The sequence below is a fragment of the Pleurodeles waltl genome, chromosome 1_1 (genome assembly GCF_031143425.1).
Source record: "Pleurodeles waltl isolate 20211129_DDA chromosome 1_1, aPleWal1.hap1.20221129, whole genome shotgun sequence".
NCBI lineage: Eukaryota > Metazoa > Chordata > Amphibia > Caudata > Salamandridae > Pleurodeles > Pleurodeles waltl.
Window position 1 is genome coordinate 742,025,733 of NC_090436.1, and position 144,179 is coordinate 742,169,911.

The window sequence follows — 144,179 nt, forward strand, 5'->3', positions numbered from 1 at the left end:
TGACCATTTCCCAACAGCAAATAATAAACTATTAGGTGAGGGATCTGAGCCAATTTTATTATTCCTTTTTTTGTACATTTTCTCCTCTCTCGGACCCATATTTTGGCTCCGTGTCATCATCGAGTATATTAAAAAAGATCTCCGGCAAAGAGCCCCCCCTAGGGGGGTGCCCGTCAGACATTGCAGCGCCGGTCTGACGAGGAGCTGTCCGATGATGAAGCATGACACCAGATATGGTGTGTGAGGACCATTGCTCCTGATTAACAGGACTCTTTCTCTTTTTCCTCTCCTTTCGATTTCGGAACAGTGTACCATATCATATTAGTACTGGATTGGGAGGACGTACACTGGACCGACCAATCCTCCTCTTACCCCCCTTTTTTTTTTTCAAAGACCCTCATCAGTCACCAGTTGGTAGAGTTTAAGCAGTTTGGGGGCGAGTTGTGATTCATACGCTTTATAAAACTCGACAGGGAGCCCATCTAGTCCCGGTGTTTTATTGGTTGCAGCTCCCCTAATCAAGCCCCTGATTTCCTGTAGTGTGAGAGGGGTGTTGCAGTCCTCCCTTTCTAATGGAGTTATGATGGAGAGTTTGACATCCTGCAAGAAACTGCATATGCTGTCTCGTCTGTCAACCTGTGGATGATCATATAGCATTTGATAGTGCACTGTGAATGCCTCATGTATTTGTAACTGTTGGAGGGCTGGTTCTGTTCGGGCGATTCAGATCCGTGTGATGGGTGGGGCAGTTTGGCACTGCAAAGCAACCAGGCCCACAGACGCCCGGCCTTATCACCATCAGCATGCATTTTGGCGTGATATGACTTGAAGTCCACACCATGTAACTGCTCCAGCAATTGTGTGTGCTTGACTAGTGCTGTATCTAGGTTGACCTGTGCTGCAGGGTCTATTCTGGCAGCAGGCTCGAGAGCTTTCAGTAAAGTTTCAGTCTGTGTTAGGTCCCTGTGTAACACCACCCTCACCCCACCACAGTGCGAATAAAATGACCATGCAGTACTACCTTCAGTGCTTCCCAATTCATAAGTTTAGAACTGGAGGTGCCCCAATTATCAGAAAAGTAGTGTGTTAACGTGTCATTTGTCGCTTCTCTGAGAGCTTGGTCTTCCAATAAGGCAGGCTGGCTGCAGTCTCCAGGTGCGGACCAGTGGCCGCTCCGTCCTCCACTCCAACAGTAGATGCAATGGATTGTGGTCAGAGAAGGGCTTACCTAAGTATTCCACCTCTGTTGTTAGGAGTTGAGTATAAGGGTCATCTGACATGCAGGTCATGCACATGAGTAGTATGAGAAGTCAATCTTGTTCCGGTGTAAGGATTTCCAGCAGTCTAGAAGTGACCAATGTTGAAGCCACTCGGAGAATAGCATAGCAGTTAACATGACCGGGGAACTTGGGAGTTGGGGGTTTGAGCGGTTTAACTGTGGATAAAGTATGCAATTAAAGTCACCCCCTAATATCCAAGGGATGTGGGCCCAGTGAGTCAATACTGTAGACAGTTTGGTGAAGAATGCAGCTTGTGCCACATTAGGGATGTATATTCTGCCTAGTAGTACTGCCTTACAATCTAGGAGGCCTTCAGTTAATACATATCTGCCCTCAGGGTCAATGGTTGTTGCAGAAGGGGACCCCTGCACGTATCCAGATTAGGGCTCCACGTGCGAAGCCCGAATACGTGGTGCAATAGCATTGTCCCCTCCACCGCTTCTGCAAGCGAACTTCCTCTCCTTTTGGCATGTGTGTCTCCTGGAGGAAGGCTATTTGCACCTCCCTTCTTTTCAGGTACTGCTGCACTGAGTGCCTCTTTCTAACAGTACCTTTACCACGGATGTTGCATGTAATTATGTTGAACCTAGCCATCTGCCCAGGAAAAACCAAGGAACTCCCCCCCCCCCAAAATCCACCTCGAATTTTGCTGACCCCACCCACTCTGTAAACCCCATGTAGGACCTGAAAAGAAAAAGGGGATTGTTAGCACATCACACATCTGAACTGTTTGTATAACTTTAACTTCCAACTCCCAACCCAGGGCAACTCTAGAACTTAGGGTCACCCAAACTTGTAGTAGTGTATCCCATAGATGAGGTCCTCCTGAGCTAGCCTCCATAGGCATAGCAGTGACTAGGAGTCAAACTATGAGGGGGGTGTCCAGGCTTGTTATGAACGTATATCACTGTAGATATTGCAAGTTGAAGCAGGCTTGTAAATCGCTAGTCAAAAAACCCATGTTATCCAGTTGCCCATACAGTCTAGGCCTATGTGTATGGTCCTTCACCTCTCCTATACTTCAAACTGAGCACATTTGCAAGTATTACTGTCTTCACATGCTACATGTCATAACAACATATCTGCCATTTGAGGCGTCACTTTGGGGAGTAGTTGTGAAACCACAGTGTCATCTGAGTGAGTGGAGAGAGATTCGGCCACGTCATTGTCCACAGTAACATCTGAGGGTGAGTGCCTCTCTGCCCATATGGTTACTGCTGTAGGTAGAGCTTAGGCCTGATCCTCCTTGGCTTGCTCCGGTGTGGGCGCTCCTAAAACCGGGGCTTTCAGGCATTTGTGTAACTCTCGTCTTCGTTTATTCGAGCCCCTGGGGCTGTAGCTGTGAAACTCAGGCATGGAAGATGACAAGGCCACATATCAGTGCTGCTCCACACAATTCCAGGCATCAGTTGCCTCTGTAAAGAAGAAGGTCTTATTGACACTTATTACTTTTAACTTTGCTGGGAAGAATAGTGAGTAGCACAAGCCTGCTTGTTGTAAATTATGCTTCACTCCGAGGAAGGAGGCCCTATGGTGCTGTACCGCCAGGGTGTAATCCGGAAAGATGAACACTCCGACTGCTCGTAAGAGGGTTTCTTTATTTCTATAATTCAGAATGTGTGCAACCACGGGTCACGGAGAGGACCCCGGCGGGGACGTCATGCTGGTACTCTGTGGGCACATTCCACTAAAAAATATGTAGATAGTTGGACCGGGGCCACCTTTTGTGATAACTATTACTCAAAAGTACAATGTAGGGTCAGTGCCCTCTGCTCCCTCTAGAAATCTCACAATGCGGATATTGTTCCGGCGGGACCTCCCTTCGACGTCTTCACTACGGTACTCCAGCTCCTGCAGTTTGGTCATTAGAGAACTCTCTTGTCCTTCCAGTTCCTTAACAGTTGGGCCAGTTTCTGCTATGTCCAGTTCCACCTGGGTAACTCTGGTCACCAGTTTCTGTTGATCAGCTCACAAGAGTCCAAGTTATACTGCCACTGCATCTACCTTCGTACTCAGTTCTTGCTTGGTGATCGCAATAGCATTTAGAATTTGGTCTTGCTTGTCTCCCGAAGTGGATATCATCCCCTGGGTAGGGAGGGAAGGACCAATTGCCCCAGGACTCGAGATGTTCACATTGTCTGACCGATGCGATGGGGGTCCTAGTCCACACCTGCAACATTATCAATGTTGTAGTCAATATTGCACTGCAGCCCAGTATCCTATGTCATAGTGATATTGGTGCACTGGTAACCAGGGGCAGTTGACTCTACTACTGTTGGGGCACTTAATGCCCGGATGGGTCTAGGGCTGTTATTGCGCTCAGGCACCTTCGATGCACCTCATGTCCAGCACTACGCCGTTAGGTGGAACAATCCAGACTCTGTGTAGGACTCACAACTCCACTATTCTTAGGTATTTAGGGGGGACGAGTAATGTCAAGTGTCTCAGAGAGCTGGTGAGGAAGGCTCTTCCCTCGCCCACCCCGGCTTGAAGCGCAGGACAGGTGTGGCAGTGGTGGCAGCTCGGTGCAGTTGGTGGTCATGTGGTGTTGCCAATTCAATATTTCTTCATCAGAGGTGTTGTTGTGTCGTTGATTGCCTTGATCACTGTGCACAGGGGGAAGGGAGGAGAAGGGCAGACTAGATGCTGTGCTTTGCCCTGCGGCTTCACCTCTCAAAAACAGCACTGGAGGAGGCATAACATGGGGAGAGGAGGTGCCCCCGACCCGTCTCTCAACCTCCAGTGCAGTGTCCAGGATGGGGGACCAGAGTCAATGATACCAGTGTAGGGTTTTAGGTACTCTCCTCATTTGTATACAGTGCCTTTGCCCAGGGGAGGCTTCTACACGTTTTTTTCTTTTTTTATGTATTTATTCTTTTTTCTTTCTCTCCTCTTTTTTATCTTTTTCCCTCCTCTTCTGATGATAATAATGCTGCGATCGGCAGCTGCGTCTTCAGCCTCCGGGCCCCCCTTTAACATCCTCATTTGCTGCGCACCGAGAAGTTCTGACTTCCGCAAACACCCGGTCTGTTCTGGTTGTGCTGCAGCAGCCTTGCTTGCCACGGCAACGTTTATTGCTGCCGTAGCCACCGTTTTTTCAGGCCTAAGCCAGTCAGCCCATTCAGGCGGTGTTATCCGGCTGGTGAAGCTACAACTTGGCAAGTATGGGCCCCCTGCCAAGTCCGCCAGTCAAGAACTGCAAATCTAGGCAGTCGCTGAATGGCAGCAGGACATGCAGGATCTAGGGCGATCGGCCGGAGTGTCTCTAAAGCCCGTCCGCCATCTTGCGCGACTGGCCACGCCCTCCTTCAGTTGACACCTCATAATGGCAATTCTATAAAGGATATGTGCAATACAGTCTGTTTGAGAAAATCTTTGATACCCCTTACTCTTTATCAACACTTGCTTCCTCTTACAGACCAATATGATCACAGAGTGGACAACCTTTTACCACAGCCAGCTCCATACAAGATGGGTGTTCACCTGAATGACTGGACAGAGGATGAATCAAAACAGGGGCGCAATAAAAGAACCTTGAAAATAACTTTGTGTCCAATAGAATGTTAAAACTTTGCTTCCTGACCATTTAACCTATGAAAAGAATTACAGCAGTGTTAGATTCATCTTAAAACAGTTTCTTTATGAATAGGCAGTATCAAAAAATCAGATGAGAACATCTCAAAATGTATTATACTTACTTTGACTGTTTTCTGCCTTATAAACGACAGATGGTGAGAAGAAACCGGGATGTTTCATAGTGTTTTAGAGTTAAATGTACTTTGTGTTTAGAATGTGTTTAGTTAAAACTTGCAAGATCAATGGAAGCTGTCCTGTTCACATGAAGACATTGTCCTATGATTAGTTGGAACCAGAAGCTATCTGTGCAAGAGTTGCAACTTCATATATTATCAACACTGTATAAAATATGTTCCAGAACAAGATAGGCACAGACAGATGGACAGGCTGGCTCAGAGGCTTTTGAGGGCACTCTGACTCTGACACATTCTGTCTTATTCTCTCTGCGGAAGTGCCTTGTATTAATTCTGAGACCACCTTTATTCTTCCTAAACTTATTACTTGGAGATTCTACCAAAATTCACAGTCTCTTTTCCTATGAGATGTTCTATTAGAGAACATCATGCTTTTACATCTAAGATTAGAGCACTTTATGAGTTATACTGATGTTCTGATCTACTCTGAAATTAGATTAGAATAGGGATTACATTCTTATGGGGCATGCTATATGCTTTGTTCTGTAATTTAATTAAGAATAAATGATTTGCTAATAAAGAAATTAATGAACTAATGATTTAATGAGATATTGAAATAGAATTCAAACTCTCATTATTAACTCCAGTTGAACCAAACTGAATGTTCTTAACTTATGAAGCTGAGCTTTTTATTCCCTCTACCTCTGCCTCCAATATCTCACCTCATAAGCTCAGTAAAGGTGCAGGAATTTCATGTTCCCGTAGGCTTTCAATAGTTCTCGGGCAGTGGTAAAACTGCTTTTCGGCAAGAGAGTGCCACTAGAATGATGGGTGGTTTTCAGAATATTTGGGGTTTGAAAACACTTGCAGTTGTGCATCTGTCTGCAGAGAAGCTATAAAAGATCCATGAGATCAAATTCAAGAAAAAATGTTGATGGGAAGATTATTGTATGATGGTTGGGATGATGAAAGCAATGCTAGCTTCTTGTGAAACAACTCAGATGAAGATTATTTTAACAAGTAAGAGTATTTTCTGGGAGCCAAGACTATAGGGTAAATTGGGCAGATAAGAGTCATTTAATGTACTTGTAAGCATATTGGGAGGGCTTGGCAGGTGTTTCCCTGGGGATAATAAGGTGGAGGTGGTGGTCAACTCGACTGTTATTAAGTGAAAACTACAATATGTTATAAAGAAAACTTCCTATAAAAGCAGGGCAACAGATTATTTAGGAATTTTGGTAGTAACGACCAGGGAATACGGAGAAAGGCCACAGTATGTTTACTTCACAAATACTCTGGTAAATTGCAGAATCAGGATTCATAATATAAACAATCTGGTTGATTGAAAACTGTTATTTACTTTATTAATTTATGTGGAATTTACTTAGTTTATCATCATCATTCAAACATTCCTATTAGTTATGCGTACTATCATAAATACACTGCAGCAATATTTATTTTAAAACAAGAAATAACATCTTGATGCATTTCAGACAGATCCTTGCTCTTTATCAGACCAGCAACTGTTTCATATAAACTTGTGGTTCGTCAATTGTGAAATTAACCACATACTCCAAACCATGTGGCTCCTGGAAGGTTTTCACACAGGTACTGAGTCTATATGAGTACTGTGTGCAAATGACAATGCAGCTGGGATCTGGAATTCAAAGCGCACTGGCACTTGTGACGTCCTGTCTCCATGCAAGATCACAAGTTTTGGGTTATGTCACCTGATTGATTGATTTTTTTGATTAATTGTGTTTCATAACACCCATACAAACCCCCTGTAGGCATTGTTCAACAAATATTAGATGGGGCCATAGAACAATAGTAACTACTGATCAATATAGTGATCTAAATTAGGAGTGTTATTTCTGCAACCTTTGTTGGCTAGGTTGTGTGCCCCAAACTTTGAGTACCAAATTAGCAGCACTGAAATGTAGACCTATGTTCTGGCAGGAACCACCAGGCTTGTGATTCACAATCTCTTCACCTCTACTATGTGCGAAGTTCAAAGGTCCAACCAATAACGAACAGCTAGGGAACTGACTATAACATTGTACTGACATCAATGCACAGTGAAAGAGGAGGAAAGGGAGGGAAAATATGAAAATTGTAGACAGAGGAAGGAACAGACTGAGAATGAAAGAACTGAAAGAATAAAGAGAGAAAGAAAGGACAGAAAAAGTCAAACTTTGTAGGAAAAATGACCTGCAAGAAAACAAAGGGCTAGAAAGAGTATTGGCAAACCCAATACCAATTGCCAATGTATTTTAGCCATATTGTACACCAGTGTGGCTTCCGTTCAGCATGACTAAAAGTTAGTGGTGTAGATGAGAGTGGCATGGAGTGGAGTGTTGTGGAGTGGAATGTAGTGGAATGGAGTAGAGTGTCATAGAGTGGGGTGGCATAGAGTGGAGTAGAGTGCAGGGCCGGAATGGGAATCCAAAGCAGCCCAGGTAAATTTTGTCAGACCAGCCCCCATAGGGTCAATAGCGAGCAAGCCTGACCACTACAATGGGGCTTTGCCCCCCCCCCCATCCCCAAGTACATTTGGGAAAAATTGCAAAAATGGTGCATTCTACAACACAGTTTACATTATATATTCAATTGTATTAGTTTTTAAAGTATACTAAATTATGAGCATATAGTGCACCAGGATACAGCACTCTTTATTCAGACTCTTCTATGATTCCCTCACCATCACCCTCTAACTGTGCTTTCATCTTGCCATAGCCGCTCTCTCACATATATTTATTTTGTTTTATAGTGCCTCTTTTACCAGCGTGGGCTGTTGGAGCACTTTACATCACACACACATACAAAGGCAACAAATCATATGTGTGTAAATCGGAGTATAGAAAATGTTGCATAAGACAAAGGGGACAACAAGGTGTTGGATTCACATGTTATCCATACTGGTAGGCATCTTTTCAGAGTGCTTCGTCTGGGGAAACATAAATTCAAGATTCAGAACATAACACAGTGTTTACGGTTAACTTTACTTATAACACTGTATTTCTACCTAAACAACCCCTTTTTAGCAACATTAGGATAACAACAGGGAATAAAGGTAACCTTCTAACCTGTACCATGCAGTTTGCATGCAGCTCTGATTACAGTGCATAGCTTACTGTACCAGATTATGACTGGAACTTATGAACTGCACAGGAACAAAATGACCTCTGTGACAAAGGCAGTAAACCACTGAGCATTGCACATAAACTACTGTTCTGTGTGTTGTGGCTTAAAGTGGTGTGTCATAGAATGTCATAGAGTGTCATAGAGTGGAGTAAAATGTCATAGAGAGCAGTAGCGTAGAGTGAAGTAGAGTGCAGTGGCACAGACTGGAATGCCATTTAGTGGCGTACAGTGTCATAGAGTGGAAAGGCATTGAGTGGAGTGTTGTGGCTTAGAGTGGTGTGTCATGCAGTGTCATAGAGTAGAGTGGAGTAGAATGTCATAGAGAGGAGTGGCATAAAGTGAAGTAGAGAGGAGTGGCATAGAGTAAAATGCCATAGAGTGGAGTAGAGTGAATGGGAGTAGAGTGAAGTAAAGTGTTGTAGAGTATCATAGAGTGGAGTGTCATTGAGTGTTGCAGAGTGGAGCGGCATAGAGTGGAGTGTCGGAGAGAGGAGTGGCAAAGACTTACGTAGAGTGGAGTGGCAAAGTGTGGCATAGAGTAGGGTCACATAAAGTGGAGTAGAGTGTCATGGACTGGAATTGCATAGAGTGGCGTAGAGTGGCGTGGAGTAGAGTGGAGATGAATAGAATGACGTAGAGTGTCATAGAGTGGAGTGGCATAAAGTGGAGTACAATGGAGTGGAGTGGCGAAGAGTGGTGTAGTGTGTCTTAGAGTGGAGTGGCACAGAATTAAGTGGCCTAGTGCATTACAGAGTGGAGGGTTGTAGAGTGGAATGGTCTAGAGTGAAATGGCATACTTACTTTACTTAAATGCATCCTCCCGGGGTACAGGACATGAACGAGGACTCACTAGCCATCTCTATCTTGGTCTTTTCAATCTGACTCCAGGTGTAGCCCATTTCCTTGCAGTCAACCTTGGAGGTAGGTGTTTCTTGGCCTTCCTCTTTTCCTTTTCTGTTGAAGGTTCCAGTTCAGGGCTTGCCTGGTGATGGTGTTGCAGAGTGGAGTGTTGTAGAATGGAGTGGCATAGAGTAGAGTGACATAGTGTGGAGTAATGACTTGGAGTGGCACAGAATGGAGTGGCATAGAGTGCTGCAGATTGGTGTGGTGTAGAGTACAGTAGATCGTCATGGAGTGGAGTGGTGTAGAGTGGAGTAGATTGTCGGAGAATGGAGTGGCATAGAGTGGAATGGTGCAGAATGGAGTGGAATGTTCTGGGGTAGAGTGGCATAGACTGGAGTGTCATAGAGTGGAGTGTCACAGAATGGAGTGGTACAGAGTGAAATAAAGTGGAGTGGAGTGGAGTGGCGTAGAGTAAAGTGTTGGAAAAAGGAGTGTTGTAGACTGGAATGGAGTGAAGTGGAGTAGAGAACGGTGGAGTGACATAGAGAGGAGCAGAGTGTTGTAGAATGGAGTGGCATAGATTGGAGAGGTGTAGAGTAGAGTGGCGTACGGTGGAGAGGAGTAGAATGGAGTACTCTCATGGAGTGGAGAGGCATAAAGTGCAGTGGTGTAGAGAGAAGGGCACAGAGTGAAGTAAAGCAGTTTTGAGTGGGGTAGAGTGGAGTGGCATGGAACATAGTGTCTTGGAGTCAAGTGTTATAGGTAGAAGTGGCATGGAGTGCAGTGTTATAGAGCAGAGTGAAACAAAGTGGTGTAGAGTAGAGTGGCATACAGTGAAGTAGAGTGTCATTGAGTAGTGTAAAGTAGATTAGAGTGTTGTAGATTGGAGTAGTGTGTTGTAGAGTGGAGTGGCATACAGTGACAGAGTGTCAGAGTTTCAGAGTGGAGTGGTGTGGAGTGGTGTAAAGTGGCTAGAGTGGAGTGACGTAGAGTGGAGCATAATGTCATAGAGTCGAGTGATTTAGTGTGGAGTGGGGTAGAGTGTCACATAGTGAAGTAGTTTGTCATAGAGTAGAGTGTCATAAAGTGGAGTGCTTTACATTGGAGTAGAGTGGAGTGGCGTAGAGTGAAGTAGAGTATCGTAGAATGGAGTGGCATAGATTGGAGAGAAGTAGAGTAGAGTGGCGTAGATTAGAGTGGAGTAGAATGGAGTATTGTCATTGAGTGGAGAGGCGTAGAGTGCAGTGGTGTAGAGAGGCAGCCACAGAGTGCAGTAAAGTAGTTTTGAATGGGGTAGAGTGGAGTGGTATAGAATAGAATGTCTTGGAGTGGAGAGTAGTAGATAGGAGTGGCATGGATTGGAGTGTTGTAGAGCAGAGTGATGTAGAGTGGCGTAGAGTGGCATACAGTTAAGTAGGGTGTCATAGAGTTGAGTGGTATAAAGTGGATTACAGTGTTGTAGAGTGGAATAATGTGTTGTAGAGTGGAGTGGCGTAGAGTGAAATAGAGTGTCATAGAGTGGAATGGTGTAGAGTGGCTAGAGTGGAGTGACTTAGAGTGGAGCATAGTGTCGTAGAGTTGGGTGAAATAGTATGGAGTGGGGTAGAGTGTCACAGAGTGGAGTAGTTTGTCATAGAGTAGAGTGTCATAGAGTGGAGTGCCCTACATTGGAGCAGAATGGAGTGGCATAAAGTGGAGTTGCATAGAGTAGAGTAAAGTGTCATGGAGTGAAGTGGCATAGAGAGGAATGGCATGTCTTAGAGTGAGTATCGTAGAGTGGAACTAAGTAGAGCAGGGGGAAGTGGTGTAGAGTGTCATAGAATGAAGAAGCATGGAGTGGAATAGAGTGGCATAGTGTGGAGTGGAGTAGAGTGCAGTGGTGTAGAGTGGACTGGCATAACGTGGAGTACAGTATCCTAGAGGGAAGGGCAAATAGTGGCATAGAGTGGTCTAAAGTGTTGTAGAGTGGTGTGACATAAAGTGGTGTAGAGTGGAGTAGAGTGGCATAGAGTGGAGTAGAGTGGCATAGAGTGGAGTGGCGTAGAGTGGAGTATGCATGATGTGGTATCATTGCATTTGCACAAACAGTTTTACTGATAAGACTATACAGCACACAAACAATAATGTGTGGAAATCTACATCATCTAGTGTATTGATTTGTTTTGATCATATTAAAATATTTGGTTTCACCACAGTTCAGAATTCCAAAAAATGTGCTTCATTTGTGGTTTCTTAATTCTGATATACTCTGAAATATTCATACAGTTCATTTACTGGCATTTAAATGTTGTTGTCCTACAGCATTTCCTTTCACTTCCCCACTACCCAGAAAGACTTTCACATAAATACGCTCACTTTCCAGTCAGAGAAAGAAAAGTAAACATCACCCTCTCTTGAAAGACAGAGCCTAACATTTGAATGCACAGCAAATGTGACAAAATAAAAACAAATTGTAAAGGTCTCTTTATTGCTTGTTCACTCACTTCTGACCCCCACCATTGTTATTTTGGGGTTCCTTAGCACCCCCCAAACCCCTACTTCTAGTGCCTATGGTGTGGGCCTGAAATTGAGCAAGAGGATTTTTAAAGTTATGCTATTAGTAAAGAGCACTAACCAAAATAAAAAATAAACAAGCTTTTAGACAGAATATTGTTCCTCACAGGCATGCAAGGTTGATGAACTGGGGCTGGGATAAGTAGAATCCGTCAAGCAGAAAGATAAAAGGAAGGAATCCTTTTAAAAGAAATATAGCATGTTTACTGCAGGGAACTAGCATAGAAAGGTGTCAACTAAAAACACATGTACTCTTGAGGAGTGCATCCTGAAAAAGAAAAAAGGAGTTCACTGAAAGCGAAAACTCATAGAAGAATACACAAAGCCAGTCAGAGAGGTAGTAAACAGGCTGTGCTACACAGGAGGCATAAAGACGTGCTGGACAACCTAAAGCAAATAAAGCCAGCAAATAGCAGGAAAATGTGAGTTCCAAAACACAAAGGCAATGGTAAGCAATCAGCAGAACACATTCCAGCCAAATAGCTTCACTGGCTCTGTTGTCTGATATACTTCGACCCAAAAGAGGGAACACAAGAGGAAGGTGTATAACATGAGTAGATAGAGAATGGGGAAAAAGTACATCCTAATGCAGGGGCAAGTGGAGGCTCCCATCCCATTCCCAGAACATAATGGGGTAATGTGCTATACAATGCTACAGAATGAAAAATCATGTGTGTAGGAAGCTGGCTCTGTATATACCATATCAAAATGAGATATAGTGTGCACAGAGTCCAGGGGTTCCCCGGAGACAAAAGTAAATAATACTAATGCTCTCTTTTGTGGTAGTGAGGTCGAGCAGTTAGGCTTATCAGAGGGTCGTGCAAAGCATTTGTTGTGCACACACAGGCAATAGAGGAAGCACACACGCAATGACTAACTCCAGACCAATTGTTTTTATTTACCAAAAATATATTTTGTTACTTTATGTCTAGAACCACAGGATTCAAGTTGCAGGTAAGTACATTTGCAAGTAAGTATTCAACACATGTATCAATACAACTTTGTTTCAAATTGACAAGGTATTTGGTTTTTGAATAAATAGCAATAATCTGTTTTAAAAGTTGACACAGTGCAATTTTCAGAAACAGTGCTAGGGGTTTTTGAGTTAAGTACAAGATTACAAGTTCCAGTCTCTGGGGGTTAGGATGTCAACAGGTTGGGATTCAAGTTAACCCCAAACACCCACCACCAGCATCATGGGGCCGGCTGGGTGCAGAGGTCAAAGTTGACATTGATTTAACATGGGCTCCTATGGAGACTGGGGGCACTCAGAATCAGGCATGCTTCCAGGTAAGTACCTGTGTCGTTGGAGGGCAGACCTGGGGGGTTTAGAGGGGCACCGGGGGGCCACAGGTCAGCACCAAACACATACTCTCAGAGGCACTTCGGCGGCCGGGTGCAGGGTGCAAACACAACATCAGGTTTTCAATGCTTTCCTATTGGGGGACACTGGGGGCCACAAACATGCTGCAGGGGAAGTCCAGGGGGCCAGTTCCGGGAAACCAAAGGCTGGACAAGGAGGAAGGCTGCCTGTGGACATTGCTACACTGAAGGTCGGATTCCCCAAGGCCAGGGGCCTGCGGGGGCAGGCATACCTTTGGCACTGGGAATCTTCGTCCCGTTCTGTTGTGGTCAGGGGGGGTCCTCCGGATTCAGGCTGCAGGCGTCATTGTGTTGGACAGAAGGAGTCAATCCAGGGTGGGCACTTACTCAGAATCACCTGGGGACCAGCTCTAGTCAGTTGGGCCACCTGGACACGGGCTGTGGGCGTCGGGTGCAGAGTGGGCAGGACTCACGTATACGGGGCGGTTCCGGAGTCCTTTTCTGGTGTTCCTTCTGGACAGGTCCACTGTCCACAGGAGATCTTGGTCTTCTGGGGTACAGAAACTCCTCTTGACGCTTTTAAGAGGTCTCTAGTCCTGCAGGATGTGTCGCCTTTTGGTTACAGGGCTTCAAAAGCTGGAGACAGGCCTGTAGGGCTGGGGTCAAGTCAGTTGGTGTCTTCAATCTTCTCTGCTGGGGGTCTGCTTAGCAGTCCTTCTTTTCTTCATTCTTCTTTTTGAAGTCGCCACAAATCCGACCAGCTGGGTTCAGGGGAACCCTTAAATCCTGGATTCAGGGGCATTACAGGGGTCAGAGGGCAGTAGCCAATGGCTACTGTCCCTGAGGGCGACTACACCCTTCCTGTGTCCACTCCCTTTGGAGAGGGGGTCACATTCCTTACCCTATTGGTCCCTGTCCTCCAAACCAAGATGGAGGATTCTGCAGGGAGTGGTCACTTCAGCTCTGGAAACCTTAGGGGTGGCCCTGCCTGGAGTGGTCACTCTTCCCTGTTTTACCTAATTTTCCCACTGGACTTGCTGCCAAAAGTGAGACTGTCCAGAGTGGCGGGCATCTCCACTAGCTGGAGTGCCCTGGGGCACTGTAACATGAAGTCTGAGCCTTTGAGGCTCACCACCAAGTGTGACAGTTCCAGCCGGGGGGAGGTATGAAGCACCTCCACCCAGAGCAGGCTTTGTTTCTGGCCTCAGAGAGCACAAAGGCCCTCACCCCATGGGAGTCATAACATTGTCTGCTAGTGACAGGCTGGCACAGACCAGTCAGCCCTACACTAGAGGGTTGGGTAAAATACAGGGGGCATCTCTAAGATGCCCTCTGTGTGCATTTTGCAATACATCCAACACTGGCATCAGTGTGGGTTTATTGTGCTAAGAAGTTTGATACCAAACTTCCCAGACTTCAGTGTAGCCATAATGCAGCTGTGAAGTTTGAGATGAAAAACTCTCAGCCCATGTTTTTGGTATGGCAATCCTGCACTTACCATTTCTAAGAATGGACTTAGACACTGTAGGGGCATATTGCTCATGTGGCTATGCCCTCATCTGTGGGATAGTGCACCCTGCCTTGGGCTGTAAGGCCTGCTATAGGGGGTGACTTACCTATGCCATAAGTAGTGATTTGTGGGCATGGCACCCAGAGGGGGATGCTATGTCGACTTTACCTTTTTCTCCTCACCAGCACCCACAAGCTGCATTGGCAGTGTGCATTTTGTTGGTGAGGGGTCCTGTAGGGTGGCACAATATATGTTACAGCCATCAGGAACCCTCCCTGGTCACTGGGCCCTTGGTACCACTGGTACCTTTTACAAGGGACTTAGCTGTGTGCCAGGGGTGTGCCAATTGTGGAACAATAGTACAATTTTAGGGAAACGACACAGGTGCTGGGGCCTGGTTAGCAGGATCCCAGCACACACACAGTCAAGTCAGCATCAGATATAAGCAAAAAGTGGGGGGGTACTGCAAACAAGGGTCCAGTTTCCTACAATGTGTTTCCTTTAGTGGCAGTCTGTCAGCACCCTAAGCCCTTGCATTTGCCTAGCCGAATCCTCCAGATCCTGTTGCAGGTCAGCAGATTGCTATAGTTATAAATGAAAAGAGGCAAGAAAACAAAGTGAAACCTTTATCCTTATTCGGAAACAATGTTGGTTGCACCAATACACCAGCAGGCTCTAATCACCCTACTCTCCAACTATAGTTCATACTCCTTCCAGCCCCAGTGACCTTTTTCCTTCTTGCTTGAGGGTCCTTTGCCCTAAATCAGTAGTATGCAAAGTTTTAGTTTAGCTGGTATCATTGTAATACTCATCGCTTTTCAATTTCACGATGCTAGAATATGTTACATTCTCATCATTTTACAGGAAAATTCTCCTGAAAAAAAGTATTTGCAGAGGTCTCTAGCAAAGTATTTAACTAAAAATGAGGTCAAAGTGTACCTGCAGGTTTTGCTAATTATTGCAGATTTTTATTCCTGCAATTAAAAAAACTGTCTGAAAACTGATTGAAATTTGCAGTTTTCCCCATATAATTTCATGAAATTTGATAACGCAACATGCCGCAAACTCACACACTCTGTCTTAAACCTGAGCCATTTTTGGTGAGAGACATATCTAGCGGTTGTGGGAGTGAAACCTAGAGGCTGACACAATGACTTTGTAGGGGCGCTACACCTGGAATGGAGAGATGGGTTATCCCATCTGTGAACCATGGGGGGATGTAATTCCAATGTAATGTTGCCTCTCTGGAATGCATTGATGATCGGCCACGGTAGGGGAGTGTAGCAAGACCACAAAAACTGCCACTGTGAGAGTACCGGGTCGCCACTAAACATACTGTTCCAGTTTTTTTTTAAGAAGTCTGAATTTGGTGGAATTAAATAGCAGTTAAACATTGACAGGATATAAGAGCTGAGGTCTGTGCCATTAAGAGCTGAGGTCTGTGGCAATAATTGAACTAGCAGAAAGGCTGCACCAGAGATAACAAAGATCAGCAAGACTTGCCGACGCAGAAGGGCGCGTGTGCCTGATAGCCATGCTCTTAGGCATTTGTCTTTAAGTATATATTTATGCGCAGAGCTTAACCTAGAGGTGAATGACATAGTTATGCATTAACTTATTTTGCTAAATGCTTTGTCACAGCTAAAGGATTACAATTTGTTCTATATGCTCAATTGATGTAAGATTTGCTCTGTTTCCAATGTTCACATAGTTCCCATTTGGACATTCTAACACCTTAGACATAATATGCCCCCCAATCAGAAAAAAATAAAAATGCTATATCAGATGCACCCAGAAAAGCATATATATATGCCATGCAGGCAACTGTTATATAGTTCCCAACAAAACCTAGCACTAAGAAAGACGAGAACACACCAGAGAGAACTTTTACCATTATCCTGTACTATTTATCACACTCATCAGTTACACCGCCCACAGTTTTCCCTGAACAGATTTCACCAGTAAAACCTGGCAAATATAATACGAAAATAAGGCCAGGCAAAGGGTAAAGCTTTGTAGAATTAAGTGCAGTAAGAACGAATTCTGGATTTTATGCCTCATTTTTCCCTGTGAAACTTGGAAATAGGCACTATTTGTTGCACGCAGTAAGTGTCCCACCAAGCGTAATGGCGATTACATAGTGTGTTAAATATCACCCCATTTCTGACCACGGTCTTACTGTGTGCTATATGAATGCCCAACAGGGTCAGATAAGTTCCCTTTGGGTTTGTGGTGCATGAGCATAAAGCTTGCTCTGGGTGCACAAACATAGCACTTGGAGCCACAAACCGTAAACAAAAAAATACATTGAGCCCTCAGACAACCTCTGATGCACAGGAGGCTATGGCTGCTTGTTGCTACGTATGCACATGCCCTGTGGCCAACCCCAACTGCGCAGGTTTGCCCGTCTGCAGCAACCTGAGTGCAACCCCAGGCTGTTGGCCCACAGTGAGTTGAGTGTAGGCCAAAGACTTTACACCAGAGGGGTTGCCTGCCCATGGCAGGCAATGGGCAAGGCCGGGGTGCAAACCAAGGTCTGCGGTCAACCCAGACTGTGTGCAGTGGGGGTTCACACCTTGTGGCAGTAGAGTGCAGGAGTTAAAAATTATTCGCTATATTAAAAAAAAAAAAAACATGCAATTCGCTGAACAAAGTTAGAAACTGAACTATGCTTTTGGCTCAAAAGCACAAAATCACCAAAATTCGCCAGTTATGGTATTCAATGCACAATTCGCGCTATAACTGAAGCTCTGAAATTGTCCACTTGTTACTGCGCTCCAGGCTTGCAGCACTTATCATCATACCATCTTATCATAAGGAATCCATAGGAGGCACTGCTTCATCAGTACAAGCTGCCATGCTCTTGAACTTACTACGCCACAACTAATACCATGACACTCAGCAGCCAGTCAATTGTAGTTAATACCAGTGGCATAACAAATCCGCCACAGCCCCTGTGGTGTGTGGGGGCCCCAGCTCCATGTCACCCCCCAACACAGTATCCTGGCCAGAGAGCCCCTGAGTGAGTCCGGAGAGGAGGCCCCTTCATGTGCAAGGGGCCTCCTCAAGGTTCCTTGTGCTACTGGTTAATACAGGCTGCTCTCTGACACTCACATAACACAAAACTGCTAATGGGCATATCCATAATCCAGTAATCTACCAGTCCACAGCAATAAATAATCCGTCACCAACTGAACTGGCATAGAATAACTGAAGAAACGTGCCATATTCATATACACTGGGTAATGGAGGACATTAATTTAGTCCAACACTGCAGGTCCCGACTATTATCATACTTTGGACACTTCCTGGCATCTCACAATGACAATCAGATTTGGAATGATATTAATAAATTCCATCCTAGCAGATCTCTCCAACACGTCTTCCTTTAACCTATGCCTGCTCAGGACCGTAAATTTTAAAAAAGTCTCAAAATTGACAGCTCAGTACAGTAACCAGCTAAGTGGACTATGAGAATAGGAAATGACAGACAGGAATCTGCAGAGCAAGCTTACTTAAAACCATAAACTGCATGTCTATCCCTCACACTTCTTCATCCATCACCCTGCTAAGCGCTACATCCCATAACACGATAACTGCATCTTGGTGGTCATCACACACAATATAGAAACACTTCTCACATAGGATCAAAACAAAGACATTGTTTCTTAACCACACACCCTACACTATGTAGCGTGCCACCCATGTAAGCAAGCCCCACATAGGAGTAGTAAGCATACAAATATTGCAACACAAACAATATAATTCCAGCCAGCATTAGAAGCACCCGGGAGCACATACACTTCCGTACTGCACCAGCTACACCTCAGCCATAGAGCCGAGAAAACACTTGTCTCCTCAAGTGGAAGCTTCCATACAACCCACAAATTGGAAACAACTCAACCAGCAAACTGCTTTGATTATGCAGGTAAGCAAGAAAGGGCTGCCCTATGGCTCGCCGTGGCATTATATAGTTATGTACTTGCATACAGTTATGGCCCACAATAACACTGAAAACATAATACACAGTGATCAGCAACAAATTGTCATCAATTAAATTCACCTATAACATATCTGCTATGTGGATTGTCCATCATCATCACTAACAGACAACCATCAACACATGAATAGGCATGGGATAAGTGAAGCAATCTGACACACATTACTGCAACATTTTGGACAATTTTAACATAGCCCATTCACTACAGTCCCAAACATCTACACAATCTGACACTCAGGTATGAGATAGTAATAAAAACGTCCATCCCAACAGATCTGACAGCTACTCTTTTCCTCCAACCATGCCAGCTCAGAACCACAGCTACACACAAAATCTCAGTTTGGACAACCTAGTGCAGTAACCAGCCGAACACACTATATCATATGAAATACCTTAAAGGGACCTGCAAAGCTCTTCAAAGCTACCAGCATGCTGAAAACCATAAAACTGTATATCTGTCTCTTACACATCAACATCCCACACACTGCTACATGCTGCATCCCAAAACACGATAATCCCACCTCGGGGTTCATCATGCACCACCTGCAAACACTTCCCACATAGAATCAAGTAGTGGGCGCACCAGAATAAAGACATAAACAACATCCTTCCAACCACACATTCTACATGATTCAACGTGCTACTCATGTAGGAAAGCACTATAGCGCCCCACAGAGGGGTCATAAGGGCTATATAAATTATGCATTACAATACAATACAATAGTAGTGGTAGACTGTATACTGTACAAATGGCAACAACATAATATAGATGGGTTCAACCATTACTGATTGACAAATCAATTATTGTTGCAGGGCCACACTAGTGGCAGAATACACATTGTATAATTATGGGAAACAATACAGGATAAGGGATTCAAAATGTGTCCAAACACCTTTTTTAGGTTGCTGCTTACCAGACAGCACAGTTGGCTGGTCTGCTAAAGACATCATGAGGACATTCAGAAAGTAAACATAGGAATGCATTCTGCCCCTTGCTTGCCATTGGCTTTGTGGTTTGTAACTCACATTTTCTTGCTTTCCATTTGCTTGTATTGTTTGTTTTAGGCTATACAGCTTGGGTTATACCTTCTCTTGCGCAAATCTTATTTACAGTATCCTTCTGAGTGCTCCCTTTCTGTAAACAGGCATGTAAATCTTGTTCTTATCTCATCATATTTGCTGTGCATGCAAAGACTGAGGTCAAATGTCAGGAGCTGTCTTTAAAGGAGCTTATTTACTTTTCTTTCTCCAACTTCAAAGTAAGAGGATTTATGTGACAATTTTGCTGGATTCTGGGGGTAGGAAAGAGTTTTCTTCTAGATCATGACACCATTTAAATGAACTGTGTCAGTATTTCAGAATATATCAGAAATAGGAATGCAAATGAAGCAATTCTTTTGTTATTTCTGAAGTGTATTGTGAACATATACTTTATTATGATCAAAACAGATCATTACACTAGGTGATGCTACTGTGCACCACTCCACACCACTGCACTCTACTCTGCACCACTCCACACAACTTAACTCTACTTTGGACCACTCCACTTTATACCACTCCACATCACTCAACTCTGAACCACTCCACTCTAATCCACTGCACTCTATGCCACTCATGCTATGCCTCTCTACCCTAACCTGTACCACTCCAATCTATGCCAATGCAATTTACATAACTGCACTCTATGCCACTGCACTCTACTCTGCAACACTGCACTCTCCACCACTGAGCTCCACACTACTCTATGGTACTTCACTCTACGGCACTGTACTCTACAGCATTATACTCTACTGTCGACCTCTCTTTGCCACTCCACACTGCACCACTCTATCCCATTGCAATCTATGCTACTCAGCTCTACTCAGCACTCTAAGACACTCAACTCCACTCTACGCCACTGCCCTCTGCATCACTCAACTCTATGCCAATCCACTCTGCACCACTCTACGCCACTGCACTTTCTGCCACTGCACTCTATGCAACTGCACTCTAAGCCACTCTACTCTGATTCACTCTACTCTAAGCCACTCTAATCTATGCCACTCCACTGTGCGCCACTGCACTTTGCACCACTGCACTCCACCATGCACCACTCTAAATAATGCCACTGCACTCTATGATGCTGCATTGTATGCTGTTGAATTCATTGCCACTACACAGTGCCACTGCAATCTGCATGACTATGTTCTGCAACACTCTATGTCAATGCACTCTACACCAGTCCACTCTACTCTGTCACTCCAGTTTATGCCACTCTAAGCAACTCCACACTATGCTGCTCACATATAAGACACTCTCTGCCACTCCACTCTACAACACTCTGCTCCACTCTTCGTCATTCCACTCTATGAAACTCCATGCCACTCTACTCCTCTAACTTTTAGCCATGCTGAACAGCAGCCACCCTGGTGTACAAGCTATACACACATTGGCAAAGCCAATAGCTCTTGCATAGGCGAGACCTTTTGGCTTTGCAGATGCTTGTTTATTTTTTGGTGGGATATTTAGATCTAATTATTTGACTCTAACATTTCAGGCAGTACACCCTTGACTAGAGTGATATTAATGTGGGATGATGACACAAACCATGCTGCAAGGTGTTGACTTGATTAGCAATCGATGGTGAAGCTGCAGGGATCACGTGGTTCAATAAACCATGATTTTCCCGCCAACCTGTGCATTTTATCACTGATGGTAAAGGGACAGTCAGGAGTGAGTATCAGACGTCTACCAGGCTCAGACAGCTTTGAGCTTGCATTGTCCTAGACTAGACCGCCACACTTTTTAATTCAGGCAATCTCTAGTTAGTGCTTTGGTCCTGAAATTCCAACAGGTTACTTAACCATGCACTTAACTCCACAATTATCCAAATTCCATTAGCATTCCTTTCCCACACATTGCTGTGGGTAGCAGGCCAACATCCAGTCCGCTGGAACGTCACATTCCTAGTAAGCGATCTGAATTCTTCTGCGAGAGAGGAATGCAATGTTTGCGTTCTGCTCACTCGGAAGTAGCCATCTACATCAGGACAGTGACTTCATTCTCCGACGGATGCCTCTGGCTGTGGATGAAAAATAAAAACATGTTACTTATATAGCGCTTTGCATGCCCCAGTTTAAATAACAGATGGTTCTATTATTTTATTTTAGGGTTGTCAACACACTGAACAGTGGAAGGGGGCGTAACCTTCCGGCCCCTGTAGATGCCAGAGTCAAGTGTTAAGTCGAAGTACCACTTTACCAGCTTATTGTTACAGCCACCGGGTGGGAATATCAGACTTTAAGGAGGGTGCACATGGACACAGGGAGCTAATGACCTTCAAGAAAGATCTTCTTTTTCACAGAAGAGTTTACAGAACCAGTTTATGTGTAAGAGTAGAGCGCTTAAGAAATTATTTGATTGATTGATTGATTGTAATAGTCCTACAGCTGGGAGCAGCAGCGTCCACGATCTTGCCTGAAAGGAAAAGACCTGGGTGAAAAGAAACCCTTTTTTTGCTCTAATAGCACTCTGCTCAGAGAACTCACCTAGTGGAGGTTGCTAGGTTGGGAGAGTAAAGGGACAATCGTGGGGTTAGAGTTTCTGGAACAAAGGCAGATTGCCCTACCAGTGGAATGCATTTCTCGCATCCGTCCTCTCATGTTTACTTTGTTTAACGAAATATTCTTGCACCTTGGAATCCCCTTAAATAATGCAGATGAATGGTTCGGCCATGTTTCTAACTCTGTGTGACTGTGGGAGCCAGAGTGGTGGAAAGAGTGGCATTTGAGGCGGATTGTTACACTTATCCTGCCCGCAGAGTTATATAAATGCTTTGCATGCTGGAAACAGTGACATACTCTGGATGTTCCGAGATACACCATACTGTAGCCTGGCACGAAAGGTGACCGCTCTAGTGTTGTGCATCTGCGAAGATCCTGAGGAGGAATAAAGCTAGGTTCCTGTATAGGATCTCACATGTGCCTTTTGAGGGTTAATAGGTTTCTCCGAAAGCGATTTAGCTGTGGTGTGGTGTAGTAACTCCATGCTAAGAAGGCTTTTTGTGTGCATACACTATTGCAAGATACAGCCCAGATTTGTTTTGATTTGTATTTTTATATCTCTTATTGGTTTAATTTCTTCACTGTATCTGGAATACTTACCTGCTGAGTTGAGGCAATATCAACTCATGAAAATGCTTCACTGTATTTATATGTTGCTTTGCATTGTGTATACTTGTGACAGATTGGCACTAGGTAGAGATAGTCCTAGTGTAGGCGACAGTTCTTGGATATTATTTGACCTCTTAATTGGCTGAGTTTGCTTCCATGTTGCAGAGTTGTTTCAAACTTGTCTTCAGCAAGAGTAAAACTGCAAGTAAAGGAATCCGGCCCATTCTTGAATTAGGGTTAATTCCAGGATTGTACTGAATGGTTGGGAAGGCTTCTTTAAATAGACCTGTTTCAAAGATTTTTTAGAGCTGCTCAGTTAGGAAACTTCTTCAGTTTTGGACCCTCCGGAGCTTGGGCGTATATGAACAAAACAATTTTGCATTTCTTAACGGACCAAGGGCCAGATGTATCAAGCTCCCGGCTTGCATTTCTTAAATAGCGAATTTTAAGAAATCGCTATTTAAGAAATGCAAAATGGGATGTATGAAATTTGCGATTCGGTAATAGCCCTTTCTTAAAATTTGCAATTGCTATTACTGAATCGCAATTAGAGAATGTGATTCCATTCATCCCTATGGATGGGCCTGTAGGCCCTTAGGGGTGAATGGTTTTGCATTTCCCAATTTGCGAATTCCAGTTAGGAATTCGCAAATTAGGTAATGCAAACCCCAGGGTGCTGGGGGCCTAAGGCCCCCTCTGATGCACCACAAAACAATATTTGCAGTCATGTGAAGCACACACATGCCCTAGGGGCATGTGTACACTACATGTTATATTTAAAAATACATTTATAATGCATTTTTAAAAATTGCACATGCTTACCACCAAATCCAATTTGGTGCATTTCCTAAATGCACAATTCGCATTTAGGAAATGCTTGATACATGTGCTTTGGAAATCGCAAATAGGAATTCCCTATTTGCGATTTCCTATTTAGAGAATCGCAATTTGTGATTCTCTAAATGGGTCCCAATTTCAAGGAATCGCTAACTTTGCAATTCCTTAAAAAATTGCACAACGAATGCCTTTCATACATCTGGCAAGGCATTTTTGCATTTGCAAACGGCCGAATTTTGCGATTCACGCCATTTGTGAATGCAAAATTGCTTGATACATCTGGCCTCAAATTGCTATTTTGGGCCATTAAGAAATGCAAAATTGACTTTCGGTATGTACAAAAGGCATATGTGGTGTCTCAAAATGCAAATTTTTACCCAGTAGAAAACACTTTGGGAATCGCAAAATAGGAAATCGCTAATAGGGCCTCAGGGACCAAGAAGGAGGCCTTCCCAAACACCTGGTCCATTTTGGCAAGACATTCCTTCGTGAGGACAACCAGCTCCCTCTCCGTGAACTTTACCTTGCGCTTTCTGCTGCTCCCAGCGTCCGTCCCCTCTTCAGCAGACATGGTGTTGTTCATTGATAGTTAGTAGTACTGGCAACAGTGATGCAGGGGCACTCCTTGCTTCCAGAAGGTGAATTAGGCCTCTCACTGGTGGCCACGTCCTGTAATTATCCTTAACCTGGACTCTGACATCATCATCCTGCTTCCAGAAGCATTTGAGTCTCAGTTTCCAAAATTGTGACTTCCCATTAGGAAATGGCAATTTTGTGATTTCTTAAATTGTGATTTCCTATAGTGAATGTAAATCCGTAGAACTTGCTATTAGGAAATTACTGGGTAGGTACATTCCAATTCGCGATTCCCAAAGAGCAATTTCTGTAGATTTGCTATTTAGGAATCACACATTAAGAATTTCTTACAGTTGGGCCTCGGTTCCCACCACATGGATTGACTTGCAGCTGTGGGTAATTTGCTTAAATCTGGCCTGAACGAGCAGAGTTCCAGTGCTGAAACTCAGAATGGGCTTCAGAATATACTTCACAGTGACTGAAGATATTTTTGCTATGGCTCACCTAAGGGTATGAAGAAAAGGTTCGCTACTTATCCATAAAATGAGAAATTATTCTCATTCTTTTGTTGTTTTCTCTATTGATATACTAATTGTTGGTTGGACGACTTTGCTTTGGACTCGGCCATTTTGATAGCAGAAAAATCGGTATGTTTGTGCGATAAAAGAGGATCTTTGATTGGCTTACTTATTGTATGGACCTCTTGAGACTGATCAGAGCTGATTGCTTTGAATGTATGAGCCAGAAGAACGGCCTCTGTTTCTACTGGTCCTTGCATATAATCTTGCCCAAAAGTCTCTTCATAAAGATTTTATTTTTTTCTCGTTAGATGTAGAGGCTTGCAAACATTTGGACATTACTGTTTTGAAGTGAATAGTGAAGAGTAAGCGGGGCGTGTGGGGCCTGCCAACCCTGTCTCTGAAGAGGCTATCCCTTCCAATTTCTTATCACTCTTTATTAGAAGTCATTCTGTTCTTTCTTCGGAGACTGGTGATTAGCATTTGTCCTCATGCACAATTCATAAATTCATGTAATAGCAATATGCTTGTGCAAAATTTGAATTATGCTGGCATAATCTTACGTAATTTCTAGAATTTTCCATTACCCTTGTTTATTAAAATACCCATGATTAAACCATTATGCTATGTTGCATAATTGAGATTGCTTTTGGGTAAAAATCCTATCGTGGAAGCACAGGAACAACCACTCATAACAATATATGTGCATAAAAAACACCAGAAGTTGCAACAAAATTACCTTTGGACATAAGAATATGGAATGAACAGAGAACCACTTAGCTGGTAGAAAAGCAAAGGCCTAACTCATCTCTGCCAGGTGCTCTATAGCCCTAGTTGCTATATCGTCATCTACCTTTCAAAATGTTCTAGTAGAACCTTTATCCATTTTTACTGTGTACTGTAGTCTGTTTCAGTTTAACAAACTGACTGGTTTAAGAAAAAAATCCTCTGTTCTTGCCATAATATATCTTTTCCGCTAACATTCCCAAATCTCATCTCCAAAGAATCCAAAATGCAACTTCGAAGCTAATCATTAATAGGAAAAGATTATGAATCAATTTTCCTGAGACCCACATCTTTTCACTAAACAACAGAGACAAGAATCAAACTAGTAATTGACTTCTCACTTCACAAATGAATTTATCTGAATGGCCAGTTCTATGTTGGGCTCTGGTTCTTGCCTTATTTGCTCCAAAGATAGCTGCACTTGCCGAAAGCAAGTCTGTGATAAAAGAAAAACAGCTTTTCCCTGCTGAAAGCATGCCTCAATGTTCTTATGTTTAGAAAAAGTTCAAAACAACAATTGTCTAACTTTTGGTTATTGGTCATGTTTCGCATGAAACTACACTACATGCCTATCCAAACCTGGTCTATCTAAATTATATGAAATTTACCACAAGAGCTAACTTGTACTTTGTCGGCTCTGTAAGTGCAGTGAATTGCATATTGCACCTTAAAAACCCCTAGTGATGAAATAAATAAAATAAGCAAATGAGTTTATCCTGACTTCACAAAAAAGTTTAAATTTAAGCATGTTCTTTACAACTCCTATTGGTATACTTTTTTTGGATTCAAATAATTCCCAGGAGTAAGCCCTAAAATGTATCAACATTGTAGATTTCCTGGCATACTACTTGCTAATACTTATCAAAGCAGATTGTCCACAATTTACACCAGTACATTTTGTGTAAATAGCAATTTGCACGTTACAGTATTTGTAATTACTAAAACGCATAAATATTTTGAAAGCCTTCCTTTACAGCACCTGACAATATGTTGGTGCTTGGAAGGCTTCTAGACCACAAATACACACTTTCTCAAGTATTTTTCAGCACTGAAGTGCCTCATTTCCGTGTAAAAAAGATGTGCTGTCATTTGTGAAAACCCATAAAGCAAGAGGTTTGTGGATCTTCCCAACATGCCCAGTGGTCACTTACCTGAATTAACCATTATAGAAAGTGGAAACTGCAGATGGCAAAACGTGAAAAACCCAATTTAGTGAATGAGGATTTGAACATTCAGAATACAAATTAAACTATTGGCGGCGGTAAGTTAAATCTAGAACCATAAAAGGTTTTGTAAATGTTTACCATTACGGCAGCACCGCTATCGTGCTCGCTGTGCTAGCAATTTTGCTATGCTCTCTTACCTCAGTTGATGCAACAATAGCATCGTGTGGTAGTTTCCAGAGGTTTGTTATCGGAGCAGACTCTGATTTCCATGTGAGGGCCTTCTTGCTAGTTCTCCAGTATATTGCAATCCCGCAAAAACTCCTGTTTGTGTAGGGTTTGCTATTATGAATGCTGCAGTGACTATTGTACCCAGTATCTCTCAGGTGCAATAAAGTCTGCACCTCAGTGCTTAATTTGTAAATAAAAACGTGCCGGTGCCCCAAGCCCTCCTCTTAAACACGTGGCTGCTGCAATTAAATGTGCGAACACGCAATATTGAGGCAGCGTAATCCTGAAGCCATCTCGGGCCTCTTCAATCCATTCACAGCCACTCCCTGCCCCTTCAGCTCACTCTTGCAGCTTTTTGTTTTCTCACTTTGTGATGCTTTTTCATTTTTCTCTTCCTCCGTCTTGCTCATATGTGTCTCTTGCAGTAAATACTTGAGGCAGAAAAATAATCATATACCACCTGCAAACACTTCCCACATAGAATCAAGCAGTGGGCGCACAAGAATCAAGACATAAACAGCATCCTTCCAACCACAGATCCTACATAATGTAGGAACCACAGCTATAGACAAAATCTCAGATTGGACAACCCAGTGCTATAACTAGCCGAACACACTATGGGGGTCATTCTGACCCTGGCGGTCATGGACCGCCAGGGCCAACGACCGCGGGAGCACCGCCAACAGGCTGGCGGTGCTCCCATGGGCATTCTGACCGCGGCGGTAAAGCCGCGGTCAGAAACGGGAAACCGCCGGTGTCCCGCCGGTTTCCCACTGCCCCTGGGAATCCTCCACGGCGGCGCTGCAAGCAGCGCCGCCATGGGGATTCCGACCCCCTTCCCGCCAGCTTGGCTCTGGCGGGAACGGGTGTCGTGGGGCCCCTGGGGGCCCCTGCAGTGCCCATGCCATTGGCATGGGCACTGCAGGGGTCCCCTAACAGGGCCCCATTCAGATTTTCAGTGTCTGCGTGGCAGACACTGAAAATCGCGACGGGTGCAACTGCACCCGTCGCACCCCATCCACTCCACCGGCTCCATTTGGAGCCGGCATCCTCGTGGAAGGGGGTTTCCCGCTGGGCTGGCGGGCGGCCTTCTGGCAGTCGCCCGCCAGCCCAGCGGGAAACTCAGAATGACCGCCGCGGTCTTTCGACCGCGGTACGGTCTTCTGGCGGCTTCCGCCGCCTGCGGAGGTCAGAATGACCCCCTATATCATATGAAATACCTGAAAGGGACCTGCAAAGCTCTTCAAAGCTACCAGCATGCTGAAAACCATAAAACTGTATATCTGTCTCTTACACATCATCATCCAACACACTGCTACATGCTGCATCCCATAACACGATAACCCCACCTCAGGGATCATCATGCACCACCTGCAAACACTTCACACATAGAAAATAAGTGCAGGTTCTCCACACCGGAAACAACAACCACAAATTAAGCACTGCTGCACCTCATTCAATTTCAGATGGGTATGCTTGCCAGAATTTAAAAGGTGAAAACTGGTAAATGCCAAGACGTGGATTTTGGTGTGATAAGCTTCTAAATCAACGTATTATGCCTCATTGTGTAGGCTAAAATTGAAATACGCCTTAAGGCTCACACCCAATAAATTCTGAACACTTTGGTGTCGGATTTTATCTGGTGCAGCAATGATTGCATCTAACAGCGGGTCAGGTGTAAATAGGCCGTAAGATGGAAGGCAGACCCATGATTATCTGGGCCTGGGTAGTATTACTTAAAATGGAGTTACTTGCACTTTAGCTGAAGGTGTCATCTGTCCATGTTGGGCTTTAGCAAATACAATATTAGCACATGTAAACTTTCACTTTTTGTTCATGGTTTGTTTTAGTACGTTACGAACAGTTAGAACATTAGTACAGGTTGCACAGCAGTAAGCACTGATTTCTAACGAAGTGGCGACTGTTTTTTTCTTGTCACCAGAAAATAGGTTTAGAAGTAGTGAGGACAGGGTGTCCCCTTGCTTGGTGGATTTTTGCGTTTTTATGTGCAACCTCGACTGCATAAATTCCTTGTGAGTAAAGATCTGTGACCGGTGTGTGCCGTGGTCCATTGGGGCAGGAGGGTGTGAAACAGCCTGCCCATTCTTTGGATGCCTGGATGGCTGGCTCTCTTGTGATACGATCTTGTGCGACTTTATTTCTGCTTAGATTAGATGCGCCTCCATTGTGTGATTTGCTGTTCTGCACTGACTGCCCGCCCAGGTGCCCGCACGTCACCTCCCCATACAAACAGTGCTGGACTTCACAGGTATTTGTGAATTGGCGAGTGGGATCCTGGGTGAGATGTGAAAAATGTGCTTTGTTGAAGCCCAACGGGTCCTTTTTCTGTTTAATTCCTGGGCTAACTGTCCCATTAGACAAATATCAGTTATGGCCTACAAACGGTTTCATAATTAACCAAGGCTGGCTTGCGCTGAATGGCCTCTCCACGAGACCTCGTGCCTGAAGTGCAAGCAGCGACTTGTGGCGCAGCCAGAATTGGGCAGTTTGGAAGCTATTAATGATTTAAGTGTTTCGAGGAAAGCAAAAAAAGAGGTCTGTTCACAAATGACTGCGAACATTTTCTCAAGTTCACAGGGATATCAACGCAGTCACTGAACACAGTCTGTAGACGGGTGCGTGCTGGCAGACATTGAGAGCAATGAAACAGATTTTTCAATGTATAAAAAAAATTTCCCCGTTCTAAAAAACAAATCTAAAATCCAACCTTAGAGAGGGCGTTGTTTCCAGGCAGACGTGAGATCCGAAGCTAATCTTTTTAAATTCAGAAAGCTTCTCAAAACCTGGCTCTGTACCATCTAACCTCTGACGCTTCTAGTCACGTGGAATCTTCTGTGCCCCACCTGTCATCGCTGATAATTCTTAGCAACAACCCTACTAAACTCGCCCTCATTTATCTCACCCTGCTACTATGATCTCCCTAACCCCTTCCACAGACTCTTCCCTCCTCCATCCTCCTTTACTCATCCCAAGCCTAAATCCTATTACCATATACTCTGAATTAACACTTCTGGATTCTTTCCTCCTCCACCCCTCCATTACTCCAGTCAATCTAACTAGCAAACTCTCATATCCGTGGCTCAAATTAACTCATAATAATATTAAAACTGTACTCATATTTCCCGATATTAATCCATCACTAATTCTTGTTAGGTTCCGGAGTAGCGTGCTACTCGCCGAAAAGCGCTTTGACGCCTCATCAGGGGTAGTAAGCGCTATATAAATACTATTACAATTACAATTATTCATTTTAGTCACATATTTCATCCTCGAGTACTTTCCAAACTGTACCACTCTACCGAGGTTTTGCTTGACACTTGGTAGTGAAGAGTTTACATTCATCTCACAAAAAAGCTACTCTTGCACTTAACCTCCCTAATAGTGGCGCAGTTGGTATTGCTTGTGGTGCTGCAGCCTCTATCAGACTAGAAAACCTTTAGATACTAGCTGTGAGATTCAGTCTGCATGCCCGATCTGATCTCCTATACCTCTTGCTCGGGAGACCTCTGATTTCTTGAGCAGATCATCTTTTCAAACTTCACCACCTCCACCCTGCTGTGTTTACTTGTACAATACATCAATTCTAAAATCTCTTGACTATGGACACTATCTTCTGGTAGGGATCTCCTTAAACTCTTTAGCACTTTAAAATCAGTCCTCCATTCAGCAACGAAGTGGTAAACAGGCCCCTAGAAAATGGTACCATAGAACATCAGTTCTTTAGGTTCTGCACTGGTTCCCCTTCTCAGTGAAGATAACATTTTAAGGATCCAGGCTCACATTAAAAATTATGAAGCCTTGAATATCTTCAGCCTGAGACTAAAGCAATTCAGAACAAGGAAAGCTGCGACTCAAGCCTTCTCAAGGGGGGCTCCAACACTTTATAACTCCCTCCCTCTCCACTTGCGACATTGGGAAAACCCAATGAGCTTCTGAAATAAACTCAGATCCTGCTTATTCAAATGCTATGTCAATTAATCTGATCCTCTGATCCAGTAAAGATCGCTGCTTTCTGTGTGTTCCTGGTCTTAATCTTAGTTATACTGACATTTTCCAAGTTTTACTTCCTATTGTCCTTTCTGTGCTCCATTGTTAACCCGTCCTAGCTTTTCTTTGTTCTTCCACTAGCGCCATTTTGTCAACCACAGTGGCTTGGCTTCCCTACCCCATCTCCCACGCTCATTACGAATCCTCTCAGAAATACTTCTGGCCCCCGTTTGGTTGTTTTCTCTGTTCTTTCTTCAGCTGTGCTGTTCTTCTTTGCTGTTGCCTTTTGTTGGACAATCTTTAAAGGTGGTGTTCTACGTAGTATTTCTCTGCATCAGTGTTGTTGCTTGTACAGGGCGCTGATACCCTCAGGTCTGTACGCTACATCAACATTTAATAAATAAGTAATTTCCCACTTACTGCTTAAGGAAGACTCGTTACAGTGGCATAACAAAGGTCCCTGCAGCCACTGTGGTGCGTGGGGCTCAGAGCTCCAGGGGGCCCCCTCAGTGCAGTACCCTGGCCTGAGAGCTCCTGAGTGACTCGAGAGGGGGGCCCTCCTTGTACTTTGCATGGGGCCCCTTCAAGTTTTGTTACACCATTGACTCATTACTTTCTGTCTAGAAATTTGGAGAACTCAACTGTGCAATAAGGCCACAATGCAATAAAGCCATCTCTCTTGAGCGACTTATTGGGCATCTAATGTAGTCCATTTGCATAACGGGTCAAGTACCCTCTTTCTATTATCACCTTCAGTGGAAGGCAACATTACACATGGCTATTGGTGTTCTCATAAATCATCTCAACCCTGCTTTGCCATTGGCTCTCTGGAAGAGACCCAAATGACAGGTGGTAAAATCAAACATTTTTCTTAATGTATAAGATACAATTCGTTATCCTATTTTTAAATCACCACCTTTCGTAGGGTGCTATGTTTAACAAATAAATCTGTTCTGGTTGATGAATTCCAGGTCCTCGACATATCCTCACTAGAAGCTTGCTTTCGAAACAACAGAAAAGTAGTGGACCAGTGTAAATAAATGCCCAGACCAGTACGGTGGCATTAGTCAGATAAGGGTCTACTGACCCCAGCATAGTGTAACATTAATATTCTACCAAGCCAGTCTCTGCTGGCTTCTCCTATGTGGCACCTTCAGAGAAGCAGGATGTACAATAGATGTTTTACAGAAGAAACACCAAGAGCATAGTGGGAATGCAATCAAATGTGGAATGGAACATTTAGCCTGTGCTCGTCAGCGACTACCACTGAGTAAGTATTACTTTTTGTGAAACGGTCCAGCCAGTTGAAAGGACGACATCACACAAAAAAAGAAAAAATCCCCACTCAAAAAGAAAATGACCTATGCCGAAATGATTTTGAGAAAAATAGGAGTGAATACATTTAGCTGTTTCACAAATATTTCAAGGGATAGACTGACAATAAAACAAAGAGCACTGTCCATAGAACAGTCAATGTGACAACTATATAACCTTGAGACAAATCCAAGTGAACAGCTAGAGCTGGTAAAAAAAAAAAGATTACAACTAAGGGTATCTGAAATCAAAATTTCACTTGTGTAACTGTGCAAAGGTGATAAATCAACCAATCCACGTAGTTACAGTCCTTGTTAGTTTTGCACAAGTTCTGCTACTGGATATGTTGCCTGTAAAATAAGGAGCAGATTTATGAAAAGTGGCGCTGCACCTACTGGAGCGCCACTTCTCTTGCACCGCTTAGCGCCCCACTAATGCCACCATGTGTGTGCCGTATTTAGTATATGGCGCACCAAGGCGGTAGTTAGGGTGACTAGCGTAATAATTTTTTACTCTAGTCTGGTGCTTTGCAGGATTAGCATAAAAAATTATGACGCTAATCCTGCAAAGCACCCAGGAGGCTAGTAATCAAAAACAGCTCAGTCTAATGAAGCTACCATATCAGCAAAATAGAATGTTGTTTTCGATTACTTTAAAAATGAGTTCAGTTTTTCAATTCATCCTCAGCGTTGCATATTTTCAATTGTACTCCTTCTGAAATGTTATCAGAACTGAACTGCAAAGGTAGCAGCAAGGATCCTTCTTGTATACCATAATTACTGTGCTCTCCCAAGTTTTAGTGCAAATTATGAACACAGTTGACTTGTTTTGCTTGGACCATTCAAATCCTTTCCGCCAATCAAGGACCAACATTGTCACTTTAGCTAGGCTATGACATTATGTATACCTGTCCTGGAACCTTCCAAAGCACTTCAAGGGTAGAACTTTACTGAATCTGTCACTCTTCCTTGGTCGATACAAATCCATGATTTCTAAAGAGGCCTTCCCTAAGTAAACCCTACTACTGTGGATCACACAAATCGGTGACTTTAGAGTATTCCACCCTATTGCCCTCTGCATTGTATCCTCACCTTCTGGTGTATGGAGCTCTGTTACGTCTTTTCTGGGTTTGCACTGCATACACCCAAATACATACATACATGAATCTATCTCAAGTCATTTTTATTAGTTTATCTGAGTTAATAGCCACACACTTTCCTATAATATGTTTACAAAAGCTAAGGGGTCGACTGGCTATCAGCACTTTTTGGTGTGTGGGAGAGAGGGACACTTGCTATCATTTTCTATTACACCCAATAGACATTTGGCATTCCCTTGAGCTCCAGCACCACTGGTTCTGACTGATCATGGTTGCTCCTTTGGAGACATTACTCTGCAATACTAATTCCACTCTCACTCTCCACAGAACGCATCTTCTGCTGGCTGAATTTAGTAAGCACCTCAAGATACTTGATGATTCTCCGACTACCACCTACCACTTTTTTATACTTTACATCTGTCCATAGGCCCACTCACCACCCCAACAATTATGTTCTTTATGACTTAAATCGATCAACACATATTTTTTCATCTGCATCACAACCACATAACCTACACCTAATTTGACTAGAACACACCCACAAATCAACTCTAATTACTACTGCTGCTAATGTGACCAATATCATATCCCACAAATCTTCATAAGCCAGTGAGGATGTACTTTCTACCCAATTTAAATATCACACAGGACTATATTATACTTGACACTTGTACCCGTTATCAAAATCAGAAAAAACTGACACTCCCAAAGGTTTACAAGCAACCTTAAGATATTGAAAAGGAAAAGTATGGCAGTGGTGAGAGGATCCATATTACGTAAAGATTTGCACTGGTGAAAAATGGAGCAATGTATTTTGCATTATTTTCTGCTTTTGCACCAGGGTAAAAAAATAAAGTAACCTTTGTCAGACATTTTTGTACCACACAAACAGCGGCCACAGAAACCAGGTGGACTTTGATCTACATTTCAAATACCATAAGTCCAACATCTTAGCCACAAGGGTCTCCAGGTCCCCATCTACTATGGCTCTGACCAAGGAGGAAACTCCGAGAAAATGTTCCTGAGTATTGACCCAGCTGAAGCTCTCCTTGCCCAATCCATATGCCCATGTGCTCTGCTGCACCTGAAATAAAACATCTATTTGTTGTATTTGTTGCATTTCCATGCTTGTGAACATTATTGACATGAGAATGCCTGCTGTAGCAACGCCCTGCTGAACCACTGCATGTAATCACCTCACAACATAGCTGAAAGCATAGTTAATGCTAACAAATGAAAGAACAAGACCTCCGATCATTCTGAGTTGAGAATCAACAGTGTAGTAGCCTACTTCTGATCCCCAGAGGAACTCATAATTCCTTTCATCCAACACTATTGCGTCTACCCTTTCACTTTAAGCAATGCACCTCTCAGATCAGCAGTAAAGCACAGTACCACTCACCATGACACTCTCAAAGGCAATATCCGGACCACCCTGCAACCTCTGAAATCTGATTAACTGAATCATCATCACCTTACCCCGTGAGTTCCTCCTCAAAAACTGTTCTAAATTGCATGTAAAGGAGTAAAAGCTATCTTACCTATTGTTAGCACGTCCGTCCTAACTAAGTGAACTCACAAGGTGATGCGTACAGGTCAATTAACCTTTTGATTCGCATGGAGTATCCTAGCTATGATGTGACCAATGTTCTCAGGAATCAATGTACAAAATTCAATAACCATTAGACAAATCATTAATCAATAATCAATAAAAGCAACACACATCACACCCTGACTTTTCAGCCATGAATGACCACACCTCAGTATACGTTTTAGTAGTTTATTCCCCTTTTAGTTACAATACTAAGTCATGAGATTAACTCAAACTCAATTAAATGCAAACAAGAACAGCATTAATTAGTTAGAAGACGCCAAAAATATAATCAAATCAAAACTTGCATCAGAGTATATTCTAAAGCATTAGCATAAGTCAATAAGAGAATCAAAGGCAATAGATCATTTCTAGCCATGGAGGTCAACAAAACAGTCCGTCAACCATTTGTCTCTGTAATCTGTCAATCGTCATGTAAGAAACCCTCATCTAACCCAGATTAGTGCCAGCATGTGAGACTTCATGCAAAACAATTTAGGAATAAGAATTTAGAAAAACATCTAGCTAAGAATACTATTTAGACAGCGCAGTTGGTACCTAAAAAGAAAAGGCACAAAAATACAATTCAGTCACACTGTCATATCTACCTATCCTCGGTATGGGTCAGCAACAGAGTCAGTCTTCATCCTCAGGTAATCAGTCGATCAGTATCACATCAGGCTCTCAGTCAGAGAGTATGAGCCCAATGACAGAATCTCGAATCTCTTCTCCCCAATATCGCATCACAATTTCGTTGTATGGTCTGCACTCTTTTCCCTCTGTCATGTTGTTATATCAAAGTCACCCAGACTCTCCCCCAATTTCCAATATGTCAATTAATCGTACGTTATTACCCTAACCAATAGAGTCTATGTACTAAATCTATGAATTCTAATATTTCACAGTTTACGTCGTTGATTGGTCCGCTTTATGATGTTCTCATCATCCGGCTCGTCAGGTATCGAAAATGTTGCATCTTCTTCTCCAGGCAGTGTCTTCATTGTTCGAATCCTGGGAAAGTACATCTAGCACACACTATACACTACTAGATACATTCGAGAGACATCATCTCCTGTCCTTCAGTTCTCATGGAAAGCTCCAGTTAAGCATTTTTATTAAACAATGAGTAGTTCACGGTTAGTTCATTTTGTCAGCATTTTCCATCGAACGTTAAGAAATACAGCTTCTGCATGAGGCCTGGTAATCCTAGGCCAAGACACTCGCTAAGTTAAGGCCTACAATTATTGCATAATTATTGCAATTATAACTCTCAATATGACATATTACTACATTAATACATTTTAAATAATTCATATATGTTAATCACTCATTTAATACAATTCATAAATACTGGTAGCCATTCTCCGAGATCACAATTTAAAACGTGCACATTATTTTTTCTACGTTAATCCTTTTTCTACTAATGTCATTATTCAAAATGCATAAACATTCATAATTAATTTCTAATTATGACATTTTGCGTTAATACTATCTCCATCCTATATGAAGAGAGGTAAATCCTTCAAGCCCTTGATCTCAAAATGGTGTGCAAGGCTGAATTACACCTTCACCTGCTCAATAAAATCCACCATCCTCCAAATAAGGTGCCTGTCAACGTACACATAGACTCCAAAGTCCTTAACACCTCTGCATAACTTTAAGTGCTTTTTTCTCTTGGGTAACCTGAATACGTGGGCCTACAACACAAATAACTATTACACCCTAAGATGTGTTGTGGACATCCTTGTCTCTCACAAGTGATCATGATCTCATAAACAAAGGTGACCAAATCTCAGGCCTCATCTTCTCTCAGGGGTTAAACCTTAAAATGTCACAGTACCCTCCTTTCTCATGTTGATCATGCCATTTTCAACTTCTCTGTCCCAGATAATCTCAAAACCAAAGTTGCTTTCAGAGTCCTATTGTCAACCATGTCCCGAACCAGGAACATTAGAAGCATCTGCTGCAACCTATGTCTTTGATCCATTGAGAAACAGATATTTGGCCTTCATTGAGAAAATGTGTTTAACTATTTCATGATTCTTTCCAAGGCCCTGAGCTATTATTTAGATGAAGGTGACCCTGCTGCGTCAATCTGGTAGTATACATCTGCAGCTTAGTTGCTACATATCAGCGAAAAAGTGAACCTTTAACGAGTCAGCAGTTGATATTTCTCAAAGAGCATCGGGCAGGTCGGATCTTGACCTGGTGACTACAGTCAAATAAGAACAAATACTGACACCAGCCAATTTTTTTTGGCAGTCCAATAGGATTTCATGGTTGACTTTCTGATTTGCTGGCATGAAATTAAACAGCATTATGGAGAAAGAGAAGACCCTTCCTAACGTGAGCAAAATTTGCTCCCATATACTCATTTGAGTGGTTTGAACCTTGATTCACATCTGCATAAGTTCCACAGTTGTCTGATGATGCAAATTCCCCTTCTGTGTTTTTGCTCAGGAATGGTAGGCTTGAAATAGGGCGGTAGTATGCTGGATCTTTGATGCCTGCTGTGGATTTCTTTAACTAAAGAATTATTATGGCACATATTAATGAACTAGAGACAGTTCTGTGTTGAAGGGATGTGATCTGCGCCTCTATGTTTTCTGATTCAAGGATATCAATGCAGTGTTTCAGGAGCCCTGTCCGCCCAAGTTCAGCCAACAAGGACTATGACGTCTGAACCATCAGAGATTTATCTGGGATAAATGAATATTCAACGTAGTGTACTGAACAGCCGATCATTTCTTTAGTCTTTGACATTACAATGTTTAGACAGTCATTTTTGTAAGGCTGTCATTCAAGGTTTGCTCCTTCAGACACTCTTATTCTGTAGTTTCATACTTGAGTACACTTGTCTTTGGTGCTGAATCACCAATACGTGCAGCATATTGAGTTTTTCAGGCTCTTCTCACCGCTATAATAAATTCTTCTATGTATTTTTCATTTGAGTTTGTAATATAAGCTATTTGTTGGTCACTTTATTTACTGATTACGATTTCTAAGAATAGTCGTGCCTGGAAAAATTGGACTGCTGGGGCTTCAGTGACCCCTTTCTGTCTGTGATCAGTATAAGTGGGGCTGGCATGTGAAGAATGGCTCATGGAATACGGGTTAAGTAGCTTTCTTCAAATGTCTGTTGAGGGCCAGAATCAAAAGATAGCCCATGGTAATGGTTATTATAAGACTCGGTCAGAGATTAGAGGTTCCATAATGTGATGCCCACTTGAGTAATTTGGTTGCGGTTGCAATTGTGTTTGTGTAGAGTACTTCACTAGCATGCCGTGTGGCTGTGTGTTTTCTTTGTTGTTGAAAAATGATCATGGATTTCAAGAGCTGCTTGGAGTGAGTTTGAAGAGAAACACTATAAACCATTTGGCATGTTTATTGTGTGAATGGAAGATATTTTTTTTAAGGTATCATTATGTTGAAGTCCGTGGAGGGTGAAGTCAAGTGATTTTGATAGTGATTTGGGTTAGAGGGAACTTTTGTGGAGTCGTGGTGGAGGCCAGCAATTATACTTGGATTTGGGCACTCTCATCATCAACTGTTGACTGTTTCTGGTTTACCTGGTACAATTGCTATCTTGTTAGGCCTTAAGAGTGAGAGTATTTTTGAGTGCCTACATCATGGAATTGGCGAGGAGAGGGGGCACAGGGCCAGATGTACAAACGACTTTGCATGGCGATTTTCGCAGTTTGCACCATGCAAAACGGGCATCACGATGCACATTCCCATTTTGCGAGTCGGTACCGACTCGGAAAATGGGAAGGCGACTCGCAAATAGGAAGAGGTGTTCCCTTCCTATTTGCGACGCGCACCGCGATGCAGAATTGGTTTGTGACCGCGAAAGCGGTCGCAAACCAATTCCCCGTTAGCACCCACGTGAAGTGGGTGCTAACTCATTCGCAAAAGGGAAGGGGTCCCTATGGGACCCCTTCCCCTTTGTGAATGTTGCCCAAAATATTTTTTCAGAGCAGGCAGTGGTCCTATGGACCACTGCCTACTCTGAAAAAACGAAACCAAATGGTTTCATTTTTTCTTTTGTAATGCAACTCGTTTTCCTCTAAGGAAAACGGGCTGCATTACAAAAACAAAAAAAAATGCTTTATTGAAAAAGCAGTCACAGACATGGAGGTCTGCTGTCTCCAGCAGGCAACCATCCCTGTGAGTGCAGGGAATCGCAAGGGGGTCGCAAATAGCGACCCACCTCATTAATATTAATGATGGGGGTCTTTGCGACCCCCTTGCGATTCGCAGAAGGTGTCTGAGACACCATTCTGCATACGATTTTGCAAATCGGAAATTGTGAGTCGCACCGACTCGCAATTTCCGATTCGCAAAAACGTATATTGCTACATCTGGCCCCTAGTGAGGTGATTTGCACTAGAACTTGCATAAAATGTTTCAAGCTGAATGGATCTTGCCTTTGACCAGTTGTCATAGGTCAGGTACTTCTAAATAAGTGGCCTGTGTGGATTTTGTTATATGGTTGCAGGAGTGAGGAAATGCATTGGGGATATACAAAATCAGACTGCAGATCTGAAGGAAAGAGTGATCTTCCGTGTGGTGGAGGAGTGTATGAGTGTTGGCCCATGTGAGCCATCCCAATCTCTAGACCTTTTTCTGGAAAATGCTTTTGCCTCACAGATGATCGAATCTCATTTATCGGCGTGCCAGCTTCCTGTAAGGAAGAACATTTCTATATTTCCAAGAAGGAGAAGAGTGAAGATCTGTGTGGTGTATTAAAAGTTGGTGAGTTGTAAAAGCATTCATGTTGTGGCGAAACATCCATCATCATGGTTGGAGATTCCAAAGAAGTATTAAAAGAGTGGGAGGCCGTTGCACATTGTAGGGGCATGGACGAGTCTGATGGGTATGGTTCCTTTTGGGGGGTGGAAGTACTATGGAATAGTGTTCTGTGTGTGTTGCAGAATGCCAGGAAGGGGCGTAATGATGTATACAGATATCACATACATTATGTTGTGGGAAAAGGATGCATGATAAAAGGATAAGAAATAAGTATCTCTAGAGGTAATACAGTTAATTGTCATGAGTAATACAAAAGTTTTTCCACAATATTTTAGTCAGAAATATTAGAACCAAAACAATAAACAACTAATGTGTCAACTAATATAACTATTACACCTTTTCTGTGCTTTTTGAAATGCATAGAAATGGAAATTATTTGAGGTTTATTTGACTTTTCATAATTTCTAGTTTAGAAGGCATATGTGTGTGTCAGACCACATTAAAGGGTCCACAGGCCAAGCAGGAGATTGAGGTTGTTTGCCTCTGATGCCTTCGGGGGGTTGTTTTATTATGTCTCTGCAAACTGGGACAAGTGCAATCCCTTCAGCACTTGACTCTCAGTGGAAGAGATGGCGACTAGCCACAGGCTTCTCAGGGAGGTATTGTATGGGGTGCTTGAGCTCAGCACTCAACAAATAACTCTCTGTGCAATAACTGATTGTCCAAGCCAATGCTTTACTTTAATGAAGAACAATACCTTTAATGTACACTAGAACTGAACACTACACATAAAGATATGCACACAATGCAATTGACAGTCTTAGCACTCAGATTGTGTTTGCGTCTCCTTCTGCTACTGATTTTGGTTCTCCCCACCTAATGTTCTGTTGCTCCCTTCCACCCTGTGTAGGATACTTAGGCCCATATTTACAAGCAGCATATCTACAAAGCTGCATGGCTTTTCATGGCTTTTCGTGGCTTTGTAGATATGGAGTAAGGCAACGCAGAGCAAGTCACTGCGTTGCCTTACTTTGTGTCAGGGAGGCATTTCCATGGGACTTGCGGTAGTGTCACATTTGTGTTGTGAGAAACTGGACACGGGTAATATGTGTGTTGTACGTTATTAGCAGATCATGAACTCTTCATGGCCCTTCAATGTAGCTTCATGGTTTATGGGACATTAGAAGGTGAGGCTATGATTCATGAACAGCTCCCTAACACTTGATACTTGGTTTTGCTGATCTAGTCTCATCCTCACTAGGCTCATCTTAATTATATCACAATGTGGTAAATCAGTTTAGCACTTACCCAGTAGATGGTCGTTCTTGCTTCCACTTCACTAGTAATTTCCTCCAGACCAATGATGCTGAAATGGTCCTCACCCTTTCATCCTTACGGTTTGAAGTGGAGACCTGGGACAATCACCCCAAGTGTCCAGGCACTTGTGTTATGACAGCAGGTAGCTCCCTCTTTGATTCAGATCATTAAATCTTTTCAACATATCCTAAACATTGCAGGGGTGAGGGTGAACACTGCATTAATCTTTTTGTGAATGTCTAGGCCAAGAGTTGGGGCTCCTCCCTTAACACCTCTTCATCTAGTATTTCAATTTCCCTTTTGGAACATGTAATTTTTTTCTGCCCGCTGGAGGCGATGGTGTCGATCCAGTGGACCCAGATGGAAGCTGCAAGTGAACGATGGCAGTGTATTGTAACTGCTGCTCCTGAAGTGCACAGATCACAAAATTTGTGATCCTGTGGCTCTGAAATAATGTTCCAAGTAAAAATGATCTCTGCTTGCCTGGCTTGGGAAAGTGTGTGAGTGCATATAGGTCTATCTATAATGAGTTTCCTATAAATCGTGATTTCCACTATTTCTGTGCATTAGATGTCTAACTGGCATTGGTAATAAAGCATCTATTAATTATGCATGCAGTATGACCAGGTGTAAAAATAATGGTGTGGTAGTTGTGGAATCATGCTATGGCATTAGTATTACTGTGTGAAGTATTTTTGTACCCGATAATGGACAAGCTCATATTCCAGGACTACGTCCTACATATCAACTGTAATACTCCAGACTCTGAGAGGCTTTCAGAACACCCTTCGGAGCATGACTGGGAACTCTGAGCTGTTACTTAGTTAGAAACCCCAAGCCCCTATTCTACAAGTCACTAGTGCCCTCATGATTAAAAGGATACGCAACATGACTGTTGTAAGAAAAGGAAAATGAAGCACTAAGCAGAGCAGAAGTATTGAATTAAGAATTACAGAATTTGTAAAGGTAATGAGGTCCTGTTAAAATCTCACAGCCCTCGCAAGGATGACCCAGTCATTGAATGTTTGGCATACTGGATAATGCCAACATCAAGGGATCCATACAGACTGTGTGGAGGAATGTGCACATGGTCATATGCAATACTTCATATTTCCAGATACTGAACAATAACTTCTGGGAGCTCACATTGCTACATAAGCTATCAGACATTGAAGCGGTTGCTGACACCTTCCACCATAGACAATACTACTTACCTCCAACTTCCGCTACTTTCTAATACTTCCCCTTCTCCAAGTTACAAACCTTAACCCTTTCATCTCACCTGAACCACTTGAACTCTAAAGAGATTCACCACTGTGATGATGGACTAATAGATTGTAAGTTGTTGCAATACTGCCATACCAGGCATTGATAGACCTCTCATTGCCACACCTTTGTCTTCCTGCTGCCCCAGAAAACCTACTAAGGGGCCTGGAATCCACACTCTACTCTGCTACATACTCTTGTTACATAAAAACACCAAACACATCCACAATATACTAAGTGAAGATATGGTCAATGCATTCTTCCTCATGGCTGATCGACAGCTCGGTGCCAGTTCTTACAGGTTTTCCATGTTACATTGCGACAGCGTAGGCAATAAAAGGGGTGGCACCACTTATAACTGTGTCACTTTTGATTCAAAGGAGCTTCATGGGGTGGAAACAATGGAGCTCTTGCATCACACTTTCCGCAGACACAACCTTGGCCAGAGTGCTGGTATATCGCCCCCCACAACCCTGAGGGATTATTTCTACCCTACCTGAACGAGTTCCTATCTAAATCATGCTAAAATACACGACTTTTCCGATTGTAGGAGACCTTAACTTACATGTTAACTCACTATCTGACCCACATCTTCTCTTAGATAACATGTCCTCATGGGGCATACAGCAATTTGTGACCCAGCCAACCCATGTAGCGGGTCACATGTTAGACACCATATTCTCTAAAGGTCAAATCCAGGTATTCAATATTAATCTTTCACTTTGGTCTGACCACTCCCTTATTTACTTCTTCTGGAAGTTGGACTATGGCCCTCACGGATACAGAACCTGTTCTTGCCTTTTCCTCAGAAACTGGGCCACAGTCTATACCACAGAGTTCAGTAGCTCCCTGAGTAAGCAGCCCCCGTGTTTGAGCAGGGATATTGATGTGGATGCCCAGTCGGTTAATACTTGGCTTTTACAGACAGCTGACACCATTGGTTCCATCAAACCAACAATTGGCGTCCTAGTTCAACAAGGATCTGAAAGAGCTTAACAAACACTGTAAAAGATTCAATAGAAACTGGAGGAGTCATTACCTTTCCAAGGATAAATTAATCTAAAAGAATTCCTCAAATAAATACCACCAAGTCATCAAGAAAACCCAAGCAGACTTCCTCACAGCTCAAATTCACACCTGACACAACAAACCGGGTGAACTACTCAAAATCGTTAACAAAATTACACACTCAGATGCCCTACTCCAGCCATGTACGCCCTTGCTCAAGCTGTGTGCACAACTTTCAGATTTCTTTGATATAAAAATAATTATACATTCCCTTCAGTTGCCATTGCCCAACTCCAAAGGCAATAGTGAGCCTATGGTGTGGCAGGAGGCTTCGCTTAAACCCAGTGGCCCCTCCTTGCAAGAGTTTTCTCCAATTTCAATGGAGGAAACTGCTTGGGCCCGCAGCACAGGCAAATCTAGGTCCCCAGACACATTATCACATCACATGACCAGGGCAGTCTGGGGATTTTTGTGTTTTTTTTCCATTGGTTGTCCATACTGCACATGGGGACACTTTAATGGTGCTCACATAGGGTTTGCTGGCAAGTGCTGCACATATCTGTTTGGCATATTGTTAGTATTATGTGTATCTTATGTATGCTTTATGGTTAATCTTAACATCTGCAGGTTTGATTCCTTTTTGACACTGAGTCCTGAGGATGGCCTCGTGGACCTTTTGGCCAAGAGAGACCGAAACATCGACAATGTGTCCTTTCTGACAGAATTCCTACATATGTTGTCTGAGTCCATTTTGAACATTCGAAATACAAGGATGAAATTCATTTAGGACTGTGTACTTCTCTGATTGTATGGTCAGGGCGACAGGGCACTACTTATGCTCCCTGGATTTTATCCATATAGGGATTGTGGGGAGTGCTAGTACAAATGTATAGATATGCTACTGTATATTTTGATTGTCTGCCTCAATAAACGTATGAGGTAATATTGATATATCTTGATACACATAAAAGAAATGTATTTTTGCTCATAACAATATGCTGCCAATTTATTATGTGTACAAATTTCTGATGGTTTGCTGTTGGATCTTTATCTTGACCATTAGACAATAATATCAATTGGAACATAAATAATTCTCCAGGGACACATTTGTCTTTTACATTACGTTTAGAAAGTGGGTATTTCCTTGCTTAACCATTCTGTGCCTCTGTCTGGCTGTGGAATACACATCTGGGGCAGGTGACAGTTGGGCTGTTTGTGAATTCACTCTAGGCAGTCACACAAAGGGAGCCTGCATATCCTGATGGGTCTTCCTGAGCTAGAGCGGTGGGAGAAGCTGACAATTGCACCTGGATCGGGATGAGTCTGTCCTCACACGAAGCAGTCTCCAATCCCCTGGAGTGTGTCTGGGGCCAGGGCATGGAATGGCAGGGTCTTGTGCACTACAAAGACTTCTCTTTGAAGTTTGCCTACTTCAAAAACAGAAATTGGTATAAGTACTGTTGACGCACCACCCTGACTCCAATGCAGCGCCTGCTTTATTGCTGTGAGATAGACAAATCGCATCTTGCCTTTTGACGCATCACCAACGCATCTTCCTTGTGCACCATTTTCTTCATCGACACCGCACCGCAGTAAAAAACTGATGATTCATCTTGCGACCAATGCAACATCTCCCCTGTAGCAGCAGGGAACCAACTCATCACCTCCCCTGCCTAGCTGTAAGGAACCAACGCATCACCTCCCCTGCAACAATAAGGAACCAATGCATCTCTGGCTCTTTGGATGCATCACCTCTGGGGCCCTCATCATCTTTGTTTTTGATGCATCTCAAGTATTTTGCCTCAGTCAAGCACTTCACTTGTGATTTCAAGGAACTATAATTGAATTTAATATTTTAAAAGTGACAGCTTTGCTTGTGTATGTTCGAATTTTGTCAGTTTGGTCTTGTTTTACTAACATAAATATTGGCTATTTTTCTAAACTGGTGTGGAGTATTTTTGTGGCATTTTCACTGTGTTCCTATGTGTGTATGTGTGTGTGTGTGTGTGTATAAATACTTTACACATTGCCTCTGAGAAAAGCCTGACTGCTTGTGTCAAGCTACCAAGGGTGTGAGCGGGGTTATCTTAGCTCTGTGGCACCTGACTAGAGTGAGGGTCCCTAAATGGACAGGGTTCAAACCACTGCCAACTGGAGACTTCATTTCTAAGATGAACCCTTTATTATTACAGCATCTAGGCGACATTGGTTCCGTTCCATCCTTTCAGGTAGACACCAATCTGAATGGATGGCTCCATTTACTTCAGAACCAAAGCCTTTGGGTTATGGGGTGCCCCAGGGTCTGCATTGACTCCCACACTCTTTAACGTTTATATGACCCCACTGGCAACCCTTGTAGAGTCCTATGGTGTACAAATAGTTTTGTATGCCAATGACAAACAACTGCTCCTCAACCTAGATGAAAAGGCCCCAAATGTGCAGAGACATTACAAGGCTTGCATCTGTGCTGGGTTTCCCGGGATGCACATCAGTAACCTGTAACGCAATGCCAGGAAAATGTAAATATTGCTGTTCACGTCCCACATCGATTGGAAAAATAACAGCTGGCCCAATGGGGTCTCACCTCCGCCAGTCCCTGCAGTGGTGGGCTGCAATCTGGGGAAGAAATTTGATAACTATGCCACCTTTGCTCCTCGGGTAGCCAGTGTAGGTAACTCCTGTTGTGGACTATTGAAAAGTATAAAAATGTTTCTCTACTTTCTCCCTCTGTGTAGGAAAGTACCATCTTGCCTGGCATGTTACCCCCATTTTTCACTGTATATATGTTGTTTTAGTTGTATGTGTCACTGGGACCCTGGTAACCCAGGGCCCCAGTGCTCATAAGTGTGCCTGAATGTGTTACCTGTGTAGTGACTAACTGTCTCACTGAGGCTCTGCTAATCAGAACCTCAGTGGTTATGCTCTCTCATTTCTTTCCAAATTGTCACTAACAGGCTAGTGACTATTTTTACCAATTTACATTGGCTTACTGGAACACCCTTATAATTCCCTAGTATATGGTACTGAGGTACCCAGGGTATTGGGGTTCCAGGAGATCCCTATGGGCTGCAGCATTTCTTTTGCCACCCATAGGGAGCTCTGACAATTCTTACACAGGCCTGCCACTGCAGCCTGAGTGAAATAACGTCCACGTTATTTCACAGCCATTTTACACTGCACTTAAGTAACTTATAAGTCACCTATATGTCTAACCTTTACCTGGTAAAGGTTAGGTGCAAAGTTACTTAGTGTGAGGGCACCCTGGCACTAGCCAAGGTGCCCCCACATTGTTCAGAGCCAATTCCCTGAACTTTGTGAGTGCGGGGACACCATTACACGCGTGCACTACATATAGGTCATTACCTATATGTAGCTTCACAATGGTAACTCCGAATATGGCCATGTAACATGTCTATGACCATGGAATTGCCCCCTCTATACCATCCTGGCATAGTTGGCACAATCCCATGATCCCAGTGGTCTGTAGCACAGACCCTGGTACTGCCAAACTGCCCTTCCTGGGGTTTCACTGCAGCTGCTGCTGCTGCCAACCCCTCAGACAGGCATCTGCCCTCCTGGGGTCCAGCCAGGCCTGGCCCAGGATGGCAGAACAAAGAACTTCCTCTGAGAGAGGGTGTTACACCCTCTCCCTTTGGAAAATGGTGTGAAGGCAGGGGAGGAGTAGCCTCCCCTAGCCTCTGGAAATGCTTTGTTGGGCACAGATGTGCCCAATTCTGCATAAGCCAGTCTACACCGGTTCAGGGGACCCCTTAGCCCTGCTCTGGTGCGAAACTGGACAAAGGAAAGGGGAGTGACCACTCCCCTGACCTGCACCTCCCCTGGGAGGTGTCCAGAGCTCCTCCAGTGTGCTCCAGACCTCTGCCATCTTGGAAACAGAGGTGCTGCTGGCACACTGGACTGCTCTGAGTGGCCAGTGCCACCAGGTGACGTCAGAGACTCCTTCTGATAGGCTCCTTCAGGTGTTAGTAGCCTATCCTCTCTCCTAGGTAGCCAAACCCTCTTTTCTGGCTATTTAGGGTCTCTGTCTCTGGGGAAACTTTAGATAACGAATGCAAGAGCTCATCCGAGTTCCTCTGCATCTCTCTCTTCACCTTCTGCCAAGGAATCGACTGCTGACCGCGCTGGAAGCCTGCAAACCTGCAACATAGTAGCAAAGACGACTACTGCAACTCTGTAACGCTGATCCTGCCGCCTTCTCGACTGTTTTCCTGCTTGTGCATGCTGTGGGGGTAGTCTGCCTCCTCTCTGCACCAGAAGCTCTGAAGAAATCTCCCGTGGGTCGACGGAATCTTCCCCCTGCAACTGCAGGCACCAAAAAGCTGCATTACCGGTCCCTTGGGTCTCCTCTCAGCACAACGAGCGAGGTCCCTCGAATCCAGCGACTCTGTCCAAGTGACCCCCACAGTCCAGTGACTCTTCAGTCCAAGTTTGGTGGAGGTAAGTCCTTGCCTCACCTCACTGGGCTGCATTGCTGGGAACCGTGACTTTTGCAGCTACTCCGGCCCCTGTGCACTTCCGGCGGAAATCCTTTGTGCACAGCCAAGCCTGGGTCCACGGCACTCTAACCTGCATTGCACGACTTTCTAAGTTGGTCTCCGGCGACGTGGGACTCCTTTGTGTAACTTCGGGTGAGCACCGTTTCACGCATCCTCGTAGTGCCTGTTTCTGGCACTTCTCTGGGTGCTACCTGCTGCTGAGAGGGCTCCTTGTCTTGCTCGACGTCCCCTCTCTCTCCTGGTCCAATTTGCGACCTCCTGGTCCCTCCTGGGTTGCAGCAGCGTCCAAAAACGTTAACCGCACGATTTGCAGCTAGCAAGGCTTGTTGGCGTTCTTTTGGCGGGAAAACACTTCTGCACGACTCTACAAGGCGAGAGGGATCCGTCCTCCAAAAGGGAAGTCTCTAGCCCTTTGCATTCCTGCAGAAACCGCAGCTTCTTCTGTCCAGTAGAAGCTTCTTTGCACCCGCAGCTGGCATTTCCTGGGCATCTGCCCATCTCCGACTTGCTTGTGACTTTTGGACTTGGTCCCCTTGTTCCACAGGTACCCCAGATTGGAAATCCAGCGTTGTTGCATTGGTGGTTTGTGTCTTTCCTGCATTATTCCTCTAACACGACTTCTTTGTCTTTAGGGGAACTTTAGTGCTCTTTGCACTCACTTTTTAGGGTCTTGGGGAGGGTTATTTTTCTAACTCTCACTATTTTCTAATAGTCCCAGCGACCCTCTACAAGGTCACATAGGTTTGGGGTCCATACGTGGTTCGCATTCCACTTTTGGAGTATATGGTTTGTGTTGCCCCTATCCCTATGTGTCCCCATTGCATCCTATTGTAACTATACATTGTTTGCACTGTTTTCTAAGACTATACTGCATATTTTTGCTATTGTGTATATATATCTTGTGTATATTTGCTATCCTCTCACTGAGGGTACACTCTAAGATACTTTGGCATATTGTCATAAAAATAAAGTACCTTTATTTTTATTATAACTGTGTATTGTGTTTTCTTATGATATTGTGCATATGACACTAAGTGGTTCTGTAGTAGCTTCACCCGTCTCCTAGTTCAGCCTAAGCTGCTCTGCTAAGCTACCATTATCTATCAGCCTAAGCTGCTAGACACCCTATACACTAATAAGGGATAACTGGGCCTGGTGCAAGGTGCAAGTACCCCTTGGTACTCACTACAAGCCAGCCCAGCCTCCTACATTGGTTGTGCAGTGGTGGGATAAGTGCTTTGAGACTACTTACCACTCTTGTCATTGTACTTTTCATAAGAGAAAAATATACAAAACAAGGTCAGTGTATATACACATAGCCAAAAAGTTTTGCATTTCCTCTTTTCACTCTTTTCTAAGTGCTGAAAAGTACTTCTAAACTTTCAAAAAGTTCTTAAAAGTTTAAAAAGTTTTTTTCTGTCTTTCTAAAAAGTTCTAAAAACTTTTTTCTCTTTTTCTATCACTTTAACTCTCTCTAAAAATGTCTGGCACAGGCCAAAATGTTGATCGGTCCAAACTTGCATATGATCACCTTAGCTGGAAAGGAGCAAGGAGTCTCTGCATAGAGAGAGGTTTGAGTGTAGGGAAGAATCCTTCCTTGGAACTGTTAATTAATATGCTTAGAGAACAAGATAAGGCTAAAAGTGCCCCATCTGTTGAAAAAGTAGCTAATGGTTCTCAATCTGATCCAGGGACTCCCCCAGGAAAAGGTTCAGGAAAGAAACTTCTTAGCCTGCCCATTACTAGACAGTCTAGCGTAGTTGGTAATGATGATGAGCCACACCATACAAATAGTGTTGTCTCACATCATAGCAAAAGCATTTATTCTCACCATACTGGTAGTGATGTTTCTGTTAGCCAAGCTGTTAGGGTGGCTTCTGTAAGGGCCAGGTCTCCTTCTGTTCATTCCCATCATACCTCTGTATCTAGGAATGTCCCTCCCACCAACCCTGATGACAGAATGTTAGAGAGGGAACTCAATAAGTTGAGGGTGGAACAAACCAGACTGAAGCTTAAAAAGCAACAGCTGGATTTGGATAGACAGTCTTTTGAACTAGAGAAGGAAAGACAGAAGTTGGGTTTAGAAACCCATGGTGGCAGCGGCAGTATTCCCCATAGTCATCCTGCAAAAGAGCATGATTCCAGGAATCTGCACAAGATAGTTCCCCCTTATAAGGAGGGGGATGACATTAACAAGTGGTTTGCTGCACTTGAGAGGGCCTGTGTTGTACAGGATGTCCCTCAAAGGCAGTGGGCTGCTATCCTATGGCTATCATTTAGTGGAAAAGGTAGGGATAGGCTCCTTACTGTGAAAGAAAATGATGCTAATAATTTCCAAGTTCTTAAGAATGCACTCCTGGATGGTTATGGCTTAACCACTGAACAATACAGGATAAAGTTCAGAGAGACCAAAAAGGAGTCTTCACAAGACTGGGTTGATTTCATTGACCATTCGGTGAAGGCCTTGGAGGGGTGGTTACATGGCAGTAAAGTTACTGATTATGACAGCCTGTATAACTTGATCCTGAGAGAGCATATTCTTAATAATAGTGTGTCTGATTTGTTGCACCAGTACTTGGTGGACTCTGATCTGACCTCTCCCCAAGAATTGGGAAAGAAGGCAGACAAATGGGTCAGAACAAGGGTGAACAGAAAAGTTCATACAGGGGGTGACAAAGATGGCAACAAAAAGAAGGATGGTAAGTCTTCTGACAAGGGTGGGGACAAATCTAAAAATGAGTCTTCATCAGGCCCACAAAAACACTCTGGTGGGGGTGGTGGGCCCAAATCCTCTTTTAATCAGAACAAGGAAAAGAAACCATGGTGCTATTTATGTAAAATAAGAGGCCATTGGACAACAGATCCCAGTTGTCCAAAGAAAAGCACCAATGCTCCTACCACTACAACCCCTACTGCTACCCCTAGTGTCCCTACTAATAGCAGTGGTGGTGGGAGCAAACCTACTAATAGCCAATCCAAGGGAGTAGCTGGGCTCACTATTGGTAACTTAGTTGGGGTTGGCCTTGTTAGGGAGGCCACAGAGGCTGTGTTAGTCTCTGAGGGGGCTATTGATTTAGCCACCTTAGTTGCTTGTCCCCTTAATATGGATAAGTACAAGCAGCTACCCCTAATAAATGGTGTTGAGGTTCAGGTCTACAGGGACACTGGAGCCAGTGTGACTATGTTCATAGAGAAACTGGTCCACCCTGAACAACACCTACTTGGTCACCAGTACCAAGTAACCGATGCTCACAACAACACACTTAGCCACCCCATGGCTGTTGTTAATCTCAACTGGGGGGGGGTTACTGGTCCAAAGAAAGTTGTGGTAGCCACAGATTTACCTGTAGACTGTCTACTAGGAAATGATTTGGAGACATCAGCTTGGTCAGATGTGGAGTTGGAGGCCCATGCAGCAATGCTGGGCATCCCAGTGCATATTTTTGCTTTGACAAGGGCTCAGGCCAAAAAGCAAAAAGGACAGGGAAGCTTGGATCCTGGAACAATGGACCAAGTGCTCCCTAAAGCTAGGGCTAGTAGAAGCAAACCACTTCCTACTATCCCTCCCTCTACAGTGGATTCAACTTCTGAGGAAGAAGAATTCCCTCCCTGTGCAGAACCTACACCAGAGGAGCTGGAAGTAGACACTGCTGAGCTTTTAGGTGAAGGGGGGCCTGCCAGAGAGGAGCTGAGTGTGGCACAGCAAACCTGTCCCACATTAGAGGGTCTCAGACAGCAAGCTGTCAAACAGGCTAATGGGGATGTCAGTGACTCTCACAGAGTTTACTGGGAGGACAACCTCTTGTACACTGAGCATAGGGATCCTAAACCTGGAGCTGCCAGGAGATTAGTGATTCCTCAGGAGTACAGAAAGTTCCTCCTAACCCTGGCACATGACATTCCCCTAGCTGGGCATCTAGGACAAATGAAAACTTGGGACAGGCTTGTTCCCCTGTTTCATTGGCCTAGAATGTCTGAGGACACAAAGGAATTTTGTAAGTCCTGTGAAACCTGTCAAGCCAGTGGCAAGACAGGTGGCACCCCAAAGGCACCCCTTATCCCACTGCCTGTGGTTGGGGTTCCCTTTGAAAGGGTAGGGGTTGACATAGTTGGCCCCCTTGACCCTCCTACTGCTTCAGGCAATAGATTTATCTTGGTGGTAGTGGACCATGCCACAAGATATCCTGAAGCTATTCCTTTAAGGACCACTACAGCACCTGCAGTGGCAAAGGCCCTCCTGGGAATATTTTCCAGGGTGGGCTTCCCAAAGGAAGTAGTATCAGACAGGGGAAGCAATTTCATGTCTGCATACTTAAAGGCCATGTGGAAGGAGTGTGGTGTAACTTATAAGTTCACAACACCCTATCATCCACAAACAAATGGACTGGTGGAGAGATTTAATAAAACTCTCAAAGGCATGATTATGGGTCTCCCTGAAAAACTCCGCAGGAGATGGGATATCCTTTTACCATGCCTCCTTTTTGCCTACAGGGAGGTACCCCAGAAAGGAGTGGGCTTCAGCCCCTTTGAACTTCTTTTTGGACACCCTGTTAGGGGTCCACTCACACTTGTAAAGGAGGGTTGGGAACAACCTTTAAAAGCTCCTAAGCAGGATATTGTGGATCATGTACTTGGCCTCAGATCAAGAATGGCTGAGTACATGAAAAAGGCCAGTAAAAACCTTCAGGCCAGCCAAGAGGTCCAGAAGCAATGGCATGATCAGAAGGCTGTTTTGGTTCAGTACCAACCAGGGCAGAAAGTGTGGGTCTTGGAGCCTGTGGCCCCAAGAGCACTCCAAGATAAATGGAGTGGACCCCACACAATTGTTGAGAAAAAGGGAGAAGTCACCTATTTAGTTGACTTAGGCACTGCAAGGAGTCCCCTTAGGGTACTCCATGTAAACCGCCTGAAACCCTACTATGACAGGGCTGATCTCACCCTGCTCATGGCAACAGATGAGGGACAGGAAGAAGACAGTGATCCTCTACCTGATCTCTTCTCTTCCACAGAACAAGATGCTCTGGTGGAAGGTGTAGTTTTGGCTGATTGTCTTACTGCTGAGCAGAAAGACAATTGCATAAACCTCCTAGATCAATTCTCTGAACTCTTCTCTACTGTGCCAGGTACCACTTCTTGGTGTGAGCACACTATAGATACCGGAGACAGCTTGCCTGTCAAAAGTAAGATCTATAGGCAGCCTGACCATGTCAGGGACTGCATAAAGCAAGAAGTCCAGAAAATGTTAGAACTAGGAGTGGTTGAGCACTCTGACAGTCCATGGGCTTCTCCTGTGGTACTTGTACCAAAACCCCATTCCAAAGATGGAAAGAAGGAAATGCGGTTTGTGTAGACTATAGAGGTCTCAACTTGGTAACCAAAACTGATGCTCACCCTATACCCAGGGCAGATGAGCTCATAGATACACTGGCATCTGCCAAGTATCTAAGCACTTTTGACTTGACTGCAGGGTATTGGCAGATCAAATTGTCAGAAGATGCTAAACCTAAAACAGCATTTTCAACCATTGGAGGACATTACCAGTTTACTGTAATGCCTTTTGGTTTGAAAAATGCACCTGCCACTTTTCAGAGGTTGGTGAACACAGTCCTGCAAGGGCTGGAAGCTTTCAGTGCAGCATATTTGGACGATATAGCTGTCTTTAGCTCCAGCTGGGATGATCACCTGGTCCACCTATGGAAAGTTTTGGAGGCCCTGCAAAAGGCAGGCCTCACTATCAAGGCTTCAAAGTGCCAGATAGGGCAGGGTTAGGTGGTTTATCTGGGACACCTTGTTGGTGGGGAACAGATTGCACCACTTCAGGGGAAAATCCAAACAATTATTGATTGGGTTCCCCCTACCACTCAGACTCAGGTGAGAGCCTTCCTAGGCCTCACTGGGTATTACAGGAGGTTCATTAAGAACTATGGCTCCATTGCAGCCCCTCTTAATGACCTCACATCCAAGAAAATGCCTAAAAAGGTATTATGGACAGCAAACTGTCAGAAAGCTTTTGAGGAGCTGAAGCAGGCCATGTGCTCTGCACCTGTCCTGAAAAGCCCTTGTTACTCTAAAAATTTCTATGTCCAAACTGATGCATCTGAATTAGGAGTAGGGGCAGTCCTATCACAACTTAATTCTGAGGGCCAGGATCAACCTGTTGCTTTTATTAGTAGGAGGTTGACCCCTAGAGAAAAGCGTTGGTCTGCCATTGAGAGGGAGGCCTTTGCTGTGGTCTGGGCACTGAAGAAGTTGAGGCCATACCTGTTTGGCACTCACTTCATTGTTCAGACAGACCACAAACCTCTACTTTGGGTAAAACAAATGAAAGGTGAAAATCCTAAATTGTTGAGGTGGTCCATATCCCTACAGGGAATGGACTATACAGTGGAACATAGACCTGGGAGTAGCCACTCCAATGCAGATGGACTCTCCAGATATTTCCACTTAGACAATGAAGACTCATCAGGTCATGGCTAGTCTTATTGTCCTTCGTTTGGGGGGGGGGTTGTGTAGGAAAGTACCATCTTGCCTGGCATGTTACCCCCATTTTTCACTGTATATATGTTGTTTTAGTTGTATGTGTCACTGGGACCCTGGTAACCCAGGGCCCCAGTGCTCATAAGTGTGCCTGAATGTGTTACCTGTGTAGTGACTAACTGTCTCACTGAGGCTCTGCTAATCAGAACCTCAGTGGTTATGCTCTCTCATTTCTTTCCAAATTGTCACTAACAGGCTAGTGACTATTTTTACCAATTTACATTGGCTTACTGGAACACCCTTATAATTCCCTAGTATATGGTACTGAGGTACCCAGGGTATTGGGGTTCCAGGAGATCCCTATGGGCTGCAGCATTTCTTTTGCCACCCATAGGGAGCTCTGACAATTCTTACACAGGCCTGCCACTGCAGCCTGAGTGAAATAACGTCCACGTTATTTCACAGCCATTTTACACTGCACTTAAGTAACTTATAAGTCACCTATATGTCTAACCTTTACCTGGTAAAGGTTAGGTGCAAAGTTACTTAGTGTGAGGGCACCCTGGCACTAGCCAAGGTGCCCCCACATTGTTCAGAGCCAATTCCCTGAACTTTGTGAGTGCGGGGACACCATTACACGCGTGCACTACATATAGGTCATTACCTATATGTAGCTTCACAATGGTAACTCCGAATATGGCCATGTAACATGTCTATGATCATGGAATTGCCCCCTCTATACCATCCTGGCATAGTTGGCACAATCCCATGATCCCAGTGGTCTGTAGCACAGACCCTGGTACTGCCAAACTGCCCTTCCTGGGGTTTCACTGCAGCTGCTGCTGCTGCCAACCCCTCAGAGAGGCATCTGCCCTCCTGGGGTCCAGCCAGGCCTGGCCCAGGATGGCAGAACAAAGAACTTCCTCTGAGAGAGGGTGTTACACCCTCTCCCTTTGGAAAATGGTGTGAAGGCAGGGGAGGAGTAGCCTCCCCTAGCCTCTGGAAATGCTTTGTTGGGCACAGATGTGCCCAATTCTGCATAAGCCAGTCTACACCGGTTCAGGGGACCCCTTACCCTGCTCTGGCGCGAAACTGGACAAAGGAAAGGGGAGTGACCACTCCCCTGACCTGCACCTCCCCTGGGAGGTGTCCAGAGCTCCTCCAGTGTGCTCCAGACCTCTGCCATCTTGGAAACAGAGGTGCTGCTGGCACACTGGACTGCTCTGAGTGGCCAGTGCCACCAGGTGACGTCAGAGACTCCTTCTGATAGGCTCCTTCAGGTGTTAGTAGCCTATCCTCTCTCCTAGGTAGCCAAACCCTCTTTTCTGGCTATTTAGGGTCTCTGTCTCTGGGGAAACTTTAGATAACGAATGCAAGAGCTCATCCGAGTTCCTCTGCATCTCTCTCTTCACCTTCTGCCAAGGAATCGACTGCTGACCGCGCTGGAAGCCTGCAAACCTGCAACATAGTAGCAAAGACGACTACTGCAACTCTGTAACGCTGATCCTGCCGCCTTCTCGACTGTTTTCCTGCTTGTGCATGCTGTGGGGGTAGTCTGCCTCCTCTCTGCACCAGAAGCTCCGAAGAAATCTCCCGTGGGTCGACGGAATCTTCCCCCTGCAACCGCAGGCACCAAAAAGCTGCATTACCGGTCCCTTGGGTCTCCTCTCAGCACGACGAGTGAGGTCCCTCGAATCCAGCGACTCTGTCTAAGTGACCACCACAGTCCAGTGACTCTTCAGTCCAAGTTTGGTGGAGGTAAGTCCTTGCCTCACCTCGCTGGGCTGCATTGCTGGGAACCGTGACTTTTGCAGCTACTCCGGCCCCTGTGCACTTCCGGGTGAAATCCTTTGTGCACAGCCAAGCCTGGGTCCACGGCACTCTAACCTGCATTGCACGACTTTCTAAGTTGGTCACCGGCGACGTGGGACTCCTTTGTGTAACTTCGGGTGAGCACCGTTTCACGCATCCTTGTAGTGCCTGTTTCTGGCACTTCTCCGGGTGCTACCTGCTGCTGAGAGGGCTCCTTGTCTTGCTCGACGTCCCCTCTCTCTCCTGGTCCAATTTGCGACCTCCTGGTCCCTTCTGGGCCGCAGCAGCGTCCAAAAACGCTAACCGCACGATTTGCAGCTAGCAAGGCTTGTTGGCGTTCTTTCGGCGGGAAAATACTTCTGCACGACTCTACAAGGCGAGAGGGATCTGTCCTCCAAAGGGGAAGTCTCTAGCCCTTTGCGTTCCTGCAGAAACCGCAGCTTCTTCTGTCCAGTAGAAGCTTCTTTGCACCCGCAGCTGGCATTTCCTGGGCATCTGCCCATCTCCGACTTGCTTGTGACTTTTGGACTTGGTCCCCTTGTTCCACAGGTACCCCAGATTGGAAATCCAGCGTTGTTGCATTGTTGGTTTGTGTCTTTCCTGCATTATTCCTCTAACACAACTTCTTTGTCTTTAGGGGAACTTTAGTGCTCTTTGCTCTCACTTTTTAGGGTCTTGGGGAGGGTTATTTTTCTAACTCTCACTATTTTCTAATAGTCCCAGCGACCCTCTACAAGGTCACATAGGTTTGGGGTCCATTCGTGGTTCGCATTCCACTTTTGGAGTATATGGTTTGTGTTGCCCCTATCCCTATGTGTCCCCATTGCATCCTATTGTAACTATACATTGTTTGCACTGTTTTCTAAGACTATACTGCATATTTTTGCTATTGTGTATATATATCTTGTGTATATTTGCTATCCTCTCACTGAGGGTACACTCTAAGATACTTTGGCATATTGTCATAAAAATAAAGTACCTTTATTTTTAGTATAACTGTGTATTGTGTTTTCTTATGATATTGTGCATATGACACTAAGTGGTTCTGTAGTAGCTTCACCCGTCTCCTAGTTCAGCCTAAGCTGCTCTGCTAAGCTACCATTATCTATCAGCCTAAGCTGCTAGACACCCTATACACTAATAAGGGATAACTGGGCCTGGTGCAAGGTGCAAGTACCCCTTGGTACTCACTACAAGCCAGTCCAGCCTCCTACACTCTACTGCAGCATAAAACAGTGATTCAGGTCCTGATTACCTCATGGCTAGATTATGCCAATTCCCTTTATTTGGGCCCACCGGCTTATCTCATGAGAAGACTACAACTGGTGCAGAATAGCATCGGATACTCATTGAGTAGCTGTTGTTCTCTACAAATCCCTCAGATACACAGATAAATAGTTATTTAGATGGGGGAACCTGTAGTGCTGTAATACCTCTGCATTTGTCCTGATGACCAGTAATTAGCATGTTGCGGCATGCATCATTACATATGCACTTACAGGAAGTCAGGCAGTCAGGCAGTCAGGCACAGGGATAGTTTCAGCATTGCAATACCAAATAAAAACAGAAACTTATTGTACTGTTGTTTATTAGTTATTTTAACTACTGAAGCGATTGTCAATAAATGTTTACCTGTACTTATTATTTGCAGTGCTTAATTGGAACAGATGTTGCTGGTAGGTCCCACCTGCACTCATGTTTAGGGACCAGCACTTATTTTTTCTAATTAGATATTGACCAAGAGCAAGAGTAAGAAAAACACACAAACAGGAAAAAAGGAGGAAGAAATCGACGGAAAAAACTTCACAAAGGGAGAAAGCAGGAACTGGCAAGAGAGAGATAAAAGGGCAGGGAGTGCCTGGTAATGGATTAAAGTGGCATGAGGTAGATTCCAGACTATGCACCCTTGGTATTTGGCATGCCAACACCAGCTACAAGCTTCTGAGCACTCATTCTTTTACAAATTAAGCAATGAATATTAGAATTAAACAACAAGTATATTCTCCATGCATGTTTTATTCCAAGACCACAGATAACAATCTGTAATCAACATGGCCAAAAACTGTCCAAAACAATTATTTGACATGGTTAGAGTGTCAAACAATTTCCCCCCTCTACTAGATCAGCAGATCCTTCTTCCCATTTAAAAGAATTCGCCAAGTTCTTTTTTGGAAAACGAACTCCGCTGTACCATCATTACCTGACCTCCAAAATCTACAGATGGAGAATCTTCCCTGTGAATCCAGTCTGATGTGAAGCCACTTTTATTTAGTCTTTGGTTATGAACTACTAAAGATTATCATGAACACTAAACCTTCCAAACAGTTAATGAATTCTGAATCAGGGAACATCACCAATAACCTGGCATACTTTGTTCTCCCTTTTTGGACCAATCGAGTCAACCTTTCTCTTCGGAAAGCACTTTTTCATGCCAGGGTTAAGCCTTGCCAAGCTATCCCATTTCTGAAGAAACCTTTTACTGATACAGGCAGGCAGACTCTGTAAATTCTACTCCTTTTCAGATCTTCCTTTTCTCTTGAAAGTTATCAAGAGTTGGATTAGAATTCGACTGACAAATCATATCTGAGAAATTGATTTATGATGAATTGAGGTTCAGGCAAGGTGCAATGATCCATGGCCCATGCTTAAAAATGTATGCTAGGGGGGGCACAGAGATGAGCTCCTCTATATTTTGAGTCCCTCCTTGGTGTGACGCTTTTGTATCTGTGGTATGCGAAACATGCAGAGCACTTTGGGATTCTGTCAAGATGTGCAGAGATGCCAGCAATGTTAAATACATTGTGTATGATTTCCTCATGGTCAGGGCCACTGGAATTATGCAGCAGGGGAGGGTCTAATTATGCCTCAAGGTTGACTAAATGATGTGGCAAGTAAAGACAAATTATGCTAACTCCATGGGAGATGGGTTGGTGGGTCAGGAGGAGAGGCAGGGCACATAGTTTAAGAGGACACCGACCCCCACAACAAGGAGTGACCGTCAAACCCAGGAGATCCGTGGGTAGGACAGGCCAAGGTGACCTATCCCAGACACTTTGAGGTGTTAATACCCTGAGAGCAGATTGGAAGTGTTTTTCTCCCCCATCCAGCTGAGGCTCCTCCCTGCACCTCCCCAAAGACCCAGACTGGGGGAACCTGCACATGACACCCACCTACATACCGGATCATCCACCCCCCAGGGGACTGATAGCATGCTAGGACATCATTACATTTTCAGTTACCTCAATGTTTTACTATCTAAGGTAGCATTTACCCATCCTGTAACTGTGCTTACACCTCTGACCCCCTCATACTACATGAGTGCATTGGTTTACACAGAGAGCTACAATGGACAGTACGCACAGGAGATGCTTTTTGATGATCTTTATGTTATGTGATTGTGGCGGAGGAGAAAATAGATTTCTGGGGGTGACAGCCTTGTAGATTTTTCAATTGATCCGATACAGATCACCTGTTGTTTGCGAATTGCAGGCTTCTAGAAATGTACACAATCACCTAGTTTGGACATGAAATAGGGAGACAGGAAGGCATGTTGTCACAGTTTGAAAGTATGTTTTATTGTTATTCACATTCACAAAGTAATTAGACCAAATGTGAAAAAACATGTTAATTAAATCTTGCATCTTCATGCACCAAGCAAATATAGGTAGGAGTGGAAAAGGGAAGAACATACCCTTTGTGCCCGCACCGATCATGCCCTTTGCCTCATGCAAATTGAATAAAAAGGTATCAAAAGCGATGAGTTATAACAAATGTAAACTGTGCTCTGAAACCATAGTTCTAATAACACTTCTATTCCTCTGTGTAAACTTGGGCAGCTCAGCTCCACATAGTCAAAACTGGAAGCATTTACACTGAAGAAGCTCTTGGTGTCACAGGCTATATAACACATGGGATTCTTTAATCACTGTATAAACAGCAGTCACTAACTTCTTTATAATCAGATACTTGCGATGCACCAAGTCACCGATTATAAAGAAAAGACATCAGAACTTGACTATTATAAGGTTATTTCAGCCAAGTTCGGATGTCACAAATGTCTTCGACAGGTAGCCAGGGTGAAAGGCAGGTCAGGTCATGGAGCATAATTAATGCAGCTGTTTAAAGCAACAAATGGAACGCTGCTTTTGTTTCTTCTGCTCTGTTTTAGTAGCTTACAATGACAGAAGCTACATACTATGGTTTTAAGTGGTTATGGGAAAGTTGATGGAGTGACCATGTATTATATAGAGTAAAGTACCCCCGGGCATACATGATAAGGTTACTGCAAGTTACCTCGGAGTTCCATACCTTATTAACAGGCATTGGCAAAGCCAATAGGTCCTGCCTATGCAAGAGCTGTTGGCCAATGTGTTTTATTCATGTGTACACTGCCGTGGCTACTGTTCATTATGGCTAAAAGTTAATGGCGTAAAGGAGAATGGCCATAGAGTGTCTTCGATTGGTATGGTGTAGAGTGTCACAGATTGAGTAGCGTGTTGCAGAGTGGAGTAGTGTCATAGAGTAGAATGTCATAGAATAGAGTGGCAGTGTGTCATAGAGTGGAGAGGCATAAAGATGAGGGTAGTGGCGTAGAGTGGAGTAAAGTAATATGGAGTGGCATAGAGAGAGTTGAATAGAGTGTCATTGTGAAAAAGTACATTTTCGATTAGTGGAGTGGCATAGAGTGCCTTAGAGTGGAGTGGCATAGAGCAGAGTAAAGTATCATAGATTGAAGTGGCATAGAGTGGAGTGGCATTGACTGGAGTAGTGTGCCATAGCATAGAGTGGAGTAAAGTGGCATGGAGTGGCTTAGAGGAAGTTGCGTTGGGAGTCAAAGAGTGAAGTAAAGTGTTGTACAGTGGCATAGAGTGGAGTAGAGTTTAATTGAGTAGAGTGCCAGAGTTGAGTATCATGGAGTGTAATGTTGTAGAGTGAAGTGTTGTAGAGTGCAGTAGGTTGGCCTAGAGTGAAGTGGCATAGAGTATAGTGATGCAAAGTAGATTGACGTAGAGTGCAGTGGTATAGAATGCATTGCTGTAGAATAAAGTGGTGTAGAGTGCATTGGTGTAGAGTGCACTGGTTTAGAGTAGAGTGCAGTAGCGTAGAGTAGAGTGGTGAAGAGTATGGGGTGCAGAGTGGAGTGGTTCAGCATAGATTGCAGTGGCATAGAGTGCAGTGGCATAGACTATCACAGAGTGGAGAAGAGTGGCGTAGAATGCAGTGTTGTAGAGTAGATTGTTTCAGAGTAGAGTAAAGTAGCGGAGTGGAGTGGTACGGGGTAAGATGTATTGGCATAGAGTAGAGTGGTGTGGAGTACAGTGGTACAGAATGCAGTGGTGCAGTGTAGATAAGAGAGGCGTAGAGTGGATTGGCATAGCATGCACTGGGACAGAGTGGAGTGGTACAAAGTAGAGTGCATTAACGCAGAGTACAGTGGCAGACAGTGTAGTGTTGTGAAGTGGAGTGGCATAGAGTAGAGTGGTGCAGAGCAGAGTGGAGTGACCTAGACTAGAATGGGGAACAGTGCATTGGCGTAGAGTAGTCCAGAGTAGATTAGAGAGGTGTAGAATGGAGTGGTGCAGAGTAGAGTGCAGTGGCATGGAGTGGTGTAGAGTAGAGTGGAGTGGAGTGGCATAAAGTAGAGTATGCATGGTGTGGTACACACTGCCATTACAGAGAACACATCTTAAATTGAAATGACCATTACATTTGCACAGACGTACAGTTTTACTGAGAAACGTACATGGTGCACAAATGTCAATGCGTGGAAATGTCATTACCTAGTGTATTGATTTGTTCAGACCATATTAAAATATTTGTTTCCACCACACATATTCTTAAATAGCTACACATTTCATTTACAGACATTTACATTTTCTGTGTGGTAGAATAAATAGCATCCTCCAGCACACCCCCTGTAGCCAGCATGATTGTCATATAAATCCTCTCACTTTGAAGCCAGAGAAGGAAAGATAAACGCCAAGCTCCATGGGAAGACAAAGCCGTCATTTGATCTTGGTCTTTGTAAGCACATATAAGACACAGATAAGCACAAACAAGATATGAATAATATTTAAAGGCCTGTTTACAGAAATCGAACACTGGTGGAAGGATGCAGTAAACAAGAAATGCTCTGTGGGGGGAACGAACTGAAGCTGAACAGTCTAAAACAAATACAGCTAGCAAATAGAAACAAAATAAATGTGAGTTACAAACCACAAAGCCAATGGTAAGCAATGGGCAGAATGCATTACGAGGGAAGCTTTCCAAATGTCTCCTAAATGTCTTTAGCAAACCAGACAGCTGCGCGGTCTGGTAGGCTTCGACCTAATGAACTCAGCCTTCTGCCTTGTTCCTCTTTATGGTTAGGGACCCCTTTATAATGTATGGCATGTGGTAATTTTTCGCTTATATTAAGAACTGTGTACTGAAAGTTATAATCTCATGCAAGGCTGGGTTAACCTGCACACCAAACCTCCATGCCCACATCTCCTGGACTTGTACACCGTCTGCCACCCATGCATCACTTGGAGGGGCGCTGTATGAAATGAAATATTCATGATGAATGAATTATGATACACATCAGAAGATTGGCTGAGAGACCTTACCCTCCGTAACACACATTAAAATATATGCAGAACTACCATATGCAAAATTTACTCAGACTATAGTTTCAGTGGTACTGTTAGAACATTGTTAAGCTGAGGGCTTCTCAGATAAAAATATGATCATGACTAAGGTTGTCATAGCTAAACTGGACATGGAAGAACATAAAAGCTTCGATGGTTCTGAACCTATGCAATTAGGTATGCTGAAGGGCCCATTGTCAAAGGAGGAAAAGGAAAGAAGACATGTGCAACTATTGTGTATTTACTCCTGCAGATTTGGGCATTTTGTGAAAGATTGTTAGAATAACCCTAGGGTTTCTAAGAATCAAGTACCCTTACCAAAACATTTAGAAATGTTTCAGCTTGCAAAAACCTGGATCCCTCAACATGAACAAAAATGGCCAGTTCCAAAATAGGTAGTGAATACTAAGCAGTAAAAATGTTTTGTCAAATTGACAGGATAAACTAGTTTCAGGACTCCTTGATTCCAGAGCCTCAGGGAGGACACAGATTTCTGAAGATGTTAGGGCAATGGGTAGTTCAACACTATCTTAAGGCTTAGTAAGTCTGCACACATGCATTGTTTCTTTGGTATATAGTGTACGTTATATTTTGACCTGATCAATGCCTCCTTTGAGTATGCCTTGGTTAATCTTGCATAATAATCATAATGGTTGGGTCACAAGAACAATTCATTGGAGCACTGATTAGTATATGATGTATTGTTTGATAACTAAAGACCAAGTTACCCGTCTGATTTCAAACCATTTGCAAGGATAATGTCAATTCCAACCATTAGTTGTACAGTTATTGGTAAAATGTAAACATTCTACTTGATAACAAAAAAGACAGGTCTATTGCCTCCACACTGAAGTTATGAATGAAAGATTGATTTGGAACCAAGGGCATCAGTGAACCTAAAAAATCAGTAACAGAATATGTTAGGTGATACATAGATGAAACACTAGTTAATGGGTTTATTAAACTATGAAAGTCCCCAACTTCCAACTCTTTATTGCTTCTCCCTCAAAGGCTTGGTGAACTACAAACTAACATTAACTATAAAACACTCAGTAGGACTGCAATTAATTATTATGTTATTTTGAATTAGATTGAATACCAAGATTGAATACCAAGTCATGCTTTTCAAGCTCTGTAGAGTTCTATTAATGAAGTGGCGATAAGGATTTTAAATGTATTTTGAATTATACATTTAGATGCTATTTTGATTTATTTTGTGAATACATATGTGCAATATGTTAAGGCATCAGTACAAAGATTAAAGGGGCATCATCATTTTGCCAAGTGTGGCATGTGTGTATTTCATACCAGATGAATAGATTTTTTGGGGAACGTCAATAGCCCACGTGGAGTTAGGATCAATGAAAGAAAGTTCCAACAATCCTTGATTGGCCCATGTGTACTTCTGCAATAACCATACAGAGGTTCATAGGTTGTGTGGTAACTTTTAGAGGAGATTTATTCAGCACTGTATTTGAGTTAGCCAGACTCATTACGAAACTACATTGTAAGAGAGTCTAAAAAAGCTGATCAGACATTTTGTTTTCTGAAAAAAACCTTTTTCATGTGCCCCTTTTTTGCAGCATCCCAATAATGAGCTTCCATTTATTGTGGAGGCATATGTTCATATCATGCAATAGGAAGAGTACTGTCTCTGAGAAATGTTCACAAGAACAGTTGAATTACACCACGGCAGTCAAAGAACTTTTAGCAATCAAAAAAGTATTTTGCAGAATGGAAACATTATAATTCAGAAGCCCAACATATGAGAGGTACACACTGACCACAAAAATTTACAATTTGTTAAGTAACCCAGAGCACTGACTCCTAGGCAGTTAATATGGACATTTCTCTTCTGATTATTACTTTTGGTCTAAGTTTGTACATTTCGTCCAAGTTTATACCAAAAGTGTAAACTTAGACCAAAAGACCAACTTTATTATGAGCAAAGTTACACTTTTGGTCTACATTTTCACTTTTGGTCTAACCTTAGACTTTTAGTCCAAGTTTACCTTTGTGAATCAGGCCCTTGAGTTGTAACTCACTAAACATAGTTATCAATATAAGAACGCGTATTACAGTTCACGTTAGTCTATACATTGTTGACATAGATTGTTTATATCTTTCAGGCCTAGGAAGTCATAGAGTTATCAACAGCCACAGAGAGTGGATTATAGAGAGATTGCTACAAGGTATAGCAGATGTCACTGTAGAAACAGTGAACTGTCATATCAATGACCACGTTCTGAAAGAATAATTAATTTTTTTATCTATTGCAGTCTCTGCAGTACAGGTTAAGTCCGACAGTAAGAACAGGCATGGTGAAGATATCCAGTGCCTCTGTTTCCCTCACTTGTGCTATTCCTCTCTTCCTCGGTCTACCGCCACAACATAGTTATTCTTTCTTTGGTCATAGATGTGTTAAGGGAAGTGTGGATATTAACATATTTCCTGTTGGATCTGGATTGCCAGGTTAGTGCAATCATGAAACAACAGTGCAGTATTGAAACCTGTCGAGTTCAACATCGGATACCACATAAATCAGTCAGAAGGTGGACCACATTGAGGAGATGGAGAATACACTGTCTCAGCCACCTGAGGAATGGGACTTGACATCCATGTCAGAAAAGGCAGAGCACGGTATGTAGTTAGTGGACACTGAAGGCCTTGTCTGACAGCATTGGTTGTTTTGACTGTTTCGTTTGGTGCTTTAGTTCGCACCTGTAACTCCTTTTTCTCACCTTGTTTTCCCCTTTATGCGTTCACTTGGTTGTCATCCTCCCTCCTCCCTGTATTTACCCTTGTTTTTGTCTTGGATGGATTACAGGTTTTCAACTTAGTTATAGTTTTTCACTGACTCGTGTTTCCCCTGCAAATAGGCTTGACTGTTAGGAACCCACTTGTGTACCTTGCTAGATAATTTTGCTTTTTGGATCGCAGCCTACCAGACAGCAGAGCTGTTTGGTTTACTAAAGACATCTTGGGGAAATTCAGAAAGTTGACTTAGGAATGCATTCTGCCCATTACTTGCCATTGGCATTGTGGTTTGTAACCCACATTTTCTTGCTTTCCATTTGCTGACTTTATTTGATTTAGGCAGGCCAGGTTGAGTTAGGTCCTTCCTTACCAAAACCTTGTTCACAGAATCCTCCTGATTGACCCCTTTTTTTAAACAGGCTTACAAATCTTGTTCTCATCTCGTCACGTTTGCTGTGCATTCAAAGACCGAAGTCAAATGCCAGGTATTGTCTAACAAGGGTGCTTGTTTACTTTTCTTTCTCTGACTTCAACGTGAGAGGATTCATGTGAAAATCTTGTTAGATAGCCGTGTACAAAAGAGTTTTCTTCTAGCGCACAACAACATTTAAATGAACTGTGTATGTATTTCAGAATATATCAGAATTATAAACACACAAATGAAGTACATTTTTTGCTATTTCTGAAGCGTGTTGGAAACAAATACCTTAATTTGATCAAAATGAATCATTAAACTAGGTGATGCAATTTCCACACATTTTCATCTGTGCGCTGTATACTTTTATTGATAAAACTGTATGTCTGTGCAAATATAATGGTCATTTGAATTGAAAATGTGTTGTCTGTAATGGAAGTGTGCTACCACACCATGAATACTCCACTTCGCGCCACTCTACTCTACTCTCCACCACTCCACACCACTGCACTCTACTCTACACCACTCCACGCCACTGCGCTCTGCACCACTCCACTCTACAGCACTGCACTCTGCGCCACTTCACATCACGCCTCTCTATCCTACACCACTCTACTCTATGGCAATGCACTCTTTGCCACTCTTCACTACACCACTGAACTTTTGCCACACACCAATCCACTCCACTCCTACGTTGCTGTACTCTACAACACTCTGCAACACTGGACTCTATGCCACTGCACTCTATGTGAATACACTCCACTCCAGTGCACTTTACTCTTTACTGTATGCCCATGCGCTTTGCGCCAATCCACTGTACACGACTCTAATGTACTCTGAACCACTGCACGCTGTGCCACTGCACTCTACACCACTTTACACTATGCCATTACACTCTATGCTTTCATTTCTTATACACTTCCTTACACAATTGTATGGCTCATAGTCTTTGTATAATATGTGGTTGTGTGTGTGTGATGCAAAAGGCTCTGATACCCTACCTTAGGAGGAGTAGCACTATAAAAAAAATCAATAAATATGAGAGAGGGGCTAGGAAGAGATGAGGGGTGCTTTTGGAAGCTGTTAGTGAGGAAGTCCATGGAAGAGAAGGTGATTGTGAAAGTGTCAGCAAAAGTCACCGAACTGGGCGCCATCAGCGCTAAAGCCATGCTTGGATTGATAAAGTATATATGTGTGTGTATATATATATATAAAACCACCTTACATTTTAAATATTAAAATGCTCTGGATATGTGAAGGAATTTCAAACTGGAGCGTAAAAAGTAAGTGAATATCCTTAGTTTGACTCACAGAAACAGCACAAGTACTTCAAACATTAGTATGGATGATGAGTGGCCTCATTTAAATCACTAGCAGGCTCTGACAAAAAGATAGGGTGTATTAATGGAAAAATATACAAAGGGATATGGTGGAGCATAGTATATAGCTTTGTCTTTTAGACATAAACCCAAATTCTGAAAAGCTCCAGCCTTCCCATCAAAATTATCATTTCGGTTTTTGTTTATGAATTAAAGAAAATATTTCATAATTTGTGTATTTGTTTGGCAAATACTTGTTTCTGAAGTTGTGTATTTTGTTGAGGTCCATATTCTAGAAATTGTTTAGACAGTAGTCCGCAGCTCCACTAGTGATTAAGTGGGGGTCCGTGGAAGGCAAAAGATTGGGAATCACTACTCTACGTCACTGCTCTCTATGCTACTCTACTCCAATCTTCTGCACTGCACTCTGACACTCTACTCTGCAACACTGAACTTGTCGCCGCTGAACTCTATGCCACTCTACTCTGCATTACTCTACTCTGCGCTACTTCACTCCACGCCACTGCACTGCATGACATTATACTCTACTCTGCAACACTCAGTGCCACTCTACTCTGCTCCACTATAAGCCACTGCACTCTATGCCACCCAACTCTACTCTGCACTCTAACCCACTGCAGTCTATGCCACTCAGCTCTACTCTGTGCCACTGCCCTCTACATCACTCAACTCTAAACCACTCCACTCTGCACCACTCTATGGGCCAGATATATAGGCCCGTATTTATACTTTTTTTGCGCCGCATTTGCGTCGTTTTTTGACGCAAAAACGGTGCAAACTTGCAAAATACCATTGTATTTTGTAGGTTTGCGCCGTTTTGCGTCAAAAAGCGGCGCAAATGCAGCGCTAAAAAAAGTATAAATACGGGCCATAATTTTATCCAATTGCGATTACCTAATTGCGATTTTTTGTGAATCGCATTTAAATAATCGCTATTGGAATGTATGAAACTCGAGGAGTTTCATATTGTGATGCGCAAGGGCTTGCAAATGGACCTACCTCATTAATATTCATGAGGTAGGTCGCAATTTGAGAGCCATTGCGAATAGTTACAATCACAGGGATGGTGGCCTGCTGGGCTCAGCAGATCACCATGTCTGTGATTGCTTTTCAATAAAGCAATATTTTTTTTTAAAGCAGCTTGTTTCCTTAGAGGACAACGGGATGTGTTTAAAAATAAAAAATGAAAAGTTTTCTTTTCATTTTGTCAGAGTAGGCAGTGGTCCATGGGACCACTACTTGCTCTTAAAAATGTTTTCGCATGCATTCACAAAGGGGAATGGGTTACCACCAATTTGAAATTGGTGGTAACTGTGATTGTTTTGCGAATGCATTCACGGTCACAAAACCATCATACATACATCTGCGATTCGGTATTAGGAAAGGACGCCCTTGACCCTTCCTAATACCAAATCGGTATATAGTCGCAATTCCAATTTGTGATTCGTTAACAAGTTACCGAATCGCAAATTGGATTTGTTACATACCAACATGCAGTTTTTGCGATCGCAAATGGCCCTTTGGGTTGTCTGCAATCACAAAACACTTTGATAAATCTGGCCCTATGCCACTATACCCTACGCCACTGCACTCTACACCACTGCACCACTGCACACTACACCACTCTACTCTAATCTGCTCCACAGTAATATGTGCACTGTACTCTGCACCACTCCGCGCCACTCCACTCTGTACCACTCCACTCTATGACGCTGCATTGTATGCCACTGTACTCTGCAACACTTTCTGCCTCTCCAGTGTATGCCATTCTAGGTGACTCCAGACCATGCCACACCAATACACAACACTCTCTGCCACTCCACTGTACAACACTCTACTCCCCTCTTCGCCATTCCACTCTATGACACTCCATGCCACTCTTCTCTATGTCCCCAACTTTTAGCCATGCTGAGCAACAGCCACGCTGGTGAATGACATGACTACCACACATTGGCAAATCAATAGCTCTTGAATAGGCGATATGTATTGGCCAATGTTTGTTTGCGTTGGCGACTAGGACTTTACCTTCAGGTATTGCAGTGTGCATTTAATCTTCATTTTTTGGGCCATTTCTCTGGTTTGCCCATGAGTTACAGTGCCCCTGTCTCACACACTGGTAAGTCACTTACACTTCTGACCATATACTTACATATATCATTTTCTAGAGATCCCTAAATACTCACTGTCTCTGGTTTTACCTTCCTGATGTTGAGCCATAGTATGCCTTTACAATGCTGTGCCATCCTGGACCTCGGAGAGCAGTGCAGGGCTTCTAACACCCATCCTCCTGGAAACGAGGGTCTCTCTCTCTCTCTCTTTCATCCCTTAACCCCATCGCCTAAAATATATAGGCGCTTCCTACTTTCCTGAATTCTGACTCAAGGAGTGGGACCACCTCTAAGGAGAGAAGATGGGATTAGACTTACATGGGTTGTGAGAAAACTCCATAGACTCAAGTTAATGAATGATGCACTTCGCATTCTTGATTCTGGCAACTGATGTCTTCTTATTCCTCTTAACTTATCTGCTGCATTTGACTCTTGCTTTTTTACTCATTAATACCCTCTAATAATATATGGACATTGATGGCCTGTCCACAATTAGTTTGTCTCTTATTTGACAAATAAATTGACTCCTGTCTAACTCTGTTGTCTTGACTCAAGAGGTGCCACAGGGCTCTAGGATGGCCTCTACTTATTTAAAATTATATATTAAATCACGTGGTGTTGTACTTAAGAACTCTGGGACCTTGCATCATCACATGAGGATACACAGGTTTATCTCAAGATTGCTTCTCTCACGTCTTGCCTAAACCTTAAAAACTTTAAAGAATGGTTGACACCTTAGCATTTAAAACTCGTACTAAAACTGTTCCCTTATTTCATCATCAGTGCTGGATTGATTCACTTGGTGTACTTTAATTCATACCAGCTGCTAATGACTGCACTAAATCTCTGGGTGTCATTAACAACAAAATATTTAAAGCCTGGTTCAGACTTGGGAGATGGAGGTAAATTTGTTGATATGGCAGAGCACTTTACTCATGCCACACTGAGGGTCGTTCACCTGCCAAATCTAGACAAGTCCCTGGCCCAATGGATATCTCTTAACATTTCCAGGACTGCTGTCATGGCAGTTGCTGTCAGTGTATTCAAACTTTGACTCACAGTACTGTCATAATGATTGTCCTGTCAGTCATACTTTTAGCATGTTTATGTATTTTCAAAAACAAAGTATTTTTCTGAAAATACAAAAACTAATGACCCCAACACCATGCGAGTTGGCTCCCATGATATGGAAGTCAATTCCAGTTTTCACTGCCCAATTAAAGTCCTGCGGTAAAGTGCAGTGTGAAAATTAGCAATTTGATTACCCACTCTAAATAGGGTGGGCAATCAAATCACCAGACCTCCCATGGCCCTTACTCTGTCAGGCGAGTATGTTAGTAAAAGAGTAGTCTCTGTTGCTGTCATACTTAAAGTCCACCCATGTAAATCAGGTGGGTGGACCTTAAGTTTGCCAAAAAGGGTACTCCGTTGTGACCCTCTCCACCAACTTCTAAATCAGCCCTTTAATCACCAGACACAAATCAACTCAGTGGTCATGAATGTACTTTTCCAACTGCAACTAGTCCATGGAAATTCGAGCACTTACCCTTGAATAATATCTGAAGATCCTTGTACAATCTCTTGTGTTGTCAAGATCGACTTGGGCAACTCTCTCTCGATCAGACTCCCTAAACTGCATCTGTGCGGTTCATCTGTGCAACGGAAAGGCATGCCCACATTACATCAGTATTAATAAGCCTTCAATGGCTTATACAAGACCACTTGTATCACTCATAATGCTCTATACACGTTCACCTTGTGATATTTGGTAGCAAAGCTGAAACTCTCCAGCAAACTCAGAGCCTCGCATTTCATTGATTTACTGCTTCTAGAACCCCCAGCTTTAAAAAGCAATGTTCAATGGCATCATTCTTTCCAGGGAGTCATATGAGAATTCTTTACACAGCCCCCTCCACCCAGGGTTTAAGAACCACTGACAACATTCAAGACTGATTTGAAAATTTTTCTCATCCAAAAATAATTTGAATCTGCCAAAGTGCCTCTGCTTGTTTGTAGCATGTCTTCTTTGTGGGTCACTTCTTTGATGCACTTAAACCCCTCTCTTGGGTTCTCCTCACTTTTCACATAATTGATTCTTCCTGAGCCACTTTCGACACTAGTTCCTTACTCTACTCTGGTGTCCCTCCAGCGCTTGATTGAACTTCACGTCACATTACCTTTCATAATGCCATGATCACTTTTTATGTGTTAATAACCTTTGTTTGTAACCATTTCCTGGGACTTCGGGGCTGAGAGGACAAATGTAGCATCACTCTTCCTCCTTAGCATCTTAAAATCACTGCTGTTACCATGGTTATTGCTGATATCAGCTCATAATTCTCAATAGCTTACTTTTTGATTATGCCTGTGCTCTTTGCTATAGTCACTGCTGTTATTGCTATAGCGCTTTCTTCTGCTTATTACCTTCATGTAAATCATTATTATTGTTTACGCAATAAACTGCGTAAATTAAAATAATTAAAAAGTACCGAAATGGCCTATTCACACGTGGGCATTATCAGCAAATGCGAACGAGTATGTGAAGATTGGCAGTGCTTCTTAGTGGTAGGCGTCAGACTTTGACCCGGAGCAAGAGGGAGAAAGGCAGAAAAGGGCAAAAGAAGGAGAAAACGATAGGAAATCAGTGACAAAGTGTGAAAATAGGGATGGAAACGAGAGAGAGAGACATAGAGGCATTTGCAATCAATATCTTTCACTCACCATTGGCTTTACCTGTTTGCAGCGCTCTTTTTACTTTTCTGCATCTCATACAGTCTCTCTCTACTCCACCCTTCTCTCTCATTTCCTGACCTTGAATGCCTCCACTGCCCAGCATTTTAACAACAGTGCGTTTGTGTTTTTCTTTGTAATGCTCTTTTTTCTGTATTTTTTTAAGTTTCTCTCCCTCGCTTCTCTCTCACACCCACGCTTTCTCCTGTTTTCCACATCCTTGAATATCCCTCAAACGCGTGAGAACAGTGCGTATTTTCTTTGCAATGCTTTTTTTCTGTTTTCCTGGTTTTTCTCCGCCTTGCTGTGAAGCGCACACATGGACACACACGTCCTCTTTGTGCCCCCGTCCTTATATATCGCTGCACCTCTTGAGAACAGTGCGTGTGTGTCGAGCACGCAGCATTCTGTTCCAGGGGACTAAATCAAATTTAAAAATAACGAGTCACGTGCCACTAACGGGTCTTTCATTGGAGTTACGGGACTTCCTGTTCTCCTGGTGGAGCTCGCGTTCCTTTTACTGAGAAATCAGGCGAATTGAGATAATGTGGGTTATTTTGCCACATAAAAGAATCAAACAAAGAGACTAGATCAAAAGGGGTTCTTCTTGGATGCACTGCAGTTCTAAGAAATGACTGCAATATAAAAATGTGCTTAGGCCCGTTACCCTGATTAAGTTTGAGGAAATGCTGAGGTACATCCTAGGAATCTCTGCAGGCGACCGGCGTCCACAAGGACTTGTTTTAGATTCACTCTAATTAGCACATGGTGAGACCACTCACTGGCTTGCATGGGCCATAGATCATAAATTATTTATCATTCTTACTTCAGACGGAAGACGAATGGATGATTGGACACACTGCGTGTGTCGATGCAGACAAAGATAGCCTCTAAGGACTTCCGGTTTGCCAGTAAACCATCCAGTGACAAGATGATCTGGTATTGTTCCCTATGTCGTAGGCCATCCCAGGTGTCTGTGCTAGCTCTTGAAGTCCCAGATTGATGTATCCAGCAGTAGAGAGTGTGAAATTGGGAACGTTTTTTGCAACCTTCACAAGCTTCTGTGGGAAATGCAGCAACTTTGCAAAGGTTGAACGTTTTTAACAGTGAAAACTGTGACCTCTGTAAACAGTTTTGTTGCACGTGTCCTTGCTGAACACTAAACATTTGTTCTGTGATAGAGAATAGAGCACACTATTAGGTTTTTAGGATATCTTGGGGGCTGTTTGTTAAGAATTCTGGGAAAATAGCTATACAAATTGCATCCATTGTAATAATTTTTTTAAAGGCCTATCAGTACTTTTTTAAATTCAGACTCTGTATTCCTTGCCGGAGTCTCGTTATCTTTTATACAGTCTTAGTTATTCATGCAGGGGGCTATTCATAAAGGTAACTTACACTTGTGTAATTTACTCTTATGCTTTTGAGTAACAGTCCGATTTTTTTGCTATTCAGAAGATCGGAGTACAAAAGTAGTGACAAGTAGAGACTTACAGTAAAGTAATTTAATTATATTTTAATAAAACATAACCTTGCAATTGACTTATAAATTAAAAAAAGATTGGCCAAATATTTTATAATATAAATAATAAATATGTTTTGTGTTTATGCTTTTCAATATTACATTATATTTATTAATATTTGTAATTAGTTTAAATAAATGTATTTAGTATTACATTATTTCCTATGGGCTTTTATTTTAGCCCCTGCATCCATTATTTTCTATGGAGGGCGTTGCAGTACCAGTGGCTGACCATGTGTGGTGCTGGACTTACTCCAGCTCTGAGCTCAAGTTATTTACTTCTATTTTGGGTCCCTTTTTGCCTGTAGTAACGCTAGAAGTGCAGCCTGTGTTCTTTTGTGGGTGGGTACATGTCCCTTGTTATGATCCTCCGTAATTCTCCCTAAGGCCCTCCTCACACTACCTTAAACCATCTGCATTTAATAGTAAAAGTGCTCCTTTTTCAAGCTACTTCCCCTGCTCCCACCCACATTTAAATAGTAAGCTTTTGTGCTTGAGAATCTCGTCACAGAAAAGATAGAACAGAGGTGGAAACTTACATTCGTAGGGTTGTGAATAGCATTTTGTGGTGCTTTAGTAGTACTAATGTACTACTACTAAATGTACTTCAACATGCAGTTTGTGAATAGGCCCTCGGTATTCTGTTTTGCCTCTATGCGCAACAGTTGTCTAGGAAGACCAACTTCAGCTTTCTCTTTGGAGCTAGGAGTCCACCAGCAGAAAACACAGAGGAGAACCCTTGTGAGTAATCTCCCTCTTGCTCTCTCTCTTTCTCAGTCCCTTGCTACATTTTTTTGTTTTCTCTCGCTTAGTGCTGACATCTCTGCTTATGTTCTCTGGGTCTTCTGTTTGGGCGAAAGTACCATTTTATCCTTCTCGCTTCACCTAGTTGTTCACAAAAAGGAAGGGAAAAAAATTTCATAGAAAGCAAGAAAAAAACCTTTATGCTAGAATTTGTGTGCATCCTTGCCTGAATCGTTCTCCTCTATTGTACTTTTCCAGCCTCAGTCTTTCTCTGTAGGCTACTGCTTTTCCTTTCTACTCACTTATTTTACTTGTGTTTCCTAATTGTTTTTTCTTTTTCATTTGGTACCATCAAGATTTATCTTTCTTTCTCAATTATTCATTGGTGTCAGTTCAATCATTCATACATATACAAACAGGGATGGACAGAATGCTTGAATTAATCTCAGCTACTAGTAATCACTCAGAGCCACATCCCAGTCCATCATTGTTTTACAAACCATGCCACCTCACTTTGGATCCAGTCATATGCAAATCAGTCTTGGCCTTGCTCCAATGGGAACAGTCATAATAAGAGTGCAACCGGTCCTGGGTTGCTTGTATTCCGGTTAATTGAGGACCTGGCCTGGCAGTTCAGCGTCGACTTTTAGTGACACAGTAGTCACTCTACAACTAACAAGTGATACAAACACATAATGAAGTAGCCATTTGCCTAAGAATCATTGAGGGATGTCAGTCAGAATCCCTTTGGCCTCGCCTATGAAGAAAGAGCACCACTTTAGAGGAAATTGAAGTGATGACACTACTTTGTGACAAAGTCGAAGCATAAGCAAAAACTAAAACAAATCAGGAAAAACAGAAAATAGGTAACAAAAAAGGCTACAAAAATAAGCAAAGATGGAAACCTCACCCAGCCACCAGAAATGATCCTGATCAAAAGACCATGGCAAAAGTAGTGTCAAGCCCAAACACGAAGCATGAAGTAAAAAGTGAGAATGCTACAGACGTGGGCAAGATTATGCACATAACATACCTTATAGGAGCAGGCAAAGTTTAAATTACTCTGGAGTAATTTAATTATGCCTGTTACATGAAATTCACAGAACTACTCAACATTGTGCGTGTAATTACGCTGCATTTGTAGCAAAATTATAGTGCGACAAAACTAAATGCTTGTAAGTCTTGTTCTTAGTAATTGTATATTGCATTCTTTTTTACGCATGAAATGCATTCTGACGTCAAAATTTGGCACGAGGAAGCATTCTATGCTAATAAATAGAATAAAAATGATAGGTTTGGATTTTGCTTAGTTACATGCAATTTTAGGCGATGTACAGAATTTTTAAATAATTACCAAAATAATTTACACAAAATACTCACATATCTGATTTCTTATGGTATCTCAAAACTGTACATTGACTTAAGTGTGTTCAACCTTTGTAAATGCCATGGTTTACTTTTCAAATATGTCACTCGGGTAACTCTGAACAGAATTGAAAACGAATAAGGAAGTGTCGGAATGAAAAAGAACACGCTTGCCAAGAACTTATTTACTTACACAGAATTCAGCCATTTGCACCTCTGCAGGAGCTCAGGGAGCAGATAGATGGACTTGCAGCAGAAGTGTCATGCGAACTACACCTTCTGCCCCTGATGCCAGCAGATGGCTTTTCTCCAGGCACCATAAAAGCCTTTGTGTGCTAAAGCTTCTGCTTTCATGCAACATGCAGATGCAGGAGATTAAACAAAAGTCTACTCTTCAGCCATCCCTCTTGCAAAAATATCCATATTGCAGTGCTGTTACAGGCAAGCTAGGAGAGGTGGGAAACAGTGAGCTAGGACTGGGGGATATTTGAGAGGCGAAGCAGCACATGAGGGAGAGGACTAGAAAATACGTGCACTCATATGGGGTTCTGAATTAAAAGAAAAAAGCTGTTCTCTAAAATTGAGTAGTGGAAGAAAACATGCTAACCAATCAAAACGGTGCTTCTGTGGAGGGACACCACAAGAAGAAAGCAAATGTGAATGATAATAAAGCCAATCAATGGCAAGAAATGGTCAAGTTGTAAGCACACTGTAAACTCACAATAGGTCTTTCGCAACCAGACAGTTTGTGCTGTCTGGTAGGCTTGACCTAAAAAAGAAATACTAGGCGGTGGGTCAAATATGTTGAAAGTGTGGAAAACAAAACCACTATGGATGGAAATGTAACAGGCCAAAAAAAGAGACATGCAGGCATCAAGAGACAACATACCTCACCATCATCCACTTTCAGTAAGAAGCAAGAGCTGCAGCTTGTCACTGTCCAATACAAAATCACATCAAGTGTGATCGCAACAATCAGACAGCACTGTGTTCTCATACTAATGTGTGAGTGATGGATATCTGTTCATGGTAACAGATGGTAAACTTACCAACAACATTTTTCCATGCATAACCCTCCAGACAGGAAATCACTTAGCACCATTCATGAAGGGGACAAAAGTAATAGGAACAATACTTATGAGGTTCAAGATCCAGAAAAGAGGCACAAAGGGGGATGGAGCTGGAGAATAAAGAAGACTAACTAAACAAAAAGTGGGCTTAGGCAAAATTAGAGTTCAATTGCACACTGGTTTACTTGGTCAAAGCTAAAAAAAATAACATAGAATGGGATTTGCAACTTTTGTATTTGTGTCTTAAATCAGCACCAGCATATATATATACAGATTTTTTTTCCTCCACACTTTTACATTCTGCAATTCATTTCTACTCACAAACGATGATGTGGAGCATATCTGCCACAGAACAATCTGTTTAGCATTAATTAAAAAATCTATATGCAGAATACTTTTTTGAAAATATTCAAATTTTCATGTGGAACTCCTGACGCGATAAATCTTTGCAAACTATGTGAAAAATGTGAAGGCCAGACTGGCCATACCGGGCACTGCGTTTTTCCCCAGGAGGTTGGAAGGGTGGGGGGGGGGGGCACTTTTGTTACTGGGGGTCGGTTTTGTAGCAGTGCAGGAATTTTAAAAACACTGTAGAGATCATTGTATATCCAAAGGTATTCACGCAACAAAAAAAGTGCCAAGATATCTAGTGATTAATGTACCTGTTGGAGTGAGATTGGGTTTTGTCTAGTGGCAGTTTTGACACATATAAGGTAGTGCAGAGGGTTAATATGCCTGCTACAAAGCACGTGTACTTTGCATATCACAGAACAGCATTTTCTATGCATAGCTCAGTGGGATGCTGCTTTTGTCACAGAGACCCTTTTGTTACTGTGCAGTTCGTAAATTACAATCATAATCTAGCACAGTGGACTATGAACTGCCATCAATGCGCTGCATGCAGACTGCAGGTTAGAAACACATGTTTTTGCCCAATCCTTAATTATCTTAATTTTGTTAAAAACGGATTTGTTTGGGTAGAAGTAGATTTCTAGTAGTAAAGTCAACCCTAACCACTGTGCTACATTCTGAATTCTGGGTTTATGGTTCCAGAGACCAAGCACTCTTAAAAGATGCTTACAAGTATGGATGACATGTGAATCCTACCCCTTGACCTCCCCTTTGTCAACATTTCTATACACTGATTTGTGCATATGATTCATTGTTTCTGTATGAGTATGAGAGAGGTGCTATACAACAAATGAAATACACGTGAAAGAGGGGCTATGGAGAGCTCAGAGACAATGTTAAAGGGTAAGGGAATCATGGAAGATTGCATATCCTGGTGCACTGTAAGGCCATAATTTATTATGCTTTAAAAACGAATACAAACGAATATATAATGAAAAATACATTGCAGAATACACTGTTTTTGCAATTTTTCCCAAATTTTCTTGGGTGGGGAAACCTGCAAGCCCCATTGTAGTGGTCAGGCTCACGCGCTATGCACCCTATAGGGTCTGGTCCAATAACATTTGCCAGGGCTGCTTTGGGGTCCCAGTCCCCAGTTCGGCTGGTTTTGCAAGTTTCTAGAGACCATCGTGGAGGATAAGAAAGGCATAAACTTGGCAATCCTCAACGGAGTATGATAACTGGATGACAGGTGGCCTCCCAGGGATTTATCTGCTCTCTGGTCCTCGTCCGCAGTTAGTCATAGTTTAACTTCCTGCGGAGCAGCGAGAGCCACTTCCGGCACACACATTAGCCAATCTTTGTCTGGCGGTGCCACAGGCAGAGCAAATAACGCCGGCATTGAACATTTCATTTTCACTAAGCAGCAGCCCACACATTAAATTGCTTAAGTGCCTACTGGTTAAGGGAGTGATTCGAAATATATACTGAACCGTGATACACTGGTCAATTACCTCGATGCATGAAAGGTGCCCGCTCTGACAAAACTTTGAGCATCATTGCAATCACCAAGGCTGCATATTTGCTTCATCATTCAGCGCTGCTGCCCTTTCTGATGGATAGAAGGACATTAGAGCAGAGGAATGAACAAGCCTTTCATATGTGTGGGTCTGGTCAGAGGGAAGCGTGCATCCTCTGTTTGAAAGCCACAATGATAATGGCATCTTGTATCATGGACAGCAATAACTAAGTTGTCTCTGTATCACTCGCTGCCATGATTCGACCATGGTAACAGTTATCAATAATCAAATAGACATCACACAAAATCTTTACTGTGTTTCTTCAACTGAAGGCCTCACTCTGGACCGTGGTCTAAACATCCATTGAGAGCTGTGTGAGAGTCCTGACAAGGCTACCTGTGCCATTTTAACACTAGTTTTATTTTCATAAATCTCAAGTCAGAGAAGCTGGATGTACCAAGTATTCATTTGTCGTAGTGGCTGCGTAACCTACTAATCAGACCCAACAATAAAATTTGTTTCGGGCTGGAAGTGACAATGTGTATCACGTTCACTCCATCGCCTTGTTCTGCTGTGTGCTCATTCGCCAGGGTCATTGGTGTAAGCATGACGCCGTGATCCCATTTTTTCATAAATTGATGCTTCATCGTTTAGCACAGGCATGACTTGTTATCCACAACAGCAGTGTGTCCTTTCCAAGTTCTGGGTAATATTTCTCTCAGGATTGTGAGGAAGTGATGGTAAGGTCATAGAAGAAGATTGCTTTCCATTTTTCAACAGGCATACATGTTGGTCACCGTAGCTTCAAGTGTTCAGTAGAACTGAGAATCAGATGACTAGGGGGCGATAGGGTGCAAGATTGTGTGGCACATACACGAGAGGCAGCGGGCACCCAGACGGAAGGATGTACCCTTGACCTCAACTTGCCCCCTCAGACACCACGGATCCACAGAAGGGGAAGTTGAAGGATGAGACCCCCACATCATCCACCAGCTATAGCTCTTCTCGGGCGGAGGTGTGGAGCACACTTGGCTACCAAATCCCCAACATTAACAGTTGTTTTCTGCATGGTAGACCTGAACATCGGGATTCCATAATTTTCAAGCTCAGTGACAATACCTAATTAGTGATAGATTTTTGTGTAAAATCTTTTCTTGCAGAATTAAGCCTTGTTACTGCGCTATACAGGAAGGATGGCAGTAAATGGGAATTTGCACTTCCAGTCTATAACATCATGGTGAATTCTCTCATGAAGCATTGGTCACTTCACATTTTGTGACCAGGAAATTTAAAAGTTTGTAAATGACGTATTTTGTCCTTTAGCTGAATAGATAATCAAGGAGCATATTTACAATAGATATAAGAATTGTCATGAGACAGCTGACCCTGATGCTCAGCACCATTACTACTTTGTACAGCTATGTAGGATCAAAAGTCTGTGACATAATGTCCATGTGAGATCCTGCTCCTCATTTTCTCATTCTGACCGCATTTTCTTGTGAAGGAGACTTGTGTCACAAGTCCACTGACAGTGGTTTGATTGTGTTGCTCACCAGAAAAGTGATAGTCTATGTTGGATGATCGGGCTACACCCAAAGTGGTATTTGTTTTAAAGCAGGTGACATCCATCCCCACGACCATACAACCATTTCTTTGCAGGACTAAGGTTGGCTGATCTATGTTTTTGGAGTACAGCTCTTTCTAGCTGCACCCCACTAGAGAGACTACCTACCATGTGTCCCTGTATCCATCTGCAGAGCCATTTTAAGGCATGGGTAAAGTGGGCAGTTGTCAGGGGCATCCACCTTCCAAGGCAATACTAGTAAAATGATCAAGTCAGTCAAACGTCTTGCTGCAATAGCAAAAATGTTGATCATTTAAAGTATGTTTCCTAATTTGACAGAAAGGGCACATCTGTTTCACAGAAACGTAGAATGCACTCCTGACCTCCCCAACCTCTACCCTTGTGCTCTCAAGCTATTATGGTAAACAAGCATCGGCAAAGCCTTAGCATCTGGGCACCCAACTACTGGCTTTGCAAATTGTTTATTTTTATTTTTTCCACAGGTGTCCACAGTGCATGAATGGACATTCTCAGTGGTCATCTGAAGAAACCAAAAAACAAAACCAAAGGAAAAAAAGACAGAAAAGTCAATAGGTGTGCATGATGGTAGCAAAGGCAAGACCTATTGGCTTTGGCAAAGCTTGTTTACACAGTGCTTAATAATATAGTTTGGTTTGTTTTTAAGTCCTTCCAGGTTTGGCTTCTAAGGGTACCAAAGTACTGATTGATGAAGCAAGGTCCTGCTTCCACAGCAACTTACCCTATGAACCAAGTATACACCATCACTTACATAGTTTGTGGACCGGGCGGGCACATACAATGTGTGTGGATGTGTTTAGAAGTATGTATGTGTGTTCAAATGAGCAGCAGTTGTGCAAGTCAGGCAAACAGTGTGCTAGTGAAAGCTCCGTTGTAGAAACGAGGATCACTTGTTTTTTTAAAGAGAGGCAATAGATGCACGAGGGTCAATTGTGTGTGTACGTGGAGTGCTTCATGCAAGACAGGATACTATCTTTGCAAGTGACAAACACTGAGTGCAAGTAAGGGGTTCTTCTTAAACAAGAGCCAATTTATGCAAGTGAGGGCCCTTACTGCTAATGTAGGGAAAATTGGGTGCAAGCAAGAAGTTTGTTAGAATGAAGGCAATGTGTGTAAGTGATGAGAACTGTGTGTGGGTGATGGGTCTGTTACATGCCAGTCACACTATAAAGATGATGTGGGAAGAAAATGCCAAGAGGTGACACACAAGATGAATTCTGTCCAGGAATACAGTCACATTAAGCAGCCAGGGGTGTTTGACACCACTGAAAGTCGAAGGGTTAAATTTTTTAAATAAGAATGGACGTCCTTCCAGTACGCTACCGAACACATAGGGGGTTATTCTAACTTTGGAGGAGTGTTAATCCGTCCCAAAAGTGACGGTAAAGTGACGGATATACCACCAGCCGTATTACGAGTTCCATAGGATATAATGGACTCGTAATACGGCTGGTGGTAAATCCGTCACTTTTCCGTCACTTTTGGGACGGATTAACACCTCCTCCAAAGTTAGAATAACCCCCATAATGTCTAGTCCAGATTTCATCTACGGTGCCACAGGCACTCTAGGTTGTCATTGCCGATGTTTACAAGGATCTCGTGGTGTCCAGGGCTGACTCCAGTTATCGCTTCTGGGTCAAAAGTAGGTTGATCTGAGCTGTGAGGTCATCGATCTCATGGTACCACTCAGAGAACCATATGTGCAGGTATTGTTGTTGCCCACAGGCCTTGATCAAACACTTTTGGTTGCGCTGATTCCTTCCAGCTACCAAGAGAGTATCATCTGCAAGGTCATAGTCATAAATATGCTTTGCAAAGCTAGCCTGACACTGCACCCCCACTGTCATAATGTACTTAGTAGAGTGAAAACCAGCAGTGACCAGGCCAGAGGAGGGCAGAGGCAGGGCAGGCTTGCAAGATCCTGGGAATACGATGGAGCATAGTGGGGTACCTTGCTAGCCTGGGGACTGAGGGGTGAGCAATAGCTGTGGAAACATCGGGCCACATTACTATGTGGCAGCACAGTAGCACATCGACAAGGGCAGAAGAGAAGCATGGCTTACTGGTTTTAGGAACCGTTGGATAGAAACGTGAGCCCCATTGTTATCTTTAGCTGCTAGACTTCATGTAATAAGAAAAAAACAAGATGGCTGCTGTGTGTGTGTGTGTGTGTGTGTATATACATATATATATGCATATATTGAGCTGTTTTTTTAGTGTGAGAAGCCTTTTTTTTTTTCAAAAAGGAAGGAAGTGTCCCAGAGACTCCAACTTTCTGTTCTTGTCCTGCCGGCTCATCCTAGTACTTTGTCCATCTCCTTGTCACTTTTCACTTGGATTTCGAGGTGAAAGGATCACTCTCTTTGTCTCCTAGATATATATTTGGATTTAAAGACTTTGGCCCAGATTTAAGAAAAGTGCTGCTTTACATCGCGACGGGCCACTTCTCTTGCACCACTCTAATGCCACCATGTGTGTGCCGTATTTAGGATACAGCGAACCATGGCGGTATTAGGAACAATAGCGTCAAAATATTTGATGCTATAGTGGCACTTTGCTCCAATAGTGTCAAAAATTCTGATGCTTGTGGAGCAAAGTGCAAGGAGGCCCATTGATTCCAATGGATATGTCCTTTTAACGCCTGTTTTCAGCAGGCGTTAAAAGTGACGCCAAGAATGTCGCAATTAAATCTTGTAGATTTCATTGCCACATTTTTGCAGGCCTCCTTGAGTCGGAACGCTCCCTTTGCATACATTATGTATGCCGCATGCATAATGTGGCACAAAGGATCACAATGTGGTGCAATGCATGCATTGCGCCACATTGTAGATATGGCACTGCATTTTTGACAATCTAATGCCACATTAGCGACAGAAAATGTACGCTAATGTGGCGTTAGATGGCGCAAGGCCATCCTTGAATTTGGGCCTTTGTTTTTGTGAAATCAGACAAGAAAGTTCCAAAATTGCTGTATAAGGGTGTTTGTTTGCATGGGCAAGCACCAGTATTTCTTTGTACTTTAATATGATTTTAAAACATTATAGTGGTGGGTGGAATGGAGCTTAAGTATGGGCCTAATTATTATTTATTTTGCATTTCACTGATTTTTCATCTTTTGTAAAGAAAGATTGTTGCACAGCTCAGTACCTTGTCTACAGGGTTGTAACATTTGCAATTTTATTTTCCTATGTGGCCTAGATTTCCAAAGGGCCATTTAGCCAGTAGGCCCAGTACGAGTAGTCATCAGAGCATGACATAAATGTTTCAGTGGTCTAAGTCTTTAAAATTGTATTTGGAGCAGGGAAGGCATTGGATTAAATTTTAAGTGTTGGCTTTTGTTTGATTTCTTTTTTTTTTATCACAAAAAGTGTGTATGCTGTGGGGTAATATTTGATGACATAGGAGCTGAGTTAATTCAGTGTTACCAGCATGCCTCCTTATGGCCAGTGTGTGTGTGTGTGTGCTTATCATTATCCACTATTTGTCTTTGTTCTCCATGCCATGTGGCCAGGGGCCATTTTGTGTAGTCTATGTCTATAGGCTTACACGTGTTCCTTGTTCTCCATGCCACCTTGTTCGAAGCAGTTGTTTGACTATGTGGCTGGTGGCCATTTTGTACATCCAGCCAGTGTGTCTTTGCCATAGGCTTGCATGGGTTCTTCTTTGTTCCACATCCCTCTTTGCTGTTGTTGTTTGACCACGTGGGTGGTGGCCAATTTGATCATCCAGCTAGATTCCCTTTGCCAAAGGCTTGCATGTGTTCTTTGTTTGCCATGCCTCCTTGCTCCTTGTTGTTATTTAACCATATGGCTGGCAGCCATTTTGTGCATCCAGCCAGTGTGTCTTTGCCAAAGGCTTTGATGTATTTGTCTTTGTTCCCCATGCCTGCGTGCTCCTTGTTGTTGTTGTTTGACCATGTAACTGGCAGTCATTCCGTTAGTCCAGCCAGTGTCCCTTTGCCATAGGCTTGCATGTGTTTTTTGTTTGCCATACCTCCTTGCTACTTGTTGCTGTTTGACCATGTGGCTGGTGGCCATTTTGTGCATCCAGCCAGTGTCCCTTGGCCATAGGCTTGCATACAAACATCGGAAGTTGTTGTTCATTTGTTTAAGTTTATTTTTTTATTTTAATTGTCTATTTTAATTTTTAATTGTAATTTTAATTTTCTTTTTTTTCTTTTCTTTTCTTTTTTATTTCTTGTTTTTCTTTTAATTTTAGTTTAGTTTGTTTTTAATTCTCTAATTAAAAAAAATATATGTTATTCAATTCAACATTGTTCCCTGATCCATCTATCCATCCATCAACATCCATTCCTCCATCCATCCTTCCACAAAAGGCGCACAGCCGCGCTACAGCATTCGGTTTCATTATGTGTAGAATAATTGCATTTCCTCCTAAACACACTGGCTGTGGTGCACTGCAGACAAATCACCAGCATAATTCATTTTTTAATGACTATTCCATTTACCCATGCACCTCTCTCTGACTATCACAAGTGACCTTCTCCTTTAAAACAGATGGGGATAAAGAGAAGAACTATATCTGCGTGTTGTGCTGCCTGATCTGAATTAAAATTTTATGTTGTGGTGGTGACGTTTAACTTTACAATTTTTGATTAAACTGGTATTTATTACATAAGTAACCAACTGCACTAATATTGCATTTGTCTGTACTATTTAAACCTGCAACAATGCCACGTTTCACTAACTACATGTTTTTCTTCCTTAGTTGCTTTTAGGTGCACAAGTGGAGAGATGTCACATCACCCACAGTACTGCCAAAGAGAAAGCCAGTACAGGGAGTTCTCCAATCTCTTCCGCTTGTGCAGATTAGTGCCACTGTCAACTGAGAGCTTTAAGATGACTCCACAGAAAGTTGCTCCCAAGAAAGTGGTCAGTGAGAAGAAGCAGCTTTCCACCACTGGCATGCCAACTGCAACCTTTTTCGGGAGACATGTGCCTGCCACTCCAGACTCCGGAGAGGAACCTGGGAGCAGCCCTCCCACATCTACTGCACCACCCGAACCTAAACCCAAGACCATGTCTATCAGTGAGGCAGCCACTGCAATCATGGCACCGCCAACGAACAGTGACATTGAATTGGATTTGTCTCTTTCGCAAAGTAGTACCCAATCGTTTCAGGAAACAGAGCAAAGTGAACAGCAGCCGCAGCCAGCATTAGTAGATCCTTCCAAGGTTGGAGCATAACAGGAGGTCGAGCTTCCTGCCGAGCAAGAACCTCTTCTTTTAGAATCAATGGCTCCCAGATCTCCAGCAAGAAAAAGGAAGGGTACTACTCCACCATCTTCTCCAAGCACCACTTTTGATGACGATGATAGGGACATGGAGTGGTCTCTGGCAGAGTCCGGGAGATGTCAGTAGAGGCAAGGGAAAAGAAAAGTTCCAGATATCCTTAGACTTATGGAAGGGGATGATGGTGAGGAGGATGATGACAATGAGCCATATATTGTGGAAGCTGGCCCAGAGGACTCTGATATCACTATTCAACCTGCTCTGAGGGATCAGGCCTAGGCATCACCGCCAGCTCCCATATTTGTAAGGCCCTAGCAGAGACCTGCACAAACCCATATCTCAGTAGAAGTATACACTGCAGAGAGGCAATCAACACATCCACCCACCTCCAGGCATTGGCAGTAGCCCAGTAAGAAAGTATTTTTACCCAGTTTAGGACTTTTTACGATTAGCAAACAGGAGGGGACCATTGCAATATGCTCCTTTTACCATACAAGTATTGATCGAGGTAATCCTGTTTCACAATATGGTACTGGAGGCCACAATGTGAAAAAACATCACGCAATCCAGTGGGAGGAGCACCTTAAAAAAATTGCTGGTCAAATCATGGTGGAAGGTGGGGAAGAAGAGGAAGACATCCTCAAGCAAAGCAGTCCTGTCCCCAGCAGTGTGCCCGAATCACCTGCCTCAGTGCCCGCACAACGGCAGAGGAAGACTCAGCGTCAGATAGAGACACCATGGCATACTGTAACTGCACCACGATGCATATTAAGTCTACCACTTCCTACCTCTCAAAAGTCACCTGCATCAGTGGCCCCACAAAGGAGGAAAATCCAGGCTACTATTGCAGTCATGTTTAGGCAGAAGGAGGCCTATAAACGCAACCACCCAATGGCACGTTTGTACAATAGGAAGCTGGCAAGAATTCTTGCACTGGATCTCCTCCTTTTTTCTTTTGTGGAAGGAGTAGGATTCTTAGAGTTCGTGGCAGCTATCACGCAAAATGGAAGGTTCCAAGTTGGACTTATTTTGCCAGAGTTGCTGTTCCATCGCTGCATCCTGTTGTGCTGCAATTCATTGGACATGCTTTGTAGCAAAGTGTTAACACACCATCCATCCTACGACAGACATTTGGGCCAGTTGTCAGGCTACTGATTACATGTGCATTACTGCTCACTGGATCTCTTTGAGGGGGTAAAGCAAAAGCCATCTACTGATCTTGGCCCTGAAAAATGTTTAAGAGCATTCGGTGGCATGCAATAGTAGCCATGTTCACCATGGATAAATCACATATAGCTGTAAACATCTTGGATGAATTTAATAGCAAGTTGTCTGAATGGCTATGACCCAGAAGTGTCCAAATTGGATTTGTTGCCACGTACAATGGCAGTAACATAGTTAAGGCCATGGCACACAGAGGCTATTTCAGGGTCCGGTGTTTGGCGCACTGCATCAGCCTGGTTGTGCAAGACATGCTCAACAAAGAAGACATAGGTGGTCATTCCGACCTAGGCGGGCGGCGGTTGCCGCCCGCCCGTCGGAAGCCGCCTGAATACCGCCCCGCGGTCAATAGACCGCGAGGGGTATTCTGACTTTCCCGCTGGGCCGGCGGGCGATCTGATTCAGATCGCCCGCCGGCCCAGCGGGAAAGCGCCTTCCACAAGGAAGCCGGCTCGGAATCGAGCCGGCGGAGTGGAAGGCGTGCGAAGGGTGCAGCAGCACCCGTCGCGCTTTTCAGTGTCTGCATCGCAGACACTGAAAAGCCTAGTTGGGCCCTGTTAGGGGGCCCCTGCCGTGCCCATGCCATGGGCATGGGCACGGCAGGGGCCCCCAGGGGCCCCGCGACCCCCCCTACCGCCATCCTGTTCATGGCGGCTTTCCCGCCATGAACAGGATGGTGGTAGGGGGGGTCAGAATCCCCTCGGCGGCGCAGCGAGCTGCGCCGCCTTGGAGGATTCTAAGGGTCAGTGGAAAACCGGCGGGAGACCGCCGGTTTTCCCGTTCTGACCGCGGCCAAAGCGCCGCGGTCCCCGTTGGCCCTGGCGGTAGAGAACCGCCAGGGTCAGAATGAGGGCCATAGTCAGCAACATACTGACCTCCTGCTAATGAATCTGCACTCATTTCAGCCATTCTTTTAAAGCCCAGAAACAGTTGCTGATTATTCAGCATGGAAACAGAGTACCAGTTAACGCCCTGCTACAGGAGGTGCCAACACACTGGAACTCAACCTACTATATTTTGCAACGTCTGTTTGAGCAGTACAGACAGATCAATAAATGAGTCATTCTAAGAGCAGGGGATGCAATTGGGAAAGCTATGACCATGGATACGGACAAATGTGGCCTAGTCAAATGCCTGACACAGATGCTGCTCCCTTTTGAGCTTTTTACGCGGAAAGTTAGCAAGGAGGACAGTACAATGGACCAAGCCATCCCGTTGTTGCATCCGCTACAGGAGCAGCTAAAGAAGGTGTCTAAAAGGTTCACACTTGCAGGTGTGAACAAAAATTCAGAAGCACAATCCTTGGTTGAGAGCCTAAGCTATCACTTGACTTATAATTCAAGGCTGCAAAATGACATTGTTAAGTCCAAAGAGCACATCTGTACCACCCTACTTGATCCAAGCTACAAAAAAAATCTTCCCACTTTCAATCCTTTTTCTGAAGGGGATGTTTCAAAATACAAGAGGTGGATTGTTAAGCAAGCCGGAGAACTGGAAGAAGAATGGCTGGAACTTAGGGGCATATTTATACTTTGCTTGCGCCATTTTACCGTCAATAATTTTGATGCTAAAATGGCGCCAAGCTAACTCCATATTTATATTTTGACGCTAGACCCATCTAGCGTCAAAATATTGCAATTAACATCATGTTGTGGATGCGGCAAACTACCTTGCGCTAGTTAGATGCAAGGTAGGCATTCCCATCCACAATATGACGCTAACCCGCTACCGCCGGTGCAGAAGCAACACGCACAAAGTAGGCAGACCCAAATAATGGGTCAGACCAGGCGTTAGGGTACCTGTGGACGCATTTCCATAGCCAAACACCATGGAATGGGCCCACAGATGCCCACCTAAAACCCCAGCAACACCCCACCTACACCAGAAGGACACCATAGAATGGGGGACCCCATCCTAGGTGAGTATAGGTAAGTAATGTTTTTATTTTTAATGTGCCATTGGAGGCCCCTTACATGGGGTCCCCTGCCTGGCACTGGGTATTATGGCCTTGCCCAGGGGACACTGGTCCCCTGTGCTGGTCATTGGGGTGGTGGGCATGACTCCTGTCTTTACTAAGACAGGAATCATTTTTGGGTGCTAGTGTGTCAGAAAATGAAGCTAGCAGCGTGTTTATTGCCACTAACCAGCCTAGCGGCATTTCTGGCCCACTAGTGCCGTTTACCCTACCACCATCCCTCCACCCCCCTGGCTAGCATCCTTTTTTTTTTTACGCTAGCCTATCATTAGCGCCGGCGTGCACCTTTCCATATATATGGCGCACAGCTGCTGCTAGCCGGTGCTAATGATTTTGCTGCAAAACTGCGTTAGCGCAGTTTTGCGGCAAAAAACATAAATATGCCCCTTAGAGTCTCCTTCCACAGTTATGAGGTGCCGACTTCAACTTCCAGAGAGGGCAGTCTTGTTTCACAGCAGCCAACATCAGAAAGAAGAACAGTGGCAACAACAGCATCAGAAGAATCAGATCCACCTCTGCATTGGCTTGGTTTCAAGTGGCAAGTATTGCGTCCAGTGCTGAGGCAAAGGCAAAAGAGGTTGAGCAACTGAAAGCACCAGTGACACTACAGAGGTTTTTCCAGGAGGATCTGGATGACCCAAAAGAGGTATATGTGGATCAAAACCCATTGGTGTATTTGTGTGAGAAGATGCACCAATGGGCAGAGCTCAGCAGGCTGGCAGTAACGTATCTGGCTTGTCCTATAGCCAGAGTGTCTGCTGAACATGTCTTCAGTGCCAATGGTGCAGTTGTTACAGTGAGAAGGACCAGTCTCTCACCTCAAAACGTGGAGAGATTACCCATGATCAAAATGAGCCAGCATTTTATACCACCTGATTACACTGTTCCCAAAACACAACAGGAGTAGGAAGAGGATGATTGGTCATAATCAAGTTTGTTTGCTGACCAACTTCTGGTGAACCACCTGAGTTTGAGGACAAACTATACTTCCCAGACTGAGTATGCCAGTGCCACCATAGAACTTTTTGATGATTTCTCATTTAACTTCTTTCTTTATTTCTTTGCAAAACAAATAGCTAGTAGAACATTGTTTGTGTCGGATTTATGCTGCCCACCCATTTATAATAATCACATGTATGGTTGGATTAGAGTCGGACCCATGTGCAATGAAGAAGCCCCCACATTCCATTCAGGACATTCGAGAAAATGCCTGCCTCCCTCACAGCCATCTTTTCTTTATTTTTACATCATCTAGCCGGGCTGTCCCAGAAGATTATTGATTAAAAGGGTGCCAATGCCAAATTTCAAAGTGTTGCCACCATCAAAGAGAAGTTAATATTTTGTATCAACCACCGTGCTTGGATTGGAAGAGTGATATATTGAGTGGTGATATATTGAGTGATTGTGAGTGATGACTCATGATATATGGGGTAGCTCACAGTGACCAAGGGAGTTCAACAAATTTGTAAACTTGATTTCGATGATTTACAATGTTTGGGGGATGATGGGTAATAATTTTTTTCTGGAAAGTGATTTGCCTTTCAAACTTAGTGAAATTTACCTGCAGGGCCCACTCTTTTTTCTGGTTCTTTTGAAACCAGACCAGTCACTTTAGTTACCAAACTCAAATCTCCCCAAAATACTATAATTCTGCTTCTCTATTTGTTCTTCAACAGCAGTGCAATACACAGGTCTACCTCGCTCTGTTTGGGCCTGGGACAGAGTTACTCAAAATCAAGAGAAGGAGAAATAGAATTGAAGGACTCATCGTGGAAGTGCCTCAACAGCAAGAAGAGAAACCATGATAGCGAAGACTGTGAGGCCTAGTACTCACTCAGCTCTATGAACTGAAGCGAGGTACAGATTGAGGATGGTGTGCTGCTCAGCACCCCAATTAATATAATTGTTGTGGTTTCTTTTGTGTAGTGTTTGTCTTTGTCATACCTTTTCCCAAATCCCCTTTCCCATCCATTCATCAAGCCCCTAACCCTCATCCTCCAGGCCATGTGATTTATTGCAGTGTAACTTAACACTACACCCTAAACAGAAGACACACTTGCTGGGGCGGATGTGGTGAAAGCTACACCAACTCACTGTATGACCTTCTAATGACCTAAGTAATATCCCACACCAGCCCCATCAAGGTCATCATTAAGGCCTTGTGCTGTGTGTTGCGTAAATGCTTAACCTTGTCCCACCACTCTTGACTCTGAGCCCACTTCTCCTGACTTGAGGATTTAATTTCCTAAGAGTCGTTTTTAAATACTAGCTCCCCATTTCTTAGAAGAAGTTGATATCACTAGTTTTTATTTTCTTATCAGGTCTTCTTTGTTGTGTGTCAAGTACTGTAATTGTGGTAGCCTGGTCTCCGCTTCTCCCCTCCAACTGAACTCCTCCTGCAGCAGCACTTGAGCCCATGGCACCGATGGTCGGTGTGGCTAGAAAAAAACTATATGCATCATTTAGATGCTAGATACGCCTCCTCTTAATTTTTTCATCAAAAAATACAATTGCAATATATCACTACAGTTGGGTTAGCAATGCAGTATCTTCTATCATAAATATCACCCTGGGCATTTTGTTGGTTCACAATGTTAGAAAAGACAGGTAGTCATGCCAACCAAAAACTATTTATAATGGAGGGGCAGATCTTTAGCCTATAATGACAATGGCTCTGAATCATTGAAACACAATGTAGGGTGGGAATAATAATGGTCAATGAAAGACATATGGTGTTGGCTGGCAAATACAAAGGGACCTCATACTTTCCAGCCATGTTGCACTGTCATGGGAACTGCTGGCATACTGTATAAATGAATTACACAGCACAACATTGGGGATGGTGGGTGGTCCATGGCAAGTCTCTTGCTTACATGTTACAGCATGAGCAAGAAAAAGAAAGCCTTCTCAACCAACATACATGGTGAATATTATTTATGATACTAGCTTACTTGTACCAAAAACATGTTTTTAGTTTTACAGTACAACAATATATAAATGGGAGAGGGAAAGATTACCAACAAAGCAGAAGAAATCTACAGACTAGTACAGACCATAAAAAGTCAGTTACCAAAAAAAGAACCATGAAATAAGGAAAAAAAGATAATGCATGGATAACAGGTATTAAACAAAATTTGAATAGGGAAGTAGGGAAAAAAGGAGACAGTAAAAAAACAAACAAGTCAAAATAAAAAGTAGTGTAATGTTGGGCAGAGGTAAAAGTTAGGGAAATAATAATAAGTAATAGGACTTACTGGGATGAGCAGAGCCCTCAGAATTGGCGCCAGTGGCTGGTGCCTCCTCCCCAGCTCTTGCTAGACCCGCCTCTGTGCTGCCCCTCTTCTTGCCCTTGGGTGCTGATGCAAGAAATAGAAAAGATTAAAAAAATAGATTGGTGGTACAGTTAATCTCCTCAAAATTATTATATCTTCAAAATTGTTATAACAGGCAAATGTAGTAACATTTTATTTATCTAAATCAAATCGCTGATGACAATAGTATCGTTGAGTTGGCAATACTCCTAAAATTTCTATTCCAAATTTCCTCAACAAAAACTACATTTGGAATGAATGCATTGCAATGAATGATCTTTGTTTCTATTTTCATTTCCCTACCCCCTCGAAGGAGCAACTCAGTCTCCCTTTTTGCAATGCATAGATGAGTACTAGTTCTACAAATTTCTTGGGACTGTACAAGCTACACAAAGAAAGTCACAGAGAATGCTAACTCACTGATATTACTAATTCACTATGGTGACACGAGGACAGAGGAGTCTTCATTGCAATGGCTTCTTAAATAATCAGCCTATGCAAGCTCTGACGAGTACGATGGAGTAGTGCCCAGTACCTGCCTAGCTCAACCTGGATCACATAATAATATTCATAATGTAAAATAAATGTAACTTACCTTTGAGTGTGAGCAGCATGCTATTCGGAAAAAAGGTTAGCATTGTAGAATACAAACACAACAAATAATATAGTTAATACTCACTGAGCCCCCCAATCGCAACACCTAGCAGGTCGAGGAGTTCCAGCTCCCAGTCAAGGATATCCACCCAGCGGTGCATCAGCTGCTGGGTGGTGCGCTGGACCTGGCTGGTGCGCTGCACACGCCTGCCCACCCTCCCTCAACACAGCTGATGCTCCTGCAGAGGGTACCCACTGCCAGGCCTGCTGTCTGCTGTCAGCCTGGAGGGAAGGGGGCACCACAGTGCTGCCACCTCTACCTCACAAAAGATGGGCTGGGGCTGCACCCCTTGGCAGTGCTGCCACCCACAAGGTAGGCAGCTGCTGCTGCTAGCTGTTTGGGGGGGCCTGTCACTGCTGCTCCCCTGTTCACCGCCCTGCTCTGCCATGGTGCTGGGTGGGGTGAAGAAAAGAAACAGGAAAAGGAAGGAAGGAAAAAAAGAAGGAAAGAAGGAAAGAAGGAAGGAAGGAAGGAAGAGATAAGGAAGTAAAGGGAAATATATACAAAAATACAAAAGGTCACAAAAAGAACGAAAAAATGAAAAAAGTAAAAATACACAGTCACAAAAACACACACTAATACCATAAATAAAAATGAAGGGTAGATTAATTCGGAGGTTGAAGGATTGAAAAGATAACAAAGGGATTCAAAAAATTCTAAAAATAGGCCCAGAACCATAAACAGAGTAAGAAAACAAGATGGCTGCACCCATGTATGTGGTGCCTTTCGTGTGCAATTTTGAACACAAGGATATACTTCACAATGTGTTTCACATAAACTAAAAGCGAACTGATCCGACAGAGAAGCTCCACCTACCTGCAGAACTCTGTGCAGTGTGGCAGACTTTTTTAACAACTCTGTTCCGTGTAGAGCATCTCCAAGAACTCCACCCAGGCCTACTCTCTACCTCAACCCGATCCCGATCATTTATGATCTCCGACTCCCTTCTTCACTTCACTTCTGTGACTAAACTGTTCTGTGAAACTCAGCACGTAGAAAGAGAAGAGGAGGGACAAGATGGGAAGAGAATTAAGGAGAAATTTATCTCATCTAACCTGATGAAATGTTGTAAATCCTCCGAACTTTGCTTTGTTTTTCACTTTAATAGTTGCGATTACGGACATCAGGCAATGAAGCCTCCATACAACTACCACACATTACCACTTGATTCAACCTTTTGGGCACCCCAATGTTTGCATGACAGAGAAATGAAACATTGGGACGTGACAAAATCTTTGATGGACAATATAGGGATTAAAGCAGCCTTCTAGTACCAGAGTGGAGTGCTGGATTATGAGCAACTGAGGTTATCACCTGAGGTTATCACCCAGACAAATGCAAAACATAGATTAAAAAAGCACAGGGCATGGAAATCATTGTAGACCAGGGGTCCTCAAACTGGGAGGTGGCCCCCCTAGGTGGGCCTCAAGTTATCCCAAGGCCAGGCTCTGGCCAAAAGAACCATTATGCTGATAACAGGGCTTTGTTCTAAACTGAAAAAATGAGCAGCAGTAAACCACTCTGTAATGGACCATAACTAACATGTTTTGTCATTTATATCTTGGGTGGGAGTATGTGTAAAAAGGAGGGGACTCCAAATACCATTCAAAAACCCCACTCCCACTTCAAATAATCACACTGTGAATATTTTTACACTAGTAAGGCCTGCCCACTTCAAATAATCACACTGTGAATACTTTTACAGTACTAAGGCCTGCCTGACCACAATAGTATGTTTGGCACCATGTATTTGATTCCATTTTTAAAACAGTAGCAGAACTTAACTGCAGTGTTAAAATAAGTCTGGGCATATTTAAACATTGCCAATGTAAAAGAAGCATTGTAGAAAATTCGGAGGGGTGCCTTGATAATTTTTTTTCACTGGGGGGGAGTAATAAAAAGGTTGACGACCACTGCAATAGCATTTATTGTACTTACACCCCCTATACACACCCACCCACCAAAATAAAAATTTAAGCAATCCTGGTAGCTCAGTGGTGGATGAGCCACTTAAAGAAGACTTGTAGTAACCTGCCAAATATGAGCTTGAGATGTGGGAGGGTTCAATTTTATTTCGTCCGTTAAATGTCAGTTTCAACCACGCACCTCGCACGGCTAAGATAACAAAGTTACCATTAAAATGTAAAACATTATTACTGCAACCAAAAAAATAACAGAGTTGTCTGAAAGTGTGTTACAATGACACAGTACACTACTGAAAAAAAACCCAAATAAAGCAAGTAGTGAAACGCATTATCTCATACTGCGAAGGTTTGTACCTCAACTTCGACAACGAGCAGTAACCCCAGCTTGGGCCAGCTATTCATAGGGAGTCCGTTCTTCCTGCGAACTTCTGACCTCCACCGCAGTGAAGTAAGACAACATTGGTTCTATGGAGAGCCTGTTGAAGAAAAAGAGAGAGAGAGAGAGAGAGAGAGAGAGTGGGTGTGTGTGCATGCGCGAGCATGCACGTGCTTGTATGGGGGTAGTGATTAATGATGCACAGGCACCGAGGCCCAGAGAGGCCTGAGGGTCCCATTGAACCGTGATCCTTTCTGCATTTTGCTTCTCACACACAGTGGTGTAGAGCAAAAGGATGCCCCCGACTCACCTGCAGAATGCGCTGAGGACCCCTTGAGTCTCCCATATTTTACAAATATTCCTTGGCCTGATACTCGATGCCCCCCAGCCCCCTTTGGAAGAGTTGAGCGCCCCCTAGACGCACGGGGGCCACGCTGCGCTGCATGGGCCTTTGTTACGCCCCTGCTCACACATCAGTCAGGGAGGCCATTTTCCTGGATTACACGAGGACCAATGGGACCTTGCTACACTATAGGGAATGTGTTGGGAGGTTGGGGAGTTGTTGAGGCCTAATAGCACAAGGTCTAGTGCTGTTCATTTCGCCCTCACACATGCAGAAATTGTGTAATACTTTTGTAGCTCCTTCTAAGAGCCCAGAACGTCTTCATCAGTCAGAGGTTTTTAATCCTGCAGACGAGGGCTCAGAGCAAGGGGCATTGCGTCCAGCTACACGAGAAGGACTTTTTTCCTATGGGAACTTGAAGGTGTCCGAGGTGTAGACAAAAGGTCAGCAGGTTCTGACAGCTGCAACACCACTCAGACAGTTAATCAAACTCAGAGGTGGCACAACGCAACTGTGACCACCCAAGTGGCAATCCACAGGCAACAGGAGGAAAAGAGCAGCTGGGCTGTTGAGGTCAAATGGGAGAAGCGAGGGCACTCCATGGAGGAGGTGGAGGCCTCATAAAAGAGGGAGCCCAGGAGCCCAAGGTAGCCATATTATAATCAGCCTGGGTCACAATCATCCTAATTAGAAATGTGCGAAGTGGCAACGTTTTTGTGTGTAAGTTTTGTGTTTTTTAAACTTCACAAGCTTTGCAGATTCATCAACGCTGCAAACTTTACAATGCAAAAAAATCTGCAGACGTAAATATTTCAGGTCAAATAAAGTCACCCACTAAAAGAAGAAACGCAGTTTCACAAAGTTGAAGCTTTTTTCAAGATCTGAATTGAGAAGTGTACATTTCGTCCACCCCATACCAAACCCTTATTCTAAACGTCTTCCCCAAAACTACAGTAATAATTATTTATTTTGTGAACCCCCAAAAGCATTCTGACCATTACATCTCAAGTTGAAAATTATGAATGTTTATTTTTAGATAAGGAAAGGCAAAAAGAGAAAACTGTTCTGCTCCCAGCACCCCATAAACTCCACAGGAAGATAAATCAATTCCAAGGATACCCAGACCTGTTCAGGATGCCATTGAAATGGAAACATTTTCCATTAAGTCCCTTCATTTATTTTATTTTTTCATTTATTTACTTCTGGGAAAGGTCTTCAGCAGCGAGGAAACAGGTGATCCCAAAGAAGAGATAATGGGTGAGAATAACAGATGAGATGTAAGTTAAACCATCAGGGTGGCAATATAGCTGTTAGAGAAACGTGTTTGCCTTAAAATATCATCTCTCCTCTCATCTTTAGCATTTGAGGTCCGAAATGTTCCCAAACGACCCAGAGAAGTAAAAAAAAATAATAATAATAATAATAATTGGTGAGTGAAAAAGCCGATCCGCCTCATGAGTACAGAGCAAAGAACTCTTCTCTCACATAAAAATCATATACAAGATAGTGGTGCTCCTGTTACCTTTAACTGTTTGTTAAAAAAAAAAAGAATTGCAGTTTTAAAAACCTGTATGTTACAGTTTTTGGCATATTTGTCAACCCGTTTTTTTCAAAGACATGGCCCTCATACGCATCCCAACCTTTCATTGGATAAATCCTGAAACAAGCCCTTTGTCTTTGTCAGTGCCTGTTTTGTCATAGTTTTAGCAAAAAGGCATTGTTAGGGAACTGCCAAGCCCTCATCAATCTAATATAAAGCCGAGCTGAAAACAAAAATAATTTTTGGGTTAAAAAAACACATTGCCATCATAGTCCCTGGCACTGAAGGGAACTACCTTGTATGTGGAAGTGCTGCTTGTGAAAGGTAAGAATGCCATGGCCCAAAATGAAGTCAGTGAATGGCTGAAGTGGGCTGACCAACTGCCCCATGTTGTATGTTTTAGTTAGTGTGGAAGAAAAATGTGAATAACATAACAGATGAATGGATGATGAGGGCGGGATGAATGGCTCTATAACTAAGTGTGTTATACATATCATTTTAGTAAAATCAAAAGGCCTTGGCTAAGGTAAGCAAGAAAATGCACATACTTAATGGATAATGGTCACATTCCCTTCCCCCTTTTATCCTACATTTACAATATTAGCGTCTCTTTCTCCTGTGGACCCTATTGCAGCATCAGTCTTTATCATTTTTTTTTACATAGAAATAGCACATCTCACTTGCAATATGGTTATTGCCTTATAAATAGGGATTATAATGAGACATTCACCAAGCCAGCCTAATCGTTTTTCTTCTAACAAATGCCATACCTAAGCCTGGAAATGCAGGAAATATTAAGCTAAAAGCATACTCCGACCATCACACCGTTTTGGAGGACTCGGCTACGGTTACAAGCACATCTTGATTGGCACCAATAGTTTGACAGCACAGAATGGACTAAGGGGGTTATTCCAACTTTGGAGGAGGTGTTAATCCGTCCCAAAAGTGACGGAAAAGTGACGGATATACCACCAGCCGTATTACGAGTTCCATAGGATATAATGGACTCGTAATACGGCTGGTGGTAAATCCGTCACTTTTCCGTCACTTTTGGGACGGATTAACACCTCCTCCAAAGTTGGAATAACCCCCTAAGTGCTTGTCAAATGTGGAATGCCTTTCTGGACCTTGACAACAAGTTCGATCATTCTATTGATATTTGATAGGCCTTTCTGACCATGAACTCCTGCTCGCAAGACTGGAAGTCTTCAGTAAGGTGAATAGAAGATCACTGGACTGGGTCAGGTAAATTATAGGAGATTGCCAACAGTGTGTCTGAATTGGGTACTGTCAGTTAAAGTCATGCACATTTGGCTACAGGGTCCTAGCTTAGTCTTACTATTAGTAATGTTACATTTTATAACACCCCTGTAGTAAATCTGATTAAAGATGCCACACTGGCCTTACTATTGTATGCTGATGATATACTACTCGACCATTAGCACTCATTCATATCATAAACAACTTGAGGATTGCATGACCAACAAACATGTTTATATTCATTGCTTCAATTTAATGGGTCAAAGGGGGTGAGCTGTATTGGATCTACATGGCAGATCTACCTGTTTCCACTTCCTCATTAACTAAATCACTGCCATCAACTTAAAGTTAAGGTTGTACAATTGACCATTGTATTGCTACTTCCATGCCATATATACTAAACATAATAATAAACATAAGACTTTGTTCAACTCAAAAGGAGCAAGCAAGCGTTTGAAAAGACATGAAATGTATGGAAATGTGAACATGCAGAGTTAAGAATATCACACACATAACAAGAATTGATCAAATAAATAACTTGGCCAATAATTGGATATTCAGCCAATACAAAGACTCATCTGGAGGTTTAAGCAATCAAACAATCCAGCAGGAAGGTGTGTCTGCCTCTCATTATTTCTCTTCTGTAGGTAATGGCTAGAGTCAACTTGGCTCTCATAACCTCCAGCCAGGGACTGAGTACTGGATCCCATAATGAGTCTAGTTGTGAGTTAAATGCAGTTCTGAGTAGCATTGTTTTTGATTTCAGCAATTTACCTTGTGGCATGGAGGAGTCCCTGCTACCTATAATAATCCTCAGATATTTGTACTGCTCTACAGATTCTAATTTCTCACCATGTATATTCCAAATATCCCTGGATGTTGATTTTTCCCCCAGTTTTTAGGGTCTTCTTTTTTTTGTCGTTAACTACTAGTTTATTGTTGGTTGCATAAATGTGGAGGGTATCCAAACACCTTTGAAGGCATATTCTTGTTTTGTTTATTAGTAGTAGAGCATCAACATATAGTAAATGTAATACCTTTCGGGCACCCAATTTGAGGTATTTGTGTTAGTCTTGTTTAGTTTGCTCGACAAATCTGAAATATGTAGGTTGAATATGAGAGGAGCAAGCATGCACCCTCATTTGAGGCTAGTGCCAAAGTAATTTTTTTTAAAGAGCCTAGCTCCATCACTAAGTTTAACCTGCAACCTAGTATTTGTATATCGGAGTTGAATGGCCCTTAATATGGCCAGGGGATGTCCAAGTTGCATAGTTTTATCAGTAGCAAGACTTTCGGCACGCTATTGAATGGGGCCTTAAGGTCGACGAAGCAGGCAAACAATGTTGTTTTGGCTAAACAAGTTCTTTCCAAAGCAGATTGACAGGGCCAAGAGGTTTGCCAGAGTTCACATCCAGCCAAGTCTTGAAGGAACAAACTTGCAAAGTATTTGGTCTCTACATCAAGGAAGGCTATTTAAAATGGGATGTATTGGCAAGCCTCTCCATGAATCTGGTACCATTCCTTTCAGGAAAGCTGTGCTGTATAGCATATTAAGTTCTTTGGCCCACAATTTTGCATTGGTTTTGTAAATGGCCTGTGGCATACCATTGGGGCCAGGTGCCCCTGCTGCCCTTGCATGCTTGATTACCTTTATTCGTTTTTCTATACAGATAACCTCTTGTACCTCTTGTACTCGCGTTATTGAGAGGTCCAGGATCATGGTGTCTGTGTTGGCACTGGGCTCTGCAACATGAATTTGAGTATTCCCTATTAATATAGAGAAATTATCCCACGGATGCCTGACCTATGCAACTTCAGATATGTTTATATTAATTTATTTTCCTGAACCTTTCTTGATGTTGTGTATCATCCTCCAGAAGTTCCTTGGATGTTTCATTTAACAAACGTACATCAGTTTACTCCAATACTGACCATGGTACAGTTTTCTGGCCAGCCATCCGTCCCTTTATATTTTTTCCTAATTGTGTGGAACTTGTATTGCTGCACTATGTTGGTAGGGCGTTTTGTCAGTAGGCATAGTTCTCTGTTTATATCATGCCTCAGTCTGGTTAGGTATTTATTTGTTCATCCAAGGTGATTTGTGATTGACAAACTTAGACCACAGACTTTGCTCAGGTTTTGAGTAAGCAGAGAGGTTACACATTGTTGCCAAGCTGCAATCTAATTTCTCTATTTATGTTTCATGTCTTCCAGCAGAAGGTTAGATGAGTTTAAGGCTTTTGAGTCTGCTTGAATCATGATATTTTGAGGAAGATGGTTACTCTCTGTATGGTGGCAAATTCTATAGCTAGCAATGTGTTTAAACAGGGCAAGGCTTCCTAATGTGTACTCAATTGTGGAGTTTGTCTTTGCGCTGATGTGTATTCACATTAGAGACTGGTCTTCCTTCAATCAGCCATTTAAAACTCTTAGCTCAAGCAAAGTGCAGGACAGGGTCAATATGCTTCCTTTTCTATCCCTCATCTGTCTACCTGAGATGACATGTGGCAAGATTTCCCACATGTCATCTTGGGCCAAGTTGTTTTATTCCAGGGGGTCCTGTTGGAAGCAGTTTAGGTTGAAGTCTTCAGTAATTGGGAGGTGGACTGTTAAAAACCTGGTGGCAACTCTTTTAGTGTTGCAGTGCATTTTCTCCTTGCTTCGCTTCTCAGTGTATGAATATGTTTATTACTTTTAAGGGCACCTGAAGCAATGATGACCAACCTTCTAGTTTCACTACCTGAACCCACTTTTCATTGTTGACAACTGGTTCAATCGTTAGGTCAAGTTTCACATTTATATAGATTGCTAGGCCTCCTCCTAGATCCCCGTTGGATGTGGTCTATCCGCCGCGACATAGAATTAAAAAAAAGCCTGGGATAGGCAGCGGTCTGGCAGACCAGGGTTCCTGGAAGGCTATCACCTCAAATGTGGGCCTTATTATTACTGGCCTCTGGATAAATAGAAGGAGAGAAAGAAAGATGGGAGAAACATGAAGGGACACCAGGAAGAGGACGGGGAAGACGCAGTAGTGGAAGGAAGGAGAACAAGTCCTATAAAGGGGAATAACACTGACTGGACAGTGCTTAGTGATTGCAATGAAACCACTGCATGTACTTACTGGCTACGTGTCTCTCTAGCTAGTGCGGAATTGACCACAGTGGTGTCAGAAGTTGGATATTAGGTATTCCAGACAGCCCTAAAGGGTAAGCAGCCTTGTTAACATCCAACCAATGAGTGCAGGACACAGCGATATTACGCCTTACAGATGCAAATTCTAGTGCACGGGTCCACCCTAATGTACCAGGAACTGTCTTGCAGAAATTTCTGGAAGGGGATGACCCTCACTATCTTTTTGTGAGCTTAGAGAGGGTTGCATCCCCGGCATCCTTGATCAGAAAGATGACAGTACCCTATTGCATGCCTGGGAACAAGTACAGTAGGAAGAATCTGTACAGGTAGGCCCTTACGTTTTGTATAAATTGGGGTCTGTTTTACAGGGGTAGATGGAATGAAGAGTGTAACACTGAACAGTTGTTGGTACCCGTGGCTTTTAGAGAACAGGTCTCACATCTTGCCCACAGCCAGGCAGGGGGAGGACATTATGGGCAAGAACAGACCTCGAAGTATTTGCTAGAGAGGATCTATTGGCCAGGAGTAGATATGGAAGTGGGTAGGTATTGTTCAGCCTGTCTCCGATGTCAGTTGGTAAATCTTTCAGAAGTATCAAAAGCACCCATCTGCCCCCTTCTGATCATAGAGGTACTGTTCTGCCGAGTAGGGTTAGGCCTTGCTTTCCCCAACTCCCTTGTTCAGCTCCCCCCCATTGCTTTTATGTCCCCTCCCATTTTGCTTTGGCATTCCCCCCACCCTCCTTTGTGTTGTTTTGCTGTTCACCACCCACTGTCTCTCAGTGTCACTTCACCGGTCCACCCACATCTCCTGTTTTGCTTCCATTCCCCCCACATGCCCGCTTTAAAAAAAAACACTTGAGTGCCTTTTATTTTCTTCTTAGTTACGGCTCCAACTCAGATTGGTAACTATAAAGAAAAATAACACCTTTGTCATTTTGTAGGTGGGCTTATCCGTGGTGCACTTATCTATAAAAATGGTGCAGCCTTCATGTCAAAAGTTTTTGTATTTGTTTTTTTAACTCTGGCCATGCTGCACAGCATTACAGAAGCCATGCAGTGTAGCAAAGTCAGTATGTCAACAAGCATTGGCAAAGACAATAGTTCTTACCTATGAAAGAGCGAATGACTTTGCCAATGTGTTTTAGCCATGTTGTACACCAGAGTGGCTGATCAACATGGCTAAAAGTTAGTGGCATAGATGAGAGTGGCATGGAGTGTTGCAGAGTGGAATGGCAAAGAGTGGAGTAAGTACAGTGTTGTAGAGTGGAGTGGCACAGAGTTTTGTGTACTGGTGTGACATACAGTGGAGTTGCGTAGAGTGGCATACAGTGGAGTGACATAGAGTAGAGTGGACTGGTGTAGGGTGCATTGGCATAGAGTATTTCAGAGAATAGTGGCACAGAGTGCAGTGGCATAGAGTGCAGTGGCATAGAATTCAACAGCATGGAATTCAGCAGTGCACAATGCAGCATTGTAAAACCTAATGGTGTAGAGTACAGTGTTGCATAGTAGAGTGCAGTGGCATGGAGTGCAGTATTGCAGAGTAGAGTGGCACAGAGTGCAGTGGCATAGAGTGCTGCAGTGTAAAGTGGCATACAGTGGTGCACAGTAGAATATAGTACAGTACAGAGGCATAAAGTGCAGTGGCGTAGAGTGGAGTGATGCACAGTAGAGTGGCATAGAGTGCATTTGCATAGAAGACAATAGTATAGAGTAAAGTGGCATAGAGTTCAATGACATAGACTGCAGTGTTGCATAGTAGAGTGCCATAGAGTGCAGTTGTGTGGAGTGGTGTAGAGGGCATTGGCATAGAGTGCAGTGGAGTAGAATAGTGTTGAGTAGAGTGCAGTAGCATTTTGCACAATAGAGGGCAATGGCATGGAGTGGCAAAGAGTAGAGTGGAGTGGACTAGTGTAGAGTGCAATGGCTTAGAGTTTTGTAGAGTACAGTGATGTAGAGTGCATAGAATTCAGCAGTATACAATGCAGCATCATAAAATGCAGTGGCATAGATTGGAGTGGTGCATAGTAAAGTACAGTGGTGCAGAGTAGAGTGGCATAGAGTGGAGTACAGTACAGTGGCATAGAGTGCAGTGCTGTAGAGTAGAGTGGCGTAGAGTGGCAGAGAGTGCAGTGGTGTAGAATGGTGCAGAGTGGAGTGGCATGGAGTGCAGTTGTGTAGAGTGGAGTGATGCAGAGTGCAGTGGATTAGAGTGCAATGATGCAGAGTAGAGTGCATTGGCATAGAGTGCAGCTGCGCAGAGTAGATTGTACCCAAGTTCAGTGGTGGAAGTGCAGCATTGCAGAGTAGAGTATCATGGAGTTCAGTGGTGTAGAGTGGCATAGGGTGCAGTGGTGTCGAGCAGGGTGGCATAGAGAGCAGTGGTATAGAGTAAAATGGTGCAGAGTAGAGTGCAGTGACATAGAATGCAGTTGTGTAGAGTGCTTTGATGTAGAGTGCAGTGGCTTAGAGTGGCATAAATTGCAGTGGCATAGAGTGGAGTGGCGCGGAGTGGAATAGAGTGGCATACAGCTCAGTGGCGTAGAGTGCAGTAGTGCAGAGTAGAGTGGCACAGAGTGAAGTGGTGTAGAGTTATGCAGAGTAGAGTGACATACAGTGGTGCAGAGTAGAATGTAGTGCAGTACAGTGGCATAGAGTGCAGTAATGTAGAGTAGGGTGATGCAAAGTAGAGTGGCATAGAGTGCCTTGGCATAGAATGCAGTACTGCAGAGTTGAGTGGCGTAGACTTCAGTGGCATACACTGCAGAGTTGCATAGAAGAGTGTAGAGTGGCGTAGAGTGCACTGGCATAGAGTGCATTGGCGTAAAGTGTTCTGGATTAGAGTGTTGTTGAAAAGTGTTGCAGTGGTGCATGGAGTAGAGTGCTGCAGAGTAGAGGGCAGTGGCATACAGTGCTGTAGAGTAAATTGGAGTGGACTAGTGTAGAGTGCATTTGGGTAGAGTTTTACAGAGTAAAGTAACAGTGCAGTGGCATAGAATTCAGCGGTGTACAATGCAGCTTCATAAAATGCAGTGGCACAGATTAGAGTGGTGCATAGTAGAGTGCAGTGATGCACAGTAGAGTGGCATAGAGTGCAGTGAAGTAGAGTAGAGTAGAGTGGCATAGAGTGCAATGGTGTAGAGGGGTGGCAGAGAGTGCAGTGATGTAGAATAGTGCAGAATGGAGTGGGTAGAGTGCAGTGGTGTACAGTGGAGTGATGTAGTGTGCAGTGGCATACAGTGCACTGATGCAGTGTAGAGTGGCATACAGTGCACTGGCATAGAGTGCAGTAGTGCAGAGTAAAGTGGTGAAGAGTTCAGTGGCAGAGAGTGCAGGGTTGCAGATTAGAGCATAAAAGAGTTCAGTAGTGTAGAGTGGCATAGGGGGTGCAGGGGCATAGAGCAGAGTGGCATAGAGAGCAGTGACATAGAGTACAGTGGTGCAGAGTAGAATGCTGTGAAATAGAAGGCAGTTGTGTAGAGTGTTTTTGTGTTGAGTGCAGTGGCTTAGAGTGGCGTAGAGTGCAACGGCATACAGTGGAGAGGCACAGAGTGAAATAGAGTGGCATGGAGCGCAGTGGCGTAGAGTGCAGAGGTGTAGAGTAGAGTGGCACAGAGTGCAGCAGTGTAGAGTGCTGCAGAGTGGAGTGGCATAGAGTGGTGCAAAGTAGAATATAATGCAGTAGAGTGCAGTTGCACAGAATGCAATTGCATAGAGTAGAGTGATACAGAGTAGAGTGGCATAGAGTGGATTGGCATAGAATGCAGTAGCGCAGAGTTGAGTGGCATAGATTTCAGTGGTGTAGACTGCAGTGTTACATTGTAGAGTGTTGTAGTGTTTTGCAGAGTACAGTGATGTAGAGTGCAGTGGCATAGCATTTATAGGTGGACAATGCAGGGTCATAAAATGCAGTGGCGTAGATTACAGTGGTGCATAGTAAATTGCAGTGGTGCAGAATAGAGTGGCATAGAGTGTAGTGGATTAGAGTACAAGTGTGAAGGGTGCAGTGGTGAAGAATAGAGCAGCGTAGATGGGCAGAGATTACAGTAGTGTAAAATGGTGCAGAGTGTAGTGGCGTAGATTGCAGTGGCATAGAGTGGAGTGATGCAAAGTAGAGCGGCATAGAGTGCATTGGCATGGAATGCACTATTGCAGTCGAATGGCATAGACTTCAGTGGCACAGACTGCAGTGTTGCATAGCTGAGTGTCATAGAGTACAGTGGTGTAGAGTGGTGTAGAGTGCACTGGCATAGAGTGCATTGGCGTAGAGAGCTTTGGAGTTGAGTGGTGTTGAATAGAGTGGCATACAGTGCAAGGGCATTGAGTACAGTGGGGCAGAGTAGAGTACAGTGGCATAGAGTAGAGTGCTGCAGAGTGGAGGGCAGTGGCATAGAGTGGCATAGAGTAGGTTACAGTGGAATATAGAGAGTCCTTTGGGGTAGAGTTTTACAGAGTACAGTGACGTAGAGTTCAGTGGCATAGAATTCAGTGGTGTACAATGAAGCTTCATAAAACACAGTGGCACAGATTAGAGTAGTGCATAGTAGAATGCAGTAGTGCAGAGTAGAGTGTCATAGAGTGCAGTGGAGTGGAGTACAGTGGCATAGAGTGCAGTGGTATACAGCAGAGTGGCATAGAGTACAGTGGAGGCAGAGTAGGGTGCACTGACACAGAGTGCAGTTGTGTTGAGTGCTTAGGTGTAGAATGCAGTGGTCTAGAGCGGCGTAGAGTGCAGTAGCATAAAGTGCAGTCATGCAGAGTAGATTATTTCTGAGTAGAGTGAAGTGGCATTGAGTGGAGTGGTGCAGGGTAGAGTACAGTGCGTTAAGTAGAGTGGTGCAGAGTAGATTAGTGTTGCAAACCTTGGATTGACATAGAGTGCAGGGACATAGAGTTGAGTGTTAGGGAGTAAAGTGCATTGGCATTGACTGCAGTGACATAGAGAGCAGCGCTGAAGAGTGGCGTAAAGGGGAGTTGTGCAGAGTAGACTGGCGTGGCCTAGATCGAAATGACACTACACAGATATCACTTAACTATCTGGTCAAAGCCACTTGCATATTCCAGAATTTAAACATTAGGGTCTGCTTGACACATTTTGGCTTTAAGAAGTCAAATATATGCGTGATATGTTATTGGAATTATGATGCACACTCCTTTAGTAAATATAATAAATATAATCTAATCTCACATTAATACTGTGAAACAATGGAGTGGTGTAGAGTGCGGTGGTGTAGAGTATGGTGGAGAAGAGTGCTTCTGCAAGGAGTAGAGTGGTACAGTGTAGAGCGGAGAGGCGTTGAGTGATGTAGTATAGAGTGAAGTGTAGAATAGAGTGGTGCAGAGTGGAGTAGAGTGCAGTGGAGCAGAGTGCAGTGATGTGGACTGGTGCAAAGTAGAGTGGAGTGGTGTAGTGTGACATATGCATGGTGTGGTAGGACACCGCCATTACAGACAACACATTTTCAATTGAAATAACAATTACATTTTCACAGGCATACAGTTTTACTAATAAAACTATACAGGACACGAACGATAATGTGTGGAAATGCCATCACATAGAGTAATGATTTCTTTTGATCACATGAAAGTATTTGTTTCCAACACCCCATTCAGAATTAACAAAAAATGTGCTTTATTTGTGTTCCTAATTCTAATATATTTTTAAATACTTCCACAGTTTATTTAAATGTTGTTGCGTGCTTGAAATAAAACCTTTCCCACCCACAGTATCCAGCAAGATTGCCACACAAATCTTCTCATTATGAAGCCAAATAAAGAAAAGTGTACACCAAGCGTCCTCGGAAGACAGAGCCTGACATTTGATGTTGGTCTTTGAATACGCAGCAAATGTGACAAGGTAAGAACAAGATTTACAGGCCTGCTCACAGGTAGGAGCTCTCGTGGAAGAATACAAGAGGGGTTGGTGTGAAAAGGCTTTGCTCCTTGGGAGGGCCGAACTCACCCTGGACAGCCTAAAAACAAAGAAAGCCAGCAAATAGGAAGTGTGAGTTGCACACCACAAAGCCAATGGTAAGCAACGGGTGGGACAGATTCCCAGGGCAACTTTCTGAATGTCCCCAAGATGTCTTCAGTCAACCAAATGGTAAGCAACAGGTGAAATGCATTCCCATGGAAGCTTTCTGAATGTCCCCGAGATGTCTTTACCAAACCAAACAGCTGTGCTGTGTGCTAGGCTTCGACCTAAAAAGGGAGACCTATTGGCTTTGCCAATGTTTTTATAGCGCATCATAGAGAACTTCTCCCATTTAGCTGTAAATGACAAATGTTACTATTAGTCAGTTTAGTAGTACTGAATTTAGAAACCTCAGAAGGATGGAAGGTGCAGACTGCCTCCACAAGATTCGACTGCATGATGTTATGTTATTGTGATTTATATTGCATACAGCTACCTCAAGAGGTTTCGCGGTGCAGGTGGCAGCAGGAGTAGGTTTATTGCTTAAACAGCCACGTCTTCAAGCCAGAATATCAACAAAGATGGACATGCACTGAGATATTCAGGATGGGAATTCCGCAGTTTCTGGCCTAAGTAATAGAAGGAACGCCCTTTCATGGGTGAAAGGCGAAGCCTGGGTACCACCTTGAAGTAGATCTTAGTGGTCGTGAGGGATTGTACACGGTCACTAAATTTTTAATGTAACGAGGGCCAAGACAGTTTTTTGCCTTGAACATGTGGCACAACGCTTTGAACATGGTACGTTTGAGGACTGGAAGCCATTGAACTCAGAGAAGATGGGCAACTGAAGCATATTTTGTAACCGGAAAAGTAGCCTTGTGGCCAGATTCTGTACCAGCTGCAAGCGGCGCATCAGAGTCATGTCCATGCCTAGATACAGAACGTTATGGTATCCCAAACGGGACAGTACCAAGGCCGAAATCACAGTTCTTAGGTTGGAAAAAAGAAAGCATTCAGCAGATTTTCCTTAGCCATTTAAGCATCGAAAAACAGGGGTAGGTAACTTTGGTAACTTGAAGTCGCACAATATATCGTCCAGTTAAAAACCTATGTTTTTAACTTGCGAGGTGGGGGTCAGAAGGGGCCCAAGAGATGAGAGTCAATGCTGAGGTCCCCATAAGAAGTGATGTTTACCTAAGAGTACAATTTCCGTTTTGTCGCCATTAAGCTTTAGCACATTCATGTTCATCCAATGGGCAGTTCTACTTAGGCCCAGAAAGCGATCGGATGGAAGCTCTGATTGTGAAGGAGACGGTGAAAAGATGATCTGAGTTTGATCAGCATAACTAAATAATGCCAAACCACAGCTGAAGTCTATAGCGAGCCTTATGCTCACAGGGATAGGCTTACATTTGCATTAAAGACAAAAATCTAATTAGAGACTAGTAAATACAGGTGTCTCTCAGAATGCTGGGACAAAACGTCCTGTAGGTGCTCTGGTTGGCTCCCGTCCTAAATCATCTTTAAATTCAAGAACACCTGCCTTCTATTGCCTGCATCAGACATGTCATACGTGTCAGCTTCTCTGTCTTAGACATCTGGATCGCGCCATGGAAAGCAAACAATCGCACCTTTTCAATATTGAAACAAATAAAGGCCCCATACATACGGGACAAAATGTACAGCTCTCGTCGCACGAAGAGTAAATGTCTTCTGAGGAATGGCGCGGCACTGTAAGGTCCTGTTTCCCAGACAACATGAGCGCATGCCAGGACCCTGTCCTGGCCTACTCTGCAAACGAGATGTGAGCACATACAGTTTAATGCAAGTTAAATAAAAAATTGTAGCATATGGCAATTTTACAACCTCGCGCTTCACCGTGCAGCACTTTTAAAAGCCAATGCATGCACCGGTAACAGAAAAATATTTTTTAGCTCTGAGCATTATCGGCGAAAATCCCCCCCACCCCCCCCCCCCCTCCTTTTGAGGCTGTAGGCCCCGACAGCCCAATGTGCATGCGTATTTTTTTTAGAGATGGCTCCTCACGAGCAAGGCCCATGTCACTTAAGGACTGAGGCATCGTTGATTCAAGTGGATAGCATACAAGCTTGCCAAGACTTAACTATCCGAAACTTCAAAGAGTTGTTTCATCTTGAGGATTTGAAACAAGCACGTAACCAGAGAACACTTTGTTACTTTGGCACGTTATTTGGAAACTAACACTGGCAGGGCTACCTCCTGCTGCCTGTGGTGTAAGTAGGCAGTGGTGCACTGGGAGCTAATAGTGTGGCCAGTTTCCCAGAGGGTGTTTGGGCGAGCAGATTATGTAGTATGTACAAGGAAATCATATGCGTTTCATCTAAATGTTTGCTAGTCTGTAGTTCATAATCAGGCTGGTCCGTTCGTGCGTTGTCATGGCAGTAGCTTACAAAGAGCTTCATTTCTCCCCTAGCATGTGCAGGGTATCAGTCTGGCTAGGGTTTGAGGTGTGACCCCACCAAGGCTCGCCTGACTGGTGCTCATTCATCTTATGAAGCGTCCAGTAGCTAGAGGGATCGTGGGCCACAGGCCCCTGTTCAATATTAAGACTTCCTGTGGCCTACAAGCATTAGGTGGAATCATAGGGCTGGATGTATAAAGCTTGTTTGCGGTTCAAAAATGTGAAAATTGTCTTTTGCAACTGCAAAATGGCCTTGTAGGATATACAAACCCTATTTTGCAAGCCGGTATCCAGCTACAGACTCGCCAAATAGGGTTTGTGACTCACAATTAGGAAGGGGTGTTCGAAAGGCGCACCTTACTAATTGCAACCATTTGTAAACGGGAAAGGGTTCAAAATGCGCCAACTCTTTTTCAGGGCACTGCGGACCACTGCCTACTATGAAAAAATGAACCTGAAACGTTTCATTTTTATTTTAAAATGCATCCTGTTTTCCCCCTTTTTTGGCATACTCACAGTACCTTGTTGCTCCTCTGCTTGGGATGCTGCTGTGCAGCTACATGTCTGCTGTAGTCCAAACTATAATTATAATTTGAGTGCCTGTCTCTCACACCTGGTCACCTTCACACTGCTAGGCACTGTGGCCCAAGACAAAAGCATCTTCCTGGTCATCCATGCATATAAAAAATCTTCTGGTCTTCTGGCATAAGAGCGAACACAACACTTTGCCAACCACACACTTCCCCGTGGTGCAATGTGCCACATGTATCAAACTACACTTTGTTGTCCTACATAGTGATATGAAGCCCTATATAAATGGTACAACAGAAAGACCCTCCAATCATCTATCCCTAGGTGTAGCCTCCTGGTCCTCAGCACTTTTGTCCCATGTGCCCAGTCTAGCTCTGAAAGTAAGCCTGGGACCATATTACATACAGAGCCCCGAGGGGTGAGCAGGTGTGTGCATGTATGCACTTTTGCAGCCCCTTCTGTAATACAAGTATAGTGCAGGCTCTATATTAAAAAAAGTGTCCCTTAATTTACATGCGAGCATAGCCCCACACAAATTTGGGAAACACTTTGCCTCTGTGCCATATTCAGGATGTAGGTGCAGAGACAAGGAAGCTTTCTGTGCGTGCAGTGACTGTGTGCCACAAAAACCTAGCATACTGTCAGAGAGCCCCCTTAAGGGAGCTACTCGGAAGATGGACGGGGGGCCCTATGAACCCCCTAGACTCCCCAATGTACGTTTGTGCAGTCACTCAAAGCCCCTGCCTGCAGTGGGATCTCTGTACCCCCTCTGAAGTGTAGGGGGTGTCACTTGCACGAGAAAAAATGGCTCCATCTCTCACTAATGCGATCTCCCATGGCAGCGTGAGGTGGCCTGTAATAGAGTACCCTGTCCCTGCCTGTGCCTAGTGCACTAATTTGAAGGTGTGCCCTCTATGTAATATGGTCCATGCTGTACTCCTCTGCTCAGGTGGTACGAGGGGGATAAAAGAACTGGTAGGGAGATTGGGAGGGACTGGTAGCACCTGAAGTTGTGGGGATTAGACAGTTGCATAGGAGTGTAACACAAGTGAGTATGTAGCAGCTAGTAATCCTGCCAGTGCCCACCCCTCCAATGGAATGTTCAGCGTCATTCAGCTCATAATGAGAGTGAATGCACATTATTTCAGGTGCTTAGAAATGCCACACTAGGAACATGATTTAAAACATTATTATTAATAAGGCTGTACTTTAGTAGGACGGGGATGATAGGCGAGGAGGAATGGCAAGGACTGCAAAGTACAATGAAGGCAAAAATGTTATGTACATAATGACATAGTAAGTGCTAGCATTGAGACATATGTGATGTCATAGCATTGCCAAATGGTCACTAGATCGAGGTTCAAGCATAAAGGAGACATGGTGAGTTGCAATACACTTGCTACTGAGAATGACCTTGATCAGAGTGCATTCTGTTGTGGACTGGCTGAGAGGGACAGTGTTACGTGATCTGCAAAGGAGCGTTTATTATGCTTCCGGCAAGATGAGCAGAGGCAAAAGAGTGACCAGGCAGTTTCATCAACAAAAGAAACCATGAGCAACATGGTGGCCAAGGGTGAACCGCCGGTGGCAGATGGTGAATAAAGTCAGAGTGAGAGGGACAAAGCAAAGGAGCAGGCCTGGATGCTAGTTAGGGATAACAGCAGTAAAAATGGTGAAGATAAAGCAGAGTTGGAGGGGAATAAGAATCACTGCCATAAAAGGGGGTTTGGAGAGCATCTAAATGTGTTAATGGCAATGCTGTCTATTAGGCGTAGCACGGGTAACAATGCAGACCACTGGCTTGCTATTTGGTGCCTATGGCACTGCCCTTGCTACCTCAAGTCATAAAGGTCATGAAGCCATTGGATAGGAACAAAAATTTAAGACAAGCCTATTTACCTCCTGTAGTGTCCGCTCATTACAATTACCTTGCCCCTTCAGTAACAAATTGGAGGCTGTTGAGGGACTTAAATTGGGACATTGCTATTAAATGTCAGCACCACAAATACCAAGGCAGCCTAGTCTTAAATCCACCTCATGCCTCTTTAATCCACTACCAGATACCTCCTGCCCCTTTAACTCACTCATGAAGGTTCCGGCTTACTTCCTTTGTGACATTTTATTCCATCTTTCACTTCCTCTATCTTTGCCCTTTGTGTGTTTTTCCCTATCTTTCTCTCTGTAAATGTCTGAGTGCTGGTGTGCTTGCTGGTAACTTGTGGCTCAAATTCAGCACTGGGCAAAACAATAGTGGGGGTTCAGCAAGGAAAGGGAAAATAAGGCAAAACAGGGTTGCAGTAATAACTCCTAATCTGGTTGGTTAATAGTGCAGGGGTCTCTAGACCTTAACCCAGACAAGTAGAAAGCAGAGACTTTGAAGGAGAATTTAGGTAAGCTTTAGTTTACATTATGGAGGGCTCAAGGAGCACCACAGGACCCTGGAGTGATGAGGAAGAAATTGATAAAGGAGGTTTCAGAGAAGCACATTCACAAGTTTGTTTTGAAGGGTGAGCTTTCGAAGAGATGATCATTTTATAATTGGGGGTTGTTCAAAAGAAGTTTGAATGATTCATTATTGGTGAATTACTTCATTAGTAGTAATTAGGAAATGTAGGTCTTAAATTTCTGCACAGCCCATAGACACACCAGAGCCTCCCTCTCAATCATACTGTAATTGCTTTTGGTATCAGAAAGCGTTCTCAAAGCAAATGCAGCTGTGTTCTCTTGCCCATTCACCCATTGTCCAACAACAGCTCCAAGACTTCTGAGACTTGCATCAAGTGTGATAAATCATTTTCCTGAGGAAATAAAGGATTGTCATGTTGGAGCACAAAGTACTAAACCTTTGATCTCTTGAAATGCTGTACTAACTTGACAACTTGACTGTTCCATTCAAACTTGTTACATTTTTTGAGTAGTGTTTTCAAAGATTGCACAGTCAAAGCATATCCAGGTACAAATCTAGCATAGTACTTGCAAAGCCCCAAAAAAGAATGCAAAGTTTCTTTGTTACAGTGCGGAGGAGCATTCTTAATAGCTTTCAAATTACAAGCTTCGGTTTTATGCTGTGCTCAGAAATCGTGTGACCTAAGTACTCAGCCTCTTGCACTAACAGTTTACACTTATTGGGTTTCATTGTCATTACTCTGGACTGTAACACATGCAATACTTTTTTCAATGCCTGTATATGTTCTTCTTTTGTTTCTGTGTAGATCAAAATGTCATCCTGGAAGGCTGGAAAATGGGGCATATCTCCGAATAGTGAATCCATCCGTTTTAAAAAAACACTTGCCATGGAAGCAAGTCTAAGTGGTAGGTGCAAATACTTGAATGCTCCATATGGAGTCACAAATGTGATGAGTGGTTGTGAATCTTCATTTAAAGGAAGTTGATGAAAATGTAGGTCTCCATACATTAGCAATCATCTCCTGTATGTGAAGATGTCAATGCACCCAAATATTCTGATTGAGGGATCTCAAGTCCACACAAAATCTCAGGTCTCCAGATTTATTTCTAATAATAACAACCAGAGAAACCCTTTCTGAGGAATCTGTTGAAGCAATAATCCCTTCAGGTTCTAATCGGCAAAATAAATCCTTCAGATCCCGTCTAATGCTCAAAGGCAGCAGCCTAACCCTGTGCACAACTGGCATTGCTTCTTTCTGTAATTTGGTACAATGCTCAAAACCTTGTGTTTAGCCCACTTTGTCCTTAAAAACAGTAGGAAATGATTTGATCATTTGATTTATCATATCTTTGTTCACATCCACTGACATGACTGCCTCACTTACACTCACATCAGGCAAATCACCTAACACCACAGGTACACCATGACAAGGACGCAAAATATTTCCCATTTTATCTAGATCTTTCCAAGCAACAAATGTCTCTCCCATTGATTGTAACATACACTAACAGGGGATCTTCCTAAACACTATAAGGAAGAAGAAAAATAAACCTAGTAGGTGATACCCTGATCACCAAATGCTTTGGAACTGAGGTCTGGGTGACTCAGGGTCCATGACTTGGGCTTTAATTTTTGATAAGTATGATCAGCTAATAAAATGACGGGAGCTCCTGAATCAGCCTTATCAGTAATGTGTTTACCATCAATGATGGCTTCAATATGCTTCGTAGTATTCTGACAAATTGTTTCTGGCATATCATTAGTTAATAACACAATAGAAAATCTGTTAACACATTCTTTTGTGTCAATAGCCCAATCATCCGTATAAACATTGCTTATCTTCACTTTACTGGTGCCTCTACCAGAACTTGAAATACTCTTACACACTCCTTGGAAATGTCCTATTTTGCAACATCGATTAAAGCCTTTACCGGTGGCTGGACAAGAAGGATTGTTCCCAATGTGATTATGAGAACCACAACGATAACATACCTGTTGTCCTTTCTCTTGTGGCCCTTTTTTCTTTTCAAAGGACTTTTTGTTAACAGCACAAACAAAATCCTCTTCAACCAGACAACTCACAAGTGGTTGCCCTTAAAGACTGGATAAGACATTAGCCACATCAATAGTTTCAGTAATTTTAGCCACATCATTAGTTTCCACTAAGGTTGGATTATGACAAGTCAACAAATATTCTTAGATTTTCTTTGAAAAACAATAAAACACTAATTGCTCTTGAATATAAATATCTACATTGTTTCCAAAGTCACACTGAGCAGCTAACACACATAGATTGTCAATATATTCCTCTACTGTTTCATAACGTTTGTTTGCACATGGTGAAATTGAACTTTTCTAACAGAACACTAGAATCATCAGAATATTGACTTTTGATCCTCTTCTTTCCTTCCAAGGAGACATTCCATGATGTGCCCTCTTCTTGTGGGGCAGCAATGGGAGGCAAATTATCAAAACATGTTGAACAGCAACTCCCAAATGATTAAACAGAGCCAACATGTTTCTGTTAGGTTCATATCCATTAGCATCAATTGCTGTGAGATAGTTCTCAAAAATACGCAGCCACTCACCATTTTATCTCCGGTTTCCCACCTTTCTTGAGAAAAGATGGAGGTTGAACAACCCCTGGTTCATTGCCATTGTAAAATAATGTATTGAATAAAGCAACAAAGTAGTGAGTTATGCCACTGAGCAGTGCACTGACCTGAAGATAGTATAAAAGAATAGACATCAAAAAACACAATTGAGGTTACCTGTAATTAAAATCTTTAAAGTTCTGTCATAATCCAAGGAAACTTCCCAGCAGTGGTATGTGCATTTCTAAAGTGGAGAGATAAACGCTAACATCGCACTTGTGAAACTTCACTGGAGCACAGCATAGAAAAGTACATCGCAGGATTTCAAAATGGCCCCCAAAACATGATGCAATGATGTAAGATGTAGAATGTGCTCCTGGGTGCGTCGAGTGTCAAGAAATGAAGGACCTCTGCATCGTTGTACGATGACGTAAGGCATCGGATGTGTTCCTGGATGCGTCAAGAGTCACAAAATGAAGGACCTCTGCGTAGTCGCGTTTTAATATCCACCCAGCACATCTCCACAAATGATCAGCATGCCGGAATGCACGTGGTAAGCCAACGATGAACAAGCAGTAGCAGCGCCAAGTAAGGGCAGAGTTGTCAAATGCTGATGTCCAGGTAATAAGCAACTGTGGCTTACCGGGCACTTAAGCCTGAAGGAATCTAATGTAATGCAGAGAAAACACTCCAAACTCCTTCCAGGTTTCACAGAGTTCCCAAACATGAAAATAATATGAAGACAGGTATCCACAGAAATACTCCACATCAATATCAGTGGGTTCAAGATGAGTAGCTCTTAGCCCCACTCATGGTACCAAATGTAGCACAAACGTATTCCCAGAAATGTGCCAAAAATATAAGGTTCCAAAAATAAACTAACGAGGCAAAGCAGAAATAGGAAAGTTAAATCCTTGATGATAAAGGCCCCACAACAGCATCAACCACCGACAACTCCAGAGTGCAACAGGCAATAGACACCAGCCTGAAGTTTCAGAACAAATTCAACAGTTGATATATTCGCAGTTCCGCAACAAAATGCATATGACATAACATGCAAGACATAGAAGAAAAGAAGAGAAGTGAAATAAGAACTAAAATAGAACAATCTATGTTGTTGCTATGCAATTACCTATACTACAATTAGTTAAGAGAATGGTGCACTGGCAAGTGCCTGTATATGCCAGCCAGTGAAGCTTGGAAGGAGATACAGAAAAAGTGCATACCCACCTGTTATTTGGTCTCAGTGCTTTGGTGCGGTTTGTCTTCAGCTGTGAGTTTAGCCATGGATCTGTGGGGGAATGTGTGTAATACTGTACACACATGCAAATTCAACCATGCAAATGCTTCTAATTTGGTAGGCTTGGCGGCACACAGGAGAGCTTCTTACATGTAGCTGGAGAGCTACCATTAGTTCATGAGCTACTCATTGGAGAAGTCTGCCATGGATCCTGATGTGAATAAAGAAAATTACTCACAGCATGCCAGCAGCATAGTAAAAGACAGTCATATTTGGGCCCAAGCCTGCCACACCTCCATGCTGTGTTTTTTCTTTGCATTCTGAGATTTGTAGTTATGTTTATCCCTTTATAAACTCACAACTACAAGTCCCAGAATCCAAAGAAAGCTCCTGGACTGAAACAGGTAGTCATGCACGGCCTAGGAAATTTAGCTGCTGTAGGTGGGGTGTAGTGAGCCCCTTCCATCACTCCACTCCAGTCCCACTGCACCATCAATTGCTGTGCACCTCAGCTGAATCACCTGGTAATCCTATACATGCAGCACATTCATCTGTGTAAGGTTTTGCAGGTTTCCAGTGACCAGCAGGCATGCGCCTGGACACCTTAACAAATCTCTGTATTTGGGGAAGATTAGCTTGAAGCAGAGTGCCCGGCCGGCTGTGACTCCTGTAATGCATAATACATTCTAATTTGGCGGCAACAAATTACTAATACTAATTTGCATCAGGACACACAACCAGTAGATCAAATTATCTGTTCATGAATCACTTGGGATTAACAAGTGGCACCCACTTTCAAACCCGCTTTTATTTTTTTTATTTTTTATGAACCTTTCATCCTGCGTACAATGCCAAAGTGCAGTTTTCCCCACCTGGCCTTAATAGCCTTCCATCTTGGACTTTTCACGCCGAGTTAGAACATTGTGCCAGGGATGCACCTGAGCTAACTTCAAGTTTTCTTTGATTTTTTTTTTCTTTTTTGTTATTCTGTAAATGACCCCTTTTCATTTTCAAGAGAAGTCATCAGAAAAGCTTGCTAATTCCCCTTTTATCGGAGACCAGAGAAAGAGAGTTGAAAGCCAAGGCCTCTGATCAGTTTTGGAAGCCACCTGCAAGATCCCGGTCCGAGGAGTGGAAAAACCACAGACAAAAAAGAACAAAAACACACAGGCACTTAAAACAAAACAGACAGCTTGAATGAACCCTTTGAATAACCACAAGGATAATTCCCCACTCATGTGTGGGAGAGAATTCAGAAGAACTGGCAAATTTGCGAAATGCCCTCAAGCACTTTTTCCTTTCAGACTCCAAATATCAAAGAAGCGCGCTTTGCAGCGCAGTGCGGCACAGGTGTTTGAGCTGCGGGCAGCATGCTGTGAACATGAACAGCTCTCTGCCCCCAGATTCAGTTACCCAGACAGATAGGGGATGCACAAGAGGTCAAGCTACTCGTTTATCAAAGGTCGGAACGGTTTCTACAAAATGGCGCTTGCCTGCGGGACTTAGAGGCAGAAGCAAGCCTGGTTTGATGTGCGTAGCGTTGTAAGTATGCTCATGGGCAGGCCAGGAGACCCTTGGCTTGCATGCCAGTGCTTAAGCATGCGCTGGCTTTTCGGTTTTTAGAGTGGGCTGCAGCAGAAAGCGTGCACCGAAACGATGGGTGAATACAGCAAGCACAAACCACTTGCAACGCTCTCACGTTCCACTGGTCCATGGCTGAGTCGATTATCCAGTCCATGTATTTCATTGCATTGTGGGAGTTGTAGTCCCGTTTATCCCATTATGAAATCAGTACTGGAAAAACACTAAAATGCAAAGCAAGCATGTGGACTAGATGAGCTACTCATGCACCGGCCTTGAGTGTGAGAGCTCTGCATTGTATTCAGTAGTCTGTGATAAGCGCTGCATGCGTTCAGTTTTGAGATGCATACAATGTGTACTGAGAAGATTTGCTCTTCGGGGGTTTGAAATTTATCACGATACGAAAGCCAGGTTGATTGAGCATCTGCTGGGGGTCTATCTGTGCAAATTGCAGGTCACAAGCTTGAATCATGATAGGCCGACTGTGCCTCTCTCCCATCTGAGATCAATAACATAACACTTCCTGAGAATTTTAGAGCTGAGTAATTCGAGACCTCTGCATGTCACAGGATAGCTGACACAGCCCACGTTCTAGCGAGACACATTAAGATAATCTGTTTTTTTGCCAGCAACACTTTCTATGTTAATTTAATGTGAGCCCGGTGTTGAAAGGAAAACAAGAAAACCCGGATGCAACATGTTTTTGAAGAAAAAAGTAATGTCTGACTAAAGGTGTTGTAGATAACATAGGGGCTCGTGGCAGATATGGACGAAGACACCTCATTTTCAGTCACTGGCTTTTTAAGTTGGGTCATGATGTGTGTGTTTAGGGAGGAAAGTCTACAGGTGAATGCAGGAGTGTATATAATTATTTTTTCCTGAGAGGTACCCTCTTCAGGTTTTACCTTGTGCCCCGATTCCTAGAAACCACTAGGATAGAAACTCTAATACTCAGCTGAACCCTGGTCTGAAGATGGCAGAAGAGAGACCTCGAAGTGTCTACTGTCTCCCCGCCACCCTCCGGAGAAACTGCTTCAATTGACCCTGGGAGGACTGTTTGGTGGTTGACCAGGTATGTGTGTTTCTAAGGACAGCATTTTTGCTCTACCCAAGTGGCAAGGTTTCCCGAATCTCACCGCACTCCGCAGAAAAATGCATGCAGTGCCTAATAATCAGGACCACCTACCCAACACTTTCTGCATACACTTCCACTTGTTTATGAGCCATCTGACTTGGGCAAAGCAACAGACGCAGCCCATGCTACAACCCAACATTGCTTTTCATAAATTGAAACCTACAAAAATGCCCTTGTCCCTTTTTTGAATGCCACCTGAAGCAGTGATGAATATCACCCTTTGACTGGTAGCGGGCCTCTGTCCAGCACCCTACATGAGTACTGGTTGACCCCAAACCTCACTTCCAATAGACCTTCTGGCTTTGAATGAAAAGAGTAGTGTGATTCCTGGTTACCCAAGACTTGGATCAACTCCAAATAAATCTGCTGTGGATTCTGTTGAAGGATCTGACTAGTTAGGATTCAGGGAAGCACTGGCCTATAGGACAACTAATCAGTGCCTGATGAGCTAGTTTCACAGGTCATTGTGTGGGACAGTTTAGTTTTTTGTCTGTTGTGGGCCTGTTCTTTCTTCTAGTGGGCTGGTTTTTATTACTGATTTTCCTGATATCACCACCAACAGTGCCTGCAGCAGTCACAAACACATGAAGTCTCCTACATTTTGCAAAACACTTTTACAGCATGTCCCAATTTACAAATGTGGGCCATTTTTTTAGCTATCTGATTCACTAATGAGGGCCATTTTTATTTTGGTGCCTGGGCCTATTTTCTGTCCCAGTCGATCACTGCTAGTAATGCGTAGTGGTCTAGAGCACCCCACCAGTAAATTCCCCATAGAGCCCTGCTTCGAACTGACCTCTATCCTTCTAGTGACTGAATGACAAGAATGAGGACTTCACTGCAAAATGACAATGAGATGCTCCCTGTTCAGCTCACACCTTCTAGTGACTGAATGACAAGAATGAGGACTTCAATGCAAAATGACGAGATGCTCTCTGTTCGGCTCACACCTTATCTCCAAGAAGATTGCTTTTTAACAAAAATCAGATCACTCTCCAGAGCTCTTTCTCCCTCCCCTGGTGTAGTGTGTACAATTGGAGTCAACCATCCCTACCAGTGGGTCGCAAGAGTGCCCCAGTCACCACTTGAGGTCCCTCCATTTGTTTCTGGATTGTGAAGGAATCTAGAAACTAAATATCACTCACCCATGGTCATAAGCTGTTTGCCCAACATCTTACACCTGGAAAAAAGCCCCTGTTCTATTACCACCCTGCAACTGCTGATCCGAAGTGGAGAAGGTAGAAACATGAGGCTTGTAATTGAAGTCCATAAACAAGTGTGCCTCCTGGAACGCCACCCTGACGACATTATGACTCTGTAGTACATGGGCCTGGAAGTCCCCTTTGGCTGCCAAACATTATAGGCATTGACATTTCAAGCTGAGTAGGGATTCCCACCGGCCCCACAAGGATTCAATAAATTCTTACTGTAATGGTCTATGCGAGGTTATGTCCCTGCTGTGGGTCAGGGAGCACTCTAGCCACCAAGTATCTCATCTGATTAGTAACTCAGGAATAACGTTTCTTTCTCACAGTGATCATTAGATCCTTTATAGTTTGAGTGGCCTTCCACCCCAACCACAAATTACTAGAAAACACAATTAACTTGGGTCCATCTAATAGTCCCAGTGACATTCATCTTAAATGGCCTGCTTTAATGTTGATAGTCAAAAATCTTAACCGTGAATTAGGGAAGACCCTGGGGACCTGGTGTGACCAGAAATCAGAATTGCAATAACAAGCAGTTGTAATAATATTGAAATTTTGATTCACGTTTGGGATGTTGACTTGTTTGCAGATTAAAGCGACAAGAAAGACAAATCCACTAGGTGTGCCTGATAAACATTCCCTGGCTGTGCCTTAAGGACTTGCCTTTCCCTCAGAGGCATGCTTGTTGTACTCCATTCTCCCCATGACTAACAGCAGTTTCCCAGTTTCCCGTGGTAAAAGGTATCAGAACAAAATACAGCTCTGGACCTAATCATGGTGCTGCAGCTCCCTAGAATAATGTTAGGCATTATATTCAATCCAGCCAACCACTTGCTACCAGACAGTTTACCGTTTCTTCAACTACTGGTAGTAGACTGTCCTTAACATATTGGTGTAGTACTTTTCACTATTCAGTCAATGGTAATCAATGCATGGCCTCAATTTGCAGTTGCATTTTCAGACTACCTCATTGGCTGAGCTATCATTGTTTCTTGAACCTTGAATGCTTCTGGTACTTGGCAATTCTTCCAGATATCTTCAATTGTCTTCCATAGCATTTGGGCACCCTTGTAATGACCCATCAAGAAAGGAAGTGGCATCTCATGCACAAATGTGATGTTTGACCCCAAAGGCCAAATGTCAAAGTGAAAACAGTCACAAAAAGTAAGATTCCTGTGATCAAAGAGTGAAGCATAAATCTAATTAGTAAACATTTGTGCATCTCTATTGCCTGTTCCTACAAACATTAATTAAACGTTGAAAACAATTAGTCATATGTGGAAACAAATTAATCATAGGCACTAAGTTTTTGTGCTGAAGATTTAATTAAAGCTCATTGCATTAACATTCTGCCTGGTGATGGATCATACTCCGATGCTTCGATGACTTGCTAGAATTCAAACGGCCTTCTTTGACCAAAACTAGATTTTTCTGACTTTCCGGGGATGACTATTGAAGGAATAATTGGAAAAATTACAACTCCTATAGGTCCTACCTGCAGAATGCTGACAGTTAATACCCTTTTCAAGTGCACATGCGGATAGATTGGATAAACGGTGAGTGCTTTTTACTGAGGTCAAGCCAAGTAGTTTTGTTGATGCAAATCTTTAGGATAAAAAAAGTGACTAATAATCACAATTGATGTAAATATCTGTTTCAAAATGACGTGGCAAGATGTGAATGAAGAGCAGTAGGAGGCACGGGGATGGACTAGACCTAAAATAAGTCAAACTGCTTCCATGTGGAGCCAAAATTTGTTGGTTTATCAAACCTCTTAGGAATGAAGTCTTTGGCTTGGAGATAAACAAGGTGTCTCAAGAGGTCACAGCTAGATAATGATCACAGCCTCAGTAATTGGCTAATAGCATACTCAAAGTTGGTGGGACTGAGCACTATCAAGAATGGATGAATCTGATAAGCTCATGAACGGATATTTCATACTCTAGAAGCTGTTGCAGAAACCTAAAGAATAGGTTGGGCTCATAAGTGTAAGACTAGAAAGAGCCCACAGGAACATCAATCTTATTAATAGACAGTACAACTGTTCTTCTTTTGTTTCTGAGGAGTACTCTGAAAGTGTGTTGAGCAGGAAACTCAAAAGAGTTTTGTACTTAAGACTACATCGTTAGCAATATGTATATCATGTTGAAAAGTGGGTGTATGTAATATTCCTGAGTTATGAAACTCATGATTTTCATCAAACGTATTTGTGAGAAATACTCAAAGCTCACAAGAGAAAACCTTTGAAACTTTGCTCGTCTCTAAAATCCACACACCCTTCTGAAATGCAGATCCTCAAATGTCACCCAGGACATAGTTGTTGTTCTTTCCCATTCAGGTCATGCATTGAGCTGCCTGGAAACTAGCCCCTTTGCTGTTGTGCCACTTCCAGGAGAAAGAAGGCCTCTCCCATGCTCATACGCCTTCTTCAACTAAATCGTACAAGAGGCCCATATCAAACTAGGGCCCAAGATAAAAGGTACCTGTAATGTGGCACGAAGCAGCATTGAACACAACAGTACCCAATGGTGTTCGGCCTGGTAAGTCTGTCCACAAGCTGAAATGCCCTGACTAACAAAGGCATCTTCATAGACTTTAAGCAAGAACTTACAGCAAAATCACACATGTGTATAAATGCCACTCGGTTTCTTTGATGACCAATGATCAGCGGCACCACCATGAATACATTCTTCACCGTGGATCCAACTTATTTATGAAAAGAGATTTTTATTTTAGGCATAGCGAACTTGAAACTAATCACTGCCGATGTGTTTCGGCATGACACCTTCTACTAGGTATGTATATATATATATATATATATATATATATATATATATTCACTTAAAAGAACAAAAAACAAAGGTTACAGTGGGACATTATAGTTAAGTTCTGAATTTACTCGTACAAAACCTTAGAAATTCAACAAAGAGCTATTTCAAGTAACTATAACTTGTGCCCTAAGGTAACTATAACTTAAGTGTTTGACATGCATGGCTCCTGCTATGTCCCAAGCTGTTTGTTTTTGCTTGGTGGGAGCTGACAGCACCCTTATAAAATTTTGCAGCAGTATTCCGATACCATGGTGGCGAATAAACAAAAACAGTAATGTGGCCTTATCCATCCATATGCATTTGCGTGCAGGTCCTGGCTGCAGATCAGGCCCTGCAGCCAACTCCAAGCTGTGCGCGGCCAAAAGTCTGCATGGAGGAGGGTTGGCTATTTGTGGTCATTGGACACAGGACCTTGCAGCAGACATTCCCAGGCACAGGTCCATGCTCAGTGTACCACTAGAACTAAGCAACACCTGACTGACGAGCCCCAATTAGGGCGAAACCTGCCTTGGGTTGCTGGTGTTCTAGTTCAGGGAGGCCCTGACCTGGAAGTTTGGTCTGGACAGCTCCTGATGGAGCAGGGTCAAGACTGATTTGCAAATGGATGGGTTCAAACTGAGGTGGCATGGTGGACAAAAGAAAGGTATCTTGGTATGCTACCCCGAATGATTGCTATTGATTGGACAAATTGTAAGCATTTCTCCCGCCTTTTGTGTGTTTCACACAGTAACCAAAGAATGCCTATTGAAATGAGCAGAAGCTGGCAACCATTATGCTTACAGTTATAAAATTACAACTGTACAGAAGTACACAAAACAATATAAAATCCATCTCAAAAAGGCCTAACATGAATGATCACTATGAAAATATTCAACTCACAGGGGTTGTCAGAGTGTGTGACCAACACCAAAACACTTGCCTTGTATGGTAATTTGTGAGATTACACGTAACCAAATACCTGTCTACAGAATATAACATAATGTGATAACAATCCATTGTTAGAGGCTTAATGGCTTTAAAAGATGCTGGTCATATTAAATAAAACAGATCTACTGCCTTTGACATAACTTTTAATATTAAAACAGAACAGATATATGGCATCTGGTACAAAGTTTTCCTGCATACCAATCAGGCTTATCACTCTTATCATTGGCTTGTCACTGTAACCAGCTCAGGTCTACTGGCCTGAGCCTAAGCTTTCCCACAAGGCAACAATCAGGCACACACTCATTCAATTACAAATGCTTACAAAATGACAATTGGCAAAGAAAAATACCATCCCTCCTAAGAGGACTTGATGTAGATTTGTGCAGTGTAAGTCTTCTACACCCACAGTTTGTCAGCGGAGGTGACCAACACCAAAACCCATGCCTACTACAGTAATATGTGAGATTCTATAGAACAAAATGCCTATCTGTAGGCTTTAATAGAGGATAATACTAATCCACCCCTTAAATGCCATTTGACTTTACCATATATTTTTCACAGTAAATATGAACCCTATTGTCCGTTTAAAACATTTCCTAACAGATTAATAGTGGTTATCATTGGCTTGCAACCATAATCCACTCAGGTCTGCTGTACTGAGTATAAGCTTTATCACAAGTAAAATAAATGCAGTAGAAACACTCTTTTTAGTGAAAGCACATACATTCACCAAATCAAATCCTCTATGCAGAAAACCAAAATGTGGGTGGATCTTAAGTCCCTCTCTCTACTCTCTCTTTGGAAGCTCTTTTTGTTGATCACATAAGGTCAAACAGCAGCTGTACTGTCGGGGCAGGCCTAAAATTGCATATGAATTACTGACACAGACCTCTGCTGGTGCCAGAGAAAAACAAACGCCTAAATTATCTCATCTAAGACATTTTATTAGTGCCATGAGCTGCCACTGAAAGTTCAAGCTCCATCTTATTGCAATCTTCATACTTTAAACGTGCAAATGCAGCCGAATGAACAAACAACATAATTGCAGCTGTCTGGAGGAAGCACACAAGTTCTGCCTAATCAAAACATGTAGTTCTTCCCATCAGTATGTGGGCAGAGCCAAGGCCCCTTTCTGTAGCACTCCTGAAAGCTTGTTTTTAAAGTTAATTACATAAGGAATGATGGCAGCGGCACTGCCAAGCCAGACCTAATAAGGGGGAGTTGAAAAATTCTACTGCAGGTCATGGACATCAGTTAGGGATAGCCTTCGTTAGTTGTTGCTACACTTAGCTTGTCCCTTGGTACCCCTTGTCAGACCATTGCTTCCCCTGGTCTCCAGGGTCATTAAAGCAATTGCCAGTAATGAAAGCCCTCTTCATTTTCGTCAGTTCCTACACCTTTGTGTTTCTCACACAAAAGTGTTCCTCATGACGCTCCGATAGTACTACAACATTGGGCATAGCAGGACACAGGCCAAATATCATCATCCAGCAGACAGACAGTGATAAAAATACAATTGGTCACATGGTTAATTCAATTTTCCCAACCATTTACCCCACACGCGACCATGCTTCAAGGGACAACCCCAAGCTTCATATACAGGTCGTTCTTGTTGCATGTGCCAGTCTACACCACACTTTGACTGCAACAGGGTGGGAGGGGCAGGATTCTTCCAGCTGGCGGCTATGTCTCGCTTGGCCACTATGAGTTCAGTACCCAGGAACGCCCGGTCTGCCCTCAATCCTCCAGGGCCCCCCAAAACCCAGAGCAGAATCATCATAGGGGAGAGCTCCATCTCTCATCCCAACACATTGGTCCGTTCTGCTACCACAGCGGTCAAGTAGTCCTGGACCTTGGGGCAAGACCACACAATGTGAAAAAAATCAAGTGCAGCGAGGGCAGGCAGGTCCCGGTGGGAGGCCCGTCCAGTGTAGCTGGGTTGGGGTGAAGTAGGCACAGTGAAGATAATAAGTCTGGATCGGACATAGCCTCTTGGAAATAGTGATAACCCTAGGTGCCATCAGAGCATCCTGCCAGTCAGCATCATCAAAGGGACAAAGTCAACCCTCCCAGCGAGACCGGAGGTGGTCCAGTGTACCAGGGGAGTTAAATATTAATGTGTGATATATTTAGGAAATACCCCCTTTGCCCAATGCGCCCATGAGCAGCTTGGCCTCTAGTGGACTAAACTTGGGGAGTGGGGCATCCTGGAGTACATGTGGGTGGGGTGCATGTTGTAGCTGTAGGCATTTATAAAATTGTGTGGGTGTGAGTGTGTACATGGTTTGAAGGTCCTGGAAGGACCATATGGCGGTCCCAGACCATATGTCTCCTAGCAACCGTATACCTATGAGCTCCCACTTCCCAAAGTCTCCCTGTGCTGCCATCTCCTCTAACCAGGTGCCATGCCAAAGGAATGTTTCCTGTGTGTCTTTTATCCCAGTGGGTGTGGTGGAGGGTAGCCCTCCAGATGAGAAAGACCACTCTGGTCACTGTAGGAATAAGAGCGGACTGGGGTCCATATAGCAGTACCATTATCTGAGGAAACCCTTGGTTCGTCAATTCCAGCTGGGTCGGACCATCCCCTGGTAAACTGGTCATTAACCACCAGGAGTTGGGAGGCAAGGTAATATAAATAAATGTTGGTCATTCCAAAGCCGCCATCATATGAGGTGCATTGACAATGGGCCAGGGCCAGGAGGGACCTGGCCATGTGCCTGAGGAAGCCAGTGCGGTTCTATCCAGAGGCGGAACCAAGAATGCTGTATGGGTATCAGGAGGTTCTGAAAGACATAAAGGAATCTTAGTAAAATCATCATCTTGTATAGGGCTATGTGGCCCGTCACGTTCAGTGGAAGGGACTGCTATGTATCAAGATCCTCTTTGGTCCTGCGAGTCAGGGGTCCAAGGTTAAGGGACTAGGTAAGCTCTGGGTGAAGCGCCAACCAGATACCCAAGTGACAAAAGATAAGGGGACATATGGGGATGACATCTTGCCAATCGAAACAGTCTCACCCTGGGGCCAAAGGCACCAGTACCGACTTGGCCGGATTCACTCAAAGACCCAAAACCGCCCCAAAAAGGTAGAAGATTTAAAGGCAACAGGGTCCACTGACCGCGGGAACCGACAGATGAAGGAGGACATCATTGGCCTATAACGCTATGCAGTCGTCATGTCCTTCATTCTAGCACCATCCTCACATCTGGCCATCTCATCAGAGAAGATGCACTAGCGATTTGATCGCCAGTTCAAAGATGAGAGGAGACAGGGGCCTGGTTCCTCTCCCAATAGGAAATTCATCAGAGAGCAGTCCATTCACCTGGACCCGTACAGTGGGATTAGTGTAAAGTTACCAGATGAGCCCATGAAAATGGGGTCCAATTTCAGATCGCTGCAGCACACACCCCAAATAGACCCACTTTACCGAATCAAAGGCCTTTTTATCATCTATAAGGAGCAAGGACAATTTGGGCGGTAGTCGGTGTCAATGGGCCAGGGCCACATGGAGGTGCCAAAGACAAGGCTGTGTGCTACGGACCGCATGAAGCCACGTTGTTCTGGGTGTATGAGTGTTGAAAGGACTCATTTGAGGTGGGTGGCCAGAAGTGTGGCATATATCTTAACATCGCCGTTGGTGAGGGACGATAGGGCAGGAGTTTGAGGGGGGCTACTTCTTCGGGATGACTAGGATAGTGGCCCCATCTATTTCTACTGGAAAGTCATCCGGGTGAGGATTTCCAGAGAGTAGACATAGTACTCTGCACAGAATCTGTCAGGACCGGGGGTCTTCCTGAATGCCACAGCAGAGATGGCTGCCCAAACCTCTTCGCCTGTTAGTAGTTCATTAAACATCTGAGTCTCAGAGTGGGACAACCGAGGGAGAGGCATGTAATTGAGGAACTGACAGGTAGGGTCAGGATCAGCTAGGAGGGGCGCCGCATACAGATGACTATAGTAGAGTGCGAATGCATGAGCTATATCGGGGATAGGATGGGTGACACCGAAATTGTCCACTATTTTGGGTATGACTCAGTACGCTAGTGGGGGGAGGCCAGCCAATATAGCAATTTCCCATTTCTATCCCTCAACCATAGACTCTAGCCATTGTGCCGCACCACAGATGTTTTGCTACTTCTAGGGATTGGAGGCAGATCTCCTCGTGATTAAGGCTCAATTGCCAAGGAACTTTGCTCCAGGGTTCAGCTCATAAGCAGTGGCGTAATTGAACTGGAAGGGGACCCCTCTGCACGGAGCATAGAGGGAGGGCCCTCAGGACTCACAAAGGCCAGGTGCTGTGCTGAAGGGGGCCCTTGGAGCTCACTGCAGGAGCTGCGGGTCCTTTTTTCTAGCACTGATGGTAAGTCTCTTTCCAAGCAGAGGGCACAAGCCTCCAATTGGGTAATGTGGCGGGATCGAGCACATTCCTGCACTCGAACTCACCCCTTGGCATATCCCCTGATAGTCACTTTACATGCGGCCCAAATGGTACAGATGGACGTTGACAGAGCACTCCTTACATTGGACGTAGGCCTGCAGCTCGTTGCCGAGGGCCTGATCGTAGGACTTGTTTTGGAGGTACTACATGTTGAGAGGCCACATGGGTCATGGGCCTTTTTGGGGCATATCAAGGTGAAGGAGAAGAGGGATGTGGTCTGATATGCCACAAGAAGGATCTGGGCGCTTTACACCACACAGCAATCCTGAAGATAAGATCAATACAAAAGTGGGTGTGGCGGACTGCTGAGGTGTGAGTAAATTGAAGCTGGTGAGTATTTCACAACCCCCCAGGCATCGCAAAGACCCAGCACGTTGGTCCAGCTGGAAAGGTGACAAGCTCCAGGTCATCGGGATGCAGAGGGAGGACCAGTAGCGTCTATGTCTGGAGCAAGGACTACGTTGAAGTCTCCACCTATCAGGGAGGTCCTGGCCTGGCAGCTCGGGCTGGACTGTTCCCATTCGAGCAGTGTCAAGACTGATTTGAAGTCTCCTCCTATCAGCATCAGTCAATTTGGGAGATCCTGAAGGACATCTAGGGTCACTGGGGGTGCATAGATCCAGATGAAGGTGATAGGTTGGCCCTTGACTGGGCCAGCAATAGCAATATAGTGTCCCTAGGGGTCTCTGGCCTCCGAGCTGACAGCCATGGGGAGGGAGCAACATAGTCGAATAGCAACCCCCCCTCCACTCTTCCCCCTGCCCCTTCCACAGAGGATATTCTCTTTACCATGATTGGATGACTTGTATTCTTCCACTGATTACGTTCAGGGATCAAAATTTTTATTTTTCTTTCCAACACTCCATGTAGGTGTGTGTTTTTTAGCTCTCTCCCTTGTGTGTGTGCTTCCTCCACCCAAAAACCTGCAACCCCTGTGCAGTCAATGTTGCTCCCTCACTCATAAGCTCATATAATGCTCCACCCGGGTCCATCATTAAATGCTCCTGTTGGTCCATCGCCCCATTTCCTGTTTCCTTTTATTTCCTCCTCCCCACTTCCTCCACCAACTCCACTGTTGTCCCTCAAAATCCCTGTGCTGTGTTCCTTTATTTATTTATTTATTTTATTTTTTAGAAGGGCATAGGAGCTGCCGGCTACTCCGCCTAACAAAAAGGACTTTTGCACAAGTCAAGTTTAATTTTTTCTATTTACCGATCCAGGTGAAGACTGCCATCTTGAATCTGTAAATAAAAAATTGGCACCACTGTAATTTCATTGACGTGCACATGAGATCCAGAATCTTACAGACAATAATAGCGTGTTCCATTTTAAAATTCTTCCTGCACAGAATAATGTGGGATTTAGTTTTCCATAATACATCTCTCTGGATTTTAACTTACATGTCATTTGAATGTCTCCTTGTTTGTTTTCCTTTTTGTTCCAGTGCTCTGACTTGGGCTGGGGGAAATCTAGCACTGTGCAAAGAGCCCAAGTAAATTACTGCATAAATAACTAACAACATCCAAATCGCAGATTTGTGGAATGCTGACAGTGGGCAACTTCTGTGTCACTGGAACCAAGCTATACCTGGATGATAAGCCCTAACTAGATCGAAACCGGTCCTGAGTTACTTGTGTTTCAGTTCAGGGAGGTTCTGGCCTGGCAGCTCGGGCTGGACTGATCCCATTCGAGCAGTGTCAAGACTGATTTGCAAATGGCTGGGTTCAAGCTGAGGTGGGATGGTGTGCAAAATAACAGTGGACTGGGAGTAATTACCAGCAGCAGAGATTCATTGAAGCATTCCACCCAACACTCTTCTGTATAGCTTCCTCCTTCATAGCAATCTTGTTCACCCCTTACCAGTCCTCAACCGTACCTGTGTTCTGAAAGTGATCAATCCAGAGCAGTCCCATATCGGCAGGAATGGACTTCATTATAAAATAATCTCTTTGGTTGCCCAATCTCAGCATCCCAATGAATGTGCTAATGCAGTATTATTGATCTTAGATACAGTCAAGACTTTAAGTTATTCGATTCCCACGAATGTACCTCTTTGCTTCCTTGGAAATGATTATGGCCTTGTCGACATTTGACTTTTCAAAAATCACCTGTGCTTGTAAGCAGATGGGTTGGAGAAATAAGTATATTGATTTTTCTTAAGGATGCCATGTTCCTAACTCTGCCTTTGTCCTCTCTCGGTAGGTCCTCTGTCTGAAATGTAGGATGCTAGCAATAGCTTACAATATAAGCGTAGGGGACTTAATAAAATCACATTTGCAGTTCGCTTGTAAAGTTGATGAAAAGGAATAAGGCACTGAAGATAGCTTGAGTAACAGAGACATCACATTGTTTAGCCCTCTCCACTAAGCCAAAATGCGCGTGCTGGTGAGTTCATTATGTGTCATGAAGTGCTACTGGCAGGGATGGCTTGTTTTACTGCCCACCATCATTCTTGAGATCTCACCGTGCCATTTTGTGTGTCGCCTGCCACCGACACGGCCTTAAACATAGAGTGGAGGGTCTGCTTCCGCTGACTGTTGCACTCGTGCCCCCTCCTCCACGTACCCTGCTGTCCATTCAACAGCTGTTGTGACTATTCTCAGACTGACATCTTTAGTAGAGGTGGTGATACTTACTGCTGCTAGATATGGTTACTTCACCATCGCCTCCAGCTCTCTGTTCATAACAGGGCAGAGCATTCCACACAGCAGTAATATGACTTCCGCCTACACCTGTCAAAGCCCACTTTAACCCGGGGTTCACCCAGCAGCGCCTCGGCTAGTATTTGGCTGAAATAAGGATGTGCCATTCCACGCTAATCACTGATCCTGAAATAGGCCATATTTGCCACAAATGGGCTAGTTCAAAAGTAGAGCAGGCTTGTCATTTTCACAAAGTTATTATTTTCTATGACTTCCTAGATATCTCTGGGGGTATGCACCTATAGCTGTGCAAATCATGGATTTCAGTGTAGAGGAGGGATTTCAATTAGACTGACACATGATAATGAGCCGAACCTTATTTACCTACAGTTCACATGATGGAATGCTGCAAAGGGTGCTCTGCAACTTCCCTTTTGTCCCCCAGAAACCACGACATGGCACAGAGAGTGGGGAGAGCCTAGAGGGGGAGGACTCGTGATGGGATGAGAAATGCAGATAAGACCCAGTCAGAAACGGAGGGGGGGGGTTACACTTTCTTTGTCACAGCTGACACATTGTTGCATAGAAGGATCCCGGCCCTGTTGCTGTTTCAGTGACTGAAGGTTAAATAGCATTGAAGGCCTCTAGGGCCTGAAGGAGCATCCACAGCCAGGCCGCTCCATCCAATCCAGGTAGAACTCTCATGCTGGTTAACAGCATGAGAGCAGCATCTGGATTGGTTAGGGGAACTCTCATGGCATTGGAGAAGGAGAGTAGCAGAGAGGAGGACAGTGGGTAAGTGCAGTTTATTAAAATGTATTTCAAATGTTTAATGCATGTGTGTGTAATGCATGTGTGTGTAATGCATGTAAGTGTAGTGGTTGTGTTTTACGTTGTATTTGGTGTTATGGTTTGGTCTTTTGGAGGGAGGGGTGGTTTACTTTCGGGTTCTGGAGGGAGGGGTGTTTTTTTGGGATGTGGAATGGTGGGGCAATTTACTTGCCCCACCACTTTCAAAGGCTGCAAGCCCCTGCTACAGATTTAAAGTCAATCCTTCCCTTCTTGGCCTTATGGGAGAGATAAATCATTTTATTGCCAATGATTTCTCAATGTCCCATAAAAAACAAAGGGCCACATGTACAAACACATTTTCCCACAGACACAGAATGGGTAAAACCCCTTTGATATATCTGGTAACCAAATTCTCTGTTTTCTAATCTCTGCAGAACGCTTTGCCTATCTGTACTTAACAGACCAAATTAGGCTGGATTTTCTCTGTGTGAAAAACATTTAACCCATTCTGTGACAGAATACGGGACGGGTGTGTATTTGCCAACCTTTGTTTTAAATATGTGTGTATTTGAATACGCATTATGAATAGTTTGTTGCATTTTCGTTGTATGTGTTAACTTAAAATGAGAGATTTGTCAACACATTAGTAGAAGTGCAGACCAGATGCCAGGGTCTCAAATTCCCACTATGTGGTCCATGGTTTCCTGTTTGACATTTTGCTCCCCTGTGAATCCCTTTGAGATACGGCATTTCCCTGCATGCAGCCTATCTGACCTTCGGGGTTGACCCTGGTGACATATAGCCCACAGTAAGTGCAAAAACGTGATGCATGTTGGAAAAAACTTTCCGTGTGCTGCGTCGTGACTGCTGCGTCACGGAACGTCACGTGACAGGAACTGCTCGTCATACAAATGTCAAAAGCTTAGGGCACGAGAAAATAATAGTCAACATTGTTTTTTTTTATTAACGATACACTGTTTTCATGTTAATTTCGTTTTGGAACACTTCACATTTTTAGTCAGCATTATGCGGAAAAAAACAAACTTGGAAAGTACCTAGTTAACACTTAAGTTTCAACTAAAACTTCAACCTCCGTGCACGTCTCACAACCTAACGTGTCACATCAGTGACGACATCACGCATGACAACAGGTACGATCATAAGACCCTGGCAGCTGTTACCTGGTGGGATTTTGACATGGACCACTGAGCTGCAGGTTACTGATGGTGGACACAATATAGGCTCTGCTTACAGAACCCTATCTGTTCGCCTGCCTCTAAAGGAACTGCGGGTGTGACGAAGGCAGCCCGGGCTAATTTACAGTGGTGCTCCTACCACCCCCCCAAACCCTAAATGAGTCCTTAAGTTAGTATTTCATCCTTCCATTGGCAATACCCGAACACCATTAACTGAAATAGCAATCACACCTGTTTAAAGTACGTAAAAACAGCAAAACTGTGGTATAAGTGCTACATAAAAAGCATCTCAAAAGGGTCCTCATAGGTGACACGCCAAGAACAAGGCTTTTGACTCTAAATAGGATCATTCACATTGTAATGATGTGTAGCCAACCCCTGGTCGTGGCACAGAAGCCACCAACAACAGAAATCGTTTTTTTCAAGCAAAAGCGACCTGGATGACTACACACATACATGTGACATTTACATACCCAAATTTTTAGGTTGAGTGTCCTGTTGTAAGTATTGTGGGCTTTTAACAAGGAACATCTCACGCCCATCACTTTCCTTCGGTCCTCGGCTTGCCTTTCGAAAATCACTTGATGTCATTGGTAAATGATTTACGTTTGTCCCGCTTTGGGGCTGTTTTTGCCACACCTTGCAGACAGCCCCGTTACATGGATTATTGCACGAATGCCAATATACTGCAGCGTGGGCAAACAATTTTTTTCTTTTGTCTCTCCCCTTCGTGCTGCATGGCGGCCATGTCGCTCATAGCATGAACAGGCACAACAGTATGAACTCGATCATCAATATTGGAGTGCTGGTCATATTGTTCACGGTTATCTGATCAGTGTAGTTTCTTGTGCCTCTCCCCTTAAAACACTTGAAATTGATAAATGCTTTACGTAAACCAGAAATCCTCAAAGCGAAAGTGGCTCTCCCGGCACAGTGGGACAGCTAATACTACAAGATTCACTGCACTCGGGACACTCCCCCCATAATGCTTTGCGGGTCATTACTTTTACAAAATATTTTGCTCATAACTCAGCCTGTGGTGGTCCTAGGACAATGGGACCACTACCAAAATGTTAGGCACACTTGTTCTGTCTAGATCATCTCTGGATTAGTGGGTACCCCTCACACCATTCACTTTCTTTTTAAGCGTTCTTATGGCTGGAATTTTTGTTTTACAGCTGCATAGCTTGAGTTTTAAGGGTCTTGTTTGTAATATCATTGCTATAGGCCTTCTTCCCCTGAAAAAGTGTAAAGCACTACACCCTCTACGGGCTAAATATATGGTTACACTGCATTATTTTCTGCCATTTTCTTTTTCTGTGGTTATGCCCTCCTGGAGCTAACAATATAGTTACATGACCATGTTTGTTACAAATGCTATCCTCTAGGAGCTGTTCTAAGCATTACAGTCATATAAACATACTAAGGCGGTCATTCTGAGAGTGGCGGGCGGCCGTTGCCGCCCGCCAAGCGGGAACCGCCAATTGGCCGCTCCGCGGTCAAAAGACCCCGGAAGCCATTCTGACTTTCCCGCTGGGCCGGCGGGCGCCCGCCAAGGGAGCGCCCGCCGGCCCAGCCGGAAAGGGCCTGCAACACTGAAGCCGGCTCCGAATGGAGCCGGCGGTGTTGCAGGTGTGCGACGGGTGCAGTTGCACCCGTCGCGCTTTTCACTGTCTGCTAGGCAGACAGTGAAAAGCATACTGGGGCCCTGTTAGGGGGCCCCTGCACAGCCCATGCCAGTGGCATGGGCAGTGCAGGGGCCCCCAGGGGCCCCATGACACCCGTTCCCGCCATCCTGTTTCTGGCGGTGAAAACCGCCAGAAACAGGCTGGCGGGAAGGGGGTCGGAATCCCCATGGCGGCGCTGCTTGCATCTCAAAAGGGTCCTCATAGGTGACATGCCAAGAACATGGCTTTTGACTCTAAATAGGATCATTCACATTGTAATGATGTGAAGCCAACCTCTGATCGTGGCACAGAAGCCACCACCAACAGAAATCGTTTTTTCATGCAAAAGCCACCTGGATGACTACACACATACATATGACATTTACATACCCAAATTTTTAGGTTGAGTGTCCTGTTGTAAGTATTGTGGGCTTTTAACAATGAACATCTCACGCCCATCACTTTCCTTCGGTCCTCGGCTTGCAGCGCCGCCATGGAGGATTCGCCCAGCCGGGGCTAATCCGGCAGGAAACCGCCGGACCCGGTTTTCCGACCGCAGCTTTACAGCCGTGGTCGGAATGGGCAATGGGTCAGAATGACCCCCTAAAATATTTGTGGCACGGAAACTCTTCCTATAATGCTTTGCTGGGCATTACTTTTACAAAACATTTTTGCTCATGACTCAGCATGTGGTGGCCCTAGGACAATGGGGTCACCTTCAAAACATTGACCACAATGTGCTCTTTCTGTCCACACCATCTCTTGGTCCCCACACTATGTTAATGGGAACTCCAAAATAATAACCCCTACCACCATTCATTATCTTTTTAAGCTCTCTCATGGTTGGAACTTTTGTTTTACAGCTAGAAGAAGTTATGTTTTATGGACCTTGATTCTAATATCATTGCAATAGGCCTGCTAGCCCTGAAAATGTGTAATGTACTATGTCCTTGAGGGGCTACACTTATGGTTATACTGCATTTTTTCCTCCCATTCTTTTTTCATGTGCTCATGATCTTTAAGTGTTGACTATATGGTTGCATGACCATATTTCTTCCAAATGCTATTTTTATTGTGGTGTCCTATAGGGCTGTTCTGAGCATTGCAGTCAACATACTATAATATTTGCGGCACGAAAACTCGCCCCATAATGATTTGCAGGGCATTACTTTTACAAAACATTTTTGCTCATAACTTAGCCTGTAGTGGTCCTAGGACAATGGGACTACCTTCAAAACACACTTTCTGTCTACATCATCTCTGGGTCTCCACACTAGGATTAGGGAGGGCCCAAAATAATAACCCCTCCCACCATTCAGGGTCTTTTAAGCTTTCTCATGATTAGAACTTTTGTATTACAGCTAGGTGAAATTTTGTTTTAAATGCCTTGTTTGTAATATCATTGCAGTAGGCCCGCTAGCCATAAAAATGCCCTCTAGGGGCTCAGTAGCTCAGCATATGGTTACACTGTTTAACTTTCTCCTGTTTTTTTATGGGGTTCTGCCTTCTGGGGGCTAACAATATGGTTATATGACCATGTTTCTTACAGATTATATTTTTGTTATGATGCCCTCTAGGGGCTGTTTTGAGGATTACAGTTTAATGCCAGAAGGGTATTTCTGATAAAGGTTTGTATGATAATTGTATGTTTTAAAAATCTCTCATTATTACAATTATGACCATGATTCAGGACAACTTAACATCCTTATTAGAATATGCTGTTTGAACACTCTTTATATGTTTGGGTGACCCTTCTAGTTTATTTATCCTCTGTGACTGTCTTGTGCCTTTTTGGGGGGAATTGTGTTAGCCAGCAACAGCTCTGATGGTGGGGTGATGAAAGTAGTATTCTATTTGAATTAGCCTTGCAGATTTAAATTAGGATGCTAAATGGCAACATTTTCATTTTTTGCTGCAGATAGAGGAAGAAGGTAAATTGAAGTGCTTTAATTATGTGCAGGGCCACTGGAATTTTATGGCAGTAAAATACGAAATTATGAGGCAGGGTTGACCAATTTATATGCCAAGAAAAGTCCATTTATGAATTTACTCTGACAATAGCTCTAACTCAAGCAAATGTGAGATCTATTGCAGTGCAAATGCTTGTTGTAAGAGGTACTTTTGAGCAATAATTTAATCTCATCTTCTTTGTTGGAATATGCACGTTGTGAAACAGATGGTAGCTTATGTGGCAAATGCAATAAATTCATAATTATGCAAAAAATGCTGCAGCAGTACAAAATTCCTGTAGTACTGGTTAATATTTAATACATATCTAATACATATATTAAACAAAGGCCCAGCTATCTAATCCCTTGCTGTGAATAAGGTTTAAGGTGTATCCTCTGTGTAAGTCTCAGGTGCTAGTTATATAAAAAGACAGGGACAGAGTCACAAAAGTTGTTTCACCGATTTGTGTCAGTGCAGAGTGAGAAAAAGCATCAGGTTATGTGCCTAATAAATCATAATTCGAATTAACGCATGTGTCAAACTTGCTGTGTATGCACAAATTCCTATGCACACAAACATTTACCACAGCCCATTATCAGTGCTCGGGGGAGTGCCAAGTACCTGGGTTATATAAAACATATATTAAAAGCACTACTCCTTGACACAGCACTGGACATGTGGCCATTCCCCCTCATAGAAAACAACAGAAAGTCCTTCAGAATATCAACCCCTATGCATGAAACACCACTAATGTCTCCTTTTTGAAACTTAGGCCCTGATTTAAAAAAAGTGGTGCTGCATCTAATGCACCCCTTAGCGTCCCCCCATCATCTCCATGTGTGCACTGTATTTAATATATGGCACACTATGGCGTAGGGTAGGGGCAATAGCATTCACACTTTTGATGCTGTTGATGTACTGTGCAGGATTAGTGACAAACTGTTTACACTAATCCTGCAGAGTACATTGGGGCCCATTGAAAACAATGGTATGCCCCCATTTAATGCCTGCTCTGTGCAGGCGTTAAAAATAGCTGCTAAAAATGGTGCAGTGGAATCTCTTAGAATTCACTGCGCAATTTTTGCCGTCCACTTAGCCGGGGAATGCCCCCGTTGGATACATTATGCCTGGCATGCATTGCACCACTTTGTAAATATGGCAAAGTGAATTTGGTCCCATTGGGCCACATTAGCGTCATAAAAAATGATGATAATGTGGCGCAAGGTGGCACTAGGCCCTTTTAAATCTGGGCCTTAGACCGAAAAAATATTTGATAAGCACACACAATAAAACACTCACAAAACATAGGCACCATCAGACAATGATTTCTTTAGGTCAATTGTAAGTTTTCCTAGATTCGCAAGTAAGTGCATCTTGTTAGACAATGTGCTTCAATGCCATAATGACAGTGGTCATGAGCTATAGATATGGGAATTGCATATCGTGTCAGCGTATCGCTCATTCAACGAGGAGAGCACTGAGACATGCATCTGGCACCCCTCCCATCTCCTGTTGCATTCCTGACCTGGATTAACACTGGTGGAACCAGGTTTGTAGGTTGTTTGCATTATTTCTTGGCACAGCATTGCAGGATTTTGCACTGGCACGTACTCTTTTAGCCAGGCGCTTAGTAATTCCGCAACCATTGCTTCATATTTCAGGTGGATGCCAAGCTTCACATCAAGCTTTAAATCTTCAGGGCACTACAGGACATCTTCCAGGACACTCATTTATTTGATCCTCCCGTTGGAGACAGACGATAAATATTGAATTTAAATTAACCTTTTATTGTGTGCATCAACTGTTTAATGTGGTTAGTGTGATATTATCCTATAAGCCATCAACAGTTTTTATGTGACGAGTCCAACGTGGAATCAAAATGTTTGCATGCACCTTTAAAAATAATAATTAATGCAGACACATACAAAATAGGTGTAAGAAAGTATCTCTTTTTGTATGACGACCACCCCAGCTTTTGCTGACCAGGCCCCAGTGCATGCGCTCTGATCTTTAAAAGTGTATGTATTGGCTAATCCCTGATTGGAATATTTAATTTACCTATAAGTCCCTAGTGTATGGTGCAATGTGTATCCGGGGCTAGTAAGTTAAATGTAACTAGCAGCCAGTAGCACCACCATAGTTGGGCAGCGTTTAAACTGCCAACCCGATATGGCAAAATAAACCCTTTTGTCAAGTTGAAACCTTCCTTTTCAATATATTTTAATATATGTAACTCACCCCTAGGGAAGGCCTTGGTAGTCCAAAAGGCACAGTGCTACATAGCAACAGGATGGACATGTTTCTCTTCTGCTTTATGTTAACTGACAGTGAAAACTGAAAATTTTCATTTTCACTGTAGTGAGGCCGGTCACTTTCACTAGCCCATCGACTAAGTGCTAACTTTTATTTGTCACAACCAAACACAGTACTCCAAGGTATCAAATTATTTGTTACATTAAACCCAACAATGTGAAGTGGGATTTAAGATAACTTTTAATACAAAGGTGAATTTAGAAAGTCGAAGCAGAAACCCACAGAGTATGAGAGGTGCCTATTTTAAGCACAACCTCCCTACCAACAAAAAACGTACAACAGGTGCTAAGGCCACTACAGCAGAGGAATAATACTTCTTATGCCTTGATATGTTTGCAGAGTCCTAGCAGACTTGCATAGGTCACCTCACTCAGTCCTATAAGGCTTGGCTAGCTCATCTCACCCACACTTTGTGGCATGCTTCATCACTGGTGACTTGTCCATGCCATGTTAGGTGAATGCCACAGTGGTGGACTCTACTAATCAAGGTTCTTGATCAGTCATTCTAGACAAATGCAGGGCTCCAGATATTTTTCCTAAAAATATCTCAGGGTATACCCTTTCGGCTTCCTTCTTTATTAACCGCACATACCCTGGATATGGGTATATACAATAAATGTTTGGATTTTGGATGAAAACAATGGAAGATTCATCCAACCTATGTAGCCACCATGTTTCAGCCCACTATCTCACCCTGCCTACTATTGCATGCATACAGAATATCTAATGGGGATATCCTGTGTTCCCCAGAACCTGGGTTATTAATCAATATATCAGTATGTAGTTCTGTCAGAATGCTTTTAACATCCATTCTCAAAGGTCTCAATAGGAGGGTGCGTACTGATTCATGTTACATGAAAATACTTCCTCGACAATAGATCACACTGAGCTCAGGACTGTTCATATAATATACTTGATACAGATATATTTTCTATATAGTTTAAAGCATTAAATAATTCTTAGCTGTAATACGAATTCTGAGTTACAAAAGGATGTTCTTGTGCAAAGAACTGTGATCAAATTAAAGAAACTGTGACAGAGTCCTTGGTCAAATAGCAGTAGAGCTTGGCTATGCTTCATTTGCATGCACCCGACGTTTGCTGGTACACTGTCATTCAGAATCTTAAACAGGGTGTGTGTTTAGTGCAAGCCAGGTCTTCATAAAGCATTTCAATCCCCCCAAGTATAATATGTGTCTTTCTATTCATCCAAAAGGGGTCTTCCTCAAGACAAAATACAGTACAGGACATCCATGTGAATCCGTTGTGAACATGCCTCAAAGGTGGAAAAGCGTCTCAAAGAGTTATTCCTTGAAATATCAGGAGCTATTTGTAGAATAGTTACAAAAAACAGATAGTTCATGGATCAGCCCAATCAAAAATACCCGTTTGCATCCTACTTCCTATTTGTCATGAATTTCATTGTCAGGACCCTGTACAATCGGCCCGTGCCTTCAAATTCCAACTCTAGCAACACAAAAGGATGATTGACGGAGTGTTGAAACTTTTTCAAACACTCACCCCCAGTCACAGATCTGGGTTTAATCCATCATTCTTTTGCTCACCATGCCACCCCGGTTTGGACCCAGCCATATGCAAATCAGTCCAGCCCGAACTACCAGGCCTGGTCATCCCTGGACTGGAAACAAGCATCCTGGGACAGGTTTCAGGGTATCACCCTTTATCAGCCAGACTAGCTTGAATCCAGTGGCACAGTGAGCAAGGGACCCAAGTCTGAGCATACCCTTTCCACATAGGGCAATTTTAGCAACACAGAGGGATGATGGATGGAGTATTGAAACTTTTCAAACACTCAACCCCAGTCACAGATCTGGGTTTAATCCATCAATCTTGTGTTCACCATGCCACCCCAGTTTGGACCCAGCCATATGCAAATCAGTCCTGACCCTGTTCCCCCTTGGAACAGTCCAGCCCGAACTGCCAGGCCAGGTTCTCCCTGGACCGGAAACAAGCATTCTGGGACCATTTTCAGGGTATCACCCTTCATCAGCCAGGCTAGCTTGAATCCAGTGGCACTGTGAGTAAGGGACCCATGTCTGGGCATACCCTTCCCACTTAGGGCGACAAATGCAAGAAGAACAAGTGATGGACGGAATGCTGAACTTGGTTAACTAACTGGGGTTATTCTCTCACATTTAAGTTTTGAGTGAGGATGTGGAAGATATGCCCTTTGCCAGAGCTTTTTGCACTTGCTTATAGAGCAGACTCTTGTTAGTCTATCTACTAATTTATACTTAGGGTCTAATTACAAGTTTGGCGGTTCATGGACCGCTGTGGTGCTGTTGGCGGTCTGACTGTCATCAGAACGGCTGTCGGTCTGCCATATTATGAGTCATGTTGGCCTATGGAGCAAAGACGGCTGCGGTCCTACCGGCACCGCCAGGCAACACAGACCTCCAAGGTTACAAGGCAGCACAAACAGGCCGGTGAAACCTGTGTTTGTACCGGACACATTATGAGGTTGGACACCGCCAATGTGACCATGGTGGTCCAACCACCATGTCTCAGCAGGCGGAAACGGGGAGTATAAAGGGGGAAACTCACCTGCTAGCAGCCTCTCATGTCCGGTGCAGCTATGGTGCCTATCACACATGTCCTGCCGCTGTTGCTGCTCATCGATAAAGCTCAAAATCCACACCACTGTGGACACAACCCACCGTAAGTACACAACCTACTTGTGACATTATTAGGGGTGGGCAGGGAGCTACGTTCCACTGGCGTGGCTAACAGAGGTTTTGGCTCTCCTCTTGGAGCACGGAGTTCGCCAAAAACTCCGCTAGTCCCAGAGTCTTGGACTCATGGACTCATTTGCTTTCCTTGCCTGTGGCCCTGGCCTGAATTCAGTGCACATGGGACAGGCCGGTGCACAAGAGGCCTGAAACTGCAGCTTTTACTGCCTAGGGCCCTATCCTGAATGTGCCAGATCACGGGAGTGCTAAGCAGGGTCGGTCCTGGCTAAACAGGTACAACCCTGCTTAGCACTTCTGAGATCGGGCCCATTCAGGACTCTGTGGGTCTCAGAACTCCACCCCTGTGGAATTCCACAGAACTTTTCATCAGCTCCGTGGAATTCCATGGAGTAGAACTCCATGAACTTCGCTGAGGCCTCATCATTATGCACAACCACAAATCATCGTGCTGTCAGCCACATGAAATGGGGTCACGCTACGGGCACCAGGTACACTTGACGTTGTGTACACAGTCGGGTTCATACACAAAGAAGGACACATTCACAGCCACTTAACACCCCCTTTGGGCACAGCACTCACACTGCACGGCAAAACTACACAAAAATACACATCTGACCATCACAGGGACACTCAAGTTTTCACAACAATGGGTCACACAACACCAACAACACACCAACATCACAGCTACAAATACAACTCACACTCCTTCCATTCAACACACATTTGTATGAATGTTGCATGAAACAAAAACACCACTACAATCAAACAGCCCTGCAATGGACACACACATCACCCACATTGCAGCACAATCGAAGGACAATTGGATGCACAGTAGACAGAGAGACAAATATACAAAGATCACTATGCAAACATTACCGCCACAATAGGGATGGGGCATCTGGAACACTCAGGGAAGGAGGCTGCACTTGGACACATATCACTTTGAACATGCCCCTTAAGCAAGATTTGCACTACATCTATCTCATGGGACAAACAATACTAGAGCAATTGGCATCCCTATCTGCACAATGTGGAAGTGCAAGTCAACAAATCACATACAACTCCAACTGCATGGGACAGACATCTACATGAAGTAGCTGCAAGGCACACACAGCTAAATGGACACATGCACAGTCAAATGCAAACAAAGGTAGCAAAATTGAACACACTCCATGTCTGCACAAACAAAACTCAAACTGCTACACATTAGATGGATCCAAAATTCATATCAGGTCAACAAGTCTAACACCATACATGCTCACATTGGACAACACAAGATGAAATACATACCATGCCAAACAGTACACAATGCCGTGAAACCACCATTGCATTTACACCCACATATTCATGCAACATACACCCTTGTCTCGGGGACACCAGCACTGCCCACAAAGTCAGATACTACAAACAACATCAAATGGATCATCAAACAGGCTCAAACACCCACAACTGTAGACACAAAACACAAGTCACTCAGGAGAAAAATAAAGGTAGAAAAGGAATTGCCTGACAAAAGTATACCCAAAAAACAACTCTTTGGGTTTATTTAAATCAAACTTGAGAAGTCCAAGACCATTGGCCAGTCTGCTAAAATGTGCAGAGGCACATCATGGTGCCATCACTTGGCTCCTAACTGCCAGGGAGCCTCTACAGGAAGGGGCATCAAGTGTACAGGCAGGCACCTCAGGGATCATCTTTTTCGGATTTGGGATGGGTGAGTTTGGTCTTGGAATTGGGAGGGGTGGATTGCTTTCTGGGAGGGGTGGGGTTCTTCTTGGGAGGAATGGGTGCTTCTAGGGGTACAGGTGTGACTGGGAGGTGGAAGAGAGAGTTTGGGAGGTGGGTCGGGGCATCTTGGGTTTGGACAAGGTGGAGGGAACACTGGAAGGTCAAGGTCAAACAAAAATCTTGTTTAGGGACATGGGGATGGTCATCAAAAGGGGGTTGAGATTTGGAGGTTGAGGGAGTGGTTGTCTGCTATGTCACTTTGGATGTAGTGGATGCTTGAGTATGGGAGGTATGCTTGTGTTTGGGTGATGTCTTTTGCGTGGGTGAGTGTGTGCGTTTGTGTGTCTTGGGGCCCTGGAAGGTGGAGGTGCTAGGGGATGGAATGATGGATGAATGTGTGTCTGTTGGGGTGGTGCCTGCAGGTATGCTGGATGTGGTGGATGTGTGATTGTTTGTTAGTGTGGTGGCTGCGGGTATGCTGGGTGTTGTGGGCTCGTCACGGACTGTTGTGGTGGTGCATGTAGGTATGCTTGATGTGTGTGTGTTATGCTGGGGGTGGTGGAGATGTCTGGGGAAGTGGTGAGTGATGTTGTTTCTGTGGGTGTCTGCTTGCGTGCCAGTGTGTTTTGTGGTACTTGTGTCTGTGTGTGCTCTCTTGTGTGTTGAGGTGGATGCGTGCAGATCTGTCTGTGTACTTTGAGTAAGTAGGGCAATGAAGGATTTGGATTGGGAAGTGTGAGGTGGAGGTGGGACGGAAGATGGTGGGTGACTGGCTACCATCAGTGAGGAGGCCAAAGCCTGAAAAGATCTCTGTAGGCCACACATTGCACCATGAATGCCTTCCAGGAATGCATTAGTCTGGTGGAGCTAGCTTACCAATTCCTGGATGGCATTCACAATGGCTGTCTGACCCACAGAGAGACTTCTCAGAAGAGTCAATAGCCTCCTTACTGAGGGCAGCGGGGGTAACAGAGGCTGGGGCGGAGATGCCTGCAGCAAAGGAGA